The sequence below is a fragment of the Eublepharis macularius genome, chromosome 4 (genome assembly GCF_028583425.1).
Source record: "Eublepharis macularius isolate TG4126 chromosome 4, MPM_Emac_v1.0, whole genome shotgun sequence".
NCBI classification, from domain to species: Eukaryota; Metazoa; Chordata; class Lepidosauria; order Squamata; family Eublepharidae; genus Eublepharis; species Eublepharis macularius.
Window position 1 is genome coordinate 99133710 of NC_072793.1, and position 144179 is coordinate 99277888.

The 144179-nt window shown below is 42.1% G+C and overlaps 3 protein-coding genes and 1 long non-coding RNA gene across 4 annotated transcripts in view; 2 read left to right on the forward strand and 2 right to left on the reverse strand.

Moving 5' to 3' along the window:
- LOC129326891 (high mobility group protein HMG-I/HMG-Y-like) overlaps positions 1-3994 on the forward strand; it is a 17778-nt gene extending 13784 nt beyond the window's left edge. Inside the window, exons 5-6 of the mRNA XM_054975217.1 lie at positions 332-416; positions 3876-3994. Of these exons, the coding sequence (XP_054831192.1) occupies positions 332-413 (82 nt within the window). The 3' untranslated portion in view covers positions 414-416; positions 3876-3994. The remainder of the gene's footprint in view (positions 1-331; positions 417-3875) is intronic.
- Positions 3995-14052: 10058 nt separating this feature from the next.
- On the reverse strand, positions 14053-20529 carry C4H3orf18 (chromosome 4 C3orf18 homolog). Its single transcript, XM_054978773.1, has 4 exons — positions 20296-20529; positions 18121-18146; positions 16080-16209; positions 14053-14131 (listed from the first exon to the last, which is right to left on the reverse strand). The coding sequence occupies exons 1-4, from the start codon at positions 20527-20529 to the stop codon at positions 14060-14062; spliced, it is 462 nt and encodes a 153-aa protein (XP_054834748.1). The 3' UTR covers positions 14053-14059.
- A 13666-nt stretch (positions 20530-34195) lies between these two features.
- HEMK1 (HemK methyltransferase family member 1) lies at positions 34196-102051 on the forward strand. Its single transcript, XM_054978643.1, has 11 exons — positions 34196-34259; positions 37124-37573; positions 38910-39001; positions 46603-46696; positions 63751-63912; positions 66099-66163; positions 75493-75542; positions 76566-76671; positions 77630-77725; positions 100597-100710; positions 101355-102051. Exons 2-11 carry the CDS (start codon positions 37331-37333, stop codon positions 101407-101409), a joined length of 1077 nt encoding a protein of 358 aa, XP_054834618.1. The 5' UTR covers positions 34196-34259; positions 37124-37330; the 3' UTR covers positions 101410-102051.
- LOC129329189 (uncharacterized) lies at positions 66318-78570 on the reverse strand. Its single transcript, XR_008596925.1, has 3 exons — positions 77702-78570; positions 68999-69080; positions 66318-68004 (listed from the first exon to the last, which is right to left on the reverse strand). It is a non-coding gene; the product is annotated as an uncharacterized LOC129329189 (long non-coding RNA).
- Positions 102052-144179: the final 42128 nt, after the last annotated feature.

A 144179-nucleotide genomic window follows, 5' to 3' on the forward strand; every position in this document is an offset into this window, starting at 1 on the left:
CTGGTTTGTGCCCATCTCTAGTTAATAACCAAGATAAAAAGATAATATGCACAACAATCTTTAGTTGGTAGATGTACACTACTTTTGCGAAATACTTGGAAGAGAATTTTTAAAGAAACATTTACTAGACTAAAATGTATTTATGTATTGTCGAAGGCTTTCACGGCCGGAGAACGATGGTTGTTGTGGGTTTTCCGGGCTGTTTTGCCGTGGTCTTGGCATTGTAGTTCCTGACGTGTAGTTCCTAAAGTGTATTTATTTTTAAGCGAAGTGCGTGGATTTTATGCATGTTGTATATTGCCATATGCTTACCTCTTTATTTTTCTTCCAGGTTCTCATACAGGAGGAAGTATGTCAGAAAGCCAGTGCTCAAGCGAGCTGTGAGCCAAGTTCTAGCACACAGCCTGCCATAGCAGGTGAGTGGAATTAGTGTGCAGCTTCTAAAAATAGCATGAAAAGAAGCCCAGAAAAGACTTGTAGGAAATCATGGAGGAAACTCTTTAACACATGGCTAATCAAACATTTTATTTTGAAAGAAATGAAATTTATAAAAGGAATTGGCATTCTGAAAGATGGAAAAGGCATCACTAGTTGTTTGCTTCTGTCTAAGTGTATCTTCACCTTCCTTGCTGTTAGGTTGTTTAGTCATGTGAGATATGGAGTAAACGGTGGTGACACAAGCAGCCATCACTGCCTTGATTTCTAAGAAAGTCAGTTTAGATGGCACCTGATAAATTCCGGTGTTTTTAACCTCATTTCAAGCCCATTTCCTCTCTGTCTTCTGCAGTCATATCACTTCCTGTCTCTGAGGTGCACGGTAAGATCAGCACAGCCACAGACTCCCTTGTGATGGCCTCAGTTCCTGCCTAGTGCTCTACCAGATTTATGTCTTATTCTTCACACCACTTAAAACAACTACATGTTGTACTGTCCTTTTCTGTTTCTGCTTATATATATCAACCTGTTTCACACAATGGCCAGCCAGTTATCCTGGACAGCCAACCAACAGGGAATAAAAGTCTTCTAGAACACGTAGTATTCAGGTTTACTGCCTTTGAATAGGAAGGTTCCCTTTACTCACCATAGCTAGCAGCCATTGATGAAACTATCTTTCATGATTTTGTATAATCCCCTTTGAAATCCATCTATACTCTTGGCCATCACTACATCCACTGACAGTGAATACCATGATTTAATTACTCATTGAGTAATGAAGTATATCCTTTTGTCTGTCTGTTGCCATCCACTTCATTGGATGCCCCTGAATGTTAGTATTATGGGAGAAGGGAAAAAGTTCTCTCTACTTTCTCGAGCCCATGGATAATTTTATAAACATCTTTCATTTTCAGTTCCTTTCCTAATAATTCCCAGTATGGAATTTGCCTGTTTCACCAATGCCACACACTGAGCTGACATTTTCATAGAGGCATCCACTAAAATCCCAGGACCTCATTCCTTCTCATCTCAGTCAGTTCAAATTCCATCAGCATATACCACTTAGTTTATCTGTTAGGATCATCTTACACTTGTCTACATTGAACTAAATTTGCCATATTGTTGTCCATTTCCCCAGTTTAGAAAGACCCTCCTGTAGTGCTTCCCAATTCACCTTGGTTCTCACCATCCTGAATAATTCAGATTATTTATGCAGAAATTAAATAGCATAGGTCCCAATACCAATGCTTAGGGCACCCCACTGCTCACTCCCCTCCATTCCTACTCATCGCTTTCTGTCATTTAACCTGTGGGCAGATCCATAAGAGGACCTGTGCTCTTAACTGATGAAGGCTATTTTTATTCAGAAGTCTTTGGTAAGGTACCTTATTAAAAAAAAATTGGAAGTCCATATCACACTTATCCACATGCTTGTTAACTTAAGTTCTTTGAGAAAGGACTTTAAAAAGTTGGGGGAGCAGGAGTTCCCTTTGCAGATGACATGCTGATTTCCCCTCAGTAGGTTTTGTTTTTTCTGTGTGCTTAATATTCCTACGTTTAATAACAGGCTCTACTAATTTATTTGGGACAGAAGTACTTCAGTACACAAATACCTGTCATATGTTCTATACCAACCAATAGGATAAACATCAAGGTGAACAGATAAAGGGATGTGAAAACTGGGGTGTATATGTGTAACATATTGGGGTGGATCATATCCCTATCCTACCATTTCACTCAGCAAAATTTAATCATTTATTTATTAAAATATTTATGTCCCACCATTCCTTTTCACTCAAGTTTGAAGTCTTTCTCCAATCTAAGAACCCTTCCTCCAGCAAGTGTTTTGTTCTGTTGGAGGAAGAGCCATGCAAGTCAGAGGTACAGCCACTTAAATTGGCAGATGGCTACTTAGAGCAGTGTTTCCCAACCAGACTTCAGCAGAAAGCTGGGGTTTGACAGGATGTCATCAGGGGTTCCATGAAAAATCATGGAATACATAAATAAAAATTTTGAATGCCATGAAAAATTCCCAATATTCCTCAAAATATCATGGTTATTAAGGTTATATTTAGTTTTTTATCTTTTTTAAAAATTTGTATTTTAGTGCAAAACAAAAAAAAAGAAACAGAAAAAAAGAAAAACAATGCTGACAACAACAAAAAAGCAGTGTTGGCAAATCGATATATGCTTCTATAAAAGGTTTCCAAATATCTAAAAATAAGTCCAATATGTGATATGTTCAAATGTTGGTAAGTTGATAAGGTCCTCAATCCAATGAGTTACAGGAAGTTGGCTTTTGTCTTTCTGGTGTTGTCGTATAAATCTTTTAGCGACTAAGGGCACAGAGTGTCCATTTCTGTTGACCATTAGTTAGATTCCAAGAGACAAAATTAATATGAGTTATGACTTCCTCCCAAAGGAACTGAATAACCGGACATGTCCAAAGCTTATGCTTAAGAGACACACTGCCAACAATTGGACTCTGTACTTAATCCTTCACTGAAAAGGCACTGTGGTGTCCAATATACCCAAACCATAATTTGAGTTGTATTGTGTCTGTCTTCACTTCATATTGTTATGGAGCACTGACATTACAAATGATAATACTTTAGCAGTAATTGAATTACATTCTCCACCATCAACTTTTTCTGGCCTGTAAACATTTTCATAGGTAAGGTTTACTCGGGATTTGAAAAATAATTTAGGGATTTGTCCATGGAAAAAAGGTTGGGAAACACTGACTTAAATGGTTGGATCCACTCCCTTGAACCTTAATACAAACTTCAGAGACTTTATTATAAGATGCCCTACAACTGAAGCTGCTCTTCTATTAAAAAGAAACAAAAACCAAAACAAAACAGCATTCAAGCTCGTTACATGCTCTCCTCATAATGTATAGTTAGCGTTTAATTCATTTTAGATTCAAGTATAAAGCCTTACCCATGTTCAAATTTTTGTCACAGAGGTAACTTATGGGAGAAACTGTAGAAAATAAAAATTGTCATAGTGAAACTAATCCAGTGTGTGTGGGGGGGGGGGGGGCGGGGGGTTTCTGTCCTTGTTCTCTGAATCTTCCCATCTAGTACAGCCCTTTTCAGTTGGAGGACAGCTGACTGGGAAACATCTCATGGTTTTCTCACTAAGATCAGAAATGGCAGACCATTATCCCTGAAGGATAGTTTGTCTTCTCCTACTAATCTTTTTCTGCAATGTACTGCAATGGGGAAGCATGGAGAATGTCCTAGATTGTGCTTTGGGTCTGTATGGGGATGCAGGTGATATTCAAGAATCTTTGCTAGTGTTCCATATTAACTGACTGTGCTTCTTAGAACAGGCACCACAGTCCTCAGTCTTACACAGGAGTTCTTCAACAGATAGGTCAATATAAACGTGAATAGCGGAGCTCTTATAAACTCTTCATCTCATCCTCTCTTTAGGCACTTCTGTGAAGGGGTGTCACAGAACAAAAGAACTCAGATGATCATCAAACACCTCCCCAGCTGTGGTTCAGCATCAGTTCACTTGTTGATGTGTCATGAAAGTAAAAACAAAACAAAAAAATTACTTTGTTAAGGGAATGTCTTTAGTTAGGTTTTTTTTTTGGGGGGGGGGAGGGTGTTTAGTAGTTTTTATCTTTTTTACCCGGCTCAACAGCTACGTCTTACAAAATCCAAAATGGTGGGATATAGATCAGAAGGATTCTTAGATCTCATTAGCAGTAGCATGAAATTAAAGCATTTATAGCTTTGGGACTTTAATTGTCAGAGATGCTCCCAGAGGGGAGGGAGACTAATTGTCAGAGATGCTCCCAGAGGTGAGGGGATAAATGAGGGGGGAGACTAAACAATGAACACCCCAATTCTAAACATTTTTGCTAGTAAGAGTGTACACAGGAAAAAAATGCATTGATTCGAGTTCAGTAATACAAACGGGGCAGGGAGGGGGGGAATCAGCAATCCCTGAATATTGAAATCGTTCTCCATTTTGGCTCAGCAATAAAGAGCAAATTCAGTAAAATTCAGCCATTGTTTCCTATGGGAAACTCAATTTGAAAATTTCCTGTGGCCTGAGGGGGTCAATTTTGGGACTGAATTTCACCAAATTTTCAGAGGATATACTCCTAACTGTCCTCTAACTACCCCCCAAGTTTCATGAAGTTTGGACCCCAGGGGGCATTTTATGGTCCTCCAAAGAACGTGCCCCAGCCACCTCCAATCTCCATTATTACCTACAGAGAAAACAATCTATGCAGGGGTCAGGGGGCATTTTGCAAGCAAAATCCACCAGGTTTGCAGGGGACCTACTCCTGACATTCCTCTAAAGCCCCCCCCTCCAAATTACACTTTACAACCCTCTCAAGATACCAGAAAAGTACACCCAAATGCTACTAGGTAATTTAACAAACAAGCACCCCAACAAACACCCCCCAGAAGAAGAGCAATCAATAACAACTGAACACCTGACCAACCCAACTTCTATGCCAACGGAAAACAGAACCCAGCAAAAAAAAAGCCAACCCAACTTCTGTAAAGAAAGCTGAACAACAGGGGAAAACAGCCCCTCAACAAAGAACAACCAGCAAAAATGTACAGCAATGAAGAAAGCACCCACAGCAGAGGAAAACAGCCCTCCCCCCGACCCCGAATAAGTAGTGAATTTAATAAAATGAACTGGAACTAGAAAACAACAAATTACCAACACAACAGGATAAAACACCCCCACCCCGAAGAACAAGCAGCAAATATGAAGCCATAAATATAAATCCAGAAATCAAAGCCCCCCTTACACAAAGGCCCAACCAAAGCACTCCCCCCCCCACACACACACAAAGCAAAAAAGAAAGCTCAGAGGTCCTCCAACCAAGTACAGATCTCAGCAGCAGGAATCACTTACTCCAGGATACAGGCAGTTGCAGGCCAAAGCAGGCCAGCCAGAGTCCCAGCCCAGCCCTCAGAGAGAAAAAGCAACAACAGCCAGGAGCAGCAGCAGTGTCTCTCTCTGTCTCCAGGCCAGAGCAAAATGGAGGCTGACTGAGGCACCCTTCCTAATTTAATTATTTGTTGCAGTTTTTAAAAGGCACTCTCCCCTTCTTGAGAATCCCATTGGCCAGAGAAGGAAAGCTGCTGCAAGGATTGGCCCCTCCCCGCCCCTCCCTTCCTTCCTTCTGCCTCTGCCTCCTTCCCCCTCCCATCTGGTTAAAAAAGGCGGGAAATAGTGTTGCACTTCTACAGCAGAGAGAGAATGTACATTTTGCTGTGGTTGTCACAGGCACCTGTTAGATAGTGGTCAAAACACACCTGTTGGATATCACGTATGAAGGGTACAGATAGGCCTTTTCAAGAGCGAGTTTTGACTCACTTCCCTCTGCAGTTTTACATGACAGGTTCTGTCATCTACCATTACAGCAGTGTTGTTGTCCCTGCTCTGAAAATGTGGTTGAGTCAGTTGTATATATCCTGCTGCATTGTGAGTTTTACCAAGAAGAAAAAACTCAATTGGTTATTCCACTTCTCACTAGGTTTAAGCCTTTATAATATTTTGTGAATTTTAAGAACGAAACTCTGTGGGAATATCTCTTAGAAGACACTCAGAAATCTATGTCATATAAGGTAGCTAAATTCTGTTCATTAACAATTCAGAAACAAAAATCCTTGATTGATAGAATTTTGAATTAGTGCTCCCTTTTAAAGTTCTCAGATGTATAGTTTGATTTTATAACTTGTAACTGTTCTGTTTTAAAATGTATTTTAAACTTCAACCTTCAGTGGTAAATTTGTAATTGCTAGTCCTATGACCGTAATAAATTGAATTTGATAGTGGTCAAAACAAATTATACACTCTTGCCTCTACACCCATAATTGAAGAATTTTTGGTACTTTTTTGAAAAAAAAAAGTTATTTGTTTCTAGATGAATGAATGTGTACATGTAGATTATCCTCCCTTTCAAAAGAAGGGTGAAACTGCAACATTTTCCCTTGGGACTGAAATTGACTACGCTAGAAGCTACTTGTGACATGATCCGGTCTAAGCAATTTGAAATCTCCTTTGAATTCTATGTACATGGTTGTATACATCATGTTGTGATGTATACAAGCAGTCTCTAGGGCACAGCTTTCTGCTTTGTGTGTTCTTCAGTCTTGGCTCTTCAGGGCTCTTGTAGCAAACTAGTGGCTGCTGAGGTTGACTGAAATGCAGGCTGAGCTAGAGTGAGAGTTGAATAAAAACCTGTTTTATTGTATATAAAGCTGGCATTTCATGGTGTTCAAGATACAACTGGTGAATGGCTGTCATCTGGAAAAGAAATAGGTACTTTTCTTGCCATGAGGTTCCTCCCTATTTCCCTTCTTTCAGTTATATTTCAGCTGTTATCAAGCTACTGATACTGGATCCATACCACAAAAGCAGCAAAGGAAGACATGTTCCCCTTACTCCAGCGAAATTATTATCCATATATAGCTATACTTCCACTATTGATATCTGCATATAGAGGAAAGCACAACAAAATCTCTTTCAAGGGATCTCTCTTCAGGCCTTTAGTTTAATGAATGACAGTTTCTTCATCAATGGATAAGAACACAATATCACCATGCCACTATGGATTTCTTGTTACACTATGCAAATGCATAGTGGAAAGTCTAATAATCTTACTGTGGACAAACATATATGGTATATTGCATTATGAGAAAATATTTTCTTCAATAGATGATCAACATATATCCTGAAATATGAGATCTGGCATCTTATATACTAATAAGCAAGTGGCCCAGATCTGATGATACTTAGGTCTGGAGGTTGGAACCATGAACAGACAAAACAGATCTTCACACACACCTGAAAAATGCCCCAAATTTGCAGAAAAATCTGAAATCTAAAAAAAAAGGGGGGGGGGACACAAATGATAAAAGGAGCTCCTGAAGCTTTAACCAGGTGCCTTTGGTGGCTTTTGCTAGGCAATATAACAGGTTAGCCACTATTCCAGGCTTAGCTTTTGTCAATAAAGGACAGGGAGAGGGGGCAGGGCCCTTTCCAGAACTGTTTTTGCCTTTGAGAAAGGACTTTTTGTGGCCATGTGATGTGATACCACATGACTTGTATGACTCACCCAGGCCCAGCTGCTTGCTACCATTCAGTAGTCCCCCCTGTCCTTAAAGCTAGCGTAGTGTGATGGTTAGAGGTTCTGAGTAAGATTTGGGAAACCCAGGTTTGAATCACCACTCTGCTGTGGAAGCTCACTGGGTGACTTTGATCCAGTCACACACTCTCAGCCTAACCTATATTTCAAGGTTGTTGTGAAGATAATATGGAGGCAAGCATTGTGGAGAAAGGCAGTATAAAATGAAGTAAATTAGTAAATATAGCTGAAGATAGGGGGGGCAGATAAAAGTTAAGTATTAGTCTAGATAATAGTCTCATAATGTCCCTATTCATTCCCACTCTTCCTCCTTCAGTAAGAATTTCCCCCCTTGTCTATAGTAAGCCGGTTTAGCCCAGAGACACTTTATTCAGCATATTTTACTAACTTGTTGGAGAGGGGAGAATTTTTAAAGCCTTTTTGCCCATTGTTACCTGCAGTTCTGCCTCAAAGCTTCTTTTCAAGTGGTATGAATCAAATCTATATAGGTGTTTAGGTACATCATCACAAATGTAGCAAAAATGTGCTTCTTTCAACCACAATAGCCTCTGTAATAAGTCTATAGACTGTACCATCATCCAACAAAAACAGACCCCAAATTCATATATTCCTTTATTTCTTCAAGCAAATTACACTTCCATTTCTTTGAATGCCAAGGCTGCAGTGTTAAAATGTTATTTTTTAAAGTTCTGAATGTTTTATCATAATCCATGTGTATAGCATTAAGATGGGCCTGGGCTAAAGTCCTGTACCTAAATCCTCTGGACTTTCTTTGGAAGTTGAAATCTTTGAAATGCAGGACACAAAAAACAGCAGAGATAAATGGGTTTATAATGTTCAAAAGATCACTGTTTGAGATGATGCAGAAGAAAACTCAGAGCCTATTTTATCTATAGGCTGAAAGTTTGGGAGGTCCTGATAACTGATCCTGGTCCATTAAAAGGCTGCTTTGGGTGAGGGGGGAAGGTGTTGCCCTTTGATTTCACTGTTAATAAGCCTGTATCTCCAGTAGCACCTTCTGGTTCACAGTTGTCTTGGGCTTTGTGCTTTCATGCTAGACGTGATAAGCACAGTAGGAATGTGGGATATTTGCACATCATAAAGTAGTTGCACTTTGATTGCTGACAAAAATATGAGATTATACAACGATGATGAAGACAGCATGGAGGAGGCATGGATGAAAATGACTACTCTGAATAAATGGGCATCATCAAACATACAGAGCTGGCAAACTGCTCTTCAAATACTACCTTTTAAGTGTACATCTGAGATGTTTTCAGTGGAGACCTAAAAATGTAAATGTGACACACATAACATTCATCAGAGTGCCTGAAACTTGCCTGGTTTTTTGCCAGTGGGGCAAATAATAGCTCCACAAGGCTGTTTCATGTCAGGAAACTAGCATGCATTTGCAGGTGGGGGGGTAGTCTCCCCTGTGCGGCAGTCCTGATGTAAACTGGAGTCTTACATGCCAGCTATTTCAAAAGTGAAAAGTCAGAAGCCCTTACATGGTACATCCAGCATCTCATCTGATTTGACCAAGATCCCTAAATAATTCCAGTCTCACCTCCTCAGGCAGAAAGAGGACCCACAAATCCTGCCTTTTTCTTGTCTCTGGTTCTTCCAGTGCTGTCTGAACAGAGTTTTCCCACACTCTCCATGCCGAGGGAATAAATAGCTGACAAGAATGGGAAAAGAATCAGTAGTGCTCCAAAACATTTCCTCAGTTGGTCCCCCCACCATCTGCTAGAGTTGTTGCTCCATTAGACAAGAGAGATTCTGCTGTGCACACTGCTTATTCTGGATGGGCTTACTACAGACGACTATGTACCACGGGAAAACTTTTGGGGAGCTGCAAGGAGGAACGGAAACGAGAACAACCATTGTTTGATTTCACATAAATACTTTAATAACATGTCAGACACAGGAACACATTGTAAACGTTCTCCTACATTATGCAGATACTTCCATGTAAGAAAGGGCTATTGCATTAGAAGAATACTGCAATACAAGCCTAGCAAATAACTTGCCTCTTTCTGTAAAGTCATTCTGTAAAGATTATCAGAGGACCCCTTCCCCAAATGTAGGGAGGAGCTTTCTAAAGGAAAATATCCTATTTCCTTCTTGGCTTCATTCATATTATAGTATACATTTCACAACCAACACATAATTAAAGTGCATGTTTATACCATATATGCAGTAAGTTAATCAGTCAGCCTCCATGCTTTCAAGTGCTGGAAAATTGCAAGGATTTCCATTAACGGCACTTCATGGTGCTTATTGTTGCCTCTGGGAAAAATACTGCATTTTCTTGTCACTTTTTTTTGCTTCAGTGATGAGGATGCTTAAGAACCAGTGTTGTCATTGAGAAAAGGAAAGAAACCTGGTAACAAAGGCTGCACTGGAAAGGATAGGGCTTCTGGGGAATAGGCATTGCTGCTGCCTGCTAAACAGCATTCTTGACAACTCCGTGGTAGAGATCATATGTGACAAACTGTTTGATCTGATGGTTGCCTGGTGTGAATGGAGCCGCTGTCAATGTATTACATGCTCCAAAGTCAATAAAGTCAAGCTATTTTACAGCAGCCTAGAATTGGGCCCTGTTTCCATACCTTTCACCTTATTGGCAACCTCTATGGAATGGCACTAATATCAGCCTTAATATCAGATTTCAACAGCAGCTTCTGCTTGATTGTATAAGAAGTCAAATTAACGTCAACTATGAACTGCAGAATCAAAAGAGCCCTTGGAATCATCAGATGGGGTATTATACAGGCCTAACAGAAGTGAATAGCAGCTTATGTGAATGCCCTTAGGAATAAATATTTCTTCTGAGAAAAGGCAGTGGGATGATAGCTATGTGACCAATATACACCTCAAGCAGGAAACAGTTAAACTGGCTGATAAATTCTAATGCATGGAGTCAGGCACTGGGTGATTCCCCACTAGTGGTTTTCTGTGGTTCAGCTTCCAAATGACCTCGATTTTTTTTTTTTTGCGTTTCCACACATGGGAAGGCGATCCTAGCAGCAGCTTTGAAGTCACTGCAGGTTTTGTCCGGGTTTTTTCCATCCTGCTTTTCCCCGACTTATTTGTCCATTTGCTGCAGATTAGGGATTTTAATCCTGTGAAATTCTTTATCCGATGTTCTCCCCACCCTTTTCCCTGGCCCCTCAAATCAACTAAATTTGATTGGTTGATCACGTTTTCCAAGCCACACCCACTACCCTTTCCCTTCCCCTCTTGTTTCTCTCTCTTTAAAAAAAATTATAAAAAATGTTGCAACGTTTCTACATGTCTACGCAGAAACATATCCTGTGTCGCGTGATGGCAGCTGCCCAATAACAGGTCATTTAGAAAAATGAAGAAGAAACACATCTGTCGACCCCCCAGAAAAAGCAATGAGGAATCCATGTTTATACTGGCAAATTCCGCACGATGGACTTTGAGCATGATGAAATGAAATGTCAATGCGAAACAAAAGCCTTAATGTGGATTCAGGGAGCGGTGGATTCGTACGACTCCACTGCAGCACGACTGCTCAGAAAGTCCGATCAAAATCGATCATGTGGAATCCCTCACCGTGTCTCTTCCCTGTTCCCCATGACCAGAGTCCCACTTCTGACTGGCAAACCACATCTGTTGGAGGGAAGGTAGGTGACAGTGCATAGATGTGTCAATATACAGATGCATGCACTGTTTTTCACTCCATGAACCAATCAGTGCAACTGCTGAGTGTCTTCCACATGGACTCAGTCTTGTGTGCATTACACACACACCCTCCACAATTCTACTATCTCACACAACATAACTCTATCCAGAGAGAGAAAAGAAAGGATAAATTTAGAACGTGAAGGCTTGAAGAAACATTTTATGTTTTCCCTTCTTCCCAACTGGCATTTCAAGAATATGCTTTGAAAGAGGCAATGGAGATGGTTCTCTTATGATGTAGTTGTCTTGAGTAGAAGAAAACAGAAATATACTTTTATCCCCACACACCTAATACTTCTTGGCATGGTTTAACGTCGCTACAGCATTCTTTGTTCAGATGAACAGTACATAAATGCATAAGAGTGGCACTGCACTGTCGTGCATAAGGGCTCACAAACGTCTGCATAAGGGCTCACAAACGTCTGCCCTGACATTGCATAATTTTGGATCTCCGTATTGCTTTGTTATTTAATTCTAGCTGCTGCCCATTCTTGTTTGCTCTTGGAAGTGACTGAACAGAATTCTTGGCTTCTGTTATCTTCAGCATGGGCTATATGGTTAGGTAATTGATTGCACTCTAGTTTTCTTTTTACCTCTCCAGCACTTTTCATTAAGGATTATAAAAAATGTACTTAGCTATCTTAAACAAGGAGGGGGGAAATACTGCTTTTTCCCAGTGATGTTGGTGAAGGGATTTTTGTTCAAATTTCTATACTTCTCTTTGCTTGTGGATAACATAATAAGACAACTCCAACCACCACCTGCAGGAGAGTCCAAACGTAGCTCTACAACTGTCATCCATAATCATTGTCCATATAATGATTCTGTGGGCTTGCTAGAATTTTACACCGATTTCTTGCAATTGTTTTGCGTGCCTGCTTGAGCATGGAAATAAAAATGCAGATTTTAAAAATCTAATAAATTCATAAATAATAAATAGCTAGAGGGTTCTAAAACAAGGATAGCCACAAACATACCACAGAGCAAGGAACAGATTTGCAAAGCTGAAGCTGGTTGCTTCTGTGTAGACTCTGGAGTTTCTATACCATAATTTTTTTTTTTAAAAGAGCAAGTTTATAACCATCATGATTGTGAAGAAAAATATAAATATTTGTGGACTGTATCTGTCAAAGAAACTTAACTTCTAATACATAAAGGCTGAATTCAAATCGACTGTGGTTTGTTTACACTGTGGTTTGTGCAACAAGCTCTGTCTAGTCAAACAGATTAAATATAACAAATAAATAACAGATTCCAGTTTCTGCTTTTTGCCTTCTCTCCACTTCCCAACAGGGAAGGCATCTTGCCCTCTCACCAATCTTTGTGGCTATATAATCTCAAGAGGCAGTACTACTCCACTAACTGCATTTGTGAATTCAGACATGAAGAAAACTACAAAAAGTACAAACTGTGGTTAACAAACTAGCTACAAGTCAGAATTTGGTGACATCCCTACAAACCTCAGTTTCTTGTACCATCTGTATTAAGATTTCCTAACTAACTGTGATTTGACAAGCCATAGTTTATAAGACACAGCTTACCGTGCAACCGGGGCATGGGACCTTCTTTGGGAAGCACATGCCCTTCTGCTCACAGCTATAGTCCCAATGTTCTAGAAACTCTAGTTACTCTGTTTCTCAGTCTCAGGCAAAAATGATGGGAACAAAACAATATCTAAATTCTCAAAATCAAATCCCCAAAACAAACTGGACAGCAACAAAAAGTATGCAAACTAAACATATGGTAGCTGGCCAAGTCTAAGTTGTTTCCCAAATTGTCTTTACTTGTCTCAGCATCTGACATTTCCTTAGCCCTCAAGATATTAGGAAACATAAAATGAAGTGTTATCCTGTACTTTTTACGCTGCTTCTCACCTATTTTAGAAGAGGCCAAAAGGAATATAAAATGCAAATGCTGAAAAGCAGTTAAGTTTAGGCTTTTATCTGAAGATGAACTTATTTCTGATTGTTTTAGTACATGCAACATGCATGTGCACACAATACTCTCTCAAAAGTGATTTCTCTTCAACAAATTTCACTGTCTTTGGAAGAAAAGGGCGGGCATGAACGAATTCCAAATCCATTTGTATTGCTGTTCTTACTTTTAAGGCTCTCCTCTCTCTAGCATTAGCAAGTCCCATTCCTAACTCAGAAGAGGTGGTGCTTCTGATATATGAGAGCATGATTTTGTTCACCCTGGAACCTCAGCCAGCTGTCTCTAAGGGCTGCAGAGCACCTGAGCAGGAGAAGTCTAATGGAAAACAAGAAGGAAAAGGCTGGTCCCTGGGATCTTGTTTACAGGCAGTTCATACTACAAAGCTCATACAATACAGATTCTCATGTATACCCTGGGACAATACCATATGCTTATGGCAACTGCTCAAGCTCCTACCTTCAGGAAGTTACAACCACATATATGAGCATGAGGAGTCACTTCTAAAGTCTCCTACCACACAAAGTGGCTTAGGTTAACCTGCAGGATTCTGATATTAGGATATTCTGAACCATCTATGGGAGGAAGGCCTTGGAAACTGATGCCCTCCTTTAGCCTGTCACAGTAAGTGTTCTGACCAATTTATCTACAAATAACCTTGCATCTTCCGTTGTACAGCTTGGTATATTACCAATCAACTTCTGAGTATAGCAGAATGGAGCACTTTGATGGCACACCAACAGTCTTAATTCTTGCAATAGGCTGGTTCCCTTTCCCAGCTGAAACAAGTGGTTACCATCCACTGCAAACTGCTGAGTAGTTGGCATCATTCTCCTGGAGAACTGTTCATGCATGGATGGCATTTGCAACATCTGTAAACACAAGGCGACTAGGTCTCTGGAGCACTCCTTGGGTCGTCTACAACAAATATAAAGGGAAATTAGAAAAGGCAGATTTGCAAAGAATCTGTGCGTACCTTGCTCTCTATGCCTCTCTGTTACATCAGGAGTAATTAAATTAGGAAGAAACTAAATAAGATTGGATCTCCAGTCTCTTTAAACAGCAACCATGGAAAGGAAAGGGGAAGAATACTTGGTATTAAAGCCACAATATGGGGTGGAGGTGTGTTAACCCTTTCTCCTGATGCCTTTTCCGCAATGTATTATCCCCTTGAGGTGCTCTTTGTTCTTGTGGGGAAATCAGGACCAACTGGCAGCCACTATTTACAGAAGCTTAATGAGACAGGAGATCCAATGATAAATTTCCAATGTCTTAATCTGGGGAAAAACCAGGGAATGATAAAGCTGTGACCAAAACAAAAAACAAATAAACATGGAATACAATTCTTACAGAGCGTATACATAATCATTTAGTTCTAAAAGTCCCATTGTCAACTAATCTCTCTAGAGGCCTCTGTGGTAGGAAATGGTCATCTAAACAAATGTGGGGAGGGGGGGATAAACAGAGTTACATGCAGGGGTAGCACGCCAACCCAAGAGTCTGGTCGTTCCCTTAGACTTGGCTTCTTTATCTGCATTAAACTGTCTTGAAGACTGATGATTTCTACAGAACAGGTTTCATTGGGCTGGCCACAATAGCTTTTAACATCTCCACCAGTGAATATGTAAATGCACAGGTTCTTTGCTGGTGTAAGCTATGTCTGTCTCATCCCACAAGCCATTATGTTTCCTAGAACAACCAAGGTTTCTCTATTACTTGACTAGCTGCTGGATTCTATCACAGGAGAAGCATCTACTGTATAAAGTCACATTCACATTCAGAGCACTTGTGCAGAGACATACCTACTCTTGCCAACTCTGCTGGCTAAGCATTAGTTAATTTTAAAAAAAATAAAATTAAAGGGTTCTTCCCTCTCCTTCTCCTACTATGTTTCACTTCAAAGCATGCAAAACAATAATGAAGAAAAGATCAGTTCGGAGCATGCATAAAACACTTCTCCAACCTTTTTTTAAAAAATAAAAATTTAGGAGTTACATCCAGTATAAATTCTAATCTTAAACTCGGTACATTGTCCCTGCTTCATGTTATACTATTTTTATAACCAAAGGCCTTTGCTTCTGTGCAACTCTAAGTGGAGTTAGACCCTCTTAAATTTACTTGAATCAATGGGCTTATAAGGGAGTTAACTCTGCTTTTACTGTCCGGATAGGAAACCATCATGTTAATACCAAAATAGTATCATTAATTTAAGATTTTTCCTGGAGAAGAAGCTTGGAAGTCTATGTCTGTTACCATTTCTCTTCTGTCTGGGTTCTATTAATATTCAGTTTTAATGAGATGTTTTAAATCTAATTTTAAATTTGTATGTAGCTCGTATTGATTGAGAAAAGGTGGAGTTAGCCACTTCTCCCTGTGCCCTTTCCTCAATGTAAATTGGCTCCCTAAAGATTGGGGTTGCCAATCAGCCTGGAGAAAAATGCCCTGTCCTTTAACAGCAGGTGAAGCTGTTCATGGCATGGAAGTAAATATGTCACTTGGTAAACTTAGCTTCTGTTAATAGGACAGGACTTTTTCTTCAGAATTGCGCAATAGAGTCTGTGGCCTTAAAAGTAAACCCCATTTAACCCTATGAGATTTACTTCCAAGTAAACATACATAGGATGGAGCATTTATTAGGAAGCCTTAAAAAAAAAAAACTATTCTGCCGTTTCAGTCAATCCCTTACTGCTTAAATAAAACCATGATTTTTGTCATACACTTGTAGGTGCTTTGAAAAACAGCATGACAGAGCAACTGTGGCTTCGGCAGGGAAGAAAGCACAGACTCCACTCTACTGACTTCTCTGCTCTGGAGTCCAGTGGGCTTTCATGCTTTGGTGCCTAGGGCAACAAAGGAACAGCATTACCTTGTTCTGGGAGGCCTGCAAAGAAGCAGCATCTCTGCCATGCTCCAGCAGCTCTTGCTCCAACTCATCCTGTTCTTCAGCAGGATCAAAGTTGTACATGGGCATGAGTTGATGTCGTAACTTCTCTAGTCTAGTTAGAAGGAAGGGACAACAGGAATCTCACCACTGTGAAACAACAGACTAGACTAAAACGCCAACTTTCAAATACTGCTCAGCAGCCATTTAGAATCTCCAAAACTTGAGGAGCTGGGGTAGTATAGTGGCTGCAGTGACAAAATTTATAATTTCGGCACATTCACTTATATTTAATAGTGCTAAGAAAATGATAGTTTGAGGTCTTGCTGTAAGATCACATGACCTTAATTACAGAACAAAGTTGAAAAGACTGCTTCACAAGATATTTTAGTTATTCTTCATATTAAAGTTGTTGTATTGAGCTGCCCATTCCTCATCGTGGTAGTCTTTATCTGTGGACTCAGAAATACTATAATAGCAATGGTCTGGGTGGTTGCTGGTTCAAATATCACCTCCATCACAAACTCAATAGGTGACCTGAAGAAAGTCACTCAGCCTCAACCCCTCCACCTGTTATACAGAGATAATGACTGGTCTACTTTACAAGTCTGTTCTCAATATTAAAAGATTATGGGGCATTCCACATGGTTTTTTTCTGTCAGTGTAGGCCCCATATTGCTTCGATTTATCCCCTGATTTCTGTATGCTTTTTTAACCTTTAGTTTTTGCTTTGAGTTTTTTAGTTTTTCTCTGGATTTTTTCCAGTTCTTTTAAGATCACTTTTACCCCTATCTTTTTCTGGAATTTTGAGTTGATTTTTTTTCTTGTGCAGTTTCAGTTTTGTTTCTCTCACCCACTCCCCCACCCCTGATCTCCAACCCACTTTTTGATGACTAGACGTTCATCATCATCAAAGCACTCCTTCTGTCTTTCTCCCCCCCCCTTAGTTTTGTTTTCTATTTTTTTAAAACCGTCATTTTCATAGCATTATATCGACCTATCATAGTAACAATACATGCAACAGATTCTCTGAATTCCTAGCTTTCACTTTTTTTAAAGTAAGTTTCCAGCCCTTTTCATTTTGGAGACATGCCTTTTTCTTTATATCTCTGCAAAGCAAGGAGTCAGAGACTTACTTAAAAAAATTAAAGCTAAGAATTCAGATAATCTGCTGCATGTATTGTTGTAACAGTAGGTCAATAAAAAGCTATGAAAATTATGGTTTTTTTTTAAATGCAAAAGCCCTAGGGGCCCAGGGAAGGGAGGGCCCTTCTGGTGCCAGAAAAAGCAAAGCAGTTGAAAAGCACGAAGCTGCTTCTGCTCTGGACTCTGTCCCAACAGAGGTCAGTTTGCCCTGCCAGTGCCTGCCTCGTCCTTCTGGCTCTGGATCAGCCTGGGCAGAGCTTTCCAGTTTGGAGCAGCGGGGAGGGGGGACTTAGGTATGGCTGGAAGAGCAGCTCTTGATGTAGACTTCCCCATGCAAAGACTTCTGCATATGCTCATTTGCAATCTTTTTTTTAAAAAAATTCAGCCCTTATATTGATCAATATAAGCATGCACAAAAAATAAAAGTATGTGTGTGCTGTGACATCACTGATGATAACACCAATGATGACAGCACTCTCACTGGAAAATCCTGATTATTTAAGACACATGCAGAACAAAATTAACCAACTCCACAACTGTAAAAATGCAAAAGGAGGGCATATGTGCAAAAGAACCATACCACAAACCAATTTTAATGGTTGGGGTCGACTGCTAAGAAAATCAGGAATAGTTAAATGTATGGAAAAACCTATGCACGTGAAGTGCTTTCAACACTAAAGGCACTCTATCAATTCTTAATATTGCTAAGCCCTCTGAGTAAATAAGGTATCATTTCTATTGCTATCAGAATTGTTATTTTAAGTGAAATCTTTGGACATGGTACAGTATCTACTGCTTAAATGAGGAGGCTTTTACTGGCAATTTTCAGGGTGGGGGGAAGCATAAACCACTGCTTTATCCAAAGGCAATGTGTACTTACCGTTTTTTCTTCCTTATATATAGAACCTAGAAAAAACAAAGGAACATTGTCAATGAAAACATACTTAGAACAAAATGCCTCTTCTCTGATATTTTATATGCAGATACTTTGGTGGGGGAATAGTAGCAGAAACTTCCTACCAAATCCTGGAAAAGTAGTGGTCTCTGGGAATATGGATTAATTTGTGATGCTCTTACACAATTTTCTTTACTTTATTTTCATATATAGCAGTGCCCTTGACTTTTGGAATCTATAATATAGAGCTATAGTTTGTACTGCTCTGATGAGTGTATACACTCTTCTATGTAATGGGGAGAGGAGGCAGCAGATCAACACATATGAAAGAATACACATGTAGATATGCTTGTCCGGGGTCAGCAGCCCAGCCCCCGGACTTGCTGACAGGCAGCGGCAGGGGGCAGCCGGGAGACAGCAGTTCAACCGCTCTGTCTGGCAAACAGAGCCAGAACCTGCCTACTCCAGGGGGAAGGGGCGAAAGGCCAAAGCCTCAGAAGGCTGGAGGGAGCAGGGAGAAGCCAGCTAGTCCCACCCCCCAGGGGGAAGAGAGGGGGCTAAGCAGGCTAGAGGAAAAGGGCCAAGGCAGGGGGAATAGGGACACAGCAACAGCCCAAACAGAGCCCTTACCTTCCAAGGAGGAGAAGCAGCCACTACAGCCCAGAGCCACACCCTGGCTAGAGGACAGCAGCCTGGCTCAGGAGGTGCTAGGAGCCAAGCCCCTCCAGGTGGAGCTGCCACAGGCATTCTGGGGGAGGAGATGGGTAGCCCCGCCCGGCATCAATGAACAGGCAGCACAGAAGCTGGCCAGGGCAGCTCCTTGCAAGCAAGGCCAGCCAGGCTCAGCAGCACAGAAGCCGGCTGGGGCAGCTCCTCGTGAGCAAGGCCAGGCAGGCTCAGCAGCACAGAAGCTGGCTGGGGCAGCTCCTCATGAGCAAGGCCAGGCAGGCTCAGCAGCACCGAAGCCGGCTGGGGCAGCTCCTCATGAGCAAGGCCAAGGAGACCTCAGCTGGGGATGGCTCGCATTCAATCCCACCCTGCCAGCAAGGCAAGGAAGCCAAGAAGGGATTAGTGGTAGGAGGGAAACACCTGAGGGAAGGCACAGCTGGGCCAAGTCAGGAGATGGCACGAGCCTAGAAGGAGGGCGGGGCGGGGAAAGGAAGCCCTATATAAGGTGGCTAGGAAGAGCTCTGAGGTGGTGGGTGTGAGTGAGGAGTGATGATGTGGAGTGAGAGCAGTAGGATGCAAGGGTGGAGGCTTGGAGGGGAGTTCTGGAAGGAGGAGATGAAGGAGGATGCAGAGGGTAAGAAGGCCAGGTTGAGCAGGCCAGTGAGTGGACTGAGAGGGAGTCTGGGTGAGGTATACCGCCCCTCCATCCACAGAGCAGGGTCCTGCAGAATCCCTGGCCCTCCTGTGATGTCAGGAGCAGACCGCCCAGTGCCATGCCCAGTGGCAGTCGCAGCAAGCCCTGACAATGCTATCTCTGCTGCAACAACCAAGCTGATTTTGGTGGGTGGGAAGCTATATGCTTCCATATCTGAAAAACACTGCATGTGTATTTGGTTCATTGATTCTGAATGCATGACATTATGTACTACTATTTTACCTTGTGAATTAATTTGTCATAATATATGCTGATATATTATGTGTTGAGATATTGACATCTTACCTAGGCTAGATAGAAACTGTTTATTAAAATAAAATGGTATATTTATACCCAGGGCTGTCAACTCTAGCTTGGGAAATTCCTGGAGATTTGGGAGTGGAACCTGGGGAAGGAAAGGGACCTCAGTGATGTGAGGCCAGAGTCTACCCTCTGAAGCTGCCATTTTCTCCAGGGGAACTGATCTCCACAGTCTGGAGGTCAGCAGCATTACCAATCTGCAGTCTAGAGGTTGGCGGCAGACCTCATCTGGTTTAATAACATTCCTTCTTCTTAGGGAATGGTAATGCTGTGAAGATGATGAATAGGCTAGGGATCTCTCACCCAAAATTGTCAGCATCTTTATCAAACTACAACCCCCAGGATTTGTTAAAATGGCCTAAAGCCAATGAGTAAAAATATGCTCAAAGAGGAGCCCAACCATTGCAATTTTAATGTTCAGGAGCTTTGCAGTTTCCTACCCTCTGATAGGAACCATTGATAGATTTAGGTCTTACCATTGCAACAGCCAACCCAATCACAGTGATGATGCCAAAAGACAGCAGCATGGTCCCCATGCCTGGGCCATGGCTAGCCACATCTGGAATTTTGGAGCTGTTAAAGCTGCTGGTTTCAGGGGTCATTGTAGCAGTTTTCGATCCAGCCCCATCTACAGTTGTCCCATGGTGTGGTTCAGAAGTGGTAGCACTGTTGTGGTAGAAACTGTTTAAAGTGGATGTGCTGTAACTCATTTTGGACCACAGCTTTTTATCCTCTTCCACTTAAATGGTGCTTCAGCTCCCAAAGAGCTTAGTTTTCATCTGTGAAGTCATTTATGAAGCTATTCCTCTTCTACTAAGAAGCATGCTAGGAAGGCTCTTTTCTTGCATTTTCTTTAATAGCTTTTCTATACTGAAACCACATTGACCAATCCCTAGCAATAGAGAAAATAGAATCATATATTATTCCAAGTTATTCTTATATGGTAGCACAATGTATTTACTTGATTTGTAATGTTTATTTACTTTGTTTGTAATCCACTTTTCTTGTTGAGATTCAAGGTGAATTACAGGATATGAAACAGTATAATCAGACAGCACAGACAACCAATAAATAATGCAATAGGCCTAGGATTGCAGAATTAGAGAATAATACCAAAATTTAACTGTCTAAGGCAAGGTATAAGCAATATTAAAAGTGGATTGCAACGTATAAGACGATACAGTAAAAGTAGGTAATACCTACAATAACCACTGCAGTAGACTACAACCCTATTCCATTAGAAAGGTGCCCTCCTTCATGACCCTAGAAGGAAACAGAACAATTGACAAGCAGGATAACTAATGAGGCGGAGCTGATTCGGGGATCAGTGCACAACCTCCAGAAATGTTAATTAAAATATAACATATGTCATTCCTTTCTAAGGTGTGTGATTCCCCTATTGCAAAGAACTGATTCTAATGCCAGGAGCTGTCGGTCTACTCTGGGGGTATCATTTCAGTCCCAATGCACTGATTCCAGTTCCAGGAACTGTCATTCCACTCTGGGTGCTGTCTCTTGAAAGCTCATTACCTTGGAAATCTAGTTGGTCTTTAAGGTGCTACTGGACCCAAATCTTGCTATTCCGGGCCTACATCAAGTTTTTCAAAATCCATTGAGCATTCTCTTGGCAACTTTTATGTGCTGTAATCATGTATTTCAACGGAGCTCATGCAAGTCAGTTGTCATTCCTGGCTCACATAATATCCAACAGTCCTTCAGGCATCTCCCATTGTCGTGGGAATTCTTGTCATTCGTTTTAGTACATGTCCCACAGAAATTACTGCTTAAGAGAAGGAAAGGAGGAGGATAGAGATGGCTGCTGCTGTGCTTGGAAAGAATAGATGCATACTGCTTGCCCTCCACACACATACAGCTCCTTCGGCTGGGCACTAGGTAAGGTAAGGAGGAGGATGGCTGCCATAAGCATACAAGAACCTGTGACCCAGTTCATCAGCTTTCATGGATCACTTTTGGATTATGACCCACAGGTTGGGAAACACTGCTCTAGGAATTTGACTCTCTTGAGATTCTTTTTCAACTTTCTTCTAACTAGCCTCATCATTTTTGTAAAGTTCCCCCTTTTGAAATCAAATGTGACTATTTCAGACTTTAGGGGTAGCTTTCCTTTGACAGGACTGCTGAACTTAATAGCACTGTGGCCATAACTGGTGCAACAACATCTACATCTAGCACCAGGTTTTGAGTCCCAGTCAAAACCAAATCCAAGATCCAAATCCAAACCCATGTAGTTGGCTCGGTTACTGTTTCAGTGCCCAGTCATTTATGATGTCTGGAAACCTCATTTCTACATCATGATTAGAGCACATGTTTACAGTGTTAATATGAGGGTATGTGAAGTCACCCAGCAGCACAACATTATCTGCTTTAGTCACCTCCCTTATTTCCTTCTCCATCTTGAGATCAGCCTGAATGGTGGGCAATAATGCATCCCCACTTTTAAGTAACCATTAGGACCAACTATCTCTACCCATAACTATTCTGTTGGGGAGGTCATTCCCCTAATGTTTTCTTGCTTATTTGACTCTATGCTTTCTTTGATACACAATGCAACGCTTCCCCCAGTATGTCCTTCCCTGTCCTGTTTATAGAACTTATACGCAAGAATGATTTTCCCCATTTTATCATGTTTCTGAGACACCTTCCATATCAAAATTGCCATTTAGCACCAAACACTGCAGCTCCATCTTGACTCAGAGCCTTTTAAGCAATGGCATATAGATACAGCTATATGTTTCCCTCTCCAACAACCCTCACCTCACTTGGCCCTTTTGTCTTTACACATATGGCCCTCCTTTGAGATCCTACTCTCACTCCCAGGCTCCATTGTGCTTCTACCATAATACCTGGGCATTTATACAATCAACTATTTGGACTAACAGAGCTATCCTTGAGGGCCAGCACGGCACTGTGATTAAAATGTTTGGCAGAGATTGGATTCAAACCCCTTACTTTTCCATGGATGTTCACCAGGTGACCTTTGGCTGTCACACTCTTTTCCTGCTTTACAGAGATGTTGTTGTGAGAATAAGGTGGAGGATGTAATAAACTACTTTAGGTCCCCATTGGGGAGAAAAACATTATATAAATAAAATAAATACATAAAAATGCATGCAACTTCAACACACTCATCAAATCATTTTAAAGGTTTTTACGCTCACTGTCACCACAGCATTTTTTCTAGTGAGTTCCAGAGACCCAGACATCCAAGAAAACCAGTAAATTAAGATGCAGCACAATGAATCTACAGCAAGACAAATAATGTATCCAATTTAATTTGATACTATTCATGCATTGTGTGGGGGGCACTTTTTTTTGCTGCCTGAGAACTTCAATGGATGATCATGAGGGAGGGTTTGGGGTTTTTTGGAGGGAGTGGGTTTTTTTTTTTTGAGATTGCATATTTTTCCTCTGCTCATTCTCCCCATATACCATGCATGGCATTAAGGTATTCTCCCCTTTAATAAAATCCAGTTGTCAACACAGGTGTTATTTTCAGAGGATTTTCTACCCTGTCCACAAGATGGCTTTCCTGAACAGGCTCAGCAGTTTTAAAAACCCACCAGTCATTCATGGTTTGGATTCTTTTCCCATCACTTTACTCTTGAACCTAACAGTGAGCCTTATTGCCAGTCACTCAGTTTGGAGAGACCCTCAGAAAAATCTTTAGCTCAGCAGAGAAAAGTCTTCATGAAAATGAAGAAAGCTAGGGGGAAGGAAAGACAATCTGGGCACTTTTGTAGACAAAAAAAAAGTCTAGTTTCTTTCTAGACTTAGGCAATCCCTTTCCCCTACCATGTATTCATTTTTGCAACCACTATGTATTGGAATCCTTTCAGAAATAACAACTTTCGATTTATATACAGCCCTTCAGGATAACTTAACACTCACTCTGAGCTGTTTATGAAGTATGTTATTATTATCCCAACAAACACCCTGTGAGGTGGCTGGGGCTGAAAGAGCTTCTTAATCTTCTAATAGTTAAGCAAATTATATTTTGGTTTAAGCTTTGTGGAGTACCATCCACCATGAACTTCCAGCTGTGAACTCCAAAGCCCTAACTAAACAGCAAGACCTTGCTCCTGCTTGACCTGGCCTTGCATTAAAGTGCCCAAGTGCTTCCAGTAGTAGAGGAACGTCGTCTGGAAAGCACTCTCCTTATAGGCGTGTTTTGCAAGGATGTTTCATTCATGGGGATGTCAGCAAGGAGTCAATGCTGAACAAATCCAATTCCTAGCCCATTTACTAAATGGCAGGCAGGGAAGAGAGAAAGAAGCCCACCAGGCCCACCATTTGCAGCTGGGTGGGGTGCCAGGTTTTCTCCATCAAGCCCCGTGGCCTGTTCCACAGTTTAGTCCAGTCTTCCACCCAACCCCCCTTGCGGCATGTGCCCATTAACAGCGTAAACCGACCCATAACATCAGCATGTAGAGATTCCTCCCAGACGAGGAGGAGTCGAATCCCAGGCTAGACCCAGAAATCCAACGCAGATTGAGAAAGCAGCCCGGACCAAGATCGCTGGCGCCGGACGAGGGCAAGCCTCCTTCCCCGTCCTATGGGATGTCGCCTCTCGTGTCCTTTTTGTCCGCAGAGGGACGCCTTGCCTGCCCCTCCTGTCTACAACTCGGGAGAGTGACTCTGGCGCAAAAGGGGTGGCTCGCCGTGCCTGCGTGTGCTGGAGATGGACACATTCTGCCCCCTCTCCTCTACAAGGAGCCGGCGTCGAAGGCCGCTCGGACGGACTTCAGCAACCGCGCCGGTTTATTACAGCCAGAGCTGCCCCCAGTCTTGGAGGCTCTGCTGCTATTGAGATTACCTGCACCGGAGAGGCAGGAGCTGCTGGCGCTGCTTCTCTCACGGCCTTACTTGCCATTGTGCTTTCCAGGATGCTCGAAGCGACCCGCCCCACTATTGTCGGCGCTTGATGTTCCCCTTTGATCTCCTCTTTGCCTGGGATTGGCTCTTGGCGGATGGCGCTGTGGTTCACGATTGGCCCGCGAGAACGTCACTCTTGAGGCATGGCTTAGCTGCCGCACGCACGGCGGCTGAGCAGTGTGAAACTGCCGGGATTTGGTTTCGTTCGGGGTCTTGCTGTCAATCGTGTGGCCGGCGGGGAGGAGACATTTTAGCCCAAGCCCTTGGATAACCTCTGGGATCGAATCGTTCTTTTTCATACCATGCCTCTCTTACTTACCCCAGGAAACGCTTTTTCTTACAAAATGGCTGTGGTTCAAGGAGGACGAAGAGGGGATAATGAGGACCGCACCACTGTGGACTCTGGCTTCCAGATCTGGATAGCTCTTCCCAGAAAAACACTCCTTGGAAATTTAGCCCAGCCACAGGAAGCAGGAACCTTTCTAACCCTCTTTGCCCCTGAATTGATTTTCTCCCAGTTTAACTTCCTCACATGTTGTGAGCATAAAATGGGCAGGGGACGAGAACTCCATGGAGGAATAGTGGGATTAAAGAAATTTAACAGAACTGATGCCAATATGGATTAGTGTTTGTAAACATGAAGATCCAGAGTGCAGGAGTCACTGCAGAATAACACAGAACCCAACATGGTCTTACCCTGAAGATGCCCCTAGAAATTTAAGAAAGATCCTTTTCAGATACTGAAATATTCCTGTGTCAAATAAACATTTCAACCACTCTTATAAGAAAATTCTGATGATAGGCCAGTAACAAATCTTTGTTCCTAATGAGCATTGTAATGACATGTATTGGCCGTAGTTGCCATGATGATCAGTAGACTCAGGATATGGGAGCACAATGAAACCATTGCACATCCTTCACCATATAAAATCACAGCTAAATAGCAGCAGGTGAGAGGCTCACACTAGCCTTAACATCACATATTTTGGAAAGAAAAAAATGCTTTCACAGCTGAAACTTAAACCCAGGATTCCTACCACAAGGTCAAGCACTAGCATATTCCAAGACCTACACTATCCTTCACCGTTTGGGATCTTGTGTCCTTTCAGGGCTATACCTAACCTTCCTTGTTAGGAGGAACTGACTAGGAGAAAAGTGAGGCTTCATCTCATAATAAAAGGAAACATCTGGAACCCTTTTGCTAATGTCAAAGGCCTATATCTATCTATTATTTATAAATTATCAGAACAGTTATTTTTAAGTTTGGAAATTTATGCACTGAAAATGAACACATTTCTTACAGAAATAACAGAGAAGACAAGATCATAGATCAGGTAAGCCCCACGGCTGGAGTAATGCAAAGAGGAAGGCTGTTGACAGCCTGGAGAAAAAAAAGTTCTTTCCCTTTAATAGAGGTTTTAATGGGATGTTATTTAACTCTAAGCCTTAAAAAGTTTCACCTGTCCATTTCCACATATTAAGCCTCTATTAAAGGACCAGAACATTTCCTCTCCAGGTTATTGTCAACCCTAGCAAAGATACACCAACATAACTCAAAGATATATCAGTGGAGCACCTTGCCAGCACCACAGCAGTGTAAACCTGGTACTGGCATGGCTGCACAGATATGGGGACCAGACCTGGGCACCTACCAAAGTGTGCCAAAGCATGAGTAGGCTGACAACAACCTGGAGACAAAGCACCCACCCTGCCCAGCCTTCTGTCATACCTACAAAGCCATAGCACAGCCTTGAATACCAACCAAGAATTATAGAAGCCTTAGTCAGGATGCATATATCGAAGATGACAGGACATGTTGTATGAGGCCATGCTGCTCTGGCTTTATTAACAGGCATACCTGGAAAACACACAAAGGGCCTTTGAGGACGGGGCTCTGGAGAGAAAGCACTTTACACCAACAGCCAAAGAGACAACAAACATTGATACAACCAGGGCTTTTTTTCTGGGAAAAGAGGTGGTGGAACTCAGTGGGTTGCCCTCGGAGAAAATGGTCACATGGCTGGTGGCCTCACCCCCTGACCTCCAGACAGAGGGGAGTTTAAATTGCCTCTGCGCTGCTCGGTGGAACCATTTTCAAGAGGTTCCAGAACTCCGTTCCACTGCTGAAAAAAAGCCCTGGATACAACATAGCGCTACTGCTGCTCTGCTGAAGACCCTTACAAGGATTTCTCCTCAGGATACAAACACCAACATTTATTCCTCCACTCTTCTAATTAAAAATGCAAGGCCAATGTACTCTACACAGGAGAGCAAGGAAGGGCGGAATTCCCTTCCTGCATGTTTCAGCCACTGCCCACCTCAGGGCAATGTTAATTTACTTTGCATTGGCTCAAAAACTCAGGTTGTCTGACCAGGAGAAAAGTGTCCTTTTGACAGAGGCATAATGGGAGGTTATTTACCAGGTGGTTTTATTTACCCCCATGTCAAGAAAAAATTCAGCTGCATATTTCTGCACATTAAATCTCTATTCAAGGATCTGGAGGACTCCCCCTCTCCAGGCCAACCCTAACAACATCCCTCCCTCCCTCAACAGTTGCTGGCAGCATCCCCTGCACAGGGTAAATATTCACAGTACAGAAAAGACACACACACACACACCCAGTATTCTAACAGAACATCACTGTGATGTTGGCAGGATGTCATGCCAGTGTAACTCCTTAAGCAAGTAGCATTAACAGGGCAAACAACCATGATTCTGGGAAACAACTAAACACTCCATTCTGATCATTGTTACTGCTGGGCAGATGCTCATATCTTTTGCCTTGTAGGACAGGGTTACCAAAAACCTGAAGAAAAAAATGTCCTGTACTTTTAACAGAGGCAGAAAGGTGTGGAAATAGGCAGGTGAAACTTTTTTATGGAATGTTCACATCCCATGAAGCCTGTATTAAGGATTCCGGACTTTTTTTTTCTAGACTGTTGGTATTCCTATTGTAGGATAAAACCCCCACAGAGCAGCCCAAACAGGAACTTTAATCAGAATCCCACTGCAATTCCTTAGTAAGGATGGGTCAGTCTTGGCCCAGTTATCCTTTGCCAACTCTAAGAGGCAAATCCCACTGTGTGGCAACCTCCATGAAGAAGGGGGAGATATAGGGACAGAAAAACACCTAGGTGACTGTGGAGAAACACCATTCTGTTGGTGGAGTTAACTTTCTATGGGCTGCAGAGGGGAGGGGCCAGTTCTGGAATGGAATTGGAGGGAGAGCGAGTAAGTTGGTAGAGGGGAGTTGGAAGTTGACAGTTGGTGGCTGAGTTGAGGGAGAGATGGCTCTGAGGGGAAATGTATAGCTAATGTAACCCCAGGTACCCAAGTATCATGCCTGCCCATACAACATCTAATTAGAGCATGTGTATAGAGAAGCAGAGGGAGATATAGGGGTTTGTTTTTATGTTGTATTACTCCTTCCGTTCACTGTATTTTTGTCTGTGTATAGTTAGAAGTTAAATAAATGATTTATGAAGGAAGAAAAACCTTCTGTTCCACATAGTCCCCCAGCCGCTTTGGCCCACTAGCAGAGGAGGGAGGTTAGGAGGCTGTCCCGCCTAACCAGGACCCCATACAGGGATGGTGGTGGCAGCAACTACCCAGAGACAGGAAAGTGAGACAGCCCCTCCAGGTGCTAGGCTAGGCAAGGGAGGGGTAGGCAGAGTGGGGTCTACCAGTTAAGACAAAAAAAAGATGGGAGAGGCCCCATTTTGCCATATCTTGGTGAGCAGCGGTGGGATAAGGACAGAGCGAGTCAGAAATCTGACTGTACAGGCATATAAAATTGTTGTACCCTCCAGACAGTGACAGAAGCTTTTTTTTTTTTTTTGGTTGGCCAAGCCAGGGAAAGTTTAAGTTAGTTAGGATGGATCCTGCCAAGATATGGGACATTCTAAAAATGACAAAACCCCAGTTCCAGGAAGAATGTGCAAAGCGGAGTTTGGAGTGTCACAATATGACTATGGCAGATTTGCAAGCCCTTCTGATAGATCAGCAGCAGCAGGCAGGGGCATCTCTGGATGTGCGCATACACCAGCCAGAGGCGAACTTCCAGCTGCAATTGGAACTGGAAAGGATGTGTATTCAGGCTGAGAGGGAGCGGAGAGAACATGAACTGGAACTCCAGCAGAGGCAAACAGAGATCCGCAAGCATGAGTAGGAAGAGCAATGGAAACACAAGCTCAAGATTCTGCAACTGAAAGTGGCCCAGAGCAAGAGAACACAAGTCACCCTCAAGGACTTTGTGGCATACAAGGAGGGAGAAGACCCCTCCATAGACCTTTCCAACATCGAGAAGGCAGCCAAGCAGTGGGGAGTTGCAGAGGAAGACTATATGTCTTACCTCTGTAGTTCCTGACTGGGGAGCTTGCAACTATTTATCACAGCATGTCTATGGGAACAGCAGGATAACTTTTGCAGCATATAAAGCCACCATCTTTAAGATATTTAAACTAGGGGTGGACCACTTTCGGAAGCAGTTTCGGGGCTTGGCCCCACAACAATGTAAATCGTATTATGAATTTGAGGTAAAGCTAAATGAGTTGGGGAGGAGATGGGCAGAGGAGGCAAAAGCCCAGGATTATGAGGCTTTGTTTCAGTTGTTGGTTTTAGTCCAATTTTACTTTAAACTTCCCAAGGAGTTAAAATGCCTGGTAAAAGATAAGACGCCCACTAGCAGACGAGCTGGTGCCGAACAGAGAGGGGTTGAATTGGAGGACTTCCCATTTGGGAAGGGAAGAGAGGGGTCTCCAGAGGGGTGAGAGAATACCACCTTCCCCAAAGAGGGAAGGGGCACCTGCCAAGGCAGAGGGCAGGAAGTCCCTTGATTTGACAAATTGGAAACGGCCCCAGGTTCACAGGTGTTACAATTGTGGGGAGGCTGGGCACCTGAAGTCAGCCTGCCCACAGTTGCAAGCCGAGACCTCCAAATCCCATTCAAATGTACCAGTTATGCAAAAGAAGAAAGAGGAGAAGGTTGCAGTGGTAAGCCACGAGTGCCTCTTTACCTGAATGAAGCCCGCAGAAAACTGGAGTGATTTTGTGGAACTGGAAAGATTGAAAGACCGGTTGGTTTTGGGACATGCTGACACTGGCTCCTCAGTAACCTTGGCGAGGGCAGATCTGGTGTCGGAAACTGATACTGTCCCTGACATGGCATACCGAATCCAGGGGGTTCTGTGACCATCTGCCATGATTCCTGTGGCCCAGATACCGGTGTAATGGTGAGGGTCAGTAGGTCTTACAGAGGTAGGAGTAATGTAGAAACAGGTGGTTCCAGTGTTATTGGGCCGGGATTTGTTGGCTGGCCAGTACACCATTAATGCAGTAACCCACAGCCAAACCCTCAGAGGGAGGTGGGAGGAGGAAGGTAACTTCGAGGAAGCCAAATCGCCACCAACCCGGAAGGAGGGTATGACTCAGGTTACTGAGGTTGAGGAGAGGGTAGTCTCCAAGGAGGGGGAGAACCACCCAGTTTCCAGCCCTGAGGGAGAGTGTTTCAAAGGGGAAGAAGGGTGCCATTCCACCCAAGAGCAGCTGGAAACTGTGGAGCCTTCCAAACTGGAAGGGGGTCAGTTGAGTAATGCTAAAAACCCAACTGAGGGAACTGAAGACACCAACCAAATCTTTGCCAAGGGTCCTGGAAACAGTGGGACTAGGGGTGGTCTAGAGGAACAGATGGTAGAAAGTCTGGGGGATCCAGAAATGTTTCTGTCAGAGGTTCAAGGAGACCCTAGTCTGGAACCACTGCACAATGGGGCAAGGAACCAGGAAGTGGAGTTCTCAGACGCTCTTTCTGAACAAGTAGTATGGAAGCAGGGTCGATTATGTAGGCTCTGGTTACCACCTAATAGAAAAGGGTCTTGGGAAGCAGTTTGACAGCTTGTGGTTCCAGAGAAATACAGGCCCAAGCTCTTAGAGTTGGCTCATGACATACCCTGTGCAGGGCACTTAGGAGTTAACAAGACCAGGCGAAGACTCTTGCTAAACTTTTACTGTCCAAAGCTGGCTCAGGATGTGAGGGACTACTGCAAGTCATGTCCAACATGTCAAAAGGTGGGCAAGAGTGGGTGTAAAGTCTGGGCCCCTTTGCAGTCCCTCCCTATCATGGGAGAGGCATTCCATGATAGACATAGTGGACCCATTCCCAAAGCTTACTCAGAGTGGTAAATGGTTTATTTTTACTTTAGGTGACCATGCAACTAGGTACCCAGAAGCAGTGCCTCTAGCCTCCATTGAGGCTTCAGTGGTAGCTGAAGCCCTGATCAAGGTATTTTGTCAACTGGAATTTCCCACAGAAATTCTGACAGATAGGGGGCACAACATCTTGTCTGAACTGATGGGGTGTTTGTGGAAGTGCTGTGGGGTGAAGCACCTGAAAACTACCACTTACCATCCTCAATCCAATGGATTGATTAAGAGGTTCAATGGGACATTGAAGGGAATGCTAAGAGCTTATGTGGACACTCACCCCCAAGACTGGGATGAAAAACTACCACAATTGTTATTTGCATATAGGGAGGTACCCCAGGAACCTACAGGATTTTCTCCTTTTGAACTTATGTTTGGCAGAAAGGTCAGTGGACCTCTAGAGCTGGTCAAGGAAAGATGGGAGGAAAAAATCTCAAAAGCAAAGCAATCAGTGGTGGACTATGTACTATCTTTCAGAGAACATTTTAAGGGGATGATGCATGTTGTTAAAGAGAACTTGGCCAAAGCTCAAAGCAAGCAGAGCAGTTGGTATGACAAAACAGCGAGATCTCGAACTTTTGAGATAGCAGACAGGGTGATGGTTTTTCTGCCCCTTTGCACAAATAAGTTGAAAGCTGCATGGGAGGAACCCCATGTAATTGTGGATAAACTGGAAAATATTACATATGCTGTGGCTATGGAGAGGTCTGGACACCAAACTAAAGTGGTGCATGTGAGTATGCTGAAACCATTCCTCGAGAGACCCATGGTGTTGCATGTAACTAAAAAGGAAGGAGAAAATGAGATGCTGGACGATGAACCTTTAGACGTTCTGGCGCACTTCTCAGAACCTGCACAATGGGAAGAACTAGTGTTGTCTACGGGAACGTCCAGCATGACAAGGCAAATATCCTTTCAGTGTTACATAAATTTGAGGACATTTTCAAGAAAGAACCAGGGGGAACAGACCTGGCAAAGCATGGAATTGACACTGGCTCTCATGGACCTATCAGGTGCCCCCCTTATAGAGTCAATGGTAAGGTGTTGGCAGATATTCGGAGGGAGATACAAGAAATGCTGAGGATGGGAGTTATAAAACCCTCAATAAGTACATGGGCAGTTCCTGTTGTGCTTGTGGCAAACCAGATGGCTCAATTAGGTTTTGTGTGGACTATCAAAAGTTAAACAGTATCACAAAACCGGACGCTTATCCTATGCCCAGGATAGATGCTCTGCTAGATACACTAGGTTCCACCTGGGTGATATCTACGGTGGACTTGTGCTGTCAGGTCTATGGATGACAGGCTATGGTGAATAGATCCCTGTACCCTCACAGCAAGCACTCCATGGTCTTGGTTGAAACCGCTTTATTCAAGGAATCAAATCATGTTCATAGATATGCTTTGAAAAGCTTTGATTCGGGATTTCCGAATCGGAGCCAGCAGATTTGGTAATCCCGAATCTTTATGGATCGGGTCCGTTGCAGGAATTTTTCCTGAATTGGATTTCCGAACCACACATCCCTAGCAGCCACCACGTTACAAAAATCTTCACTATGTGAATGAAGGTACACTGGGGCCATTCTTTCCTGGGTGGCTCACCTGCTGCAGCAGTCATTTGGGGTCTGAACTAACCATGGTGTGTCAGAATTATAAAGGGACCTGAAGACTCAAAAGAATGAGGACCTTTGAAATATTTATTTGTTTATTTTGTTGGATTTATACTCCACTCTCCCTGCAGGCAAGTTCAGAATGGGTAATAACAAACCAAATACATAAAGGGATAAACCATAATAGCATAAAACAAGATAAATCCCTCAAAAATTGTTAACTGTTTGTCAAGTAGAGTATGAGATTGGATTTTTAAAAGAGAGACTATGGAGGGGTGCTCTGGGTCAGTGGTCATCAGAGTGTGCAAAAGTGAGCAAGGAACTCAGGTAGGGTATGACACGTTAGGGGAACATGGAAGCCTGGATGCTGAATGGGAGAGGGGAACAAGAAGGGGGACAAAGGGAGGATTTATGCTTGAAAATAGACGAGATGGCTGATATTAACCGCATGAAAGTAAAAGTAAACTGAGGAGCTGACAGGAAGGATAAATACATAGATGGAACTGGTGATACCTACACATCGTCCAGAAATATCAACTAAAATGTATTTTTCCTTGTCTATCATTTGAGACTCTGGTTGCAAACGGACATTTCTACTCCTAGGGGTTGTTGTTCCACTCAGGGGGCTGTCATTCAGGTAACAGAACCCTTCTTCTACACCCAGGGGGTTTCATTCCCATCCCATAAGGCTTCTGCCACACCCAGAGGCTGTCATTCCACTCAGGGGCATGCCATTTCAGTCACAGAATGCTTCTGCTAGATCCAGGGGTGTCATTCCAATCTGACATCTGTCATTTCAGTCCAAGAGCCCATCTGATACACCCAGGGGAAATCATTCCAACTAGGGGCCTGTCATCCCAGTCCCAGAACCCTTCTGATACACCCAGGGGCCATCATTCTACTGAGGGTCCTGCTATTTCAGTCCCAGAGCCTTTCTGATACACCCAGGGGATGTCATTCCACTCAGGGGCCTGTCATTCCTGTCCCAGAGCCCTTCTGTCACACCCTTGGTCTGTCATTCCACTCAGGGGCCTGTCATCCCAGTTCCAGAGCCCTTCTGTCACACCCAGGGGCCGTCATTCCAGTTAGCAGCATGTCATTCCAATCCCAGAGCCCTTCTGTCTCACTCAGGGGCCGTCATTCCAATTAGAGGCCAGTCCCAGTGTTCTTCTTATACAGCCAGGGGTCATTATTCCAGTTAGGGGCCTGTCATTCCAGTTCCAGAGCTCTTCTGTCTCACCCAGGGGCCGTCATTCCAGTAAGGGGCCTGCCATTCCAGTCCCAGACCCTTTCTGATACACCCAGGGGACGTCATTCCACTGAGGGGCCTGTTAGTCCAGTCCCTGAATAGTCTATCTGGGCCCCTGAGACCTTTTTTCACAATCCATTCCACATTTTCTTTGCACTTTTTTTTTTTGCTGTAATGTGTTTCAAGGGAACCCATACAAGTAAATGGGTATTCTCCCATTATTTTCAATGGGCAATCCTACCATTCCTTTTAGTACATCCCTGTTTCCAGGCGGGGTTTCCCTTGACCTGGTCATCTTTTTGCATAGCTCAAGAGGACTTCAGGGGGTGGGACCTTCGGCATTCGAGGAACTTTATGGTGACGGGGTTTCCTATGCAGCCGGAGGGCCTGTGCTTCGAACCGGAAGTGTATCTCATGCACGAGATTTGCGTCGTCTGTTGCCCGGCAAAGAAACGCAGTCGGTAGAAGGCGCCTTGGTAAAAACTTACAGGTAAAACCTCTTCGGCCGCCGCCGCCTTTCGCGGAGTATGCCAGCCTCGGCTCCCACGTTTCTTACACGTAAAACGAAATAAATCGTAGCCCCCCGTTTCGGTTTAGTGCTTTACGTTGCGTTTCTTGCCATGGTTCTTTTCTCTTTCTTCGCTTCCGACAAGCAGTACTGCGTTGCAAGCTGGGGCGTGGGGGGGGGGGGGTTGGTCTAGGAAAGGGTGGCCGGCATTTTTTCTTGTTAGCGCCAACCGCAGTTTTTAGCAAAGTGCTGCTTTCAGAAAGCGTCTAGGTGTGTGTATCGGCTATTGATTTGTCTCTATTTGTCTCGCCTCGTTGGTGACGGATGATACAGTTTTTTAGAAGAAGATAAAAGCATGTCCTGTGATGCTAGTGCTTGCCCTGCTATCGTCTCTGTGCACAGGTTTTGTAGCGCACTCAAAACTATCTCATGGGGATATAGATGCAGAGAAGTTAGCCGTGTTAGTCTGTGGTAGCAAAATCAAAAAGAGTCCAGTAGCACCTTTAAGACTAACCAATTTTATTTTAGCATAAGCTTTCGAGAATCAAGTTCTCTTCTGTGTTTGACCAGTCTCTGTATCAGGCATCTGACGAAGAGAACTTGATTCTCGAAAGTTTATGCTAAAATAAAATTGGTTAGTCTTAAAGGTGCTACTGGACTCTTTTTGATCATGGGGATCTATGTACTTTCCAGCCGCCCCTGCCTTTTTCTGCCTCTTAAGTATCTATTCTCCTTTTATTGTGTCTGTTTTCCTAATCATTTAGGTGGCATCTGGATAGTCTGATCTACGTGGATCCTGAAAGGGATTTAAAAGCCCTCACTAACATGAGGAAAGATCGAACTTTTATCCTTTTCTGTTTTAATATCCTGATAATCTGTTTCTCTTATCCTCCCCACCCCGCCCTGCCCTCCTGTGCCAGTCGCTTCCATTATATCTCCTGTGTGTTAGCTTTAGTATCTGAAGAGGGAGCTCTGACCCTCGAAAGCTTGTACACTGAAAATCTTGTTGAGTTCTAAGGTGCCACTGGACCCAAATCCTGCTGTTCTACTGCAGACCAACACGGCTTCCTACCCGAAATTATGCTAGCAAGTGAACTTCAGTTTTCACTGACTTAGACGACTGTGCACACTTACATGGGAATAAGTCTAGTTCCACACAGTGGGATTTAATTATGAGTAACCCAGCATAGGGTTGTGCTCTAAATGTATGAAAACATGAACATTTTAGACTAAAACATCAACGCTTTATAACCAACTGAAGCTAAAACTGAAAACATAGAATTTGTATCTTTGCAGCATGCTGGGAATTCATATTAGTAATACTTGGTAAATTATTTGCTTCTCCACACAAACAGTCTAGTTAACTAATATGCTGCCTTTCTGCTTCATAGGAACCTCTCAAGATTAACTTAAAGCAAAAATATGCAGTTGGATAAAAGCTAAAAATACTGATGTCATTAAAACCTTAGGTAAAACATATAAGATCTGTGGCCCAGGCCATTATTACAAAATTCCCACATATAAAGCACTTCTAATGTGCAATTCTATGTAGCTCATTGTTACCTGTGGGTTAGGGGCACAGTTCACAGTGATTTCCCATTTTTATTTTTGTCATTTATTCTCGCCAGTGGGGATGCAGAGCAGCTTACACCATTCTCCTCTCCTCCATTTTATTCTCACAACAGCCCTGTGGAGTAGATTAGGGTAAGAGTGTGCGACTGGCCCAAGGTCATCCAATGAGCTTTCATGAGAGAGTGGGGATTCAGACCTGGGTCTCCCAGATCCTAGTCCAACACACTAACTGCAACATCATACTGGCTCTCATATTTCAAGTATACTGTTTGCAACTGCCATAGCGCTATATAGAGGACTGGTATCAAAGTCTGGCAACTGTTAAAGGCCACAACCTAGCAAAGGGCCTACCACAGATCAGAGAAACTTGGCCCACCCACTTCTATCGGGGAATATCATGGGGGTTCTTCAGGTCAACATTCAGTTTCCTGAGAGAGTTGGGGTGGGGGGACAGTGGCCGTGTGTAGCTCTGTCATACAAGAGAGTCTATTCTGCCTTCCCCAAGAGCACCCCATCAGAAAATGAGAAATCCTGTCAGAGACCCTGTAATCTGCAGCTCTATGGTTTCAGAATTACACTCTTATTTTGTCCAGGTGTCTTTCCAGTCAGGAATCAGAGAATGAATTTGAGGACCCTGACATTTCCTGACTCACTTAAGCTCTTCCAGCATTGATGCCAGAGAGAGATTGGTAAATAGGATGTGGGGGAGGAAAGGGCCATGGCATGGAAAAGGACAAAACAACTTGTAGCATGCTTAGTGGCTTCTTACCCAGGGCCTCTGAAACCTGAAGCTGTCCTTCGTGTACATGTTGGTTGCATGTAGAAGTTCCTTTTATGTAACAGATCTTAACTCTGAAGTGGCCTATAGTCTGGGGCACGTCCCAGTACATTTCAATAGTATTTTAACTTTCACAGAAATGTAGTTAGAATCATTGTACTGAGAAGAAAAATCTAGCGTACTTTCTGCATTTTCTAATTACATAACCACAGTTATTCATATATGTAAAGTTTATGATGACTCACTGGGAGCCAGTGTAATGATTGGCTCAGTACTGGACTAAGTCCAGCGTTCCGTGTGTTTGTATTTCCCTACCCCCAGCGTGAAGCTCAGTGGATGACTTCGAGTCAGCCTAGCATACTTGACAAGGTTGTTGTGAGGACAAAATGGAGAGGCACTGCACTTCGCCTGTTGAAGGAATGGTAGAATAAAGGTTAATTATTTCTAGCTTGTGTGAAAGTGAGCTAATTATTGTGGCTTTCTCTCTTTTTTGTAGATACTGCAGGATGAATTAATTATTTGAATGCTGAGCAAGACCAAAAGGACATCTTTTGACATTTTGCTACGTATATCATGTTGAGATTGCAATGTGTTCTGCAGTGATTATGTGTGCTGTTAGGCCAGACTGCTAATGAAGGCTTGCAATACATGGTAGTAGCTCAAAAAAAGAAGGCCTTGGAAACTGGAACAAGTTTCTGAAACTATGACAGTTCCTTTCAGCACTTTGTGCAGGAAGCTGTTGTATTTGCTTCCTCATTATGGACGTTTTGGTTCTCTCTTAAATCCTTACCATCACCTGCTAAGACAGTACTCCTTTTTAAAGACTGATCTGGTTACAGCTGCTGATCTGGTCAGCTACTGGCAAGATGTGTTTGAAGGAAATGAGATCCCTGAAGCACAGGCATCTTCTGAGTATATTGTTTCCCATGTCCTGGGAGCAAAAACAGTTAAGTGCTATAGATGAAATAGTGACTGTCTATGCAGAGTACTATAATGAATGTGTACAGATCCACCTCATGCTTGGTTCTTCAGTTCAGTGGTTTCCAGCCTTTTCAGAATGGTGACCCATAAATCCAAATTTACTTTATAAGCTGATTATAAGTTTGGCCAAAGAGATTGAGGGGGGGGGGGGTGGCACCTGGTTGAGGAGGTGTGGGAAGATGACAGATGTTGGAAAAGAGGTTGGTGGCAAGTAGATCAGTGCAATACATCTCCCACAGCAGAGAGAGGGCAGTGAAACACTGCAGGGGGCTGGACAAGAGGCGAGATGCTGTAGGAGAGGCACCAAGACACTCTCTTTCCTATGTACTGGACAGCTCCCACCTACTCTCCAGCCTTCCCCCACTTCTTCCAGCCACTATTGTGAAGTTACTGTCAGACATCTTCCCCCCCACCCGCCGCATTGTTGCAAAGGAGGAGGGCAAAGTGAGAATCAGAGAAGCTAGCAAGGAAGAAGAGAGAAAGAGAAGTGTGCAAAGGGTGAGATGCTGTTAACATTATCGCTTATGGCAGGTGAGCTGCCATTAGCAATGACTGACCTGCAACCCATTTTCAGAGGCTTCACAACCCGCTTTTGGGCCCCAGTCATCAGGTTGGGAAGCACAGCTCCAGTTAACAGTCCTGTAAAATCTGTTTTAGTTCCCTTCAATAAGCAAGAGTTATTTGAGAAGCTTTCTTCATGTGTATTTTAAGATGCTTTGCTCTCCTCTGATCAGACTTCATCAGGGATATCAGCTTTAGGTATACTGTTTGCAGTAGCATTGGGGGTACAGATTTTCCTGATAGGGTAGAAACTTAATTTTGATACCAGACAAAAAAGAATAACTGTTTATCCAAGACTGTAATTATTAAGCTATTGTGTATACCATACTGTTAGGGGAAGTTAGTTTTGCTGCTATGCATTCAGTGTTCTTAGAACTGTGTAACATCCACATTTGCTCAAGTTTTCCTAAACTTGGGAGTTTTGGCCTAGCTGTACTATAATAGGAAAGTCTGGTTTGTAAACATGCATTTTTCAGAGCTGTGTTGGCCAGGGAGGTTTAGCACTAGGATAGTAATAGCCACTCGCGTAGTTGGGAATTATTTCCAAGTACAGAATCAGGAGAGTCTCATAAACAGGAACAAGTTAAGGTTTTATTTTTTGTTTCTTTCAAATGTTCACGGTGCCTCAGATAGATGACAAAACATATGTATAGGTGGGTGGGCTAATAACAAGATTGTTTGTTTGCAGGTTTTCATTGCTTGAGAACTTAGTTTACTTTTGCACATAATTCTCTCTTCAGTTTCAGAATTTGAGTACCAGCAGCCTCTCAACTCCCCTCTCAGCAAAACAACGGGAACAGGTCCAACAGCTGTGTGCAAAACGGCTACAGAGGTGGGCCTTTTTGCTAACATGTTTCACTTTCTTAAGGAATTTGGAGGAAAACAAAAGTATGGCAATAAATGAATGGAATTGTAAGTTGGGTTTTTGAATCAATTGCTTGTACCGAATTGCCTGCAGAATGACAAGTGGCTAAAGCAGGTTACAGTTACTGGTGAGGGCTATATGATGAAAGAACCTGAGGAGCAAGATGTTGTATGGAGCCCAAGAGTGTCTTCAAGGAGATTTACAATGCCACCCTAAAATCGTTTTCCTGGGAGTAAGCCTCATTGATGATATCTGAGTAAGATTTTGAGTAGACCAGTTTAGGATTGCTCTCTTAGTCACTATTTAACTTTATCCCTCACATGTTTAGTAGTAAAAAACACTGCATCATATGATCTAGTAAGTGTACTACATAGGAAGTAGCTGCTGAGCTACACTTATCTCTCTGTGGTACAGCAGCCTTTAACTGTCCATTTACCACTTCAATAAACCATGAGCTAATTTCTTTGAAACGAAGAGGGCCTTAGCAAGAACTGAGCCAGTAGAGATGCACAAGTGATATGCAGAGCAACAAGGCTGTCAGTCAAAAATTAAGTGACCTTAAATAATTTAAATAAGGCATTTCTAGCAAAGCACACTTCTGGACAAGTGGAAGAATGTTTAACCATATGAATATTTTAATTATTTATACACGCTATTTATAGTCCACCTTTCTTACTGTGACTCAAGGCAGATTACACAGTGTAAGTCAATACAATCAATGGCTGATACATCCAACAAACAATACAATAGGGTATGGATTTCAGAAATTTGAAAACAAACGTAGAACCAAATATAGATATGAAACATTGCAGAAACAAAACAAGTAATTTCACATGAACATACTTAATGACACAAACCCTCAGTAGGAGCATATTTACACCAACAGGTATACCCACTTTCAACTTAATGTGCTGAAAAGGATGACACTATTTAATCTGTTTTGATCTATTATTGTGTGTTTCACTTAGCTGTAAATATCATGAGACTATTTTTGTGAGTTGTATACATGGTCCAAACAATACCGAATCTTAATCTGGATTCACAGTTATGCAAACATCACCAAGTTTTCAAAAAACATAATTTATTGTAAAGAAAGTTATGAGACACACAGCAGGTAGAGTTCTGAACCTGTGGGTGACTTACAATGCAATCTTAAACCAAGTCACTCCACTCTAAACGCACTGATTTCAATGGGCTTAGACTGGAGTAATTGTATTTAGGATTGCACCATTAGTTTCCTTTTAGGTTTTCCTTTCCACACTAGATCTCTTTAGTCATCCATCCAGTGATTAATATTTATTTACAATAGGATTGAAAAAATTAACAACAGTTTGAAGGTGCTATTAAATCCACCACTTACTTTTGATGCTCAGAATGTGTCAGTGGCCAAAACACCTTTTACCTGCTTGGATTATTATGCTAGATGTAGCTCTTGGATAGAGGTATGTATGCACTGATAACATCTAGATTATATTTCTGCCATGTGTTGTGTGTGAAACAGCCTTTGAAGACTACATAGGATATTCAGCCTTTTCAGATTATGGCAGCAGGACTATTGTCTAACAGTGAAACTCTAACCAGTTATACCAGTCGAAGCCAGTGGGCTAGAAGGTGTAATTCTTTTTAGGATTGCAATGTAGGTGTCTGGAATACATTATACCAATGATAAAATCTCTCTCCTGCCTTCCAAGTTTGTTTCTGGATACAATGTCAATATATGCGTTTGATTTAAAACCCTAAATGCCTTCAGATGAAGGAACCTAAAAGTGTTGCTTCTCATGTATGAATCTGTATGATCTTTAAGGTATGCTTCAGGACTCTTTAATCAGGTCTCTGGAGAGGTAGCCTAAATGATGGATGCTACCTTAGAAATTTTATTTTGGAAAGACAGAGTATAAATGAGTATTACTCATTTAATACACATGTTACTAGGGAACCTGTAATCAGTCAAAGATGCTTTGCATTGCTGTCTCAGTATTTAGCTAGGGGGCTGTCAATAATAGGATGTTCATTCATAGGGTTGCTATAAGATGGAAACTACTTGATGGTAGAGAAATACATACACACACATTCCAGAAAAACATCTTGCTGTTTGATGAGAGGCTTCCTGGCAAAACCTCTGCAGCGGCTTGTAGCAGATAGTGAAGATGGCAGAGATGGAAGCTATCCCCAAGCTAGGCAGAGGTGAAGACACCTGTAATTTTACTAGTTTTACCAGTTTTGCCCAGAAACAGGCAAGTAGTCTTCAAGAATGAAATCAAGCTGATTAGGCAGTCTTTATCAAGGTCTGTTTGATGTTACTTCTAATGATAGAGGGTGGATTACTAAAAGGCAAAGCACATGAATATTAGCCATGGCATAAGTAAGACACTTTTAATGTTCATAGGGATACCAGTACCCTTCTGCTCACACAAATCATTCAATTTCAGATGGCAACATCTAAATGTAAAGTCCAGAATATTTCACTGTCTTGTTTACAGAGCAGTCTATACCTGTTTCTCATATGTCAAGCAAGCATAGTTCACAGCATCAGCTGTCTGCCTTAATAGATAAAGCATTCCAAGATCTTCTTGTCATAGTCACAATTAGTATGATTGTTTGGTATGTCCAAATGCATCTGAGGACACTTGCACCATCCAGTTCTGCTATCAAGTGAGACAATCTGTTCTATATCTATGAATTTAACTCAGGAATTATATGGGTAGGATTTTCCCTTGATCTCTCTGCCAGTATTAATTAGCCTAAGTCATTATTGGGATAACTGTTAATTACGGTCTGCAGATTTCTTCACAGGAGACTGAAATTCAATAAGAAACCCAGGCCAGTAATTCATATGTCATTATCTAGAATCATAGAATCATAGAGTTGGAAGGGGCCATACAGACCATCTAGTCCAACCCCATGCCCAGTGCAGGATCAGCCTAAAGCATCTCTGACAAGTATTCATCCAGCGTCTTCTTGAAAACTGCCAGTGAGGGGGAGCTCACCACCTCCCTAGGCGGCTGATTCCACTTTTGAACTACTCTGACCGTGAAAAAGTTTTTCCTAATATCCAGCCGGTACCTTTGTGCATGTAATTTAAGCCCATTGCTTTGCGTCCTACCCGCTGCTGCCAACTGGAACAGCTCCTTGCCCTCCTCCAAATGACAGCCTTTCAAATATTTAAAGAGAGCAATCATGTCCCCCCTCAACCTCCTCTTCTCCAAACTAAACATTCCCAAGGCCCTCAGCCTTTCCTGGTAGGGCTCAGTCTCCAGACCCCTGATCATCCTCATCGCTCTCCTCTGCACCCTCTCAATTTTGTCCACATCCTTTTTGATGTGAGGCCTCCAGAACTGCACACAATACTCCAGGTGCAGCCTGACCAAGGCAGTATAGAGAGGGGCTATGACCTCCTGCGATTTTGACACTATGGCCCCTTTGATACAACCCAAGATTGAATTAGCCTTTTTGCCACCGCATCACACTGACTGCTCATATTTAGTTTACAGTCCACTCTTACCCCAAGATCCCTTTCGCATATACTACTGCCCAGAAGTGTATCCCCCATCCAGTATTTGTGCTTCCCATTTTTGTGGCCCAGATGTAATACTGTGCACTTGTCTTTGTTGAATTGCATCCTATTCACAGCTGCCCACTTCTCCAGAGTATTCAGGTCTTGTTGAATTTTAATTCTCTCTTCTTGGGTGTTTGCTACTCCTCCCAATTTGGTATCATCAGCAGATTTAATGAGCAGCCCTTCCAGTTCTTCATCCAGATCATTGATAAAAATATTGAAAAGTACCGGGCCCAAAACCGAGCCGTGCGGCACCTCACTGGACACGTCCCTCCAATCTGATGAAATGCCATTGACCACCACTCTTTGAGTGCGGTCCTCTAACCAGTTCCCTATCCACCAAACTGTCCTATAGTCCAGTCCACAGTCTTCCAGTTTCCCCATCAGAATGTCATGGGGGACCTTATCAAAAGCTTTACTGAAATCCAGATAAATCACGTCAACAGAGTTCCCCCGATCCAGTAAGCTGGTCACTTGATCAAAGAAGGAAACCAGGTTGGTCTGGCAAGATCTGTTAGGAACAAAACCATGCTGACTTCCCCGGATCATTGAGCGGTCCTTCAGATGCTTAGAGATTGATCCCTTTAAAATCTGTTCTAATATCTTCCCAGCAACAGAAGTCAGACTGACCGGCCTGTAGTTTCCCAGGTCATCCTTCTTCCCTTTCTTAAAGATTGGGATAACATTCGCTCTTCTCCAATCTTGTGGCGCATCCCCAGTCTTCCAGGAGGCCTTGAAGATGATGGACAGGGGTTCTGCAAGTTCTCAGGAAAGTTCTTTCAGCACTCTTGGGTGCACCCCATCCAGCCCAGGGGATTTGTATTCGTCCAGTGCAGCCAGATGCCTCTCCACAACCTCTCTGTCAATGTCAATTAGCCACTCAGGTGTCCTGCCACATTTTCTACTATCTCTAGATGTGCCTGAGTTCTTCAGGGAGAAAACAGAGGCAAAAAAGTCATTAAGCCTGTCTGCTTTTTCTCTGTCCTGCATCAGAGTTTCTCCATCTACTCCCAACAGCGGTCCAATTGCCTCTTTTACCTTGCGTTTGCTTCTCACATATCTGTAGAAGTTTTTCTTATTGTAGCGAGCCCTCCTGGCCAGACCCAGCTCGTGAGCTTTGGCCTCTCTGATGGCTGATCTGCAGTGCCTGGTAACCCTCATATACGCCTCTTTAGAGGTCTGTCCTTCTCTCCATTTCCTGAACATTTCCTTTTTCTCTTTTAGCTTATTCTGGAGCTCTCTGTACATCCACATCGGTTTCTTGGAGCCCTTACCATGTTTCTGTCTTGCTGGGATAGTGAGGGCTTGAGCTTGCAAAAGCTCATGTTTGAGAAGGGCCCACCCTTCACTCGCTCCTTTCCCTTCCAGCACACTCCCCCACGGAATGACTCTCATCAAGCCTCTGAGTTCATCGAAGTTGGCCCTACAAAAATCTAACCTACGAGTCTGGCTACAAACTTCCTTGGCTCCCCACAGCAACTGGAATTCAAGGAGGACATGGTCACTTCCCCCTAAGGTCCCCACCACCTTCATCTCATCTACCAATTCTTCCCTGTTGGTTAATATCAAGTCTAGTATGGCCAAGCCCCTTGTAGCTTCCTCCACCTCTAAAAGTCACATGGGCAGGGTTTACAGGCAGATGGAGGAAAGGATAGTACTTAAGTGGAGTAATAAAAGGGTCTATAGTTTGAGAAAAAAAGTTGGCAGGGAATGCTAAGAAATGAGACACAGCTATTCTGCGAAAATATGCAAAGTAAGTGACTGAGTTTAATAGAACGTAAGTTATTCCTTTGGAAGTGTTTCAGGAATTACAGCCTAAAATGGTTTGATGGGAACTGCCCCAACTTGTAATACAAGGCTGTTTCAGCTGAACTTTTTTGCTTCAAAAAATGGTAATCTGATTTTAATATGAAAGTGTGAAAGGCCCACAATCTGTTTTTGTGCTTGCTCAGTCTGTATTCCTCAATATGCTCAAATAAGGCAGCTACTAGTTGGCTTTTGTGAGGCGTGCCTTAATCACCCAGTGTTGCTAGGATGAATGTTCCTTATACCCAAGGGCAGAGCATGTGTCAGACCAATGTAATCTTAAGAACAAAAGACTAAAAACTGTCTGGCCTATGGTATGTTGATGGAGTCTATATGACCAGAAAACCCCTCTTTTTTCTATTCTTCAGTGGTGTCTGACTTGTGAAACTTGATGTAGGGGAGTTATCTCTCAGTCTCTCACAATTTGTTTATGACAACAAGGGACTCTTTTGTTAGACTTTGATTGTGATGTCAGAATTCTGAGGCTGTGTCTGGCGTTCAGCTCTGAGGTTGTAATTAGTGCTACCACCTTAGTCTAGGCACAGCTATTTTATGTCATAATCCAGCTTGGTACTGGACCCATCAGAGAAGAAAAGAGAACAGAATAAAAAGATGCAAGAGTCTGAGTTTAGACAGACCTATTAAGCAAGGCATATACTTTAATCATTTCATGTCTTATTCACAGTACCTTATGACACTGAAAGTTTGCTGAAATCAGTGATCTCTAATCTGCCTTTCTTAGATCTGAGTGTACCTAAGAACTGAAATTATATAACCATTCAAAACCAATAAATGGATCCTAAACTAAACATGTTGGATCCTTGCCTTAACTCAGTAAGTGTGTGCATGAGCCAGGTGGATAGAGAACAACTGCCTTCATTATCAAGTATATTTATATTATAATGTATTCTACATAGAGCTGCCTTTGAAGGGTGTTTAGAAATTTCTGTTGATTCCAAATACAGTTGTTTATAATACTGAGCTTGCTGCACACAATTCTTTTTTTGTCTTATCTCTATTGGTTACCATTGTGTTTCTGGGTTTAAAGTGCTGTTTTGAACCTTTAAAGTCTTTAAACAAAGTAAGAATAATATGAGTTACCTCTTCCTGTACCTGAATACTTAAGATCAACATTGGATTCTCTGCAACTGAGCATATGAGACAGAGCCTCAACAGTTATGACATGGTCTCCCAAGGATGGGGTTGCCAAAATCCTGGTGAAAAGTGTCCTGTTCCTTTAATAGAGGCATAATAGGATGTTAATTACCAAGTGGTGGTGTTTATCTCCATGCCATGAAAAGCTTCACTTACCTGTTTCCACACATTAAGCCTCTATTAGCATAGAAGACATTTCTTTCTCCAGGTTGCTGGCAACCCTACTCAAGGGAGGCCTGCCTGGCTTCATCCTTGCATACCTCTGGCCAGTCTGTAATGATTCAGTTGTTCTGGAAAGTGTTAGGAAAAGTACAACGGTTGACAGTTTGCTGTTGTGTCTTTCTGTGCTGACTTATTGTTTCTCGTTGTTTTTATGGTTATTGTGGGCCCTTAAGGAAATCTTCAGACTGAAAACAAGATTTTAATAAATTAAATACAAATATGCTAGATACCGTTGGAAGCATGTGTTGGGCCTTGACAATTCAGGGAGAGGAGGAAAAATAGTAATACTGCATTTTTAGAGGGCAGGGTATACAGTACTCAGATTTTTAATTTAGCTTTCTTTGATGAGTTTATAACAACAACAGCTGCATTTATATACCACTCTTCTAGACAGATTAGTGCCTCATCCAGAGCAGTGAACAAGTTAGCGTTATTATTATCCCCACAATACAGCTGGGGAGCTGAGGCTGAAAGGAGTGGCTTACCCAAGGCCACCAACTGAGCTTATGGCAGTAGTGGGATTCAGATGTAGGAAAACTGCAAATTACCTTCTTGGGAATGCAGAAAATAATGAAACCTGAGCTATGGTTGCTCCAGTATACTCCTTGATATGCTATCTGCCGCATCAGTAGTTAATATCTCATCAAATAACATTTTCAAACTCTAAGTTAGCACTGACTGTTCATCTTTCTGTCCCCCTTCACCCATTCAATATATTGCCAGTAGAGTTTTCCTTGCTTTTGTGGAAGAGGAGGGCAGTAAGATCAGCATGATCATAAGAGCCTTTGAGTTACACAATGTAATTCTCTTCCTCCTCCCCCTATTCCAGAATGCCCATCCAGTATGTCCTTGGTGAATGGGATTTCCAGGATCTGACACTCAAGATGAAACCTCCAGTTTTTATTCCTCGACCAGAGACTGAGGTAAGGCATCAGAGGCAAAATAAATTGCTTCTCCAGTGTGGCACACGTTTAAGTATGCATGCTCATTCTTCCCCGCTGTGATTTAAAGGAAGCACAGAGTGGGGCAGCAATTAAGAACTTTTTTACTTATTCATCTTGCAATCTTACAGGTGATCCTTATTGCTTGGCCCAAAAGAAAAATGATGGCTTCTCTTGTCCCAGCAAAAAGCCCAGAGTAGCATGCTTCATCATAGTCAGTCACAGCAGGCGATGGGTAGAAAATCTTTGGGATTCAGTTGCTTTTCCTCTTCCTTGAACAGTATTGAAATATATTTTCTATGGGGCAGCGGTTCTGGTGTGTGAAGTTCTTATACGTAGATGTAACATATAAAGCCAGCAGCGAAAAGCCAAACTAGCTGTGATGGTATCCTCAGGGCTGCCAAGAGAACACCACCACAATCATAAAGTAATTTAAAAATGTTGCGAGGGCCCAGTCCTGATAGCACAGCTCTCTTGTCCCCTTTCCCCAGCATGCCTTTTCAGCCATGAGGGTGGGTGAGTGGCATTTCAGCACTTGATAAGATGGGGGGGGGGACAAGAGCACTTCATCCTACTGTAATGCGAGTCAGCACAGGATTGGGCCCTTGTGGCATTTGAAGGACTTTTAAATAATGGTGGCATCCTTGTGGCAGCCATGAGGATGCCATCACCTCTATTTGGCCCTAATCTGTGCAAACATTTAAATGTGAGCCTGAAAATGAAAATTTTATAGCATTGGTAATCAAAGTTGTGGAGTCTGTATGTCCTTGTGCTGGTATGAACTTGAAAAGAAATGTCAGTTTGGTCTGTAAATGTCAACACAGTTGTGGGAAGTGGCTTTGCTTGCTAAGATAGACTCTTGATTGGATGGATGACAGCTAAACTTGAACAAATCAGGTTAGATATGCTGGCTTCTTCCTAGCTGCTGCAGAGTCTGTGCCCGCTGCAGAGTGTGCTTCCTGTCTAAGCTTGCTCAAGATCAGTGTTTTTCAAGGGGCAACAATGTGCCTAGCACCAGAGGAAGCACCCTGCAGCCAAAGAGAAGTGCATGCAGAACAAAGGCAGGGGATATGATACTACATTTGAATTTCTTGCCAGGCATCTAGAAACTTGCTGCTTAACCAACAGAAAGTAAATTGTAGTTTTCAAGTTTGTGTTGGCCTTCAAATTGGATCCTGCCTTATTGTATGGCATGGGAATACACTGAGATTCTTGCAGATTTACAGTTCTGCCCCATCTTCAAAGCATCTACTAATCATGGGTATGCAATTGCCAGACAAAGAGAGCTTTGCACTGGGACCTCACTTTGCTATGTGTGGCTATTGCTGCTTTCAGAGCACTGCTCTTATTGCCCTGATGCAACCAATTGCCTCCAGTCATTAAACAAATGCCAACTGTGTGCTGCAGATAATAGTTGTAAGAACAGCATAGCACAGCACAGCTAAAATTCTTTGCTGAATTTTATACTCTATATCAAGCAAGGTTTGTGGGCTATTGAATACACGTCACGAGTTTTTTTTTAAGTTTGAACATGTGTGGTAATTTTGTGACGTTGTGACGGAATTTCTTTGTTAGACTAAGAAACCCCGCCCTCTCTGTGCTGCCATTTCAAACCCAAACTTTTGAAAGTAGCGCCAAGTGTTGTTGAGAAATGATTACAGCTTGACCTTTTTACTTGCAAGAAAGATAACACAAGACTGCCTACAGTGAAATTAACACCTACCCATGCTTTCAACCCTCCCCCCCCCCCATTTGATTTATGGAATGATCTCTGACTTCCTCTCCTCTCCCACTTTTTTTTGCTGTTCTCTGCAATCAGAGTAGAGAAAAAAAAGAAAGTGAGTTCCACGCAGCAAAGGCTACAGGACGGAAACAGGTGTGTGGGGAGGGGAAGGGTGAACCACTCCATTTAGCCAGGTCCCAATTGAACAACTGCAAGAAAATAATCTTGGTTTGTGGTAGGGAAAGCTCCCTTCTCCACGAAGCCGCTGTTCTGCTTGCTTTGTGTACTTGCACATCCACTCATCACAAGGGACTGCTAAATGCCCACGATTCTGTTTTAAAGTGCTTAATGAATTTTGTACATAGTTTCAAAATGCTGCAGCATTACTGCCCTTCAGAAATACTTTTTAAAAAAATCAGCTGAGGAGGGAGGGGGCCAGAGCCCACCCCAGCTCCACTCACCTGGGAGGGAAGCAGAGGGGGCAAGTGACAGGCACAGCTGATCTGCTGCTCGCTGCTGCCTGCCCTGGCTTCGCTTGCTGGGCGCCATGTGCAGCGCATAACCCCCCCCCCCCGCCCGCTTATCCAAGCCCCAGTTCCTCAGGAGTAGAGGACGAATGCCCTGGATCCCCGACACTTCCCGCCTCCCTCCCTTGTGCTCTGCACCCTTCTTTCTCCACTCGGACCAAGCCGGGCCAGACGGAGGATGCTGCACCACACTGCCAACGAACATACTTTAGAAAAAACTTAGCAAAAGAAGCATTAGGGGAGCTGACAAGGGTGGGTGTGGTTAAATCTGCATACAAAAGGACCGAAAGGGGGAGGCTTAAGAGAGGCAAAACCGTTCACATAGGCATACCCTGCACCCAGCGCAAGTTGGCGGCTGAGGCCAAAAAAAATTCACCATATGTCCACAGCCAGATACCCCGGGGGGGGGGGGGGACTGAAAAAAAGTCTGGAGTGGTGTCACATGATCACCTTGGGAATGTAAAAGGCAGTCAAACATGCGATGCGAGATGCGAAACAGGAAGTTACCATGCTGTAAGACTGAGTGCAAAAAGGGATTTGGTCCATATGCTTGTAGAATTAGTAACTACTTATGCTGACGTAGCTTCAAATCTGTCTTGTGCTGTGTTTGAGTTTGCTAAAGAAAAAAATGGACTCCCAGCATTCATACTTTGTCTAAACAAACAAAATATAGTGATGTACCTTTTCATCTCAAATGCAGTTGAAGTTCTGCCCCCGTCTTCACTTAGATACCCACACCCACAAACCCAAAGTCTCTAGGATTGGCTGCATTCCCGCCCTGTGTTAATTTTGAATACAATATAAATACCCTTCAGAAGTTCTTCCAGTAGCTGAAAGTGCTTGAATGAAGTGGTTGATTGGGTGGGGGGGATTGGATATAATATTATATTTTAAGTGATTTATTTTTTACAGTCCATGGGTCCCCAACTTTTTGACCTGCGTGCAGCTTTGACAGTCTAGAATGGGCTGGTGGCCCAACTAGGAAATGGTTTCCGCGAGGGGTGGGGCCCACCAGAAAATATCAGGGAGTTAGGTTAGGTGTTACTCTTCAACAGTTCAGGCAGAAGATTTGTTTAACAGGTGCCTTTTAAAAAGTATATACTGTTTTAGAATATTTTCTTCAATATACACAGCTTGCCTTCAGTCACAGTGAAGATCCTTGTGGTGTTGTTATGGCAGGCAGCTGCTGCCAAAGCGATATTTTTAAAAATCTGCACAGCCAATCAGATCTCCAATGGCAAGTCAGAAGCCCAGCCGGGCAAAACCCCAATCTGGTCCTTCCCACTTTCTAAAATCACTTAGCGAGTGCAAAGAAAGGTGTTGGCAGATGCCATAGCACCCACAGGCACCATGTGGGGGATCCCTGTTATAGTCAAACAATTAAAATTAAACTAAAACTTTCTAGAGGTTTTCAAGCAGAGTCTTAGTAGCCATCTCATAGGAATGCTGTAATTTCCTCACTCGAGCCTTTGAGGGGTGGGGGTGAAGGGGCTAATAAGGGCTCTTTAGACTGTAACTGCATAAACTTCAAAGCTTTACTTGGAAATTGTTTTTATTGGGATATTTGTAAATATTTTAAGACATGACAGTTCAGTGACGTAATTATTTAAATTTAAAGGGGAAAATTAATATACTAAAACCAACATCACAATTGTATTTGTTATGGTGTGCCTGATAGAGAGTCATAGGATGCTAAGTAAGTCCCCATCAGCATATCTTTAAAATGCACCAGCTGCGGGGAACTAACATTGGTATAATATCATCATGGTGCCATCACAGTGGTGATATCAGCTGTTTACTTCAGAGGCTGGTTCAACCAGGTTCTGCTTTCAGATTTGAAGGGTATCCAAGAAGATGCCAGTCACTTGTGATAAGAATGGTGCTTTAATATATCAAGGTGTTTCCAAGCAAGGTGATAGATAGAAACAAAGCAAACTTACATCTCTTCAGGGTCTGGGGCCTCTGTAACAACAGTAGATGAATTCTTGACCCACATTTCTGGCAGCACCTGCAGTTCTAAGCCCAACTAAAGAAGGTTAAAGAGCTAGAGATAAGTGCAAATTTATAAGCTAGACTTTACTCTCAAAACAACTGCAAGCAGTCAAGGAGCTAACTAAGCACCTGTCAGAAGACTTGACACAGATTTAGCCTTTATAGCACTTCTTATGTAAACTATGCACTCAGAGCATGATTCATTTCTCTAACTAAGCATTTCTTTTGCTTTACACACACTAGGCCGCAGTCTGTGTGTGCATGAGTTCATGAAAAGGACTAGAAATATGCAGTCAGGGAACCTGTGAATGATTCACTATCAGTGGTTTTCTTTATCTGTTCTGATGTGAAAAGAACATGTCTACTGCTGTACGGGCAAGAAATGGGCTACACTGCAGGCAGGTTATCTATTAGTTTAGGGTACTACAAAGAATTTAGGAAATAACCATAGGCGGTATTTAGCAATCATGAACAAACCACAATTTGGTCATAATGCGAACAACGTTACAGTGATGTCCACCTCAGCCACTAACATGAAGTTTGTTTCTTGCCCACAACTGACATTTTAAAACCTTGTGTGATACCTTGTTTTGTTGGCAAGAAATAAACCCTGATTTGTAGAAATGCCCAAATTTGGAATCTCAGCAGATCAATGGTAGAGTGAACATCTCCTAAACCAGTAAGTCTTCAGTGTCTACCATGTGCCTGAGGGAACAGCCAAGCCCCAGGATTTCAGGCTCCTTGTCCCTCAAACTATGAGATTTTTTTTTTGTAATGTCTGATTTTGCTGTCATAGCCACCTCTGTGTTTGTTAAACTTTTCATGGGGCATCTTAAAAGATGTCTGCAACATACTCTCTTTTGTTCACGGCATAAGAATTCACTGAAAGTGCGCTCTAAAGAGAAATGAAGCCTCTCAGGTTTGGGCAAGTGGATTTGATTGTGGAAAGATGATTTTAATAGATTGCTAAATTGCTAAATTCAGCCTAAAATTCTTGTTTGCCCAGTGTTTTCTGCATATATCATGGCAAAACACTTTAAAAATAGCTGTCAGGTTTACAAGTTCACAAAGAGTTGCTGAATTGGTTGTATGGCTTTGGTTTTGTCATGTAGTAGCTAATTTATTTCCTTGAGACTTGTCTTTTTACAGGTCTTTGACAAGTGGCCAGGGTAGTTGTATCAAATTCAGCAGATATTTTAAAGAACAGGAAACAAAACTGAGTGAGGCATTAAAACAGAGTATATCCATGAGCTGTATTAAACTCTGAGATTATTATTATTTTAATTCTAGGAATTCTCTCAGTACTGGATTGCCTACCTTCTGCTGCTTACCTCTGTTTGAATAACACAGTGCAGCCATGAGAGGGCAGTCATGCTTTAAGTTGAGAGAATGCTTGTTTGCTTTGACTTCCAGGAATTATTCTTCTGGCATTAATATGCTTCCTGGTGCCTCCCCCTTTTTTTCTTGACATCTCCTTATTTGACAATTTGCTTTTTAAAGAAGTTAATGTCAGTTTGGCAAAAGGTTTTATTAAAGAAATAAATCACCCCTCCTTTTCTTCTAGGAATGTCACGTGCCTGATCTCTGTTCCATTTGTTTGGAGAATTCCAGGACTCCCTGAATTTATCAGCCTCTTTTGGTATGCTTGTACTTTTACAATAAAGCTATAGCTGGTTCATTAGAAACTAATCTGAATATATGGTCTCTGTAAGATTGTCTGAATACAAACATTCTTGTGTCCACTGAGACTCATCTCAATTCTATATGTGGACTGTTGTCACACAAATCTGTACTGAATGCTGTTGATGGGTAAGAGTTAGGTGGAGGCTAAACTGCATTTCAGGTATCCAGCATTACCATAAAGCATATTACCCCTCCAGTACTGCATTCAAGTAAAATAGGTAAAAGTCCTTCGAGGTTAATTCAGTCTCTGGTGGTTTGTTGCTTCCTCTGACTTACCTTTTCTACCAGGAATGATAGTGCTTTAGTAGATTCATCAGGTGTGTACCATCTGCACAGACCTTGTATAGCTCAGTGTTTCTCAGGAGAGCCAGAAGTCCTTGGCTAAGAGCAGAAGACAATCCTTTCTCCTGTCACTCAAGCTAATGTGACTGCATTGTTTTGAGCAGGGCTTTTTTTTCAAGGGGAATGCAGTGGAACGGAGTTCCAGCACCTCTTGAAAATACTCGGAAATAGTGCTTGAAAATAATATTATTTCAAAGAATCCCGTATGTTTCTTCCTCATTTCCCTCTTGAGAGTTCCGCCACCTCTTTTCCCAGAAAAAAAACCCTGGTTTTGAGGCTGCAACAGGATGGAAGCCTCTGTGGGGCATGGATGGCGTGCTGCACACACTTGGAAAAGGTGCTCCCCAGCATGTGGTGTGTGCTGTTGAGGGGGCACATGGAAAATCAAAATGGGAGCTTTTGCATTGGTGAAGTTTGAGAACTGCTATTACTGACTTTGGGCAACTGTATTGTTTCTATGCCAGTTTGGTTCTGCACTGTACAATGCAGAGAGTTATTTTACTCATTGAAATTATCCGCCCTGAGCCTGCTGGAAATGTGGGGAGGGCGGAATATAAATTGAAAATTAATTAAATAAATAAATATAAGACTTTACTTTTTCTAACCAAATGACAGTGCCTGCAAGTAGGCATATGCATATCTTTAGTGATAACTGGTTAATGTTTGTGCTCACACTATCCCCTCAGATAGTTTTCAAAGGTTCAGTATGGTTTGTTGGATTGTTTCAAACTGATCTTTGGCCCAGGCACTTTTGCAAGCCAGCCATTGACCATGATTTTCGGTAAAACATTGGTTGTATATACAGGTGACATGACACCCTCCTAACAAGCTCCTAGAATTAAAATTTTGTGGAAAAGGTTCTCCATACTGGAAACTTTTTGCTTCCTGGAATATATCTTCTGTTGAAGAACCCTGCTATGTTTGTGGAACAAAGGGGCATGGCTCTGGCTATGTTGCCTTCAACATTCTTTCTCTAACAAATATTAACAGACATGGAATTTCATTTGACATTCTGATTGAGGAGACCCTCCTGTACTTTGTACTGAAAACCTGATGGTTTCCCAATCAAGTTAGTTTGGGTGCCCTATATAGAAAAAAGATTATCCCAGAGGTGGGGACTATAGAGTCAGTGCAATCATGTTCCTTTCCATTTCATTTTTCTGTGCTTTTATGCTTAGTATTCTGTTTTCTTTCTACCAACCAGAACAGTTCTGCTATTGGTAACTAACTTGTCTTTAGCAAGTGATCCTGTCCCACTCACCTTCTGTCATACCTGTGGAACATTGCTTAAAGAAATGAAAACCAAACAATCCTCCATGTATTGTTCTGTCTCTGTCCCAGTAGTCGCAGAGGAGTTAGCCGTGTTAGTCTGTGGTAGCAAAATCAAAAAGAGTCCAGTAGCACCTTTAAGACTAACCAATTTTATTGTAGCATAAGCTTTCGAGAATCAAGTTCTCTTCGTCAGATGCCTGATACAGAGACTGGTCAAATACAGAAGGGGAGGAGAGAGAAGAGGCAATTAGGGGGGGGAAGGGGGAGGGTGAAATCAAAACATTCCTTTGCTAGTATATGTAAACATCTCCTTTTAGTGTGTGTATCAGTTGGCTTCAAAGGAGTTTGCCCTGTTAGTTTGTAGCAGCCAAACAGCTAGACCATCCAATTCCAATGCAGTATGGGCCTTCGATAACCACAGCTCTCCCTGCCAGATGCATCTGACAAAGAGATCTGTGGTTCCCGTAAAGCCTTTGGAAATGCTAACACTGCTCTTTCAAGACAGAAAAAGAGACTTAATTTTAAAATGCTTTTACCCAACCACCAGTTCTAGGAAGGAGACTCTGAAATCCCCGTATTGCTTCAGTATCCTATGCTTATGACTCAGATTGTCTCGTATGTGGGTTGTGTTCCTAGTGACTAGAAACATGCTTTATTAAGTAGTTATTTGCATTGTAATATTCCTGTAGGTTGAACAGTTCTCAACTAAGCTGGTGATTAATTTATCTAGTGCCATGGAGTATAGGTGGAACTAGGTCAGAGTTCTAAGATGTATCTTCCAAGATTTTACTATGACACATAAAAGAAACTGAGCAACATTATACTGATTTCGCCATCTTCTAATTGTATTGCAGTTAAGACTATTCCTCACTAACTATATAGAGAGCTCTTGTTGCCGCATTTAATTTCATTTCATATTTGTCCTCCATTAACCTCTTAATTTCCTAAGCATGCGCTCTCTGTCCTCCTGATGCGTAATAAATGCTGATTAGATGACATTGAAATTTTGCATCTAGGAGACAGTTAAGAACAGTCTAGTTAGATGCGTTAGGGTGTGTTAGTTTGTTGATTCACCAACCATTAGTATTCTCTTTAATTTGACAAAGTTTTGAACATCAGTTATTAATAAACCTTTTAAATAAAGTTTTTTATTATTCTGCCTGGGTCCTCTTGCCTCATTTGGTCACATAATAAATCAAACCTCCTGAGAAAGAGTAAGCAGAAGGGATCGGTTGGGTGCTCTGAGCCTTTCCAAGGAAACCTGTAACCGGAGTGGTGGCAGCCTACCGATAGCTTCCCTGGGCCTCAGCTAGCTATGACAGGGACTGTAAGCTGACTTCTGTAAACAGGCTTAGCTTCTCCTGCAAGAACTTAATTAACAGTGCAATCCTAAATAGAGTCCCACTCTTCTAAGGTTATTGAGTTTTGAAGGGTATAACTGTTTAGGATTTCACTAAGTGTATGTGCATGGATGTATTGCTTCCAGTTCAGGATTTTTTTTTAAGCCAAGAGAGGTTCAAGTGATTGTATGAGAAGAGCTAGACTATCTTAAATACAAGGAACAGTGAAAGGATTTTGATTTACTTATTTATAATCCTTTCTCACTGGGACTCAAGACAGATTACACAGATTAAATCAATACAATCAACAGGATGGGACATCCAGTGAACAATGCAATAGAATGTGTATTGTAGAAATTTGGAATCCACCAGAAATCTGAAAGGAGAAACTGAAGTGAAAACATAAGTATTAACATGACATGTTAAATAATGCAAAAATTATATAGTATGGTGCTACTTACAAAAACAGGAAGCATGCGTTATACACAGCAGTATAAATCACAGCCCTAAACCTTTACTCAAGTAGCTTTCTAAACCACAACCCTATTAGCTTTGTCAAAAAGCCATCTTGAATAATTCAGCTTTGCATAGTTTCTGGACAGCCAGGAGAGTGGGAGCCTTCTTCGCCTCATCAGGCAGGCCATTACCTAAAGCAGGGAGGCTACAATGGAAAATGCATATGTATGGGCAGTTGTTGATTTTGTTCATTTGCAGGTTGGCACCTGCAGAAGACCCTGCTCAGATGCGTGAAGCTGTCATTGTGGAGCATAGAGAGAGAGGCAGTCCCACAGATACAAGGGACCAAAGCCATGAAAGACTTTTTATGTGATAGGACAGATCTCTTTAATGAGCTTTTGTCCAAGATCTCTCCAGGAAATAGACCTTACAGTCTAGTTCAGTAATGCACAGTGAAAGCAAATGTACATATGGATGATATAGCATCCATTGATGACTGGGTGCTGTCGCAGCCCATAACCTGATACCATGAGCTAACCCAAGAAAAAAAAAATGGGGGGTTTAGCATAATGAGAGCTACACTGCCGTCTCTCTTCCTTTTGCCCACTATTGTTCCCTGATCTTTTGTGACTACCAAGATCAGAGCCTGGCTTATGAGACTAGTGAAGAAGTTTTTTTTTTTAATTTAGTTTTAAATTACACTCTATAACAACAACATTCAATTTATATACCGCCCTTCAGGATGACTTAACACTCACTCAGAGCGGGTTACAAAGTATGCTATTTTTATCCCCACAACAGAACACCCTGTGAGGTGGGTGGGGCTGAGAGAGCTCCTAGAAGCTGTGACTGACTCAAGGTCACCCAGCTGGCTTCAAGTGGAGGGGTGGGAAATCAAACTCGGTTCTCCAGATTAGAGTCCTGTGCTCTTACCCACTACACCAAAATGGCTATAAAATGATTATTGTGGAAGGTACTGGTATTCATTTTTACTGTCTCTTAACTACTATCTCTTAACTTTACTATCTCTTAAGAAAGTGGACTGAAACGAGCAAAATTCTCGCTAGTAGCTTGTTGGAATGGAAGGGCGTTCAGACTGAGTTCAGCGCCCCAGGACTTCAGATCTCTAGTTACCTTTAAAGGAAGACAGATGAAATACACATTTAATAAGATACAGGCTATACTTACCTTTTGAAGTTAGAATGGGACCTTCAATCGCCATCGTGTGTGTTTACCTAATGGTGACCCAGATAGGAAGGATCTGGCATGGATGTCTTTCACACATATTAGCGGCCTCTTATTGTATCAATCATACTTGCAGTTTGTAACATTGTAACGCTAACACCATAACGCTACAGTGTTGGCGAAATGGAAGCATTCTTCCCATGTGTACAGCCTGTTTACCTGTGAATTTTACCAACCTTGTATTTATTGTATTTATTCACAGATTGTATTTATTGTATCTTCATATTTATTGCAGTCTCATATTTATTATACTATACAAGAACGTCTTTGTTCATTTAATTGGATGATTGGGTGTTCTGAAAGAGTTAGTTAGTATCCTGATAGAGGAATAGATTGATATCTATGATTGTATATGGTTATTGTTTTGTAAAATTGCACTAGAGCACTTTATAGTTAAGCACTTGGTGTACACTTCATATTATATTGTCATATATACTATATGAGATTACGTTGACTGTTGATATATATCCCCTCAGTGAAGAGGTCTATCTTTTGTTTTTTATATAGAATTTAGGCAAACTTTGACTTGCACTATCTTGTCCAGTGTGGCTCTCAGGTTGCAGTTGGCCACATGGATTAGGAAGGTGAGGTAATGGGCTGCTTCTCTGCAGTGACTGCTGTAAAAATATTTCGATTGCATCCAATACGTTTTTATGTTAGTGATTTAACTGCTCTGTTTTGGTTCTTGAAATTTTCTGTGGAACTGAAATAAATAATTTATTGTCATAAATAGGGATGTCTATTCAGATATTTCCAATCTGAACATATTTCCAAAAATACTTTATTGGTGTTTATATAGTATTTATTTAGATACACCATTATCTGGATAATAATAACAACAACAACAAAAACATTCAGGACAACTTAATGCCCACTCAGAGCGGTTTACAAAGTATGCCATTATTATCCCCACAACAAAACACCCTGTAAGTTGGGGTGGGGGGCTGAGAGAGCTCCAGGAAGCTGTGACTGACCCAAGGTCACCCAGCTGGCTTCAAGTGGAGGAGTGGGGAATCAAACCCGGCTCTCCAGATTAGAATCCCACGCTCTTAACCACTACACCAAACTGTATTGACTACAGAGTCATGCTTCCAGAGTTTGTAGCAAATACAGAAATACTACCTGGCCAAGAGTGTACCTACTGTTGCCTATTTTACTTCAAGTATATTAAAATGAGATCAGAGAAATCCTGCTAATTAGAGTGGCCAGCCCTAGAAATTCAAGATTTTGGGAAACTTTTATTAAAACAATATGCCTATCAATTCTTGTCCTCATTCCATTCCCCTCTGTAATGCTGTTCTTTGATCACTGTTTCTTATACTGTTAAAATGTCAAAAAAATATGGCTTCTGTCACTTTAAGAATCTTGAGGAAGTATCCCAAGAGCAACTTCTCCATTTAGACTTGCAGAAACTGGACCTTCCTGAATGGTGCTACACTTCACAGCTCTCAGGGAGAGACACATGCTAGGTCAGCAATGAACCACTACTCTGCACCTGAACTCTGAATCATTTTTCTGTTTGCCGGCCATTGGCTTCCTCTGCTATGCAGCAGCATCAGTTAAAGTAGCAGTAAAGGATGGAGGCAGCTCCTGACCAAGCTTGTCAATATTTCCTTGCACTCCACATTTCAGAGAAGTAGATACGTTTCCAAATCTACCACTATCTTTCAGTCATGCTGTGCCCACATTGGGGCTCCATTGGCCCTTTACAGATTTCAGGGAAGTTGCTAGTAGGGGTGTGCACAGGGAAAAAAATGGGTTGATTTGAGCTATCCTGGAGGCTGGTGGTATTATTTTGCAATTAAAATCCACCAAATTTGCAGGAGATCTATTTCTGACAGTTCTCTAAAGTCCGCCCCCCCCCCCCGAGTTTCACTTCACAACACTCTTAGGATACCCAAAAAGTACACCCAAACACCATTAGTCAATTTAAGTTAACAGACAAGCACCCCAACAAGCATCCCCCCCAGAAGAAGAAGAACCAATAATAATTGAACACCTGACCAACCAAACATCTATGACAACAGAAAACAGAGTCCAGCAAAAGAACACCAACCAAACTTCTGTAAAGAAAGCCTAACAGTCCCTCAAAAAACATCCAGCAAAAGTTTACCGCAAAAGCCCCCCCCCCCCAAACGAATTTAATAAAATGAACAGGAACTATAAAACTCCAAACAACAAATTACCCACAACAGGATAAAACATGCTCCCCCCCCCACCGAAGAACAAGCAGCAAATATGAAGCAGTAAATCTAAAACCAGAAATCAAAGCCCCCCTACACAAAGGCCCCACCAAACCACCCCCCACACACACACACACAGAGCAAAAAAGCAGGTTTTAAAGTGCAAACTAAAAAAACTTTTCCCTCCCCCTCAATTCTTTCCTTCCCAAACACCAGGCCAACCCCCTCCCCGCAAAGAGAGAAAACCCAGTGAGTCTATCAACTCTCAAATCAGATTCAGAAGTCCTCCGACCAAGTGCAGGTCTCAAGAGCAGGAATCACTCACTCCAGGATCCAGGCAGTCGCAGTCCAAAGCATGGCAGCCAGAGTCCCAGCCCAGACCACAGAGACAGAGAGGCAGCAGCAGTGTCTCTGTCCCTAGGCCAGAGCAAAATGGAGGCTGACTGAGGCAAGCTTCCTAGTTTAATACTTTGCAGCAGTTTTAAAATTCTCCTTGAGAATCCCATTGGATTCTCTGATTCCTTGAGAATTCCATTGGCCAGAGAAGGACAGATGCTGCAAAAATGTGGGAAGCAATGTTTCTTTACTGTTCCTTAGGAAAGGAACAACCCAGCCGCACTTCCCAATTTTTACCGAATAAATGTACTAAACTTAAAATTGGTAAACAGATTTAAATTCAGTAATACCAAATTTTACCAAATCAGGTAAAATTCAGTGATTTTTACTGAGTACTGAATTGTACAGCCTAGTTGCTAGTTCATAAAGCCTTCCTTCCATCTGTTACAGCAGTTTGTTGAGGAGCAGAATTGGTAAGGCAGAATGAGGGAGTCATGTTCAAAATGTATTTCTACGGTGGTATACAGTCTTTGTACAGTTTGACTCTATGAATTGATTTTCATGTAGCAGTTTTCTTTTAAAAATTGGTTCCTCATCAAAATCACTAACTGCACATCAGAGAGAACCTTTCAAAATGAATGTTTCTTTAGCTTGGTAAATTAGAATATTTTCCTCTCGGGGTGATTTTACTAAAACTCTGAATAAAAATGTGGTGATAGTTGTCCCATGAGGACCTCACCTCAGGAAGAAAATAGAAATTGGCCCCAACTGTGAGTTACATGGTAAGTAAGGCATGCTGGAATGCATTTGAGAGGACAAAGAAAGTAGGGTTGTGCTAAAATTCTGCACTGCATCTATACTTTTCAAATGATAAAACTTGGGACACTGCCAAGACCTTGTTACCTTCCTTGTACTAAGGACTCAATTCCATTACAGATTCAGTTTGGGAAGGTTTGTTGGTGGGTAGCTGCTCCATTTAGACAAACCCTGTGTAAGTCCTTTGCTTTTATCATGGTCTGGGGAACTGATTACCTCCTAGATTATTCATGGGAATAAGTATTTTATGGGCACAAGATCCTAAACTGTGCCAACACTCATCATCTCTAGGTTTTTACATTTTGTTAATCCAATTAACTCTTAGATAAATATTTTGAAATGAGCCCTTAGGAATCTCTCTGCCCAATCTGCTACCATTTCTTTATCTGTTTGCAAAATCATGATTGTTTCCACAGCAACTGGGTGTAATGCCACATGCACATTTATGGCAGGGAATAACTGGGAGAGAGAGATAAGTTTCTTTTCAGACTTATGCAGGAATGAATTTCTGCACCAAGCCCCCAAGTCTATATTGAAGTCTAAGTACAGCCTAGTTCCCACCCCCCTTAGCTTCCAGCTTAGTCTAGGTTCTCACTTCCCATCCCCCAATAGCTACGGTGTATATGTAAGCAAAAGCACAGCAACTAAGGATGAGAGCGAAGAGGATGTTTTAGAAAGTTCAGGAGTTCCAAGGTTATGTATCCATTACAATGGTTCTTCTCAGGAGACAGGTAGATAAGCTCAAGAAGGGCCCCCTCCTCTGTACGCTTTCACAGGACAGAGACAGAGGAGACAGCCATAGCTGTCTCTTAATGTAAGAGCACAATGTCCGTGTGCTCTTATGATGATATCCAGTTGTATCTGATGATGGATGGCCAGCCTGATTCTCCCCCTGAAGCCCTAATTAAACCTCTAGAGGCCGTGTCTGGATGGGTGAAGCAGAGTAGACTGAAGCTGAATCCCATGAAGACAGAGGTCCTGTACTTGGGTCATGGGGTGTCGGGGGGGGGGGGAAATCCAGCTCCTGGCCTTTGATGGGGCACCACTTGTGCCTGTCCCATCAGTCAGGAGCCTTGGTGTGACGCTGGACTCCTCTTTATCAATGGAGGCCCAGATCACGGCAGTTGCCTGGTCTGCCAAGATCTTCCATCCTTTCGGTGAGTCTGCAAAACAGAGGTGTTCCACCAGGCATTTGGTTGAGGCTAACATTAAATCCATCAAATGAGTCTCCCTGCTGGCCTCCCACCTGTGGGGAACCCATATGGTCACCTGCCCCCCATTTATGAGCAGCCGCAGGATACCAATCTACACCTTCACCCTTTTTATACATGATGGGCAGGTGAATTGCTGAAGTACTGTATTGTAAGATTGTGATTTTATTGCTATGCCTGTATTTCTTATTTTTGTTGTAACCCACCCTGAGCCTGCTCGCAGGGTGGGCGGGCGGGCTATAAATCAATCAATCATCATCATCATCATCAGTAACAACAAGAATAATAATAATGTCCAGTCCTTGCCCCAGGCTCTTACCAAGCAGGTCCGAGAGTTGTCAAGTCCCTGAAGTATGGCAGGGGATGCCAAGACCCTGACAATGACCAACTTTCCTTCTGCTCAATTTTGCAAGGAGCAGGTGTGCAGGAAAACAGGTGTCTCTGCTGTTGTAGCCTCTGATATGAAGAAAACTTTCCTTCCCACAAGTCTACATGCAATGCTGCCACCAAGATCATTAATGATTGTTGAAGTGACACGTCATTTTATGCTCCAATGCTTACAAACACTCATTTAATCATGGGTTTTTTAGTCTCTTCACAATAAAACATTTGGCACAGTCTTTAAATATAAATAAAACTGCTACATAACACTTGTTAAATATTTTTAGACACCCCTTTATTTAGAAATGGAGGATCCTTATTACAGTATTTCAGATTCATAAAATTAATATTTTGGAAATTCTAATCTGGTAAATATTGCTTTCGTTTATAAACAAGGGAAGTCCATGGGCTGCTGTTTCTGGCATAGTAGTCTTGTGTTTTTCCAGAATTGGTACCTTCATTGACTCTACATGTGACCTGTTTTAACTTACCTTTCTCCCTATGTACAACTTTCTACTGCTCCCTTCCTTTCAAACCTGGAGCCCAAAGATCAGTTGTTCCATTCTTTCTTGACTGGCTGATTCCAGAAGGTGGTGCTGGGGGACTGCTGCTCAGTCTCGTGGCATTTATGTTATGGGGTCCCACAGGGTTCTATCTTGTCTCTACATGAAACCAGTGGGAGGGGTCATCTGAGGATTTGGAGTCTGGTGCCACCAATATGCAGGAGACACCCAGCTCTACTTTTCCTTAACAACTTAAGTCAGGTGGCTCTGTGGAAGTTCTGAAGAGGTGCCTGGAGGAGGTTATGGAATAGTTGAGGGCCAAAAAATAGAACCTCAGTCCAGACAAGACTGAGGTGCTGCTGGTCAGTGACAGAGCTGCTTGAGGACTGAAGAGTCAGCCTGTCCTGGAAGGGGTTGCACTTCTACTGAAGGAGCAGGTTTGTAGCTTGCGGATACTGCTAGATCCTGGCCTACAGCCCCAATCTCCTCTGTAGCAGATGGTTTCTTTTATCAGTTTCATCTGTATGCCAGTGACAACCATTCCTTAATAAGTGTGATCTGGCCACAGTGAACTGCTGCAATGCCCCTGCATAAGATGACCTCACTTTGCTAATCAGTTAGCTGTTAGGGAATAACTCAAAGCTAGCTGTTTTTAGTCTGTTTTATCCAAGATCTTTTGATAAGCTTTCTAGAGCTTGATCAGACAAGTTCAAGGGTTGCATAAGGTTTTTCTTTCCCATTGCAATCCGTAGCATCCTTGGGCTTGCTTCCTTATTGTACCATGGAATCTTAAAATCTTCCTTTAGGAACATTTGCTTAGCTTTTCAATACTATTGTTAGGGTCCTTGATTAAGGTTGACTTATTAATATTGGTGTTTTGTATGTGCAGTGTCTTGTTTTGGATTGTAAGCCATTAAAAGCAAACTTTTTTTCTTGCATGTTTTAGTATGGCGTTCACGATTGGCAACTCAGTTATTACTTGAGATGGAGCATTTTACCCATCACAGAACTTGCCTTGTCTCCTAGGAACTAGTTTCCCTTGTTGTAGATGAAGAATACAAGAAGAAATTGTCTTCAGCATGTTGCAAGAGCATCTGGCAGCCCCCAGATACTTTTGGCCCTGTGCTTCTGGAGATTGGCTGTGGATCAGGAGCCATTGTGCTGAGTCTCCTAAGAAAGCTGCCCCAAGTAAGTGAAGTTATCATTATGTATCTGAAAACAATGATGGAATAACTGCCCTAGAAAGAATACAAAGAACTACTGCCTCTAAGAGTTTGTGATGTGAGGCCTGACAGAAAACACCAAATAGTGTATTTGATTTTTACACTTGAATTTGTAAATTAATTTCTTCAAAGGGACAAGTTGTTCAACTTATGCTGGCAGAACTGCAATAAGCAGATCTTATTGGGTGGAGGAATGTTCTGTGTGATGGGACTGTTGCTTTCTGGGAAGATGGCAAAGAGTCTATGGCAGGCATTCTCTAATTTTTTGAAGTGTGACCCCTTACTGTACTTTTTGGAATCCAGTTATAATGCAATTCCACCTTACATTCCCGCTCCCCAATCTAAAATACAGGTCTCTCACAACACTGAACAAATTTCTTTTCCTCTCTGCTTGTGTTTGTTCATGTCTTTATATGTTTTCTTTAATTGTTTTAAATATCTTCTATTTATTTAACTGTATTTTAAATACCAAGTACAGGACCTCCATTTTCGTGCCTTGGGTATCCTGAGTTGGGTGGAAAGACAGCATAGAAATGTTCTAAACAAAGAAATAAAATGTTCTATTTTTCATATTTACTATTTATAAATATATAGCATTACTATATGCAACAGACTGCATTTCATGGCTGTTTTGTACAGTATGAACAGGCCAAATCACCGTTGCTATAGAGCAGGAGTCCTCTGCAAATACCTTTGGAATTTTGACACAGAGTGGTGGGCACAACCACAAAATGGTTGCCACAGGAGCGTGAGGTCAGAGAGTGAGGTCATGCATAACACCAATAGTCACTTTTAAACATTTGAGGCCTTTTAAAATGAACATACTGTTTTAAATATTTTTGCATACACACAGCTTATCTTCAGTCACACAGTGATGATCCTTTTGCTGCAATGGCAGCTGCTGCTGAAGCAATTTTTAAAAAAATGTGTGCAGCTAATAAAATCTCCAATAGCAGTCCTCTGCTAAGGTGGGGCCCTGCTAAGCAAAAACCCCACCTGACGCTGCCCGCTTTCTAAAAACACTTGGGGGCAACTGTAAAGCTGTTGGCAGGCACTGTGGTGCCCATGAGTACCATGTTGAGGGACCTCTGCCAAACAGACTCCCAGAGCCTCCTCTCCCAGCTCACCCTCTATCTTCTACTTCCATCTGCAAGAAAGTTGCCATCAATTTTGGGGATTTTGACCCACAGTTTGAACCACTGCAGGAGATGGTGATTGAAAGTTGCGCAGATGCTGCTTTTTCCACCTGCATAGATTGCGCCACCACTTCATGCTCTAATGCTATCATTTGCCTCATACATTGGGGTTTAGTGATGCGATTGGTTGACTTTTAGAAAATACTGACAATTCTGTGAAAACAGGTAACCATCACAGACCAAATGAGGTCATGTGAACAGAGGTGTTACAAAGGAATATATCTGTTGGCCCAAGGTATGAAATCATTGTGCTGGAGAAAAATACCTGTGATATCACTTTTCAACCAATAATGTGCCCATCTCCTTGATGCTTGACAATTCCAGATGGGTTGATAGGTTAGTCTGTAGGAGCCAAATAAAATAAGTCTTATCTGAAAGACTAACAGGTTATGTCAGCATAAACTTTCGTGAGCTCTAATTTATAAAAATTTATGCTGGAATAAATTTTGTTAGTCTCTGAAGTGTCAGTGGACTCCTGTTTTTTGTTCTGCTGCTTATCTATTTCATGAATGAGCCCCCACTCATCATCACCTGCATACAAATAACATCTTTACAACCCACCTTGTGGTAGTTCTCTACCAAATGCTCATAATTCTAGATGCAGTTTGTTATTTATGATGTCATTGGTAGTGGGACATGAACTTAGACATCAAGGTCACATCAGAAAATATACACAATGTGATGGGATGTGTCAGAAAGTGCAAGGAAAAATACTGCAAGATAAGAATCCTTCCTGCTAAACTTGATTCTCGAAAGCTTATGCTACAATAAAATTGGTTAGTCTTAAAGGTGCTACTGGACTCTTTTTGATTTTGCAGTACTACAGTTATTGAAAAGTTAGATTTCTTTTCCAGTGCACTACTGTTGCTTACTTCAATTGCTCTTCTCACCATTTTCCAGTTGCCCTCAACTCAAATAATGTGTGTGCTTGTATTGTGTTACTTTTCTTTTTCAGAGCCAGGCAATAGCCATAGATAAATTAGAAGCTGCTGTAAATCTCACAAAAGAGAATGCTGAAAGGTAAGATCACCTATGATATGTCAACAATAGCAGCAAGGAAATGTTACTTCTACCATTGCACCAGTTTGTTCACAACCAGCCATTCCTTTAAGGTGTCTTTCTTATTTATTTATTTATTTCATACTCCACCTTTCTCACTGAGACTTGAGGTGGATTACATAGTGTAAGTAAATACAATCAACGGCTGGGACATTCAGTAAACAATGCAATAGGGTTTGGATTACAGACATTTGAAAACAAGCAGAAATCTGATACAGAGCTGAAACAAAGCATAAGCATTTAAATATGACATATTTAACAATGCAGAAATTATCTAGTAAGACCATACTTACAGCATCAGACCATACACGGTAGTATAGTCTACAGTCCTTATCTCTTTACCAAAGCATCTTTCTGAACCATTTCCTTATAGTACAGCCCTTTTACCTTTGTAAAAAGCCCTCCTGAATAATTTAGTTTTGCACAGTTTGTAGAAAGCTGGGAGAGTGGGAGCTTTCCTGACCTCATCAGGCAGGCCATTCCATAAGGTAAGGGCAACAATCAAGAATGTACATATACAGTCCATAGTTGATTTTGCCCATTTCCAGGGTGGCACCTGCAGAAGGCCCTGATCAGATGAATGACGCTGCTGTGAAGGAGCATAGAGAGAGAAGTGTTCCTGCAGATATGAGGGACCAAGACCATGAAGGGATTTGTTTTTGAGCCTTGAATTGAGCCTGGTAACTGATGGGCTGCCAATGGAGTGGCTGCGGAATGGGAGTAATATGCATGCTCTGCCTAGCTCCTAATAATAGGCTGCAGCATTCTGCACCAATCCGATCCAAGCCACACAGTCGCGTCCGACCCTCGGCTACTCCGTAGATCGTCCCCCTCCAGGCCTTTCTGTCCTATAGCGCATCGAGAATGATCCACAGAGTCTCGCAGTGAAGTTTTCACAGGGTAGTTCACCATTGCTTTCCCCAACCCAACACACTTAGCCGTACAACAGCCACGAATGGTAAGTCATACGTTGCCACCCCCCTTGGCACTTTGAGCCAGTGTGGGATAAGGGGGTTCTGCACCAATAGGAGTCTCCAAATTGACTTTGAGGTGAAACCTATGTCATGTGCATTACAGTAGTCTTGTCTTGATGTTACCTTGGCATGGATTCAGGTGGCCAGATCAGCCATGTCAAATAGAATTGATACAGTAGGGGTATATATTTTGAAAATTACTGTTCTGCTTTCAAATTGATGGCTATTAAGTGAAATGTCTACTGTGACCCGGTGGTTTTCTGGTGGGGTGCCACTGGTTGGACTCAAAATTCATTAGTTTTCTGTTGTGCTCATGGTTTTCATGATAGTTCTTTTCAATAGGGAAGGGGAGGGAGGACCAGTTGGAGGCTCAGAGGCAGCTGTTTTGCATTCAACAGCACCAAAATCACATAGAATACAGCCCTTCCTCTGAACCATCAATTCACCCAGTTTACAGCATACACAAACATGGGGGTTGGTCTAAATGGACCCCAAAGTAGGCAAGTGGGGATGACACAGTCATTGCTTCATTGACTCCTATGTCAGAAAACTGCAAACACACCATTAGTGGTGGGCTGGTGCCCAAGCAGGAGAACCTCACAACTGGCTTGTGCATAATTTATTTTCATACTACGATTATTAGCATCTGACTATCATCAATCGTGTATACCAACCAGAGTTAAAATATTTTGTGCCTGCGTTGGCCAGAGATGTGCAAAATTGGCCCCCAATTTGCAGGAACAGAAAAATGTTTGTGCGAGTCTTGGGTGAAGCTAATGGATTGCTCTCCACTTTTTTTTCCTATTCTTGACCAATAACGTTGGGAGGCTGTCAAGAAAAAGAGAAGGAGTTGAATTAAGCTTGGAGACAATCTCACCAATCTTTCACTGCAACCTGGGCCGTTTCCAGGCGGCTTACCTGCCTCCGGAACGTCGCACCATGTTGCAGGGAAAACGCAAAATACCGCGTTTTCTTGCGTGAGTTTTGTGTGACGTCGCGCAAAACTCGCGCGAGAAAACGCAATATTTTGCGTTTTCCCCGCAACATGGCGTGACGTTCCGGAGGCAGGTAAGCCGTCTGGAAACGGCCCTGATCAACCATCCATGTGAAAAACTGATCTGGGAAGACACCTACCTATCCAGCACACAAGGAGACATTACTTTCCAGCATTCAGTTCAGGGTTAACATCAGTCAAAGAGTGCACCAAAGGACCGCAGTCTTTTGAGTGGATATAGAGCATTTCTCAATGCTCCTTCACTTCTGCAGGACTTCTACAGTCATAGTTTGACAATTGGAAAGATCCCAAGTGAGCCCAGCAGCAGAAGGCCACTGAATGACACACACAGACCAATTACTCAGGCCATCATTGTGGTTCTCACCATTTAAAAAACAAGTATTTGTTTCCAAATTTACACTCATCTGCATAACGTGATTCTTTGCTGTTTTGCAGAGGTCAGAAGCCCCTCCCACACCACACAGAGATGCTACCAGCACCTCTCCTTTTTGTGTGAAAAAGAGCACAGAAGGGGTCTGACTCCTTTCTGTGCAAAAATGTTTCTGTTCATAAAGGCGCACAGAAAAGATCCAACTCCTTTCTGTGCATAAAAATGCAAAGAAAGAGTCCACTGGCCACAATGGTCGATGGGTGGATCTAGTGGCCTGGAGCAAAGGGAGCTTTTGCCTTCCCAAACTTCACCAAACTCAGCTTCTTATGAGGGGGAGGGGGCTGGCCCTTCTGCCATCATATCGAGGGTGTGTTTAGCAAATGGGTGAGAGTTGGAAATGGGAAGACAGAATGAACAGAATATTTCCATGCACTTACTTTCTTTGTGCCCTTTTGGGTCAGATTCATACAGATCTTTTCTCGGTTTTCCTCCCTGCAATGCAGTACAGTCAGTTTGCATCTACAATTGGGAGAGAAAAATTGGCAATGTTTCCTTGTTGGGAAAGTTGGCAGGCACTGTGTGTGGTTTATTTTAAAATGGAGGGAGGCTCTGAGGAGGAGGAGGAGAAGGAAGTTGGAATATTTAAAAGCTACTTTTTACCAAGAGTTATTGGGTGGCTGGCAAAAGCCTCTCTGATTGACTCATTAACTCTGTGTTGAACTTCTGAAGAATGTGAAGTGTCACGGTCTTCCTTCATATCAGTTTCCCATGTGGAACACCAGTCTGCTTTAGTGTCATATTTGTCCAGTGGAGAACAAACAGCAACTAAGGAGTTGCTTCACAGCAGCAGTCATCTCAGGATAATAATAATAATATCAACAACAACATTTGATTTATATACCACCCTTCAGGATAACTTAATACACATTCAGAGCAGTTTATTATCTCTACAACAATCACCCTGTGAAGTGGATGAGGCTGAGAGAGCTCAGAGAGAGCTGTGACTGACCCATGGTCACTCAGCTGGCTTCAAGCAGAGGAGTGGGGAATCAAATTCGGTTCTCCAGATTAGAGTCTTGCTGCTGTTAACGACTACACCAAACTGGCTCCCAAGCAGTTACGGTGGGTTTTTTAAGTGTACCTGAAGGGCACGTTATATTGACGGGCTCACAGTGGCGCAAACCCTAGCTTTCCTGTCAGCCCTAGATGTTTTCATTCTTTGATAAAATGTTCTATTTTCATTGCCCCCACCAGCCTCCCCCTGAATCTGCATGCATCCATGAGCCTTTGCAGCAGCAGCTGCATCCCACCGCCAAGCTGAGACACAGCTCAGGCACATATGACCTCTGATCACACTCTCCTTCCCTGTGTCTCACAGAAGGAATAAAATAAGGAAGGTTGCCTTGGGGGAAAAAAGTTTGGAAAAAAACCTGCAAAAACTCAGAATTGCCTGTGTGCTGTGTCTGCACAGTCGAAAGCACTCAAAATAAAAAAATATCACAGAATGTTTGGGGAGGAGTTTCTGTGACTACCAAACAGTACAAACCAGCATCTGCGTTCTGGAGAGATGGAAGTAAGGCTTAAAAACAGTTTTTTTTCCTGTGATTTTTACATCTCGGAATTTCATTTACCTGCGCCCCTAGGATACAGGATATTTATGACAGACTATCTTTGGATGTCACTGATGTTACCCTTCTGATTATAGCCTTTTCCTCTTCTATTTGCAGTTGGGTTTTCTTCCTCGCCCTTTGTATAGCACCATGACCCATTTGGGATGTTACAACTGTCTTGAAGACTGTGTTGTAACATCAGTAGATTACAACAGAGTTAATGTAATTATAATGCAATTGTAGGGTCACACCTCTCATCAGAAGAATACTATTTGTGATTTAAAGATGTAAATAATTTCTTAGCTGCAGATAGGATTAGGCCATTCAAAGTGGAAAAGAAAAAATAAGGGGGACATTGGGCAGAGGGCTTACGTTGTACCCTCCTTTATTTTTAAGAACAGTCATCAGTGCTACCTAAAGAAAAGTTATCCTTTCTGGCATATTCTGAGCTTGGAATGTCACTGGAGCAGTGAACAGTATGAAGCTCTTAAATCATCTTTTTGTGTTTCACAAGTTTATTGTGGTACAAAATTTGAGTCAAGTGAGACCAGTAAAATTTTCCAGAATATAAGCTTTCATGAGTCAAAGCTCAGTTCTGCAGGTACTTTACAAAGTTAATGGTGGACACCCAGGGGTCATTTCATAGAAAAAGCTGGAGGAACTCATTAGCATATGCCACACCCCTTGACATCGCTGGAAGTGTGTCATTGGCATAACTGATTTGCATATGACACACCCCCTGACATCACCTATCCTGGCTGTTTTGAACCCAATCCTGGCCATTCAGGGCCAAAACTGGGCCCAAAATGGCAAAAGGGGGCTGAAAATGGCCGAAAAGGGGCCCAAAATCATCAGGATTGGGCCACTGCTGAGTGGGAGAGTGATCCACCACCCATCAGAGCCCCGATCCAGGCCGTTTCGGCCCCAATCCAGGCTGAAACAGGTCCAAAATGGCCGAGAGTCAGGTGGGCAGGGCCACCTGACGTGACCTCTTTGGGGAACTACCGGAACTGTGTTCCTGTGCATTCCCCCTCGAAATGAGCCCTGTGGACACCTGAGAAACCCATTTTTTCCATTTTTATAACAAAAATTTAACATGTAGTCCTCATGGACATGTTGCTATTCCACAGTATTTTGGCATGCTTTTCTGTGTAAGGAAGGAAGGCTTCTTAGTTTCCTCATCACATCGGCTCTTGGCTGCTTGGGGGGGGGGGGATTTTTTTTTAATAATTGAGGGTGTGTATGGGTTTCCCGCCTCAGCTTTACTCGAAGTGGGGAAACAGTTCAGGTATTTAAACCGCTTCGGTGTGCTCCCTAAAGATTCGGAGCACACCGAGGTGAAAAAAACAGAGAAAGCTTCGTTCCGCCCCAGCCCCCCACCCCTCCACTTACCTGCTTTGTTAGTCAACTGAAACAAGAGCATGGCGTTTAAACATCTGAAGCTTTCCAAAATGACCTGAATCACTTTGGAAAGCTTTGATTCGGGATTCCCAAATTGGGCCTGCGATGCTGTGCCTGATTTGGAAATCCCAAATCTTAACAAATTAGGTCCGATTTGGGTATTTATCCCGAATCGGAAACCCGAATAGTTCACCCCTAGTACAAAGTCTTGAATGCCAGAATATGCTTCTGATCATATTATCAAATTATGCTCTCATACCAGTGTAAATAACTTGTCATTTTCTGTATAAAGTGGACGAAAGGACATACCTGTGATCAAGACTCAGAATTACATGTATAAAACAAAGGCCATTGCTTAAATTTCACATGTTCCATGAAACCTTCGAACACATATTCTTCGTTTGTTTTTCCTCACCTTTCCTTCCCTTTATTGCATTCTTACAATTTTAGATTGTAGGATGTTCAGGGCAGGGACCTCATAGTCTCCAAAGCACCATACATATGGATGTTTGCTGTTTACTTCATTTATACGTCTTTTCTCACCATTGGGGACCCAAAGAGGTTATAATATTATTCCTTTCTCCATTTTATTCTCAGAACAAACTATGAAGTAGGTTAGGCTGAGCCCATATGACTAATCCAAGGTCATCCAAGGAGCTTAATACCAGAGTAGGGATTTAACCCTGGTCTTCAGGTCCTAGTCCAACTCTAACTCCAAACACATTGATGAGTTTATAAAAATTAATTGGTTGGATTTAGGAGGCCTAAAGGACTATGGTTCTTTTTTTGCACTTGTGAGATAACCTTTGCATTTGCTTCAGCCTCCACTTTTTTAAAAAAAGTATTTAATTGGTAAATTAGACTCTGAAGTGAGTTCCCAGATTGCTACCAGACTGTGTTCTTGAAGTACAATGGTGATCTATCAGCTCACCAAGGATGTGCAGTAAGGGGCATAGCCAAAATACTCTTCCTTTTGCCCTGTTTATTTCAGGATAACAATCCTGTGAAAATGCAAACAGTCTCTGAATCTTGTCAGTGTAAATGATACCCCCAGTGAATGTGCTGTCGGTGATTCTGGCAAAGTAGAGTTCCACCTGTTTCTCAAGTGCAGTCCTTTCCATATGGGCTGCTCTTGCATGGAGCAGAAATTACTTGCATTTTAACATTTCTTAATATGTTCTAATCAGTCACTGTCTATCTAGCTGCTGACACAGCAGAATTTGATAAGGAATTTCTGGTGGGAAGCAAACTTGAAGCTTAGCAAATCACCATTTCTGGTTACAGCCTTGAGAAGCTGCCAAGGCTGATGCCCCAGGGCTGTTTTCCACAAAGCCAGCGTGTTAAGTCATGTTATCTTCCTATCTAAGCCAGTTGTGAATTCACCCACCCTTTAAAGGTTTATGTTACAATGTTAATATTGCCCTGTAGTCAAGGCTTGGATACAAACTATTCTCTGCAAATGAGTACCACACCTGTATCTCCCAGAGGCATGTGGTTGCAGTTTGATTGGACTGGGCGGGGAAGCCTCCGTTGCTACCCAGGATCTGCCTTTTGCTTAAGATTTCCTGATAGTGAGAACTTGGACCCATGAGACTTAATGTCTCTTTCTCTTAATTCCTGGATACTACCACTGACTTTTTGTTGTTGGTCATGTACGTACTTGCCAAACGGCTCTTCTCTGCTTCCACTCATACAATGCTCTTCAGCTACCACAATATTACACAGCTGCAAGGATTTATTTATTTTATTTACCAGCCCATCTTCCAAAAACCTCATGGTAACTCACAAAAGGCTGCTCCATTTTAGCCTCACAACAACCCTCTGAGTAGGATTAGGCAGCAGAAAAGCAACTGTCATGTCTGAGCCCCATCCGTGCCAATTTTAGCGATCCTTTTGTTCTGAACCAATGTATCCCTCTATAACTTGATGTCATTTTACCAATGTCATAACTATTTCTTTCACAGGCTTTCACGGGTGTTTATCTAATGAATTGCAGCCGCTTCCAGTGTTTCTGACCTTGTATGCTACTCCCTCTCAGACTTTGCTGTGTCTTGCTTTCTAGTGACTCAGCTTGATATTGCAGATATGTGAAACGTTCTCACACAAGAAAAACGCCAAAACCTTGTTTATGATTGGGAGGGGGGGGGGAAAGAGCAGACTTGAATGTTAAAAGAGAAGTCTCTCACACATGATGTCATTCCTATCAACTTTTACTCTTGCTGCTTAGAAGCTTACCTTGCTTCTGAGTAGTCCTATGGACATATATATGGAAATGATCTGATTTCTGAATAAAAACCATTTAACCAAGAACCTGTGTCTTGCTGCAATGGTCCAGGGACCTGTCTACCATATCCTGTCATCCATAGCCTGACAGCAACTGGCCCAAAATCTCACAGTAGCCTATATGCTAACACTGTTATGAAAATGTGTTAGGTTTCCTAATTTTTCTCACAACAGGACAGCAAGTTCTACCAACTCCTCCATCTTGCTGCAGTTCAGTAAGCCCCCTGAAATTTTGTTTCTGGGGATCAGCTGGCCCTCAGGAGCAGCATAGTAGGGAACTGCAGTAAGAGGGGTGGAATTGATCAGCTTTACGGCCCTCTCATGAAAAAGATAGGTGCCTGCATTTCCTTAATGTAGTTGGATACAGGTGAGTAAGTGCTCGTGGTTGAGCAGTGTCTTGTACTTAGGATTTCAAGATCAATCTAAGTCCCTCTGTCCATTGAACAGCAGTGATCTCCACAAACATCCTTGCTGCCATCATGTGGTTTGCACAGATCCTAGTCCCACAGGCACCTCTGCCTGCCGTGGGTTGGGGAGCAGCATGGTCTGAAGATGAGAGCAGTATATTTGGAGAGGACAAGAGCCCATTAGATTCAAGCCCAACCCTTCCAAAAAGGGTGATGCTGACAATCCATTAAACTTTGTTTCCTACTGCTGTTTGCGTCAATTCTAAAGTGCTCTAAAGTCATGTTTTCAATCGGTTTTAAGCACTTAATTAAACTTTGTATCTCCGGTTTCATTTCCTTTTATTATCTTCCTTGATGGTTCGGTTCAGTTAAGTTTAAGCTAATCTACCCCAATTCTCCTCTTCTTTCACGGCTTTTGCCATTATGCTCCCTGTGCTTAGAATAACTCTTCCCCAACACAAACACACATCTCACAACGCCTCTCCTTTATCCTTTAAATCATTTCTCAAAACTGATCCTGCCTGCCCTAAAACAAATCCTACAATGGTTCTGTCTTGGATGCTACCAAGACCTCAAGTAGTAAGATTTTCGCTGGTGGAACATGACTTTGTTCTCCCCTCCCTCTGCAGCCCAAAATGCTGCTCTCGGGGGAAGGTGAACCCCCAGAAATAGCATGAGTGGGAAGCTGGAGAGCTGCAGCACGAGTGAAGTACAGGCAAAATCCATACACACGCACACATTTGAATACAAAAAATGACAGTAAGTCTAGAATGGCTATTGAAAGGTATAATACAACTTCACATGCAGCTTCAGATGTAATGCAACTTTTTTTTTTTACTGAAGCCAGTTTGGACCAATGGGGCTGCCAGACCTGGACTGGCATCCAAGTTTAGTTATGGACTGATTGGGCTCTCAGCAGATGCATATTTCTAAGCATTGTATCTGCAAATGAATAATAATGATTTACTTTGCAGGGTAATTGGGGAAGCGCTGCAATAATTGCAAAGTTCATTTTTTAAAAAAAACTTCTACCTAAGTGGCGGGTTGTGCCACCACCAGTGGGCTGCTGCAAGTTGATTGCACAGATTGCTTTCTTTCACATTTGTGCAAAAGAAAAGATGATTACTCTGTTTTTTAAGGATTAGATCACTATGCTGCTGATTATTGTACAAAATGTACATATGATATGAGTTATGATAAGTTTTAAAATGTTAAAATTCATTTCCATAGGTTACATCTGCAAAAGAGAGTAAAAATTCTTCACCATGATGTCTCCTCAAGTAAGTCCCTTTTGGATTTCATTTGTTCATTTGAAATAAGACAAGGGGAAAGAGGTGGGATCAGTTATACATACAATGGAAGTAGAATAGCCTCATTCACTTGTGTCAGGGCACCATGCCGTGATTTGTGGAATACCATTGTTCGTAATGGTTTCTGAATCTCTGTTATCATATCAATGTTCGGTGGCCCCAAGCACATGATGTAACATTCTGAGCATATGAAAATGGCACCCCAAGGATTCCATGCTAGCAAAGCTTGGGGGTACAGAATGAAACCTGTATGGCTGCACTGATTTATTTTTAACTTACTTGATTTTAATGTATAACCCACCTTTCAGTTTTGTAATATCTATCAGAGAGGCTCATACCAATCAGTTAAAATATGTACAAAAAGAACAGCAGCAGCCTACAAGCTAATAAACTCAGAAGTTTTATCAGCTAAACAGTCTTAGCAGAAACTGCCATTTTTCTAGATTCTTAAGCTTGCCAGATTCTTAAACTTAAGTAGATTTAGATGGGGCCACTGTTTGATTCTCGGGAAAAATCCTAAGCAGATCAACGCAGAAGTGAGTCTCATTTTATTCACTGGAACGTACTCCAAAGGAAATGTTGTTAGAATCGCAACCGTAATGTTTGTGGATTCATGACCTTTGGTGTTTGTTCTTTATTATGTCCAGCATTTTATTAAAGACTAGCATCCAACTGTTAGCCTCTCCCACCTTTAGGAAGTAATATCTGTTATCATAAACTATTGTTTATTCTCGAAGATGTTATTCTCATCTTATAGATTATGTTAATTTTTAAATCTTGTGTGACACAATACTAGTATTTCCATTAAACAGATGGTTGTTGGGATTTTTTAAAAATGTGTTTCATTATTGAGGGGAGTGGACATATATCATGGCAATTGCTCTGGTTAGATGGGAAATATGATAACTTGAGGATCAACAAATTAAATATGAGGAATAATATTTTGGTATATTAGTATTCATAAAAAAATTTGTTGCTGTTTCTTCAATGCAGGTTCCTGGGAATGTTTGCTGCCCTGGGGTTTGGTAGACATTATAATCAGTAATCCACCTTACATCTTCCATGAAGACATGAGTCACTTGGCAGCAGAGATCCTTCGGTAGTCAGACCCTTCTTCCCTCTTATTTTGCTTCTTCTTTTTCACTTGCCCTTTGAAGATTTCTGGGATTCTTAAATCACCATCAGCCACTAAGACCTAGCAGTGATAAAACTGAGAGCCACTGTGTGTTAGAGATTAGATGGATAGGATAGAACTGGATCTGGTCTGACTTTAGATCACAGCTCTGTTATGAAGATCATTGGGGGATCATAGGCCAGTCATTCTCTTTCAGCCTGGAATGACTTCTAGGGTGGTTGTTGATAGTAGGTGTGCTATATGCTGCCCTGAGGATGAAAATATGTTAGATGGATCAGTTTCACTCTCTAACAGTGCAATACTAAGAAGAGTTACACCCTTCTAAGCCCACTGAAAGGTATAACTCTGCTTAGAATTGCAGTGTAAGAATGGGAATATTTGAATCTCATCAGGGCATTTCCAGGCATTCATTTCCAAGAACTACATTCATCAGCCAGCACTAAACAAAATCAGTGTACTGAGTTTCATTCTGTCCAATGATCAAAAATAAAATAAATATGTATTGAGTGAGGGTTTCAAGGGCTTTCTAAACATTGTTCAGAGAATAAAATGGACGGGTCTTTGGCAGAATACCCATCTAACAGACTTGATGCAAAAGAGCAGAGAGGAGGAAGGAAAACAGATAAATTCAGCTATTTTAATTATTTACAATTACCAGGTGGAGTGGCCACAGGATGTACTAGGAAGGATGGAGACAAGGTTGATGAAGAAAGCCTTGACATCTCACCCCTTCAGATGTCTAATAGGTGGCATAGTCGCTGAGGGAATGATAGTGACAATTCTGTTATCACTACGCTCCATTTTCCATGTTGAGTACCTGCAGAGTTACTAGCAGCATCCATCTTTAGCGCTTGTTTTTAGGTGACATATATGTTTTGTTTCCATTTGTGATGTTGGTAACGCTTTAGTTTTTGGTTTCTAGCCATGAGGACCTTGGCGCCCTGGATGGAGGAAATGATGGGATGAATGTTATCAAAGAAATTCTGAATCTCACCTCTTACATCCTGAAAGATTTTGGGTGAGTTTTCATATTAGCTTCTTTTCAGACTACAAATGGCATCTACTTCCTCTGTTGTCAGGTTCAGGAACTGAGAGTGATGCCACCTGGTGGTTGCCATCTAGTCTTCCAGCCAGAAAAGAGTTTGGAGAGAATGCAGATGAGAGCAGCTTCTGTGTTTCCTGATTCCTTTCCCTTTCTGTCCCTCTTCCCCATCTTTCTTTGTCAGATGGAAGATATTATACAATTGAAAGGAGATGTCCTAACTCTTTCTAGGCAGTTTGTTTCTTCTGACTTTCCCCCCTCACACAGGAGGGAGGAAAAACCAAGGATAGGAATACACTATGACAAGGAAAACCTTTATTTTCCTGGGGATGAAAGCTGTATTTTCCTGCGAAGTTCTGCCTCTTCCCCTTCTTCACCCCTTCAGGTACTGCAGGGCGGGGCGGGGAGAGTGAATTGTGCTTTCTGACAGTCTGGCTCCAAAATGGTCTGATAGTAACATAACCTACTATCATTTTATTTTCAAAATTATTACTATCTGCCAGTATCCATACAGTTCTTGGCTGTAAACTCAAGCACACACACCCTTCTGATAGATTACATATTGTGGCATGTATCCTACCACTCAACTGAGCAAAGTATGAAGTAGTGGTCTGCCCAAGAAAAAAATTCTGTTGATTCAGTTCGGTAATTCTGAACTGGGGAAAAAAATCAGAACTCGGGGAATACTGAATTCATTCTCCAGTTTGGTTTGGTAATACAGAGAAATTTAGTAAAATTCAGCTATTTCTTATGGGAAACTAAATCTGGAAATCTCTGATGGCCTGGAAGTGGACCAAATTTCACCAAATTTGCAGGGGACCTACTCCAAACTGTTCTCTAAAGACACCCCCCCCCCCCACACACACACACACACACAAGTTTCAGTGAGATTGGATCCTGGAGTCAAATTCTGTGGGGCCCTGAACAAGTGCCCCCAGCCACTCCATTTCTTCCTATTATGGGAGGAAAACTCCAAGCTGATTCCCACTGCAGAAACACATCGACCAAGCACTCCAACAAACACCCCTCCTCCCCCCGAAGAAGAACAACCAACAACAATTGAATACCACACCAACTTCTATGCCAACAGAAAACAGAACCCAGCAAAAACACCAACCAAACTTCTGTAAAGCAAGTCCCAACAAGAGGGGAAAATAGCCTCTCCCCCCCCACACACACACACCAAAGGACAACCAGCAAAATTTTACAGCAACAAAGAAAGCACCCACAACAGGGGAAAACACACACACCCCAGAAGAACAAGAAGCAAAATGAACAGTAAATATAACTTCAAAAGCCAGAAATCAAAGCCCCCTTACACAAAAGCCCAAGCAGAGTACCTCCATACACAGCAAAAAAGCAGTTTTGAAAATGCAAAGTAAAAAAAACACCTTTTACCTTCCCTCTCAGAAACTAGGTCAACCCCCTCCCCTCAAAGAGAGAAAAAAACCAGAGTAAAACTCTCAAATCAGGCACAATCAGAGGTCCTCCAGGTGCAGCAAGCCTCAGCACATGCAGCAGCAGCCAGAAATCCACTCACTGAGCAGCAGGATCCAGTCGCAATCCAAACAGTCTGAGGTTATAGTCCAAGGCAATCTGAGGTTGCAGGAGCTAGGCAAAGTCAGTTCATCTTCGTTCTTCTGTGCAGACACACATTGAGACTGCGCACACGCAGGCCTGCCAATGGAGAAACTTATTAGCTTCTTCAGAGCTCTGTTAGGGGCCACTTCTCCCCAGTCATGTAGAGATTAACCATTTTTCCCACCTAAAATGGGTCACGTGACCTAGGAGGAGCAACCCACCCCCCTCAGTTCTTTCTTAGCCACTGCAAAGAGAGGAACTTTGCTTTGAGCTCACTCGTACTTCTTTTTTCTTCATCAATACTCTACAGATTTTTTTTGATAAATTGATCTTTGGACTGGATTTGGACTTGTTTACAGATTCTGATTCTGTTTTGGAAAATTTGAACCACATGTTTTTTCCTCAAGCTGAATGAGTCGAGGGCGGTTGTAGTAGTGAGTTCTCCGTGATGTCGGAGAAATCGCTGTTTAAGCAATGTACCCAGTGCGGTACTAAGATGACCAGGTCAGATCAACATGACCTGTGTCTCCTGTGCTTGGGAGAAGGGCATAAAGTGAGTACGTGCTCCTTTTGCCAACAATTTACCACCAAGGCCAGAAATGAGAGGTCTCAGTGCCTTAAAGCTGCGTTGTGGAATAAGGTCTTTGCCAGAGCCAACCCTGTAATGGGTCAAAAATCAGGCTTCAAGAGGCACTCAGCTGATTCTTCTAAGAGAGCTGACAAGCCTGTGGCCACTCCAGATCAGCGTTCTAGAGCAGGATCTGTGGCTTCTATGCAGTCGACTGTAACAATAGTTACAGGTATGTAGAACCCTGTTTTTCACTGGTGGCAGGGTCAAGCATGATTCAACTTATTGCTTCCACAACCCGTTGCTCCTGTCATGTCTGCACCCCTCCATGCCATTAATTTCAGCTGATGTGTTGCTATGAACCATTGTTCTGTGCTGTGTCTTGATGTCATATTGCTGATGCCATAACTTGCCTTGTATTCTCAGGCCTGCTGTATCCAGAGTGTCTTATCTCTTATGCTTTGAAGCTCTGTGTCTCTGACCTTGTAACCCTGCTGGTTCTCAGGAGGAAGAAGAATAACCGTGTTTCATTCTTAATCTATTGCCTCTCTTATGTCTAGACAAAGCATATAAACTTATTTAGGGAGTTCTCAGGACCACTTCATGCCAATAGTTATATTTTCCTATTGGGAGGGGGGAGAGTGCTTGGAGCCTGTATGAACAATGCTTTTTACATATTTTACCATTCCTATAAATTTCTGTTCAACCTGTGGACATATCTATGAACATGATTTGATTCCTGAATAAAGCCTTTTCAACCAAGACCATGGAGTGCTTGCTATGAGGGTACAGTGATCTATCTGCCATAGCCTGTCATCCATAGAACTGACAGCTCCCCCCCCCCTCAGTCTTTTATCGTTTGTTTCGCTACCAAATTGCATATGCCCGTTGCTTGCACTCCCCACACCCTTGATCAGCTCCTGGTACCTTTGAATTGCTAATTGCACACTTTGCCATCTCTCTAGTAGTTTGCACCAGAGCTTCTTCTATCTGTGCTCCTATGGCTCCAGTGACGGGGAGGCAAGGTGGGTTGTGGGGAGCTAGTTGGTGTGTCATGGGCTGAGACAGTCAGGCTATTGCTGATGGGCAATGGGTTGCTCATAGCCAAAGGTGGATAGAACCGTGCTGTAGTTGTTTCGTCCTCTTCCCTCGAGCTGCCTGCTTTGTTGAGTCTGGCTGTGCCTAAGTGACCCACGACACAGGCAATGTCAGCAGAATGGAGGCTGACTTATGCATGGCAGTTTAAAAAAGGCTCTCTCCTTTTTAAGAATCCCATTGGCAATCGAAGGAGAGCTCCTGCATGTATTGACCACTCACTCCCCCTCCCTTCCCCATTTCCCCTCCTTTCTGCCTCTGCTTCACTCTCCCTTTCCCATCCGGTTAAAAAAATGGGAAGCACTGTTTCTTTGCAGTACTTTGCAGTACTTTGGCAAAGTTACAGCCCGGCCTCAATTTCCAAAGTTTATCAAATTCAGCAAACTTAAATTCAGTAAATTTAATTTGTTAAACCCTTTTAAGTTTGGTAATACTGAATTTTACCGACTCAGGTAAAATTTGGTATTTTTTACCAAATACTGAACCCGAATTGCACACCCCTACTGTTGCGCTCAGGGCTAGGGCATCCTTCCTGGGCACTGGAGGGGCAAGGTGGCGCACTAGTTGGTCAGGCAGGCCGAGGTCATACATATGCAAGGCAGTCTGAGAGGAATCGATAGGCACGGTCAAAGCACAGGCAATCAGTCCAACAGAGAGGCAAGCAGGTGAGGATCCAAAGGCTAAGCCAAGGTCAGTATCTGAGAGCCAAGCTACAAGTGACGCCTGACACAGGTTGGACACTTGTCAGCTTCCCTCAATTTTTTATGGGAAATGTAGGCATCCTGGTCTTGCAACTGTAATGGAGAGCCAAGCTGTAAAACCAGGATGCCTACATTTCCCATCAAAACTTGAGGGAAGCTGACAAGTGTCCAACCTGTGTAAGGCGTCACTTGTAGCTTGGCTCTGAGTGTACAGTCCAAGGGGGAACAAAGTACAAGGCAGGGTCATGAACTTACAGGCACAGAGATGCGTGTCGCAGGGAGTGGCAAACAAAGTTGCTTCCACACCAAGCCCTGCTTAGTGTCCTCCTTTTAACCTTGCCCTCAGGTAATAGGCTACTGCACATGTGTTCCCTCTTCTTCTGAGAGCGCCTTGTCCTTGGCCCTGACCAAAGTCTGACACTGTGCATGCAGGCATATGCTCCTCTGTCGCTCCCAAACTACCGCCCTTTCCCAACCTCCGTCGCGTTGCTGGCTTGGGGGATGCTGTCAGTGCAGGCTTCTCTGTAGGCAATTTCTCCTCAGCCCCACCTGAGTCCATGGTCTTGCAGGTTTCTCCTGTGGATTCCTGCTGTTCTGGTCATGGCCCATCTGACAGCGGCTCCATAGCCAGCTCTTCGACTTCCTCGTCCTCCAAGGAGGACTCGACAACTGGTGGTGAGGTGGGGGGCGTGGGCTGGCTCACAACACCTAGTATGAAGCCTTCAACTTAAGTGGCTTTTCCTCCAATGGAAGAGATACAAGTTGGAGGAAGGCTCTTTTAGGCTTGAGGAGCTTCCTCCAGCCTAAGGTAATATATGCCCAGGTCCTGAAACATCTGTGACTGCTGTTGCTTGGTATGTCTGAAGGTCATTAGGTAACTCTGCTTAGGATGACACTGTCTCTCTGAAATTTAAGAATGAGAGAATTTTTAAAAACTGGTAGAGAGAAAGAAAGAATTGTGAAAAGAGCACTTAAAAGTTTAATTAAAATAAGTTCTTGGAGGTTGAAGAGGTGTTATCTTTTGAAAAAGACCCAACACTTATGTGTTGTAGTAATAAAGAGACCCTAAAATTATTTTTTTTATATTTTTAGTTTAACAGAAGGGGGTACAGAAGAAAAGGGTAAAAAGGGAAAGAAAAATAAGACAAATATATAACTATGTGCTACAAAGATTACAAAAATACAGAGTTCAAAAACCAAAAGCTTTACCAATATTAAAATATAAATTAATATAATTATTAATTAATTATTAAGGTTAACTGGTATGTATTTTCCAGCTATACTACACAAGCATAATTTGAGCCTATTCCTGCTTATCATTTAATATTAATAATTATAATTTTTAAAAGACCTTGTTATTTCATTGTTATTCCATACTATCTTTTCCTTTTTAACAATAACAAATGTTGGCAGAATCACTACTTATTTCTTAATGCAACTAATTACCATAACCTTTAATATAAATATGGGTTACTATAAGAAATATTATCCTATTTCTATTCCTTATCTTGTACAAAAGGGAATTCTCATATCCCTTCTGCATCTCTTTACCTTGTGATGATACTTTACTTTTCAATAAACATGTTACCTTTATACCAATATTTTGAAATTGTACAATCTGTTTTACTAATTATTTACCTAAATGACTAATTATCTTTATATAATTGACCACCTTAAAATCAATTTATAAAATACATCAGAGAATCCAGTTAAGACATCATAAAAATTTTATTCTCTGTAAACAAAATATCTTCCCCATTTCTCTTCAAATTTGTCGATAGATCTTCTATTAATATAGTTCATCCATTTTGCCATCGCTGCATATTCTGACATTTTATCCTTCCAAATTTCTCTAGTGGGCATTCTTTTTCTTTCCATTTGCTTGCCATTACTACTCTTGCTGCTGTCAACAAATACTGAAATACTTCATGTAATGTTCTATCAATATTATCTGGTGTCATTCCCAACAGCATGATCTGGGGTTTCATAGCAAAATTTACTCTTAAGATCTTCTGAATCTTAGCATGTATAACTTTCCAGAATTTTTTACTTTTTTTACATGTCCAACAAATATAAAAAAGGAACCATCTGCTTCTTTACATTTCCAGCACGATCCTACATATTTCTTGTCCATTTTTTCAATGTCTTTTGGTGTAATATACCATCTGAAAAACATACCAATTTTCCCTAAGTGATTGGCATGCAGTAAATTTTATACCTTTAGTCCATAGATTTTCCCATTGTTGAAATGTTATACTTTCTCCAAAATTCTGCATCCATTTTATCATACAATTTTAACTTGTTGAGTTTCTGTATCATATTGAAGTAAGAGTTTGTAAATTTGACATAGCATATGATTCTTTTCCTGCATAATTGTCTTCTCAAAATGGGTGAGATCCCTCAGTTGGCTTCTGCAGAGACCCTAAAATTATGTGTTGCAAAGCTCTGATGCAATTCCTTTGGGAACAAAAAAGATCAGGAAGGAGGCATGACCATACGACTAGAGTCCTGAACATCTTGCGACAGAAAAACTCCTCTAAAAATTATACTGTGTCCCTCTGTAGCTCTGTGTGGTTTGCTGGTGTTAGGGATTCCCCATCAGCTAGAAAAACTAGCTCTGATAGTGGTGATCGCCCCAAAGAAAAGGTTGGGTGGAGGGAAACCATAGTAGGTGTGATAAACAAGTTTTAGAAATCTCTTTAAATGTATGCTTCATTAACTAGATAATTACAAGTAGAGATGTGGCTGAATCCCCATTCAAACAAAAGACAGTTGCTTGTTAAATACAAGGCCAATATCATGAACAAATAACAACCCACTTTTTCATTGCAAAACTACAACATTCTTAAAAATTTTATCAGACTTGAGACAAATACTACAAAATAAGTCACAAAACATCAAGATTATTAATTATTCTTATATGTACTGCAACCAAGTAATCAGAAAAGATGCTTAAAGATACTCTGGGGACCAAGATCAAGATAATCCAACCTATAGTATTCCATATTACTATGTATGGATGTGAAAGTTGGACAGTGTGGAAAGCGAACAGTAAGAAAATTGATTCATCTGAAATGTGTTGCTGGTGGAGAATTCTGCAGATACCATGGAGACCAATAAGTGGGTTCTAGATCAAATCAAGTCTGAATTCCCCCTAGAAGCTAAAATGACAAACTGTGGCTATTGTACTTTGATCATATTATGAGAAGACAAGATTCTCTGGAAAAGTCAATAATGCTAAGAAAAGTGGAAGGTGGTAGGAAAAGAGGAAGACCTAAAACGAGATGGCGTGACTCAGTAAAAGAAACCACATCCTCCAGTTTGCAAGATCTGTTATTGAGCTAGTCTGTTAATGATAGAATGTTTTGGAGGTCTTTAATTCATAGGGTTGCCATAGGTCGGAGGTGACTTGAAAACAGATAACGCACACATATTAGTTGTGAATTAAACTCCTTATATTTTGGAGGCGGAGAGAGTCTTGATTCATATTAACAGTGCCATCTTAAGCAGAGCTACATTCTTCTAAGTCCATTGACTTTAATAGATTTGGAAAGGTAACCCTCTGCTTAGAACAAGAACCACAGTTCTCTTCGTCAGATGGCTGTGAATGCTGATTTCAGTGGTGGGTTTCTTTACCCCAGACTACAAGCCCCTGGTTTAGGGATGACAATGAATCCCTTGTGCACCCCCATGACTGCATTGTGGACAGGACTATCCTACTATGGCATCTCTTTACCAGGCTTCAGTTTAAATTGCCTTGGTTAGTCTTAAAGGTGCTACTGGACTCTTTACTATTTTGCTACTACAGACTAACATGGCTAACTCCTCTGGATCTGCTTAGAATGGCACTGACTGTGTGTAAGATTAGAAAGGAACTGAAACGTGGTAGTTAGCAGAGTGTTCTCTTAGTAGCTGTGCAACAGCTTCCATTGGAGACCTGATAGGTAAACCATCATGTACCAACAGCAGTGCTAAAAAAAGGTAGAGAAAAGTTAGTTTACTCAACACTGCCCCCCAAAAGAGGGAAGAGTAAGGTGCAATAATGATAAAGAAACTGGAGGCATAAGAATTCCACTCCTAAAATAATAGGGAACATTAATAACAAGGAACAAAGACAATATTGATAATGGGAATAGCAAAAATGTTAATGTTGCATTGATACAATATTACAATGATAATCTATAATATAATTGGTTACTAGAGAGAGAAACATTAAAAATATGTGCCAAATACACATGCAACATGTAAGTAGAAATACCAAAATAAACAATTCACTATGGGTGTAAAGTTAATTAAAAGTTCTTTAGTGTAGAGACAGATATTCTGAAAAGTCCCTTCTGTACAAACCCTGCTGGAAGTCTGGTCCATTAATATGTTTTGGATTATCCTGGTTCATAGGAACATACTGACTGGAAAATGGACATTTGCTGCATTTGTAAATATACTGGACCTTTGAAAAGGAATGGCAAATTCCTTGTTATTGAAGAAATGAGCAAAGAATTGTTATTTTTTCCCAAAACAGTAATAATGCCAAGTGGAGAGTAGTTCTGGCATCCAAAGCACTTCCTTCTGCTTTTGTTATGGATAGTTTCAGATAGATCTTACAATGGATATTGACAGGATCCTTGGTGGTGTGAGAACCGCCACATGAGCTCTTGACCAGGGCTGGTGTGTCCATGGAGGCCGTGCCAGCAGCCGCCTCAAGTGCTGAAGTCGGAAGGAGGCCTCAAGCCGGTCCCCAGTGACCCCCCTGACCTGGAATTGGACCACTTCCCCGCTCACCTCTCCACCCCTTTGCTGCAGCTGCCCACCTCGGCTCGGGCCCTGGTGAGCCAGGTGCCCTGGTGGCTTTGCTTTGGATTTTTTGCTTAGAAGTAGAGGAGGCATTGAGAGGAAAAACATTTTTTCCAAAGTTACATATAGGATCCAAACCCACGTGACTGAGTATCTGGTTGATTTAAAGGGAAAATTGGGGGGGGGGTGAAATTCTTAGAATCATTATTGCTGGGATTTGGCTCTTTCATTGTCAGTTTATTTTGTAGCTTGAAAAACTGCCATAACATTGGTCAAATTGAGAGAGGGGGGCAGGGCATCGGAGCCACTGTAGATGGACACCAGCTGAGAGAGTTCCGTCCACCCCAACCCAAAATCGCCTCAGCAACCAGTTTAAAAATCACACTTTAACCTCTTATTATGGGGAAGAATGATCTAGACAAAAAGAAAACTCCGGTAAAAGCATTTAAAAACATTCTGGATTTATTTCCTCCCCAAACTAAAAGTGGATCGCGAGAGTGCTCGGCCGCCTCAGGTTTTAAAATAGTGAGCGCACAGCACAGTTCTGAAGTGATTCAACTGGTAACGGCAGAAATTCTTGATACGAAGTTACTAATCTTAGAACATAACATTCAGCTACAATTTGCCTCAACAATTAAACTGCTTATTGATCAACTCACTGAAACGCGGGTCTAACTTCAAAAGGTAAGCCTGAAGTCGGAAACAGCAGTTGAAATGAGCATAGCAGCCAGTAATGAGGTAAAAATACTTCAATCGCTCAAAAAGAGTCCAGTAGCACCTTTAAGACTAACCAATTTTATTTTAGCATAAGCTTTCGAGAATCAAGTTCTCTTCGTCAGATGCCTGATACAGAGACTGGTCAAACACAGAAGAGCAGAGGGAAGAGGCAATTGGGGGGGAGGGGGAGGGAGCAGTCAAAACATTCCTTTGCTAGTATATGTAAACATCTCCTTTTGGTGTGTGTATCAGTTGGCTTCAAAGGAGTTTGCCCTGTTAGTTTGTAGAAGCCAAACAGCTAGACCATCCAATTCCAATGCAGTATGGGCCTTCGATAACCACAGCTCTCCCTGCCAGATGCATCTGACAAAGAGATCTGTGGTTCCCGAAAGCCCACGCCAGGTACCACTGAGCTCCCCCAGACCCCACCTCTGTAAAGGAAATCTGTTACCTGTGGTAATGTGATAACCATTCATAGTCCCTATTCAGTCCCAGCTTGACAGAGTCAAATTTGCATATGAATTCCAGTTCAGCAGCCTCCCGTTGGATTTTGTTTTTGAAAGGTTTCTGTTGAACTACAGTGACCTTTAAGTCTTTGATGGAATGTCCTGGTAGGTTGAAGTGTTCTCCCACTGGTTTCTGGACGTTTCCATTTCTAATGTCAGATTTGTGTCCATTTATTCTTTTGCGTAGAGGTTGGCTGGTTTGTCCAATGTACAGAGCAGAAGGACATTGTTGGCACATGAGGGCATATATCAGATTGGAGGATGAGGGCGGCGGAGAGGAATGGACGCATGTTAGGAGTGCTCCGACCCTCCCGACTCTAAAACCTCACTAAATAACACTACGAGGGGAAATAAATCAAGAAAAATAATGCTCACAAACTCTAACAAGAAAAAGAAGAACAATCCGACGGCGGTGAAAAACCTACAAACTTTCTTTGCGGCCTCAGGAGAAACGACGGGGAAGGAACGTGGCAGAACGGAGGGAAAAAAAATGGCGGAACTCGTCACAAAAGAAAGCGCTATTGAGGTAATCCACCCAGAAAACTATTTGGATCCCCAACTAGCGCAATTAAAACATGATATTATAGACCAAATGGCCAAACTTATTAGCCCGATCACAGCTCAACTTACAGAGATAAAACGAGATTTACAATCAGTTAATTGTACAGCTGAAAAAGCTATGGAAGTGAGTGTGCAGGCTCAACAGGACGTCACCGACATGCAGAAAGTAATTACAGAACAACAGGACAGACTAATGAAACTTGAACTTAATACCAGACAAAATCAGATTAAGATACAGGGGATGGAAGAAATGCATACGTATAACACAGATCTCACAAGATTCATTGCCAACTGGATAGCTAAACAACTACAGCTTGAGGAAGGAGTCTACCCCTACATCACAAAAGCCTACCGAGTGGGACCCTATCACCAAAGTAAAAATAAAGATCGTCCGAGAGATATAATCATCGAAATACCAGATCAAAGGACAAGAAGGAAGATAATGGAAGAAGCCAGAGTAAGGGGATCATTCAAATATGAAAGCAAAATGATATATATTTTCGCTGATCTGCCAAAGGAAGTGCTTGCCAAAAGAAGAGAACTCAAACCAATTTCTGAGACTCTGCAAAGAGCGAACAGAAGATATAAATGGCTGGATCAATGCAAACTTATGGTCTTGCACCAAGGCAAAAGGTATATGGCAACGAATGTTGACACGGGACTAGATCCACTGAATGCAGTTGGACTGGAAACCCCAATGGAGACGACCAAGCAGAACCAGAAGAGAAAATCCTCTGATCTACTATCTCCTCAGAAAGGGAGCAAGATCCCAATCAGAGACGCTTAAGGTTTTTTTTTTCTATTTCTATCGCTGTCTCTCAACGTGCTGGTAAATGATCGTTAGTATAACAGCCTGATTGAAGGAAAAGTAGTGTATTTGTAAATAGAGGTAGAAATTTAGAGGTTTGTGGGGGAGGGAGGGGGGCTCTTAACTTAGCTCACATAACTTTACTTAGCTCTCATAAGTGGACAAGGAGGGAGGTTGACTTCCACAACCGGTGAGTGTAGCTAACTCACCAGTTTGAGAGAGTTAAAATTGAATAAATCTTAAGGGGAAAACAAAATAGAATATTGACCTTATAATCCACTAAGTGGTATTACTCAATTCATTATAGTACAAGTGGTCTTAGGAAGGGTGGGAGGGAGGAAAAGGGGAAGGGGGAGGATTTGGGGAAAGTTAATCAACGGCATATAGTAGCCAAATAGATTTATATAGTTAGTAATCTCAACAATAAGAATAAGGAATAATAATAATAATAAAAAACTTTAAAAAAATTAATAAAAGGAAAAGAATAAAGAAAAATCATATAAGCATATAGATATATACATCTATACAAAAAAAAGTCTTTAAAGTTTACATTTTATAGGTTGTTGTTAAAACTCACTATCATAAAAGGGGAGGGAGGAGAGTAAAATAAAAAGGGGGGAAGGGGGGTTAGGGTGGCTGTAGGGAGGGGGAGGGGAAAAGGTTAAACTCAAAGCAGATTGTAGATAGCAACAAAGAAAGAAAGTCGAAAGAAGGAGGGAAGGAAAAAAGAAAAAAAGAGATAATAATAGGAAAGACCATAAAGGGGGAAAGAATAATTGCTCAAGGTGTATATACAGCAAGGAACCGATTCGGGATTAGGAGTGGGAGGGGTATAATTGGTGCAACTGGACTAGACTCTAAAGATCAGAACGGTTCATAGTACAAGAAGAAAGGAAAGTTTGTAATGTATAATAGCTATAAATTAATTTGAAGTGGGTGGTTTAGACATAATATTTATGAAATAGCATATTAAGGAAAACATTGTGACATCAGTAACACCTTGTTAATAACTATAATACAACGATTTATTAAGAAACTATAAGTTGTGATACAACTTTAAACTATTGATTGTTCCTTTAAGGTCATTATTGTTAGTCTTTATACTGCTTAAAAAAAAAAAACAGTACAAAAGACCTAGATATTGCATCTATTATTGAAGAAGGATTGTTCAAAAAAAACGGTATTATAAAGAACAACTGCATATAATTGGGAAAACTCAAATTACAATAGGGATTATAAAATTAAAAAGCCAAGTCGAAACCTTTAGAGTGATACATCAATACTAGTAAAAAAAGTAATAATAAAATAACGATAATAATAATAATAATAAAAATAAACAAAGAATAAGACACAAGTATTTTTTTAATACCCCAATTCAAAAATGTGTTCTAAAATCAAGGCTTTAACTTTTAATGTTAGAGGTTTGGGGAACCCAATAAAAAGAAGGAAAGTAATCTCGAATTTAGCCCATACTAAGGCACAAATTATTTTTTTACAGGAGACCCATTTGCGGCACAACAATATCGACTCATTAAAAGCTAGATGGATACAAACACAATATCACGCGGCTGGCAACTCCAAATCCAGGGGTGTAGCCATTCTAATTACAAAGCATATACAATTTCATCATACTAAAACTCTTAAAGACAAAAAAGGCAGATACATCTTTATTAAAGGGACAATAGGGGAACATAAAATCACGCTAGCCTCGTTGTACGCTCCAAACATAAATCAATTAGACTTTATAGAGGAAACATTACAAAAACTAACTACATTCCAGGAAGGAGACTTGATAATAGGAGGTGACTTGAACTACATAATAAAACACCACCTAGACAAGTCGAACTTCAACAAACCACACACAAAACTCATTCATAAAACAACAAAACTAGCAGCTATTCTACAGAAATATCACCTAATAGACACATGGAGGCATTACCATGAAGGAGAAAAAGATTTCACATATTTTTCACAAAGACATAACACATATACAAGAATCGACTACATATTGTGCTCCAATACCATGATAGATAAAGTAGAGGAATTTGAAATAGGAAGCAATACGATCTCAGACCACGCATGGGTAACAATGATAATTAACCTAGACGACAAATCTCAGTACAATAAACAATGGTGCCTACCAAAACACTTATTATTCAACCAATACGCAACCAAAGAAGTTGGGAAAATAATAGAAACAGCTATCACAGAAAACTTATCTGAAGAAATTGGAACGCACATACTTTGGGACACAATTAAAACAGTAGCTAGAGGTCACATAATAGCCCTTACAGCTAAAATAAATAGAGAAAAACTGAAACAAAAGCAAGAGTTAATAAGCAAGATTAAGACTTTAGAAATCAAACATAAACTAACAGGTAACAAAAAAACATATAAAGAACTTTTAACACAAAGGAAAATCTTAGAAACCTTGGAAAGTCACGCAATATATAACAGTTGCTAGCGGTTAAGCAGACACACTGGTCCAATTCACCAAAAACTCTTCGCTTATTAGCATACAAAGTAAAACAAAGAAGATCACAAAACCATATCAAGAGAATCTATAACAGTAAAAATGTACTACAGAATAAATCAGAATCAATTCTTAAGGTCTTCAAAGACTACTACACGCAATTATACTCTTCAAAAAACCCTGATCAAACTAAAATAACTCACTTTCTAAATTCCCTAAAAAGTCTAAAGAAATTAGAGGACATACACCGAAAACTTCTAGACAAACCTATTACCGTTCAGGAAACAACAAATGCAATAAAAAATGCTAAAAATAACAAAGCTACAGGACCGGATGGCTATCCGGCAGAATTTTATAAAAAATACACAAATTTATTGGCAACGCACCTAACTAATTTAGCCAACTCAATTCTAGACAAGGGCAAAATGCCACCTACTTGGGAAAGAGCTGACATCATTGTTATACATAAGCAAGGGAAGGACCCTCTGAAAGCTGCATCCTATCGACCCATATCATTGCTCAACCACGATTATAAAATCTTCACCTCCATCATAGTGAATCGTTTAAATACATTTATATCCAACTACATACACACAGACCAATCTGGATTTATACCCAAAAGAGACATTACAGATAATATTTATAAATCATTAAACCTTATAGATCACTGTAATCATAATAACAGGGAAGCTATTTTGCTATCACTAGACGTCGAAAAAGCTTTCGACTCGGTAGAACTACCATATCTCTTACAAACACTGTCACACATGGAATTTGGAGAAAAATTTCTAAATATAATTAATGCGATTTATCATCAACCAATAGCAAACATCAAGATGAACGCTAGGTACTCAGAAAACATATACATTAAAAGAGGCACAAGACAAGGTTGCCCCTTATCACCCTTACTATTTGCGCTTGCCCTAGAACCCTTCGCAGCTGCTTTGAGAGAAAATAATCATATAAAGGGAATAAAGGTTGGCCCCACAGAATACAAAATCAGTTTGTTTGCAGATGACATGTTGCTCTACTTGACTGAACCATTAATCTCGTTGTCCCACCTCTCATCTCTACTTGTAAATTTTGGAGCAATATCAGGATTAATAATCAATCAAACAAAATCCTACTATCTCACTATTAACATCCACAACAAAATGACCCAACAAATAAATAAATTGTATAGTTTCCAGTGGTCCCCGTCACACCTAACCTATTTGGGTGTTAATATCTCTCCGAATTTGAATGAATTGGTAAAATTAAATCACCTCAAATTAACGAACCAAATTAAATCAGACATTGCAAATTGGAATAAATTAAAACTCACGTGGTACGAAAGATTTCATTTAATAAAGGCTTTTATTTTACCAAAATTTCTCTATATGTTCAGAGCGATTCCTCTCACTATAAACAGATCATTAATAGCACAATGGCAAATACTGCTTAATAAATTCTTATGGCAAAACAAGCACCCGAGAATTGCCTTTAAAACCATGAGAAGGAAAGCAACAAATGGAGGTTTCAATTACCCGGATTTATTTTTATATCAATCAGCAGCAAGACTGGTCAATCTCCTACAAATAACATCCAACTCCGTTTCGCCGGATTGGATTAAGATATCACAATCCCATCTACAACACTGGGACCTCACAGACATAATTTGGAATAAAACAAATAATAGACCACAAGGTACCAAAAATAGTTTTATGATATCGTCTATATTGAAGACGTGGGACCAATTTAAAATCAAAATTATTCCAAAACTGTCTAGATTTTCGACATTTATAAATCAAGAATGGTTCTCGCCGGGGTGGAATCAGTCACTCATCCTAAGTCTGCGACAAGCAAAAGTTACTAGGCTAATTGATATCGCCACACAGTCAGGGCTAATAGAGAAGATAGAAATAGAGAAAAAACTAGGACAAAAATTACAATGGTTTAGTTACCTACAACTTTCACACATGACAGAGATAATAAAACTAAGAAACATCATGAAAACCTCTGACAGACTTTGAACATATATTAAACTCACCTTCATATCAAAAAAAAGGGATGATAGCTAAATTGTACAAAATATTGTTAAACACAGTGGAGAATAAACATCTTAGCTGCCAAAACAGCTGGAGCAAGGACTGTTCCATTGAAAAGTCCGCAGAGGTTTGGTCATATATGGTCATCCGGCATATTTAATTCAAAAATCATTGTAACTAAACTCCAAACATTTAAAGTGATACACAGATGGTACCTAACCCCCAAAAAGTTAGCACTGATATCAACTAGATCGTCCCCTAAATGTTGGAAAAACTGCGGCGAGGAGGGAACATTTGCTCACTGCTGGTGGGAATGTAAAATAGTAAGGCAATTTTGGGAGGAGGTGTTAATGAAAATTAAAGATATCGCTACTTATGAAATTCCTTTTGATCCGAAACTGATTTTTTTAGACCTATGGGGAAATCTGTACATTCCCAAGATTAGAAAGGAACTCGCTGCTTCACTCTTTATTGCTGCCAAAAGTGCTATCGCGACAGTTTGGAAATCAAAGAGACCACCAACAATTGAGACTTGGTTTTCCAAAATTTGGAACCATTTTATTTTAGAAAAAATAAGTAACGATATACAAAATGCAGAACAATTTACAGAAAATACCGGTTTTATTGACAAATGGCTTCCTTTTTTGGAATATATAGAAAAACACGATTTACAACCCAACTCAAAAATATTACAAGTTGTGACAAATAATGGTTACCTTTCGTTCTATTAACCTGTCTGCATAACTGAGTTGTCATAAGGATGCATCAATGATATTCTTTAAAAAATAAGGTTTATAATGTATTGTATACTGGATTTTTGACTTGACTTGAAAGATGTTTTTGATTGTAAATGATATGTTGCAACAAATGTTCAATAAAAAATTAAAAAAAAAAAAAAGATTGGAGGATGAGCAGCTGTAAGAGCCAGAGACAGTGTAGTTGATGCCATTGGGTCCTGTAATTGTATTCCCTGGGTAGATATGGGGGCAGAGCTGGCATCTGGGTTTGTTGCAGGGCCTGGTACCTGTGCTGGTGACTCTGCTGGCTGATTCATGGTTGTGAGTGAGAAGTCGTTTAAGGTTGGGAACACCTTACAAGACCGAGTTTTAAAATTAGAGCTGAACGTGAGACAGAGAAATATTAAGCTTAGGGGAGTGGAAGAAGAATATACACACAATGTAGATTTATCTGCTTATCTTACTTCCTGGATAGCGTCCCAAATAGACTCTGAAACTGACATTGAGCCGAACATTACAAAAGGATATAGACTTGGGGCGAAAAAACAAACGGCAAAGGATTTTCCAAGAGACATTTTAGTTGAACTCTCAGACCAACGAACAAGAAAAATGATCCTTGAAGTAGCAAGGAAAAAACGGACTTTTGTGCATGAAGGCAAGCCTGTTTTAGTCCTCACAGATCTTCCGAGCGAGATACTGGAGAAAAGGAAAACTTTGAAAGCTATCACAGAAGCCCTCCGGAAAGAAAACATCAAATACAGACGGATGAATCTCACAAAGCTATCTGTCTTACAACATGGTAAATTGTTCACTGCAACTGACGAAGAGTCAGGTTTGAAACTGCTTCAGGATCTGAACGTAGAGTCAACAGTGGACATTGAGACACCGTCTCAAAAATGGAAATGATCACAATCAGCTTCTCCATCTTCAGTGAAAGAGAGCAAGATTCCTGGACGCTCTACATAAGTTTAGTTACTTAGTTTTGCTCTTTCAATGTTAAAGTTTAAAGATCCTTTTTAAGTTGCGATTTTGGGAAGGGGTGGTCATGTCTCTTTTAGTGTAGCTCCTAGTTTCGTAGTTTAGAGGTACTAGGAAATTGACAGGTCAATTCTGCGGTGTGTTTTAGCACAGCACTACTTAGGTGTCAGGTTCAGAATGCTTCCCTATGTATTGTAACCAAAGAGACTCCATTTTAATTCTTTTAGTGTTCTGAGTGCTTTCTTCACAGGTGCCAAGATGTTCCCTAGCAGCTATCTCTCTCAAGAGGAATGTTTTGACTACAGCTTTTCCAGTCCTGGGAAACTTTCACTTTCTCAGCTTCAAAGGGATTGTTTTGAGAACTATGGGGGGAGGCTGGGCCTACTGAGTCTTAATACTTTGTACTGTATTCTTTGCCTTTCATTCATAACAATACACGTGTACCAGTCCAGATATTGTATCTGGGCCAGTGGACTGTAATGGTTGCTTCTTTCAGTAAATCTTTTGAAAACAACGGACTCTTGTCTGATTGCAGAAGGTAGTCTGGATACAACTATTATTTAGCCACAGTTCTGACACTTAGGTACTTCTACTTATATTAACTGTTTACTTCCCTCTTGCCACTATCTCCTTTGCTATCGTTCCTATTCAAGTCACTAACTGGCATATTATAGCATTTGATTATAAATTCATTTAAATATATTTTCAATCAATTAATTAAAACTAGTGGACTGTTTAGCGTCAAGAGGCAAGAGATAAGTTGGAGTTTAAATTGGTATTTAAGGGGTAAGTTAATAATTTAATCTAACATATAATAACATCGTTACTAAAATTCAGGGATTTATTTCTAAAAAAATACTGATTACATTTGAGGGGGTAGGGGATAGAAAGTGTTATAGTTGTATTAGTTAAGTTTATTACTGTTAAGAACAAGTGATAAGGGGGAATCGGAGGGGGGGTCTGGAAGGGGTGGGAAGTAGATTTGGGGATAGCTGCTTAAATTAGTTTACTCAACAGATATAAGCTGTTTGATTATCTTGTTCATCTTATAATAAACTACTTGCTATTAATTCATATTTTAATTAATTCACATTTAATTGTTCAATTCATCATAATCTCTTTACGGATCTTAAGTGACTATATCATTTTACTAATCTGTAAATACTATTTTATTTAGTTTAAGTGATGCTCTAAAGTTAATTTTTCAAATAGCAATAGTATTAGATTCACATCTTAATAGTAGAGTACTGTAATATTACTGTTCTAGCAGTACTTTGTTAACCAGTCTGGTATCTTCATTTGCTCTTGCTAGCCTGGATTATAAAACCCTGTTATTGGGAAGTATTGTTGATTCCGCTATTGTAGCAACTGCTTATAATTTTTTTTATCACTGTTTGTTATTCACATATATCAATTCGTTTCAATATTGTCTAAAATATAATAATCTGTGTTTGATATCTCACAAAACATACTTGATTCAAGTAACGGAAGCTTGTTTTGGTCTCAGTTACTCAAATCAGATCATAACACATCATTTCCCATTTAGCTGTAATTCAATTGTTTAAGAGTTTATCATTTTTGATTTTAAGCTCTTTAAAATATTCTGTTGGTTGTACAGTTGGTAAGATTTTCAATCCTCACAGCTGTGCAGTAAAGTCAACCTCAAGTTAGTTGGTAGTAGTCCCTTAGATAAACGTGCTCTACCATTAAAGTCACCTCCTACAATGTACACGGATTAGTTAATCCAATCAAGTGTAAACGTATTTTGGCTCAACTAGCCAAATCATACTCACGCATTATTACTTTACAAGAAACCCACTTCCGTCCACAACATGACAATGATCTCAAAGCTGTTTGGATTCAAGTTCAATACCATGCCACTGTTTCATCAAAATCCAGAGGGGGGTCTCAATATTAATTTCCAAAAGTATTCCCTTTCAGCATAAGAAAACTTTGGTGGATCCCAAAGGCAGATTTATCTTCTTAACTGGTTCAATAGAGGGTCGCAAATTTACTATAGTTTCCATCTACACCCCAAATTCCAACCAAATCTGTTTCATTAAAGAAGTCTGAAAAAAAATCTCTATTTAAGGAGGGAGATTTAATTATAGGGGGAGATATTAATTATTTAATGAACTACAAGCTTGACAAATCAAACTTCAATTCAAGAAATAGAAAAGATAAAAACCTGACAACAAAGTTGGCCTCTATTATCAAAACTAACCAATTAACAGATATTTGGAGGCATTGTCACCACAATGAAAAAAATTACACTTACTACTCAACACGCTTTAAAGTCTACACAAGAATAGGCTATATCTTTGTATCAGATTCACTAGTGGACAAAGTTACTAACTCTGATATAGAAATGCTTTTGACTTCAGATCACTTGCCAGTTAATGTCGTACTAAGATTAGATGGAACAGAACAAAAAACAAAGCAATGGTGTCTGCCCAAGTATTTGCTTACTTCAACTTCTGCCTCTAAAGAAATTGAAAAAGCTCTAGAACTTGCTATCACTGATAACTCAACTAGTAATGTCACTCCAGATATCTTATGGGATACCATTAAAGTTGGAACCAATAAATTCCTACAATCAACTCGATATACTCTCAACCCTCTGCTAACATTAAAATAAACAGTACTTTATCAGTTGCCATACCTATAAAAAGAGGGACCAGACAAGGCTGCCCTTTATCCCCAGCTCTATTTGCAATCGCTATTGAACCCCTGGCCATTGCAATTAGGTACCACCAATTAATAAAAGGCATCCAAGTGGGAACTCAGACATTTAAAGTCAGTTTGTTTGCCAATGACATGTTAATTTATCTAACTGACCCACTTATGTCACTGAACCATCTACAATTACTATTAACGGAATTCGGTACAATTGCAGGCCTAAGGGTCAGTTTGTCAAAATCTCATATCCTCCCAATTAATTTGACCAAAAACATATGCAAACAAATTAGCAAGAACTACAAATTCCAGATTGCTTACAAAAAAATCAGTTACTTGGGGATAACTATTCCAACCAACAGTAACTCCCTCATAAATGTAAATCATATGAAAATAATGAAACAGATCAAAATGCTTACCAAAGATTGGAATGATCAACAACTCTCTTGGTATGATAGAATACACTTAATAAAATCCTTTATCTTCCCTAAGCTGCTCTATCTTTTTAGAGCTATCCCAATTGTTATCCCACGGAAACAAATAAAAATCTGGCAAGGAACATTGAATAAATTCCTCTGGCACAATAAAAAGCTAGAACTGCATTTGAGACATTATGTCAGAAAAGATACAATGGTGGGTTTAATTACCCAGACCTATACTTATACCAAATTGCAGTAAGATTGGTTAATATAATACAACTCTTGCACCATTCAGATCCTCCAAGTTGGGTTCTCATATTCCAACCTCTGCTTAGACTCTACTCTATAAGGGATATCACCTGGAAACACCCCATAGATTGCCCCAAAGCTATCCATAGCAATATATTTTTAGACTCACTACTAAAGGCTTGGGATTATAACAGGAAAAATTTAGTTCCAACTATTTCTTGCTATATTCCTTTTATACACCAACGCTGGTTTCCACCAGGTCAAAGCAAGTCCTCTGAATTTTAGACCCAGTTAAATTTGACAAGAATTATAGATGTGACTTCCAAGAAAGGGCTGTTTGAGAAATCTAAACTTGAAGATATCTCAAAGAATAAAATACCTTGGAGTATGTACCTGCAACTGTCTGGTCTCGTTGATCTGAAGAAACTATTACTCACTCCTACTACAGAATTTGAACGCATATTAGAGCCCTCTTCTTTCAATAATAAAGGCCTGATTTCAAAATTGTATAATGTAGTTTTAACTACTCTTAAATCTAAAGAATTGAACATTCAAGCCCAATGGGCCCAAGACTGCCAAATAGATCTTAATACTGATATCTGGAAGCGAATTTGGTCCTCCAATATATATAATTCCAAAACAATTGTCACTAAGATACAAACTTACAAGATAATAAATAGATGGTATCTAACCCTGAAAAAACTTTCTCAGTTCTCGTCTGCACAGTCCCCAAACTGCTGGAAAAATTGTGGCGAAATAGGTAGTTTTGATCACTGTTGGTGGAAATGTAAATACATAGAAAAATTCTGGAAAGAGGTTCTTAATGAAATACACCAAATCACAAACTTTCATATTCCATTGTTGCCAGAACTCATTTTTTTAGATCTTTGGGACAATTGTCAAGTTAGTATACCCGCAATAAGGAAAGATCTCATTGAAACTCTGCTAGTGGCCGCTAATAGTACAATTGTCGGAGTCTGGAAGTCAAACACCAACCCTTCAATCAACAGTTGGTATATGAAAATCTGGGATCACTTCATTTCAGAGAAATTACATGATAAAATCCTTCAAATGGAGTCCTTCCCAAGCACCACAAATTTTTTAGAAAAGTGGCTTCCCTTCCTTGAATATCTTGAAATTAATAGACCCTATCCAGGCTTAAAACAGTTTTATTTACATACATACGTGTAAATTACTTTTATGTTTCTTACTAATGTTAAATGTTTTTATGCATGTTGTTGTGTAGCATAGTACTCAACTGCCTTTTGACACTCAACAGCGTTATAATTTATTACACTTTATTGTACAGTTTTTTAATCTAGAATTTTCTGTAAATGACAAGCTACAATCTTTATCTTCTGTATTTGATTTCAATAAAACTGTTTATTTAAAAAAATTGAGAGTGGGGGGTGGGGTTGAGGTCATTAAGATGGCTATTAGCATGCACTGGGAATTTATGTTTTGAGATTCCTTGTCTGACAGTAAAGAATAATTAGTTCTGGTAAAAAGTGATGTATTCTTATGCTTTGGACTAAAAGCTGAAGAGGGGATTGGATAAACATGGAGCAGAGGTCCATCAGTGGCTATTAGCCACAAGGTATAGGTGGAACTCTCTGTCTAGGGAAGTGATGCTCTGTATTCTTGGTGCTTGGGAGGGCAATCAGTGGGAGAGATTCTAGTGTCCCTTCCCCACTGGCAGACCTCCTGAAGACGCCTAGGTTTTGGCCACTGTGTGACACAGAGTGTTAAACTGGATGGGCCATTGGCCTGCTCCAACATGGCTTCTCTTATGTTCTTATGTTCTTAACTTGAAAAGCAAGATATAATGAGACTAGTGGTAAATATTTCTGTGTGAATTACTAAGCCTCCATTTTTATTATGTCACTTTAATCACATGTAGTGGTCCACTTTAAAAAATTTCAGATCAAGCTGTTTCTCATTTTGTCTCTGCTTTCAGGAGTGTGTATCTGGAAGTTGACCCCAGGCACCCAGAGATGATAAAGAACTGGCTGCACAGTCGTCCTGACTTATCCCTCTTTGTGTCTTCCACTCACAAGGACATTTGTGGAAAGTAAGAATTGTGGACAAGGGGCTGTTAGGTTTTTTACATTCTTTGTTCTACTATCAAGTAATGTAGTTTTGAAGAACCAGATGAATTTGCAAATTATCTGGGTTGGAAAATGTGAAGTTTCAAAGGTTTTGCCCAAACTGGTGCCATTTTTTTTATCAGCCCCTTATAGTTGCCGTTTGCCGTGTTACACAACTGAAAGGTTCTTTGAGGGCTATACACCTTTCCCCTTTACATCTCTTTAACAGAAAGAGATTTTCTAAACCAGTAGAACCAGTAGCTTTCTTAATGGAAGCTGCAGGTTCAGAGTAATCAGTAGATTTTAGCAACAGATCATTAAACATTATTGCTTTATAGACAATAGCAATTACCAATTTAAATAATGGGCCTCTGGGGATGCATTGGAAGGGGTGTGTGCTTGGGAAATGGCAGCTGATGGAGGAAAGTGTATGCAGTCTCCCATGTGTTGCAAATATCTCTGCAGCCATGTTGGTGGTGATAGGGAAACAAAGATGCAGTCTGTGCTGAAGTTAAAGACAAATATTTTTGGTCTGTTACCATGACTTGGTAAAGTTACCTTAAGAACTGCAGCTCTTGTACTTTCTTCAGTGGGGTTTATTGCAGTGTTTTGTCTTCTTCCTATACAGGCCAAGGTTCCTGCATATCCGAAAATATGGGAGAAGAAGCTACAAAAGGTCATAAATAGCTCTAACCTTCTGCTACTCCTATCTTGCGGGATGAGTCCCTCATGTTCTAGAATTCAGTACTGGAACAGGCCTTTGGCGCTTTGTTTCGCTATCTGGGGCTTTTTATCAGGGTATATTTTCAGACAGCCATGATAAAGAAGTTGTGTCTTACCTCATCTGCAAATGATTGGCATTTCATTCTTGAGATGACAGTTCCTTACCAGTAATGGATAACATGATCATTGAAAAATGTTTCTTGTGCATTTGACCTAGCTGCATCCATTTGGGGGGGATGACTTTTACCTACAAGTAGTTTGCATCAGGAAGAAGTTCAGGACATAAGTCTTCTATATTCAGCCGGACAGAACATCCTACATGAATCCCACCCTGCCTGATCCACAAAACTACGTGCCAGTACAAGCCTTACAAAAATGAATGTTAACATGGGATGGTAGGGAGAACTAAACTTTGCACTGACGATTCTGGCTTTAATAAGGGGAGGTGTGCATAAGTGCAAACCCAAGAACAGGCTATATTATATTATACTACATGCTGTTATGGATTTAAAGTTCTTGATGGAGTTTTGTCAATTTCGGTTTAAATTTTATGATGTAGTAATTTATATTAATAATATTGTACTTTTTTGCTATTTGCTATGGCTGTGCTGAAGCAATAAAGTATTGATTGATTGAAAGAACAGGCTACAGTTACTGTTCCTCACCTAATTTCTGTTTAATTTAGAAAAGGCTGGAAGCAAGCTTATTTATGTTCATCTTTTAGCACACCCAACATTGCAAATGCTACCAGAAACGTGTTCAGGACAAGGTGAACCATTCATCTTGTTTAATTATTGTGTGATCACTTTGTGCAGGTGAAAGGCAGTGCAGGGGGCTGGGAGGCTGCCCACGTGCTCCCAGCAGCTGGCAGCTGCGCCCGGCGCCCCCTCCTTGGCGGCGCTGGAAGCAGACTACCCCATCTGCCCCCCCTCGAACTGGCCCTGGTCACTGATGATGCCACCGATGACAACAGCACTCTCACTTGAAAATCCTGATTATTTAAGACACATGAGGAAGAAAATAAACCATCTCCACAACTGCAAAAATGCAAAAGGAGGGCCGACATGTGGAAGAACCATACCCAAACTGATTTTAGTGCTTATGGATCATCTTGCTAAGAAAATCAGGAATAAGTCAAGCTTGTAGAAAAGCCCCAAGGCTATACTTTGGTAAGGGAGAGGATCAGAGTTGTTTGTTTCTGTGCATGTTTCTAGGACAATTGCACATGTTCTTACATTAATATGCAAGTTCATATTGCATAACCTGAAGTATTTTCAAAACACAAATAGGAAGTACCTCCTTAAAATGCTTTAGAAGAGTAGAAAACATGCACCATGCTACTGTTTTTTAAAAACCACAATCACTGGAATGTGCTATGAGGCAGCTGTCCTTAAAAAATGCCCTCATGTGCTCTGACCTCCCACATTATGACTGATGAAGACAGGTGGTATTTCATTTTTTTAAAGAAAGCTTCTTTTCTGGTTTTCTGTCCAGAACAGCCTGTGGTTTCTTAAAAAGAATATTCAAGGTTCACAGCTGGAGATTACTCACCAAATATTACTGCTTTAAGATTGCCCAAATGTATACTTTTCTGTCCATCTGGCCTTTCTATAATTTCCCAGTAAAGTTGTCATTAAAGTTGTCATTATTACATTTTGCTGTATGCATTAAGACACGCTGTGGAAAAGCTCTTCAGTTCCTCGGGTGCTTTATGAGTTTAGCAATCTGATTCAGCAAGTTTATTTTAGTGTTGGTAACCTCTATAGCATTTTAAGGTTGTGAAATGCTTTGCAATTCTTATTCTTCCTGGGAGGTCAACTATCATCATTCCCATTTTACAAATTAAAAACTGAGACTTAAGAATGATGTGCCTCAGGCCACTTAGATGACAACTAAGGTGGGATTTAAACTCATACCCAAATCCAACACACTCACTATTGACTCACTCTGGTTATCCTTCCCATTTTCTTTCTTTTATACATGTTCACTGCCCAGTACTTGTGCCAACAATGGCAGGGGGTTTTGCCTGAGAGCCTGCTGGGAAATTTTCCCACCATAGGAAACACTGGAAGGTGGCTGGGATCATCTTATTTGGGGGCCCATAGAAAATTGGGCCATGGGGTCCAATCTTCCTGAAACTTGAGGGAGTGGGGTCTTTAGTGGACAGACAGGAGTAGGTTCCCTCGAATGGAGTTTGCTTGAAAAATGCACACACACCCCAGTCACCCAGATAGTTTTCCTCATAGGGAATATTGGCCAGATAGATCGAGGTTTCTCTAATCTCTGAAACCCAGATCCAGATAATCTGCAATTTATTTTTGATACACACCCCTATATCCTACCTCAAAAAGTTGTGAGGATAATATGAAGGAGAGAAGATTCTTGTAAGCTGCTTTGTATCCCCACTGGGGAGAAAGGTTTTATATAAATGAAGTAAAAATAAATAAACATGGCAAAGCTAACCTTCTCTTAAGGTAACAGGGACATATGGAAAACAACTGACATTCTCTCTTCGGTGAGGCTGGGTTTCTTGACCAAAGTCCCCTAACCAGGAGAGATTTTTTTCCCCCAGAACAGTGTACACCAGTGACTAATACTCATTAGGCAAAATAGTTCAGCACAGAAGCATTTCAGAACATATTAATGTGGCAGCCTCCAAAGGAAGAGTGACGCTCCCAGAACTGTTGTCTTCCCTGAGAGGGAAGATTATGGCACTGAAAGTTTATAACTTGAGTGTTTGCAATCTTAATAGCTTGTAATTGCTTAATAAAGCTTCAGGCAGGTAACACTGCTATCTACTCATTTTACATAATCGTATAAATTAATACAGCTCATTCATAGTCAATTGGCACATGTTTTAATTTTCTGGAACCTGAGCAGCAGGGGAGGGTTTTTTTTTCCTGAAATAGCATTTGCAAAGGCAGGCTTTAGTTTTCCTCCTGAAGTTGCTGGAGGTTGGGTTTCTTTGGCGATAACGGGGCATCTGTTTGACCAGTTCAGCTTTCCTGGAAAAAGATCTGAAAGGAATGTGGTCTTTGCCACAGTGCCAAGAGGTGGCAAAATCATTCCAATAATAGACAATTTAATTATCATTTAGAAAATCACTAGGAGGGCCCTGATGCAAGGAGTGTTCTGGTATCACTATTTTGTTTTAAGAAAGCTCTCCCTTCTGAATCCAACTAGGAATGATATTCCAGCCTAATTTGAAACTTTGCTGTGTAATTCTGATGAGAAACTGATAAAAAAGATGTATGTGTTTTTAATGAAATTGGGAAAAAATGAGGGAGTGGAAGAATATAAAACAAAATGGTCACAAAACTTAGGATATAATTTGGATTTGATGCAATGGAATAAGATACGGAAAGTTAATATTAAAATAACTAAATCAGTTGCTTTCAAAGAAAATCTGTATAAGATGTTTTATAGATGGTACTTGACACCAGATAGGCTAGCTAAAATGTATAAAAATATGTCAAACAAGTGTTGGAAATGTGTGAAACACACAGAAACATTTTATCATATGTGGTGGACATGTAAAGAAGTCCACAAATTCTGGATAATGGTGCATGACCTGTTACAACAAATGTTACAATGTACAATCCCTTTTAAACCTGAGATATTTTTGTTAAATTGTGTACCAGAAGAAATTGGAAAAGATCAGAAATATTTTATAATCCATGGAGTAACAGCAGCAAGAACTCTATTGGCATTCTTCTGGAAAAGAGCAATAATACCCTGAGAAGAAGAATTGATAGCGAAGATAATGGAAAATGCAGAAATGGACAAACTAACTTCATTAATGAAAGGACAAATAGAAGAAGATTTTGCAGCCCCATGGACACCATTTTATGAATGGATAAAAAATAAGTATACTGACTTGAATGTAGTAACTATATGAAGACACTACTGTAATGTATTATCAATAATAACAGTTAAATGTTTGATGAAATGTTATGTTGAAAGGACATAGATAAGTAGAATTCTAACTCGAGCAGACTGTATGATATATATTTGATATTCCCTCCCTACTTTTCCCTTGTCCTCCCCTATTCCTATATGAGAAAACTAATAAAAAGCTATTAAAAAAATATTCCAGCCTAATTCAATTTAGTGCTGGGTTTGAGATTGAGTTCATTCAAACCAGGATTGTTCCCCATTGGCTTGGATTTTTGAGAATGGTGGAGAATACACAGCAGTGTTGAGCAGAGCCTGGTCTGCTCATTTTGGGGTAGGCTGCAGTAAACCATTTAATTCTTACTTCAGAGGTGTATGAAGTTGCTCTTAGATCACTGCTTACCGAGATGGTTTTGCACAAAACAAGGCAATATGGTACTGGAGATAGAGAATTGGACTTAGAGAACTGAGTCAAATCCCTGTTCAGCCATAAAACTCACTGGATTATCGTGTCTCATCCCTAACCCACCTCACAGAACTATTAATATTAAATTATAATTATAAATTATTATTGTTGTATTAAATATTAAAAGTAATTTCACAGTACTTTCAGCTGCACAAAACATCTTGTTCAAAATATCTTAGTGTGATATATACAACATTGAAGTTTTATTATCCTAGGGTGGATAAGGCAGAGACAACAAACTCATTCATAGTGGAGTTAAGGTTTAAACCAGACTTCTTAACTCAGTCTGTTGCAATGCAATCTTAAGCAGGACATCCCCAATTTTGAGAGTGTATACCTAGTGCTAGGACTGTGAGACAGTCCACCCCATTTCCCACCAATCTCCCCTCCTGAGCTGGTAGAGGTGGCCTCAGGGGTGGTGTTAAGGACTCCTAGGCTAGTTGCTTTGGTAGACTTCAACATCTATGCTGATGATGCCTTGTCGAAAGCTGCTGAAAATTTCATGGTCTCAATAAGAAGCATGGGCCTTTGTCAGATAATAACTGGCACTGCACACTGTGTGGGTCACACACCCTTGACCTTGTTGTTGTTGTTGTTCAGGGGAGGAAGAAGGTGATCTGAAGGTAGGAGGACTTCAGACAGTCCCCGTGTCATGGACAGATTACTACAGATTACTACTTTATGGAATTTTGACTTACAGGGATACTAAGATCAATAGACTACAACTACACTAATTACTCAAATAAGATTTTTTTAATCAAGTGACAGCCCAAATAATAAGGGCTTGTGCTGACTGCATGTGTAAAGTAACGATCTCAGTGCATGGTGAGAAAACCTCCTTGTGTTGATTTCAAGACCAAGGAAAGCCACTTGCCTGTATCTTCCACCATGTAGTTACTCATTACAAAGGCTGTCAAATTACAAAGGCTACAATCCTAAAAACGCATTCCTGGAAGTAAGACCCATTAAATAAAATAACTTCTGTGTAGACTGCTTAGTCTTGCTCTCACACTCACCACATACTTTCCAGCATTTCACACTTGAATTCAGGAACATAATAGACACATGCTTATTCCCATACCTTAGATCATTGCCCAAGACCTCTTCTCAATTACTCCATATTTCTGAAGACTCAACTCCATCTGTGGTACTACAATATTCATTTTAGCTGCAATAGCTCATCCTGTACCAGATTAACTTTTCAAAAGTGTTTTTATAAGTGTTAAAAACATACTAGAAAAAACATAGTTGTCCTTCAGGAACTGATTTATAGCCATCCTGTAGGGTTCATATGCATGCATTAAAAACTGGAACACTGCTCTGAAAAAGCATACACAATTTTTGTTCTGGGCCATGGCCAATCTTCAAATGCATCTTGGGGTAAAAAATACGACAGAAGTTGTTGTGTTTCATAGTACCCCAATACCCAGAAGCCTGAAAGCACACTTTCCTATGAGGCAGAATATTTCTTTTGAGTAAATTTGCCCTTCCCTTTTTGTATATTGAATTATTCACACTAGTTCTATTCCTTTATAAAGCTATAATTTTTATTTTCAGTTTGAAACAACAAAACTGTGTTTTGAACCTAAGATATTAGGAAACAAATATGGACTTTAATACATTTTAAAGGAAAGCACTAAAACTAATAATCGCTAGCATAGTTTGCATCTGAGGTATTTTTCTACTTCAAGAACGCATCTCTCTCTGGTGCAATAAATGTTATCCTAGTTATCAGGCAGGGCTGCATCTCTTCAGAGCACTTAAAATGCCTCCCTGGATCAGTGTTTGCTGGGAAAAAAACCTGATGGAGTATTTCTGCATCACAAGACGTTGTATGAGCTGGGATAAACAGCACCCGATTGGCACCATCAAAAGATTTCCCGCATATAACCATGGACTGGGATTGAGATGAGCTGGCTTTGCCCTGTAACCACCATACACCGAAGTGATCATGAGAATGAGCAGCCTCTGTGGTTTGTTCTAAGGAACTTCAATTAACATGCAAAATCAAAAAGAGTCCAGTAGCACCTTTAAGACTAACCAATTTTATTGTAGCATAAGCTTTCGAGAACCACGTTCTCTTTGTCAGATGCATGGAGGGCAGAAGGAAACTGGCCAAATATAGAGGATGGGGGAGGGGGGGAGGAGGAGAGGGGGGGTGTAAACAACTCCTTTGATATGGAGATGCAGACAGCTCCTTTTGGTGTGGGGATCCGTTTGCTTGTGTAAAGTTTCAAAGGAGTTTGCCGTGTTAGTCTGTAGTAGCAAAATCAAAAAGAGTTCAGCAGCACTGCAGCACAAGCCCTCGATAACCACAGTCCTCCCCGCCAGATACTTCTGACAAAGAGAACCATGGTCCTCGAAAGCCCACGCCAGGTGCCACTGGACTCCCCCTGACCCCGCCTCTGTAAAGGAAATCAGTTACCTGTGATAATGAGATAACCATTCATAGTCCCTATTCAGTCCCAGCTTGACAGCGTCAAATTTGCATATGAATTCCAATTCAGCAGCTTCCTGTTGGATTTTGTTTTTGAAAGGTTTCTGTTGAACTACAGTGACCTTTAAGTCTTTGATGGAATGCCCTGGTAGATTGAAGTGTTCTCCCACTGGTTTCTGGACGTTGCCATTTCTAATGTCAGATTTGTGTCCATTTATTCTTTTGCGTAGAGGTTGGCTGGTTTGTCCAATGTACAGAGCAGAAGGACATTGTTGGCACATGAGGGCATATATCAGATTGGAGGATGAGCAGCTGTAAGAGCCAGAGACAGTGTAGTTGATGCCATTGGGTCCTGTAATTGTATTCCCTGGGTAGATATAGGGGCACAGCTGGCATCTGGGTCTGTTGCAGGGCCTGGTACCTGTGCTGGTGACTCTGCTAGCCGATTCATGATTGTAAGTGAGAAGTTGTTTAAGGTTGGGGGGCTGTCTGTGGGCTGTCTGTATACAATTAACATGTATAGCTTTCCCCACTTCTCTCTACCACTCAGGCAATCATGCTTTGAGTTGTGCACTGCATAATGTAGTTGTCTTTCCTGAGGTCGGGAGAAAAAAAGTGTTATTTCTAAGAAACATTTTTATGGTCCTTTGTATGCCAAGAATTTGTTTTCACACGACAGAACAGGAAGTACAGAAACTTTCTCCTCTTCAAAGAATTGAATGCACATGCTTGACTTCAAATTGATCTTTCCAAAATTCCAGGAATTGAGCTAGATTACCTTCATGCTTCTAAAGACCTATAACTCTGTTGTCTTGGTACTTGCACTGCCTTTGCATCCCATTTAGCCATTTTAAGCATCTACCATCACATTCTCCCTGTAACACCAGCCATCAGCATATTTCAAGCCCTACGGTTTGTTACTAAGAAGATACTCATGGAGAGACTGCTGTTAAGAAACAAATCAGATTCCCTGTTCCGGCATAAAGTGATCTGGAGCTATCAACATATGAAGTAAGGAAAACCAGAGTTGTCTTGCCATATTGCACTTAACAGACTGCATGTCCAAGAGTGGCAAGGATCTGATCATTCCTGAGACTTTGGATTTGTAAGTGCACATCTATTGATGAAAAATTAAGATTGCTGCTATTGGAAAGCCAGATGCAGCTGGCAATTAATACTAGTGGCAAGCAAATATCCCCATGTTTGACAACTGTTTGCATTTGGGATATTCAGAATGCTTATGGACTTCTGCAAGGATAAGAAGTGCCTGCTAAACTGATGTGTGCGCATACCTAGAGCTATGCTCCCTAGGCCACAAATATTGGTTTTCCAAAGGTGTGTGCTGTGGCCGGGGGATGGGGGGTGAATCTGCTTTCTGGGACGGCTCTTACTCAGAGAGCAAGTTTATATCTTTTTTTCCATCTTCCTCAACATGCTTTCCTTTCAGGCTTGAATGGAATTGTAGGTTTCAGAGACTTCTGAAATTTATTTATATTTATAATCCACTCTCCCCCCAAATGAATTGTAAGACTGAGAAAGCCATCATTCTCATCAGACCCAGTAATCCAGTTTATTCTAAACATGCACCAACAGTGGCTACTGGCCAAGTGATGACACATGCTGCAGCTATCATGATGGGTTTGCCTTTTAAATTACTGTGAAAGTTTCCTGTGGCCTGTACCATGAAGGGCTACTAGCAGCCCTTTCACAAGCCTCACGCAGCTACAGCAGTGCAGAGGGCCCACTTAATCCAGCCAGCAATGATGACAACGAGTTCATCTTTGTGTGCTGCCACCGGCTCTTCTGGGTCTGAGCCTCCTCAAGTGCTACTTGCCTTAACTTCCTCCTGGACTATTTTAATATCCCAGTTCACCCTTGCTAGCTACGCAGATGCAAATATACTCTAAAATACTGACTCTTCTGAATTTTGAACGGACCAGTAATTGCAGGATGTGGGATACCCGAGTAAGACAAAAAAGCACTCTGCAGGGGGGATTCAAGTTCCGGGTACATTGTTTGCAAGGATCAGGGCAGCACTGTGACTGGAAGCTATTGTGCAGTTTTCATAGGCTGTTAGGTAGTTAGAAGCACTTGCTTCAAAAAATGTAATGACGTCTGGCTATGCACAAGAGCATGCTTGGTTGATGATGTTGACCAGAACACCCAGCTCATAACCACTCAGGGACTGCACAGTTTGTGACCCACCAAAATGAAGGCTAACCATCACCAGGAATAGCACCCACCAGAAGCTTCAAACGCCATCTGTTTTAGTTACTTGCCTGCAATTGCAAAACTGAGGAGATTAGCAAACACCTGGCATAGTTTAGTATGTTGAAGGGAGCAAAAATTTAAAGATATATTGCAAACAGTACTAAATCCAATATGGCTTTAGTACTGCCCCGAAATGGTTTCCAGAGCAAGATTGCATGTAAATTGTTTTAGTCTAGGCATGCAATAGGTATACTGTGTTCTACTGATAGATCTTGGTTTGTCATAGCAGGGCCCCAAAATCTCCTGTTCCAGAATCTATAAGGAACACTTGTTGTCCAGGGCTTCCATGATTTAAACATGGCACTTGGGAGGACAAGCCTAGTCTTCTCCTTCACCTTCCATTTTTCAGGGAGTTCCCACAGTTGCTAAGGCAAGCAATCTAGGCCACTCTTTTTATTTCTCCCTGGTTAAGCTGTAGCTGCATGCTGCTCTCCAATAAAGTTATAAATAAGAACGTTAAGTGTTTAACATTTCTTGTCTCTCAGCCTCTTCTGTCAGATTATAGTAGTCATTGGCTGCATGGGAGGATTTGATATTGGAATCCCCTAATGCATAATAACTCACATGTGAATATAATATGTATATGCAAAAATCCCATTTTATGACTCATGTACAGCAGGTAAGCATGGTCTGCCCACTGCTGTTCTAGTCATAGCATCACTACTGAATGTATATGAATTAGCATGAAACCAACAGTTTACTGAAGGAAGGCATTTTGACAAGAGGTTCATGAGAGTGTAATCCTTAGTATATTCTGTAACGTAAAGCAAGCTTCAAATTGTCCAGAGCTGAAGGGAGGCAAGATTGGTATCTCCTTTCAATTGAATATTTGCTTTACGTGCTTTAGAAAGCCTCACATTCAGTCTTTGGCATCTCCAATTACAGGATCAGATAGAAAGTGTTGAGAAAGACTTTTTTCTGCCTGACACACAGGAAAGCTGCAGCTAGTCGCAGCTGAAGATACTGATCTAGACAAACCATTACTACCACACACCCTAAATAAAAGATATTGCTTTTTCATTGATAGGTAGAATAAATGTGAGAAGTATGATGGATTTTGAAAGAATGACAACAGCTAGTTCATTTTACAAAAGAATCTTTGGTATATGTTCTATGTTGTTCAATCTCGGTGAATTTGTCATCAGTGTTGTGGAAAGATAGGGCAAGGATATGGGGCAAGAGATGTGACAGGCTGAGTGGAACAAGATACAGGAAAGGGTGTGGCCAAAACAGATTTCAATGAACTTGACAGCTTTATAAAAATATAGTTCTGGTGGCATCTCATATGTCACTGTCTGCCAAGGTTCTATTCCATTCACTAAGGCAAAAGTTGGAGGTGTGGGCCCCAGGAGCTCCTGAGGCAGCATCAACATGTTCTGTTGCTTTGGCTGTGGCCCTAGTGGGATAGGCTCAGCAACAGCAAAGTTTGGACCCCTGGGGAGTTTTGGATTGTGGATAATATATCTTAATAAAAAGATATATTATTAAACTAAAAAAATTAAAAAGAAAGAAAAAAGGGGGAGTGCCAGTTGGTGACTGACTCCTTCCTTAATAGGCAAAGGGGCTTCCCAATGGGAACATGTAGCCAAAGAAGTCAGCTGAGGTTAGCAGTTGATGAGACTGCTAGTGGAACAAGATCGAGGAGGGCTCTGTCCCCTTCCAGCAGCGAGTCAAGAAGCCCCGAGCAGACAAAGAGACCTGCTAAAAAGAGGAGCCACAGAACTTGAAAGTCTTGAGGATCCTTTTGTCACAAGGAAGACTCAAACAGTGTGAGATCCTCTGGTGAGTCCTCTACAGAGGGGAAGGAAGGGGATCTAGCAGAGGATTACTGGAGAGAAGCAGCCCACATTCCTGGCCTACAGGCTTGGGTCACACAGAAGAGGAACAGCAGGGGGCAGATGGTGCAGACCCAGGGGCCTGTTTGGGTGGCTGGGGGGATTCCACCCTCACCACATATTGTGATGACAAGGACTCTCTGGGCATTCACCTTGCCCACAAAGTCCAGACCAGAATCTTAGATGGGTATTATTCTAACATTTTCACCTTGTTACATTCAAAGGTAGAGGACAGAAGGAATGCCTCACACAAAGAAAATGGGAAATGCAGTCGTGAGGTCTTGGAACAAAAATTTAGGCTGTTAGGCAGGAGACTCAAGGCCAGGACCTCCAAGGTAGCCTTCTCAGAAGTGCTACCTGTTCCACGCGCAGGGCCAGAGAGACAAACGCAGATCAGGAGTCTCAATGCGTGGATGAGACGATGGTGTAGGGAGGAAGGGTTCAAGTTTGTTAGGCACTGGGATTCTTTTTGGGACAAGCGGGAGCTGTACAAGAGAGACGGTCTCCACTTGTCCCGAGAAGGAACCCGGCTGCTGGCACTTAAAATCAAAAAGGTGGCAGAGCAGTTTTTAAACTAAATGCTAGGGGAAAGCCGACAAGAGATAAAGTGTCACTGGTTCAGGATGGTTCATCTCAGAGAGATGAAGGGCTAGGTATAACACTTCTACAGGGAGATAGATTAGAGTTGTCAACTGAGATGGAGACAAACAGTGCAGATGACCTAACTACGTCTCGAGGCAAAGTGTGCCGGGGAAGTTACAGGTGTTTATATACAAATGCTAGAAGTGTCCGAGGTAAAATTGGGGAGCTGGAATGTTTAGTGTTGGGCGAATCCATAGACATTGTGGGCATATCAGAAACTTGGTGGGATGAGGAAAATCAGTGGGACACGGTGATTCCTGGATATAAATTATATCGGAAGGATAGGGAGGGAAGGGTTGGTGGTGGGGTGGCTCTATATGTCAGAGAAGGTATACATTCCAGTAAGATTGAGAAGGTAACTGAATTAGATTCGCTTCTGGAAATGCTATGGGTTGAAATTACGGGCCCAAATGGAAACTTAACTGTGGGAGTTTGTTATCGCCCTCCAGATCAGAAAATAGAGGAGGATTATAAAATGATGACAGGATTAAAGATGGCTGCTAAACAAAAAAACTGTGTTGTAATGGGTGATTTTAACTACCCACACATTGACTGGGCCAATGGGTGTTCGAATCGGGGGAGAGAAAGTGAGTTTCTAGACTGTCTCAATGACTGTGCTATGGAACAGATGGTTACAGAACCTACTAGGGGAGAGGTGATCCTGGATTTGGTCCTCAGTAATGCTGAAGACCTGGTGAGAGATGTAAATGTGATTGCACCACTTGGGAACAGTGACCATAATGTTATTGAGTACAACATATGTATAAACAGGAAATTGCCAAATAAGACCAACACAGCCATGTTTAACTTCAAAAGGGGTAACTTTTCTGAGATGAGGGGGTACGTGAAGAAGAAACTAAAAGGGAAAGTAAAAAAGGTCAAAACACTTGGGGAATCTTGGAGACTATTTAAAACTACAATCCTGGAAGCTCAAATTAAATATATACCGCTGGTTAGGAAAGGCACAAATAGGTTTAGGAAAAGGCCAGCATGGTTAACAAACAATGTAATAGAAGCTGTAAAAGGTAAAAAGGATTCTTTTAGGCAGTGGAAAACTAGTCGGAGTGAGGTTGATAAAAAGGAGCATAAGCTGTGGCAAAAAAAGTGCAAGTCTGTGATCAGACAGGCAAAAAGGGAATATGAGGAGCATATTGCAAAGAACATAAAGAAAAACAATAAACAATTCTTTAAATATATTAGAAGTAGGAAACCAGCTAGGGAGGCCGTGGGGCCCTTGGATGACCAAGGCGTAAAAGGATTACTAAAGGGTGATAGGGAAATGGCCGAGAAGCTGAATGCGTTCTTTGCTTCTGTCTTCACTGTGGAAGATAAGAAGTGCATGCCCACTCCGGAAGCACTGACTTTGGGAGGGGTTTTGAAAGACCTGAGTCACATTGAGGTGACGAGAGAGGAGGTTATGCGACTGCTAGATAATTTAAAAACTGATAAATCACCGGGCCCAGATGGCATACATCCAAGAGTTCTGAAAGAACTCAAGTGTGAACTTGTAGATCTCCTCACAAAAATATGTAATCTGTCATTAAACTCTGCATCTGTTCCTGAGGACTGGAAGGTAGCTAATGTTGTCCCCATCTTTAAAAAAGGTTCCAGGGGAGATCCGGGAAATTACAGGCCAGTCAGCCTGACGTCAATACCGGGTAAGTTGGTGGAAACTATTATCAAAAATAAAATTAGTGGGCACATTGATGACCAAAAGCTGATGAGGAAAACTCAGCATGGGTTCTGTAAGGGAAGATCTTGTCTCACCAATCTGTTAGAGTTCTTTGAGGGAGTGAACAAACAAGTGGACAAGGGAGACCCGATAGATATTGTTTATCTTGACTTCCAGAAAGCTTTTGACAAAGTTCCTCATCAAAGGCTCCTAAGTAAGCTCAGTAGCTATGGGATAAAGGGCCAAGTCCTCTTGTGGATCGAAAACTGGCTAATTAATAGGAAACAGAGAGTGAGCATAAACGGGCACTTCTCACAGTGGAGGGTGGTGAGCAGTGGGGTGCCACAGGGGTCGGTATTGGGTCCAATGCTTTTTAACTTGTTTATTAATGATTTGGAATTGGGATTAAGCAGTGAAGTGGCTAAATTTGCAGATGACACGAAATTGTTCAGGGTGGTGAAAGCCAGAGAGGATTGTGAGGCACTCCAAAGGGATCTGTCGAGGCTAGAAGAGTGGGCATCCATGTGGCAAATGAGGTTCAATGTAGCCAAGTGCAAAGTAATGCACATTGGAACCAAAAATCCAAAATATAAATACAAGTTGATGGGGTCTGAACTGGCGGAGACTGACCAAGAGAGAGATCTTGGAGTCATGATAGATAACTCACTAAAAACGTCAGCACAGTGTGCGACTGCCATAAAAAAAGCTAATGCTATGCTAGGGGTTATTAGGAAAGGGATTGAAAACAAATCAGCCGGTATCATAATGCCTCTGTATAAATCGATGGTGAGGCCTCATTTGGAGTACTGTGTACAGTTCTGGTCGCCACACCTTAAAAAAGATATCATAGCACTGGAAAAAGTACAGAGAAGGGCAACTAAAATGATTAAAGGGTTGGAACACTTTCCCTATGAGGAAAGATTGAGGCGCTTGGGGCTCTTTAGCCTGGAGAAAAGACGACTGAGGGGAGACATGATAGAGGTTTACAAGATAATGCACGGGTTAGAGAAGGTAGAGAAAGATGTGTTTTTCTCCCTTTCTCACAATACAAGAACTCGTGGGCACTCTATGAAATTATTGAGCAGTCGGGTTAGAACAGATAGAAGAAAATACTACTTTACACAAAGGGTGATAAACACATGGAATTCGTTGCCACAGGAGGTGGTGGCAGCTACAAGCGTTGCCAGCTTCAAGAGGGGACTGGACAAATATATGGAGCAGAGGTCCATCAGTGGCTATTAGCCACAGGAGATAGATGGTATTCTCTTTGTGGGGAGGTGGTGCTCTGTTGTCTTGGTGCTGGAAGGAAGGCAGTGGGAGGGCATCTGGTGTCCTGGCCTCACTGACAGTCCTTTAGATGGCACTGGATTTCTAGCCACTGTGTGTGACAGAATGTTGGACTGGATGGGCCACTGGCCTGATCCAACATGGCTTTGCTTATGTTCTTATGTTCTTAAGAAAGACAAAAAAGAGACCATGGGGAAGGAGGCAGACCACACTTTTAGTAATTGGTTAGAGGGCTTCTTGGGAGTGGTTCAGGCAGCCTACGCCCAAGAGGGGCTGATATGGAAGCCCTCCACCCTCTCTTAGACCTTTTGTCAAACAAGACTGCAGCCAAGTTCCTATGGGTGGGGTTTTGCTATGGATTTCAGATTCTCTTCATAGGCCCATGGGTGCCTACCATCTCTGGGGACCTTAAATCCACCAGGGACTTGCCAGAGGTTGTGGCAATGAAGCTTGCCAAGGAGCTGGCCACATCATGGGCCCCCTTCCCAGTCCTCCACTCCTGAATATGAGGGATAGGTCTACAGAAGGTTCTAGGTGAGTACTGGCTAATCTTTCATACCCTGGGGCTCTTCCATGAATGAGGCAATTCTCTCAGAATATGGCTTCCTTTGATCGGACTGTCCAGCTCATCAGGTCCTGTGGCACGGCAGGCAGCACTGTTCGTACCAACCACCTAGCCATCTTTCAGGCCTTTGTAGGCAAGTTGGACATCTTGCTCACCCATGAAAAGAGAGAAGGCCTGTCCACTTGCCTGACTTATTTGGGCATTGAGCTTGACAGTGCATCAGATGGTGCGCCTGCCTACCATCTGACAAGCTCACAGGCCTGCAGGAGCTCATCTGCAGCACCCTGTCCTGCCCCAAATGCACACTTAAGGGATTGTAGTCCTTGATTGGACACCTCAACTTTTCATGCAGGGTGGTTTTCCTGGGGCAGGCCTTCTGTATCTGCTTTGCCAGGGTAACGACTGGACAAAAAACAAAAGGGCACCACGGGGTTCAGCCTAGCTACTATCCAAAAGGAACAAACCACCCGAGGGTAAAGAGGAAAATTACCCCCAAATTACTGTCCAATCAATAAGACTTTTATATAAAGTGCAAGTGTGCTCAATTCATATGCTTTGGTAAATACCATAAGGACAGTTCTAATATCCTCTAGATAATACAATCCTCAATCCATAAGGAGTTATCAATAATTACATCTCAATAAATTACATACTATAAATAACAATCAATAAATATCATTCAATAAATATCAAAAGCAGTTCTAAAAGGTCCCATCTAATATATCCAACTGGTGGGAAGTCGTTCAGTATATGTAGAGAATCTTTTTTAGGATAAATAGGCCTGGATAGTCTGGTTACATTTTAGCTAAGGGGTTGGCAGGATTATTAGATGTTAGATGCTTCTACCTAATTAGATTGGCAAGCATACTGAGGCTTCTGGGGATGGGGTGGGGAGTGACCATAACAGACCTTCTGAACTGACCATTTCAAGTGACAGGGGGAACTACCTTAGTGTTGAACATCACTACTGAATCCACACGCTGACCAGCATATTGCAATGATATTCATGAACAACTTCTCTCATCACAATTTGTTATGTAGGCAAGGAAAAGGAAAGTCTGGTTATATTATTGCTCCAAACTTTGTGCCATGATGTTTCCGACCATATACTAGTGACACAGGCAGTTTCTAAGAAAACCTACACAAATAAATTAAAATGTAAAATGTAAATTAAAATGTAATAAATTGCAGTACTTTTAATGAACCTTAACCCATATATTGATATCTGGCATCTTTTTAAGTCATAGTTATGTGAACACACACTACATAGTTACTATACAATTTAACAACTATTAGTGATTCAGTCAAATATGTCAATAATACAATACTGATAACTTGATTCTGTTAAATCTTAACATTTATCTCATCTGTCACCCAAATTTGCATATAGTGCAATCATATCCTGGAGTTTGTCATTTCTGTATTGGGCTTGTCCCTGCCAAGTATCGCCCCCAACATCCATTAAGGGGACCTCCAGCTATGGGGAGATAGTGCTTGCAGGCCACCCCCCACCCAAAAGGATCAGTGCCCAATGCCGAAACCTCTACAAGAGCCACAAGATGGCTCCTGTCAAAGCTCCTAAAGCTGCAACCAATCCCGTAGCCCATCTTGCACATCTTGAAGCCAAATGTCCTGTCCCCAGCTGGAGACGTCCATGCCATTGGGACAGAACAGCACCTACATCCTAAAAGAAATGTTTGGGTGGTGGATTACAATCCCCTGCTGCCTTCCTTCCGGCCATGTTGATCGTGCTTGGGCAAACAGCCCCATGCCAGGAGTGCCTCTGTAGCAAGTCAGACCAAAGGAGGTGTATGCCTGGAAAGTGCCCCAACAAGGTCCTTAAGTCTGTCAGGATTGCCTGTGAGAAATCCAAGTCTGGCAGAGTGCTCAAGTGGTTCTTTCCTATTGGACGATCAATGTGCCAGGATGCTTCGACTGGGCCACGTGCCAAAGTACAATTGGGATGAAGGAATTCCAAAGCATTCCCTTCATGCCAATTCACTTCACAAAGAAGGCTGTCTGAAGACCAAGGTGCCACCTACAAGTAGATTCTGCTGTGTAGAGACCTGCCCAGCGCCCAGTGCTGTGGTCACAGATCCAAACTGCTTTGTGCCATCCTGCAAGAACTACAGACAGGAAGGATTAATAGAAAACACAGGATTTATGTAAGACTTATATGCATTCAACCTCCATCTGCCCACTCTTCGGGTTCAGGAACAGGGAGGGCCTATGCCTGTGTCCACCATGTCCAACCCAATCCTGAAGGATTGGGCCCCACTTGCCAGCAGGTCTGTAGCATTAAGAGGGGACCTGAGAAGGCTGACTAACTGAAAGCTTGTGAGGGGGGAGCTGTCTGCATGTACCAGGAAGGGGCCCTGGCTGAGCAGGTGGGCAGAAAGGCAGACCGTGAGAACTGGACATTGAGGATCCCAGGCCATCCCCAAGAAAATGCATGTCCCCCAACCTCTCTGGTTAGTCTTGGACCTTCTGAGGATGAGGTGAACTCTGTGACCATGCAGAGACACATCATGAAACTCAAGGGCACCTCCGGATGTGTCATGGTGAGATCTAGCCACCAGCTTCCCAACTCTGAAAGCCCTGAAGAATGTGAGTATAAAGGTGATTTGAACAACAGCGCCTCAAAAGCTGACAAGCCAATATATGGGAACTGCTCAATGAACCTGGTGAGGATGGGCCTACAGGAGTCCTGGAGGGAGATCCTCCTCCAGCCCTTGATAGCCCGCTAAACAATGAAGGAATTGCAGGGGTCTGAAAAATCATGAGCCTTGCAGAAGAAGGAGATAGCGGCTAGATGTTGGCTTACAGTCTTGGGGGCAAAGCTCTCTGAGGCCAAATAGTGCAAGACCATGGTTCCCAAGGTAGGCAGGGAAGCCAGTTTCTCCAGTGCTGGAGGAGAAATTCATGAAACTTGATAGAGTAGCCTCATAAGCCTGCAGGGTGGAGGGGGCAACCAACACAAGTACTCCTTGCATTATCATATGTTCCCAAGCTCCCACAGGTCCTCTGGGAATGGTCCAGGGTCTGGCATGCCTTTGGGATGAGGGAAAAGAACCTCTCCACTTGGAAGTGAGACAAGGTGCCTGTGATGCTATCAGTGCCTACTACATACTGGACTGAAAAGGAGATGTTAGCAGGCAGGCAAGCCCAAATAAAGCTGTGAATGAGGTGCATGACCCGCTCAGAGTGTGAGGACTGTCTGTTGAGGATCCAAGCCAATGCCTGGTTGTCACATCAGAAGTGGACACACTTGTCCCTGAGTTGCTCCTGCCAAATAACCACGGACACCAGGACAAGAAAGAGCTCAAGGAAACTGAGGTCTTGCCAGAGATCAGAGTGGGACTAGTGGTACAGCCACCTCTGGATGCACCATTGGCCCCTCAGGTACATACTAAAGCCTGCTGCATTGGAATGTACCTAATTCAAAGCTCAACCCCTACATGTCCTGCCATTGGAAGACTCCATTATACCCAGCCAAGAAAGATAGCCAGACCCTGAGATCCTCCCTCATACCTTTGGTGACCTGAATGTGGTGGTGGGGTGGTGGTGGTTGCCCCAGTCGTCTCAGTATTGTGTGTGGTAAATGTAACATCTAATTATGACATTCAGCAAAAGCTGAATGGAATCACAGTGATTTTTAGACTCAATAGCCTTACTCCTCGTGGACTTAATAATGAGATTGATTATTCTTGTTTTCTGTAATTGTGTACATGTATCTTTAAAATGTTCAGAACAGTGAGGCTACAGTTGCTTTAAAAACAATGGAAGGTAATGCCCCTCCACGACATCTGACTATCATTCTTGAAACAACTTGGTAGTGTGATTGAAATTGCTTTTTGTAGTGTGAGTATAAACCTGTTAGAAATGTTGGTTATAAGATATATAAAGAGAGGAGGATGAGCTTGAGACATATGTTTTTATTACAGTGAGCATTTAATAACAAATGTCCTTTTGAAGAAGTTGGATGTGAAACAAGATATAAAGTATGCTGGCTAAACCTGTTGGCTCATGGTGTTGATGAATCTCGGTTCAGCTTCACAGTGCATGGTTGAGTTCTCTCCGGGGAAATTCCTCTCGTCTGGAAGCAGTGACCTAGAGATAAAAACACAAGAATTACAACTCAGCTGGACATTTATTCCTAACAACCTCCCTTGGCAAAAAAGGAACTTCTTAAGCCAATTAAAGAACCCCAAAAATCCTACTCAGTTGAAGCAATCAGCTAAACTCGTACAATTTTATGAAGGGAGGGAAAGCAGGTCATTGTTTGACAGCAAAAACTAACTTTGACAAGCAGTGAGGCTATATATAGCCTTCCACTGCCCTGCTTTGATTGGCCGAACAAGAACCCAGAAACAAGGCTGACAAGTTACTGGTATCTACATCTAAAAACACTTTGACAGTAATCACTGATTCCTCCTGAAGGAACTGGCTCAATATAAGGCATATGTTCATATTCAGGAGCCAGTTTCAGTTCTAAATTGTATTGCCCATAAGAAACCTTACCAATTGTCATTTATGAGGTTTACAAAATACAGTTATTGTACTAGAGTGCTATACCTGAGTTTTGTCATCTTATTATCTGAATGGGCTAGCCCTGATTTTCATTTTCTGCTACTTAAAAAAAAAAATCTTTATTCACATTTTAAAATAGTGACACTTGAAAGGATGATTCAAGAATAGTACCATAGTTGTCCTAAACTTTCAAGCAGCATGAAGGTCTCACAACACCATTTCTGAGTGGAAGTTAAATAACAAAGCTACACAAATAACAAGGGCAACATTAAAAAGCCTGCTTTTTTTGCAGTTCGAACTGAACAGCATTTTATAGTGAAAGTGCTGTTCTGTAGGTAACGAAAAACTTGTAAAGGACAAGGAAGGAAAGAAGGAAGGAAGGAATATTTCCTTGTAAACAAAAAACATTTGTTCAGATTCACTTATGGTACTCGTATCTTCCAGTACCGTGTACTCCCCTTTGGGTTATCCACTGCTCCCAGGGTGTTTACTAAATGCATAGCAGTGGTTATTGCCTTTCTTAGAATGCAAGGTTGTTGTATATCTCCTTACCTGACTGGCTGATAGTTGGGCAATCGGCAATTGATGTAGATAGGCAAATTTCCACTATTCTGTCCACTTGTCTAAAATTGGGCCTGTCAATCAAAAGAAATCGAAACTGTCCCCCTCTAGAGTTACCCAGTTCATAGGGGCCGTCATTGATGGAGTTTGGTATGCTGGTTTCCTGCTCATAGACAGGGCACAAAAGATTAAAGTGCTGATTACGAAATTCAAGAGATGCAGATTTCAATCAGCTAAGCTTATTCAGGTGTTACTAGGGTACATGGCTTCCACTACAGCTGTGATCCCGCTGGCAAGGCTTCAGATGTGTCCACTTCAACTCTGGTTTTCCACAGCCTTTTCTCCAGAAAGGGACTCCCAAAATAAGAAACTTAAGTGTCCCTCGGAAAGTCCTTCTATCTCTAGATTGGTGGGTGGAGGACTTGAACCTTTATGAAGGCGTCAGATTTGGATATAGGCAACCTGAGGTTTCAGTTACGACAGATGCGTCCACGCTAGGTTGGGGCGCTCATTATGAAGGGTCTTATGCCCATGGCATGTGGGATGAAACGGAATGTGAAGAGCACATTAACCTTCTGGAGTTGAGAGCTGTATTCTATGCCCTAGTCTCCTTATCAGATACTCTTCAAAATTTTGAAGGATAAACAAGGGGGTACAATATCCATGGTGTTATGTAAGGAGGTTATGAAAATTTGGAACTGGGCAATAGACCACTCTGTGTGGCTTTTAGCAGTCCATATCCCGGGTGTAGATTACACTGTGGCAGATCATCTTAGTAGGTTTCAGGGGGACCACCATGAGTGGTCCCTTCAAGACATGTATCTATGTCCTGTCTTTACAGAGTGGGGGGTTTCCAGACTTAGACCATTTTGCATCGTAGGAAAACCGCAAGATTCCCCATTATTGTTCCAGAGAAGGAGTTGGCCTCGAGTCTCTTGGGGATGCATTTCAACTAGAGTGGTCCAACCATCTCCACTATCTGTTCCTTCTGTTTCCTCTGTTAGCCAGGGTTCTCTGCAAGATTCAGACAGACAAAACATCGGCCATGCTGATAGCCCCATATTGGCCACGACAGCCATGGTTTCACACACTTCTGAGACTCCACAAGCAGATGCATCACTTCCCAATACGTCCGGATCTGTTGTCGTGGAAAGGGGTGTTCCACCACAGAGTACACACACTCAAACTGACAGCCTGGCTGATCCTTCAGGACGGGTTTTCTCCAAGGGAGTAATACATGTGCTAGAAAATGCCCGGCGCCTGTCTACTCAACAATCTGATTCCCTAAAGTGGAACAGGTTTACTGTTTGGTGTCAGGGAAGGGAATTGGACCCATTGACCTCTTCCCTTTCTGAAATCCTTGACTTTCTATAGGGACTCAAGTAAACGGGTTTATCTAACTCGTCTATTAAAGTCTATTTGGCAGCGATCTCTGCCTTTCACCCCCCCAGTGGATTGCAGAACAGTGTTCTCTCATTACACTTCAAAGTTATTTCTGAAAGGATTGAATAACTTATTCCCCCATCAGGGTTTTAATTCCTCAGTGGTCTTTACCCTTGGTTTTGACTAGACTCATTTCGAAGCCCTTTGAGCCTTTGGCCACTTGTCCTTTGAACTTCCTTACCTTTAAGTTAGCATTCTTCGTAGCTGTACTTAAGCTAGGAGGGTGGGGGAATTGGCAGCATTGTCCTGTGAACCCCCTTATCTAAAAATCCATCCAGAAAAGGTAGTCCTTAGAACCAAGGTGGAATTTTTACCTAAGGTAGTATAAATTCCACGTCTCAAGAGATCTCCCTAAAGGTGTTTTTCAAAGACCACACCTCCGAGACAGAGAGGGCCCTCCACACTTTAGATGTCCATAGGGCTCTTCTCTTTTATTTGGACCGTGTACAACTCTTTAGGGGGGATTCCCACCTTTTTTTATGCTTCGCAGGGCCAAATAAGGGGGGGAAAGCTAGCTCTCAGACATTGGCTCGCTGGGTAGTACAGGCTATTACGTAATGTTATAAAACTGCAAATTTACCTTGTCCGTTGGAAGTGCACACTCATTCCACTAGGTCTCAAGCAGTTCTTCTGACAGGCGTCCCACTGCAGGACATCTGTAAATCAGCGACGTGGGCCTCAGTGGACACGTTTGTCAGGCACTATACCTTGAAAGTCCTAGACAGGAAGGAGATGATGGTGGGTACAGCAGTCCTACAATCAATCTTCCTGTGATGATCCTTCATTTCCTCCACCCAGGTATTTAAGCTTTGTAATCTCCCATGTGGGACTGCACAGGAAGACTATAGATGAAAAACAGTGTTGCTTACCTGTAACTGTTGTTCATCTAGGTCTTCCATGCCGGCACACATACCCTCCCTCCATCCCCGCTAATTCTCTTGGTACTTACCTTGTAGTACGGCGGCAAAAGAGGACTGAGGGTACGTCGGGGGCGCCCCACCTCTTAGAGGCCATTTTTGGTGGGAAAGATGGCTGCGCAGGCGGACTAAGAGGCAAGGACGCCCCCTAGTGGTTTTGAGCTTTAAAAATCTCCGAAGTCGGCAGGCCTGTGCGTGGGCAGCCCCATGTGTGCCTGCACAGAAGACCTAGATGAACTACAGTTACAGGTAAGCAACACTGTTTTTCCTGAAACAGCAGATTCCAAACCCTTGGAGCCAGTGCTAAGAAAGCTCTGGCCTGCATAGTCGTTATTGTAAAGGAGAAATGTATTACTGGAATGCAAGAGCAGTAGCTGCAAAGCACAGTTGAATAGTAGTAGCACCAAGCTACCATACAGCCCACTCTAACAAATCAGAATGTTTTCTTCCTTTGTGAAGATACTTTTTAAAAGCTGTTGATTCTGAGCAAATCAAATCAAAAGGCAAATCAAAAGCCTAAACACTATATAGGCTTCTATACAGAAGCCCAGAAACCTACACACTGGTATCCTCAAAGAGATTTTTCTGACCATTTAGCTGCATGCTAGTTGTGCTTGATTAATTCTAAAAATCAACATATAGTTTTCTCGTTTTCCAGAATTAGAACCATGAGGCACCTGGTTTCTGTGCTGAAAACAAACAAAACTTCTTTTTTAAACAGGACATAGTAGAAAAACTGTTCTCAGTCTTATGAGATGGGATGATGTGCACCTGCATGTTGTGATCCCTTAAGACATAACAAATGTTTTTAAAAGTTGTCATAAGAAGGCTCCTTCCACTTCTCAAATCCACTGATTTTATCTTAAAGTAGAAAACCACACTGGGAGCCAACAGGTGCTGGCACTATTTTGTGGCATATTAGAATTTGCAGTGCAAAGAATGATTAATGTACTACATGTGGTGACAGAGGATTTCAGAACCGCCCATCTCCCAATCACTCCTAGAGAGTGGAGAGGTGTTGGCTTCAAGCCACCTTTGAAGTCAGTCTGTGCTTGTATGCCAAAAATCAAGCTGATGGCATTTAACCTTGGTTAGGCACCAATTATTATATAAAACTCCACCCAAGAAATGCTAGAGGGTTGTAAGCCAGTGGCATCATCATATCCCATGTGGAAGTTCCTGTGACAAGGATCAAACACTGAGGACAAAAGTGTTGGCAGAAATTAACAGGTCCAATACGAACATGCCCATATGCATTTCAAGCACTAAAAGCATACATATATTTCATATATTTCTTCAATAACAACAAGACTTGCAAGACAGACTCTTCATATTACAGATGAGGTCAGAGAGAGAAAGAGACTGGTTTAATGGAAAATTAAATGGTGTTGATTGCTGATTTTATCTGTTTTGGGGGGGGGGGGGGTTGGTAGCTGCCTTGATGCTATGTATAGGTTATTTAATCTGATTGCTCTTTTCATTGCTATTTTACTATCTTGAATATTTTATTAGTGCTTCAGTTTTATGGTTCAATGTTGTCTATCTGGGTTTTTTCCTAATAATGTTTAATCATATAAACTCCCCTGAGTGCCTGTTTGGACAGGGTCTAAGTTTGCAAATGCATATAATAATAATATAATAATAATAATAATAATAACATAATAATAACATTTGATTTATATACCGCCCTTCAGGACAACTTAATGCCCACTCAGAGCGGTTTACAAAGTGTTATTATTACCCCACAACAATCACCCTGTGAGGTGGGTGGGGCTAAGAGAGCTCAAGAGAACTGTGACTCGCCCAAGGTCACCCAGCTGGCTTTGTGGAGGAGTGGGGAATCAAACCCGGCTCTCCAGATTAGAGTCCCGTGCTCTTAACCACTACACCAAACTGGCTCTCCATAACATTCGATTTATATACTGCCCCACAATAATAATCACCCTGTGATGTGGGAGGGGCTGAGAGAGCTCCTAGAAACTGACTGACCCAAGGTCACCCAGTCAAGCCGAGGAGTAGAGTTCTCCAGATTAGAGTCCCACGCTCTTAACCACTACACCAAACTGGCTGTCACACCAAACTGGGTCTATGAGTCTAGTGCAATGATAACATACCTCAGAACCCCCTGTCAACTGAAAATGTGTGCACATCTACTTTTTAACCACTGTTGAAACCTGGATCTATAGCTACACTCTAGGGCAATATTCTCAGCCTTCCCCAAGACCTAGATTTGTGTTTGTTGAATAACTGCCCCACCTTCTGTTAACTTTCATCTTGTTGCCAATCCAGCAGGTGGGAAATAAAATATCATTAGCCACAATACACATGAACATCTCTTCACTGGCATGGAAAAATGAACCTGTGATCTCTCTGTAAAACGTAGTTTATGCCATGTTTCAGGCCTGCCTAGAGGATAAATAGGCAGCATCCAAACAAGCAAGACATAAGTTTTAACAAATGAAAAACACTTGTAGGAGAATGTGAGCTATCCTTCAAGTGAAATATTCCACAGAAGATCATACTTTATGGGGAACATGAAACAAACCATCACTTAATATTAAGGAAATTTTATTTATGATGTTTCTCTCCTACTTTTCCTTCAAGAATCTGAGGGCAGTGGGGGTGGGGGGTATCCCATTTCCTTCTCAAAAGGTCAGTTATGTTGAGAGATGGGATGGGCCACCCAGTGGCTTTCATGGCTGAGTGGATATTTGAGTCCAAATCTCCCCAGCTCAATGTTGACACCATACTGAGAGTATGCAGAAAATCCCTGCTACATAAGATCCTTGAACTGGAAATGCCAGGGATAGAAGCGGCGACTTTCTACATGCCAAACATGTCGTGTAATGTTGAAAAATGGCTGCTGAATTGAATTGTCCTTTGTCAGTGAAGACAAATCTGCTAAGGCCAGCCTTAGCTGTGATGATGGCCAAATGCCTGACCCCACCTGCTTATACAATATTAATATTATGAAATTGGCCAGGGAGCCATTTGACATATATACTGTTTAAGGCTAACATTGACCTTGTGAAAAATAATTTAGCAGTATACGATATTCTCTTTTTCATCTGCTCTTACACAATACATCTCCACCAGGCATCAATAATTTAAACCTAATTTAATAATCAATAACTAAACATAAAGCATCTTAGCGGAACATTGCAGGGTGTTCTCCTTCTATTTCTAGCTTAGGGTGTGCAAAAAAGACAATTCAAAACTGGGGGTTAGGCCAGAAATTAAGTGACAAACCTGTAAATTTAGAATTAAAACCTGAAGATTGCTGTGTATGCTCATTTGATAGCCATGATACTCATTGTGGCCATTTCCACACTAAACACTTACCTTGTATTTTATTTGTCGCCAGGGCCGGATCGGGGGGGGAGGGGGGGTAGTTTGTCCCCCCCCCACTGAAGTGATGTCATCACGCAGAGGTTGTCAGCCTAGGGTTGCCCCGGGCGCAGGCAACCCTAGATCTGGCGCTGTTTGTTGCAGCCACATTTCCACCTAAAGCACTTTCAAAAGTTGCTTCCAGACTGGAAACTTTCCTCTTTTTCTTCCTTTGTTTTTAAGTTGCTGAGCTCGGATCCAGTGAAGGATAGCATTTCTGCTTCACCAAAAGTGGCTCTGTGCCAGTCATCTCTGGCTACCAATGGGAGGGAGGAACAGGTCTAGGGGGAATGAGCCTCACCATTAGTTATTCTAGTGTGATGCCAGTCTGATGCTCTGGTATTCTCCCAAACTCTATGATTTGGCTGAATTGTACAGCATCACATCAGCATCATGCTGACATGACATTGGTTCTGGTTATTCACTGGAAGTGACATCACACTGTTGAGGTGATGCCACTTTCCTGGCTGTTTCTCCCCCAGTGCCCAAAGTAGTAACAGGCAGAGAAGAGGGAGGTCTGGAAGTCTCCCTAGTGCCTCACCCCCTTCTCTGCACATGCTATATCTACATAGCAGGATAATCAGGATGGTGTTCCCTGGGCAACAGACATTCAACTTTTTCATACTGGAGGTTGCAAATTTAAACAGTCCAGCCCCACCTCCCTTAAAAAAAAATAAATCTGTGCAGGCTTACTGTGAAAATTGCTGGCTGTGGAAATGTCTCAAAATGTAGGCCTTTTTTGCACAGGCAATTTTTGCCGCATTTGGCTCCAAACCAGGTTTTTTCCTGAATTCCAATCGATTTACTCCCCTTTCAGATTTCAATGTGGCATTTCAAGGGTTTTCTTCTGAGTTTCCTGCCTGCTTTTTTTTTTTTTTTTGCATGGAAATAAAACTCAGAAGAGGACGCTTGAAACACTGCACTGAAATCTGAAGGTGGAGTTAATCATCCAGAATTTGGAAGAAAACAAAGAGGTATGGGGCTAAACATGGAAAAAATCGCATGCACAAAAAAGGCCATACAGACACCCAAAATGCTCCCAGAGAGAAGCATCCAAAAACAATGGCAAAAAGGTGGTCTGACAAAAACAACAACAACACAGCACAGCAACAACTGGCAAATGATACTGTCTGTAGGGTCTAGAATAAACTGATGCAGTAAAAAAATCAAATGGCAGCAAAAACTCATTGCAGAAATGCCCTCTGAGTCCAAAAAAAAAAAATCTAGCTTTGGAGAAAGCCGTCATACTGGAAAATGCTGCTGTCTGAAACCTCTGTCTCAAGTGCTGGTCTGGCAACTGGTTTGAGAGCTGCAGTGTTCCTGTGATGCACTACTTCATAATAATGAAAACTAAGCCAATGTTTAAACCTGCAAGAACTTGTTGAATACTTTGTCTCTGCTTGACCAGAAACTGGAAGAAGAAGCAGTTTTGTGTTGGATGCCAAGTTTGAAGATGAAGTATTCCTGACAAATTAACAGTATGCACTTGTAAGTTAGGGCACAGCCATGTGGAGACTGGAATCTGCATGCACACTGCATTCATCAGATGCTTCCATCTTTGCATACAACTGTCCACTCATGTTACTGTATGATTTGGATTTACAGCAGTGTCTTAGTGAGCAAAAATATTTTCTCCTGTGAAGCAGGACTTTCTCCATTCCCCTCCTCTTCCCAAATGATGTTCCTGGGGGTTCCTCAAGAACAGTTTTTCAGGGAGCAATTCAAGCTGCAGTTGGAGTAGGGGAGGTGTGAAAATTGCACTCTGGGGGCAAATTGCACAATTGCATTTCTGGGGGCAAATCCTTTTGCTCAGACAAATGCTGCACTGGAGCCATGCTTATGTCTGCCTGTGCCAGCATATGTGCATCTGCAGCTAATCAAGAAGTGGCAATGCCTGCATTAGATAGGTTTGCACAGCAGGGATATTTCACAGTTTAGAAGTCAGAGAAGTTCTGGACTGATGACTATCAAACAGATATAGGTAAGCCATAGAGAAAACTGGAGCTCTGACCTATAAGTGTATTTTTTCCCAACTCCATGATTGCTAACTGAACATGTGCTATGCATGTTTCAGCAACATATGTTGATACTGTAGAAATTCTAGTACACTTGTGTATTCATCATCAAAGTTGTTATGCCACAGAGATATCACGCTGGCCTTTAACTCACCACTTGACTCAAGCCCTGAGAAAGCTGTTCTCAAGAAGAATGGGGCAACAAAAATGCCCCATTTGCTCATAACTGTCATCCTGTGACAGAAAAATGGATGCTCTTTCTAAAAGCCAGGGCTATGGGGACAAAGTGACTGTTTTGGGGGGTGCTATGGCATCTGGAGGGGGGCTTGCCCTTACTCAGCATTGGGTTGGGGGAGGATTCATACCTCCCAGGAGAAGGGATCTGCAGCATGTGTGTGATTGGTGTTCATAATAATAAATAATAATAATATTTGATTTATATACCGCCCTTCAGGACAACTTAATATCCATTCAGAGAGGTTTACAAAGTATGTCATTATTATCCCCACAACAATAATCACTCTGTGAGGTGGGTGGGGCTGAGAGAGCTCCTAGAAGCTGTGACTGACCCCAGGTCACCCAGCTGGCTTCAGGTGGAGGAGTGGGGAATCAGACCTGGCTCTCCAGATTAGAGTCCCACGCTCTTAACCACTACACTAAACTGGCTCTCATCTGGGAACTTGGGTCAGGGGAGGTAGGGGAGCAGCTTGTCTCTTCCTCTTGGCAGTCCTAAGATGTGCATTTATCCTGAGGAACCCTTATAGACTGCTTAGGTGACCCTAATGACTCTCAAGTAATGTAGTTAGATTTTAGTAATGTGGCTTTTTTCTTTTTGTATTTAGTTTTGTAACCTTCCTTGTCATGATATAACTTTCTTGCATAGTCTGTGCTCTGCAAATATATATTCTAATTGTAGTACAATAAAGATCTTTCTTTGACAGCCAGTTGTTTCAGCAACACTCACACACACCTCACTGCTCATCCATTGCTAGTACTTGTCACACAGAGGGGCTGGAGTCTGCCATTTCCACCCAAGGCAGGGAGAGGGAACACGCACAGAGCCCAGCGTCTCTGGTATACAGAACTTTACAAAACTGCCAGTGAGCAACTGCTCTCGCATTAGCCTCAAGAGCTGCCACCAGTACTTTTAGTCTATCCCAAGACACAGTAGCAAAAGGACAAATCTCCAGGCCTGTCAGGGAACTAAACAGAAAGTCTACCTTGCAAGGGTGACTTGCAAGCAGAGTTCTTTGAACAAAGATTTACCTTGCAGGTGGTTCAAGGATCAAGACACCGGTTGAGCCTTTGAGGTTTCAGAGTCAAGAACCACACAGGATAAAAAATATATAATTATTTATTTAAGGTGTAAAGATATTCAAAATAGCAAGACAAGACAGACTGTGGGGAATAAAACAACAAAACCATAGCATGTAAGGTCTAACTACACATACCACGGTGTTTCCAGAAGGCAAAACACAAGTTAGGCAAAATAACAGAATAACAATGTTAGTGCAAAATCACCAAGTCTCTTGCACAGAGGCAAATAGGACTTCAGTTGTACAAGTCCATTACTGCAGACAAAAAGATGGTTACAGAGGAACATCCATCTTACAGAATCAGAGCCAGCGCTGAAGCCATAGCCAAAGCGGAAACTCGAACTGAAGCTAGAACTAAAGCTAAGCTTGCAGCTCCATGTTGGTAACCTATGTCACCAATATGCAGATGACACTCAACTCAATATCTCGCTATCTAGGTCCCCACAGGATGCAGTGGAAATCTTAGATCGCTGCCTGACAGCCGTGGTGAAATGGTTGAAAAACAACAAATTGGAATTGAAACCAGACAAGACTGAAGTGATGCTTGTTGGAAGGCAGAGATCTTGAAGGATATTGTACTCCCCACTTTCAATGGAGTCTGTTTGACCCTCGCTGACTTGGTTAAGAGCCGAGGGGTTATCCTGGATCCAGCATTACTACTAGAAAAACAAGTTAAGGCAGAGGCAAAAAATGCTTTTTACAACCTCACTCTTGCCTGGAAGATGGCTTTTTATCTCGGGCCGCCTGGATCCATGCTATGGTAACATCAAGGTTTGACTATGGTGATGCATTATACATAGGTCTCCCATCTAAGCTAACTAGGAGGCTCCAATTAGTGCAAAGTGCTGCAGCTCGACTGTTATCAGGAGTGAGCAGGAGCATGAGCATCACCCCCATTCTGCAGTCACTCCATTGGCTACCTATCAGTTGCCGTGCTCAGTTCAAGGTATTGGTTATCACATACAAAGCTCTTCACGGCCTTGGTCCAGCATACCTGCAGGACCACCTCCCTCCCTATGTTCCTCTACGGCAGCTTCGCTCGTCTGAACAGGGTCTCCTGCAGGTGCCAGGCTGCACATGGGCGAAATCAACAGCAGCCCATATATGGGCTTTCTCTGTGGTGGCTCCTACCCTGTGGAACAGCCTGCCTGAGGAGGTCAGGAGTGCCCCCCACTCTCTTGGCTTTCTGCAAATGATGCACAACTGAATTATTCAAAAAGGCTTTTTACTCAAATGGGAGGGCTGTATTGTAGGGAGGGGGTCTCAGATGCTTCACTAATGAGTTAGGGACCATATTCACCATTTTTTTAAAACTTGTATCTATTTACCCTATCGTATTGTTTATGGAAATGTCCTTGATACTGTATGGAAATGTACTTGCTATGGATTGTACTAATCTCATACTGTGTAATCCACCTTGAGTCTCAGTGAGAAAGGCGGACTATAAATGACATAAATAAAAAAATAAAAATATTTTTATGGGTTTTGGGAACCTAAGTAGCCCAAGGCCTGTTAGCCAATCAGGAGGACCCCAAAAGCTGATGTCACCATTGCTAGAGTGAGTATGTGAGTGGACAGGAGTGAAAACAACCTGCAGCTTTGGTTCCAGACCCTTTCTCACAGGTGCAAAATGTGCTGAGTGTTTAGGAATGTTAATTAGCTCAAAGCTGTACCATGGAGGTTCTAACGAACTAATGAGGTAGCTCATTATCTTATCTCCAAAGTCACTGTGTACTGAGAGCGTCTAACAAGCTGTATTCCCAGGCCTCTTCTGCCTGAACCAAAGATTTGAAACATGGCTACAGTTTGAGTTTAAATTGGAAAAGCCATTTTCTTCATAGTACTCTGTGCAGTTCAAGGCTGAACAGTTTTTAAACTGCTGGTAAAGAGCAAGCCTATTCAGTTTGATGGTGTAAACCGAAGAAGAGATATAGCCAAGGGCAGAGGGAAAAGTAGGCGCTCACCCAGATGCAGCCAGTGCTTCACATTCTCCTCTGGGCCATAAGAAAGCATATATGGAGCATGGTAGTTGGAAGCATGTAGATTGTGGTGCTCATGTGCCTATTGCATAGTTCCATTGTGGTGTCCAGAATATGCACTTGTTGAGCAGGCTGATCTATGTTCAGGTTGATAATGGGGTAAAAGTAGTTGAAGACCTGGTGGAAAATCCTGAGAGCTTCTTTCCGCTATTCCTTTGTGAGGAATGAAGATATTGGTTTATAAAATATGGCATTGGAGAGTTGTCTTTCAGCTTCCTATATATAGTTCATATTGTTCAAAAAAAAGGGAGACTTTTTTTGTTTCCTCGATTATGATTTTGGTTCCTTGATTATGATCATGATTCCTTGATTATGATGTCAGTAATGTTTTTGAGGCTGTTTATTGCATCCCTTTCTGCATTGGTGGAGACAGTGTTGTAAGTGATGCTGTTTTCTGATTATTTCAATATGGGTGCTATGGAAAAAATATTCTACTCAAAAACATGCCACTATATATTAAGGGAGATGTAGTGCAAAAGTGCTCAATTAGGATTCATCAAGAAGTTTAATATCTCCCCCCCCACACACACACACACATTTGAACAAGGATTTGGAATTGCTCATTCACTATAGGTGCTAATATTTCAGCATAAGCCTCCTTCACAGTTTATTTAGTTCAGTTATATCTTTGTATAGTCTCTGTATATTTATACTTGGATCTTCCTTTCATGTTTCACCCTGTAGTTTCCTTGATTATATCTGATTTCATGTTAATCCTGCTTATCTGGAAGTGGTCTTCCTCACCCACACTGATTGGATTGATAAGTCTTTTAATCTAATCTTGCCTTAAACAGACCTTTTTTGGTACACCTCTCAACTAAACCTTTCTATTGTTCTGTATGAATGTATACCTTATATTATTTTATTTATTTTTATTTTATTTGTTGGATTTATATCCTACCCTCCCCGCAAGCAGGCTTCATGCATCTGACAAAGTGAGCACTGAATCACAAAAGTTTAATCTTCTTTAATTTTTCTCCTAATAGTGAACAAGATGCTCATAACCTTGTGATGCCTACTAACTAACAAAATAGGCTTCCATAACTAGTCATAAAACTGGATGACATTCTATGTGATGAATAACAGAATATATATTGGAAATAAAAACAGTTCTTTAAGAACAACCATGTGTACTTTTTCATATTAAAAGTAGTTATAGGGTCCAATGAAAGGAACATTTGACCCATACATTTATATAGAAAGTTGAAAACTGCAAAGTTTATTCATTTGATAACCATAATAACTATATGGAAAGTCTCTTAACAATCCTTGGTTTTAAAGTCTTGTCTGAAATTGCTCTCCAGAATCACACATTTTGTGTGAAAAAAACATTAAATTTGATTCATTAGTTTCAGAAGGGTCTTGTTAGTTTCAGAGATATGGATTCTTTTAGCTAATTAGAAATCCACCATTTGCCAATTTGACAACTTCCCCCAAGTAGATGTTTTGAAATTTTTGTATGTTTACCACAGCTATCAAATGGAAATATGCTACAGGGTTCAGTCTTTTATTCTAAGTATCTAGTTCAGGCCTAAAATTTTACTAATAGCACTAGACCTGAGCCGGATTCTTGTGATGAAGGGAGCTTTGACTATCAAAAGCTCATACCCTGGAAATCTAGTTGGTCTTTAAGGTGTTACTGGACCTGAATCTTGCTCTTCTAATGCAAACCAACACAGCTAACTACCCAAACTATTTGTGGACACAACTCCCCTCCACAAAAAGCAATTCTCCATGATTTTACCTTTCATCTAAGGATATCTCCCTCTCACATTTCAGGCAGATAGTAAGAAGTGCCCTCATTCTTGAGGCAATTAAAATTCTCACTTGCAGAATGAGCACAAGCAAGCATGAAACAGCCTGTGGGTGAGATTTTCCCTTCTTTCCTAGCATCCTCAAGTGGGGTGGGAGTGTCTGATGGCCTTTTACCAAAACAAAAAAGCATGCATGTCTAAATGTTCTCTCTTACCTCACCACAATTTTATCTCAGTCCAAATGACTTCTGGTATCAGAATATGGCCAGAAAAATATGCATTAAATATTGACTAAGATCTGGGGTGGGGCAGAATTGCACTCCCCAGACACCTGTTCCAATTTGTTCAAAAGTAGAATGCCCTCATTCCCCGCCTTACTATTTTAACACGTGCTGGGAGGGGGCAGGGTACAGCCACTGCAATTCCCCCTCTGCAGCCACAAAGCCTTTGTTGATGCTGTACTAAGTACCCTGAAGTAAAGGAACTAGATGGTGATTAGGGAAAGGCAACAACTTTCTCTACAGAGAGAAAGACAGAAAAGATCACCAGCGTGGTGGAGCTGAGGAACTCAGAATGTGCCAGCAGAGTGTGTGACAGGAAGAAGTGGGTGGGTGGTGAGATCTATTTAAACCATGCTGTCCTTAGAAAATATGCATGCACAAACTGAGATGCTGGATCTTCTCACATCCACTGTATATCCTAATAACTGATCTAATACAGCTTTATAATTGACAGGCAATTAAAGTAGTGATGGGTTGTTTTTGTTTTGAAAATGTGTGTATTGCCTCTCCAGATACCCACCCAAGGCAGCTTAAGTGGTGGAAAGTACCATCAAGTCATAAATGACTTATGGTGGGGTTTTCAAGGAAAGAGACTTACATAACTAAAATAATAAAACAAAAATATGTTATGTAAGAGCATAAGCAGAGCCTGCTAAATCAGACCAGTGGTCAATCTAGTCCATTTTCTGTTTCTCACAGTGGCCAGCTTGTTGACCTGGAAGGCCAAAAAAGCCATATAGGCTGAGGCCTTCTCCTAATGCTGCCTCCAGTATTGGTATTCAGAGATTTGCTGCCTCTGTCACTGTGGTAACTAGACATGGGCATGAATAAAAAAAAATTAATGAACCAGCGGATCGTGGTTTGTTGCAGACGACGATCCCGAATTCGCGAACCACAACGACTATCTCCTGTTGCCGAACCGGTTCGTGGTTTGTGGAGGCCAAAGTGGAGAGCATCGGTATTCCCAGCGATACAGGAACGGTGGGTGATGCCAGCGGCCTCCAGGTCTGGCGGACACGGGGAGGAGGCGGGGGGTCTGGCCACTTGCTGGCGGCACCCCCCATGTGCCCACCCACCAAGCCAAACTGGAGCGCGCAGGTATTCCCTGTGCAGGCAGGAACGGTGGGTGCTGGCGGCGGCCACTGGGCCTGGTGGGCACGGGGAGACGGCGACGAGCCACCTCCCCTTTAGGGGGCGGGGGGTCTGGCCACTCACTGGTGGCACCCTCCATGTGCCCGCCCGCCAGGCCAAAAAGGAGCATGCTGGTATTCCCAGCTATGTAGGAAGGTGTGTAGTGGGGGCAGCCGCCGGGCCTGGCGGGCATGCGGAGACAGCGACGAGCCGCCTCCCCTTTAGGGGGTTGGGGGTCTGGCCGCTCGCTGGCAGCACCCTCCATGTGCCAGCCCACCAGGCCAAAGAAGAGCACGCTGGTATTCCCGGAGTGGGTGGGAGATGACCTGTCATCATGAGGAGGGGGAGGGCAAAAATCCTCCAGCATCTGTGGGTCCTCACCCGAGGGTCCCACTGAGGAACAGTGTGGCGGAGGCAGCCAACACTACAAACCTTCCTGCCTTGTCAGAAAAGATGGGAGGGAGAGGACATGTCATCATGAGGAGGGGGAGGGAGAATATCCCCCAGCATCTGCGGATCCTCTACCGAGGGTCCCACCGGGGAACAGTGTGGTGGAGGCAGCCAACAGTACACACCTTCCTGCCTTGACGGAAAGGACGGGAGTTGCGGGACACATTCCCACCCAGCTGAAAGAGATCCTGTCAGTCCCGTAGACAGGGGTGCTGCCACATTGTCAACCGACTGTATCTATACACAATACAATCGGCTGCGCGAGCACAACCGAGCTGTGTAACCAAGGAGGGAGCAGTAACAGGATAGTCTCTTGTGAAGCAGGAGCTGACCTGATCTGCTGTCCTGCCTTTGCGGAAAGTAGGGGATGGGCAGGACAGGCATTGTTTGGATGGGTCAGAGTGGTTCCTGAGAGGGGGAGATGGAAACGTGTCAGCAGCAGCAGCAGCAGCAGCTGACATCGGCCACCTTCCTGCTTTTGCGGGAAGGACATCAGTCGAGTGACCCATTCTCCCCTGCTCAGAGGGCTCTGCGTTTGCGATGGATGGGGGCACCTTGTGGCTTAACTATATGTGAAACAGTTCCTGAGCTGCTGCGCAAGTGCCCAAAGGAGGCTGCCATCAGCAGCATCACCCACCTTCCTGCCTTGCCAGAATGGATGGGAGGGAGAGGACCTATCATGTAGGGGGTAAGTGGGAAGATCCTCCCGCAACTGCCAGGCCAGAGAGAAGCATGCTGGTATTCCCGGCATGGGAGGGAGAGGATGTGTCATTCGGACCGGGGGCCTGATCACCCAGCCACTGCGAGTCCTCACCCGAGGGTCCCATTGAGGAACAGTGTGGCGGCAGCCGCCTCCTGAGACATCAGCCTCGAGGTTGTAAGTGGGGCTGTCCCAGATCCCGAGGGGACAACCTCCACCAGCACGGCCTGCCGGAGCGCTCTGCTCTCACCAGCATCACCCTCAGGGCAAAGTGATCCTCCCACTGACCCCCGCTCAGAAGAGCTGGTGCCCCCCTTTCTCCCCCCAATGGATGTTTCACTGCGTGAGGAGGGAGACAGGCTCGGGTGGTGCCTCTTCAGGTGGCGAGTCAGGGCCGTCGAAGACAGGTGCTTTGGGGTTTTGCCCCTGCGCACCAGGACATCACAGGCACAGCACTGCACCACACAGGGGTCATCAGGAAGGACCCGAAAGTGCCTCCATACGGAGGTGTTGTAACGTCGACCACTAACTGTCCCAGGGGAAGGAGGACGAACGGTTACAGGCTGTGCTGCGGGGCTGGACACGGACGACGGGGTGAGGGGTGGACTGTGGGAGGGGACACCACTGAGAGTTTGGGATGGGGATGGGAGGGATCTTTCATAACACACATACCATTCCTCCAGGGATCCATCGCCCACCCACCTCTCCTCAAAATGTTGAGAGAGATTCTCTTCCCTCTGCGCAAAGACCTCTTGGGCCTCCACAGCCCACATAGGTGAATTGGGGGGAGCGGGAGGACTCCCTGTGCCCCCCAAGCCACACCCAAAACTGCTTTCCACCACTGAACCAGGAGGACTGCCATCGCACTTCACCCCACATCCACCCTTGGCAGCCAACACAAGAGGAAGACTCATTGTGCCACCAAACTAGAATTAAGGAGGACAGGAAAGGAGATGACTCTGTGTGCCCTCCACCATGGTGCCCACTGAGCTTGGCCCCAGGGCCTGGCAGCAGCCCTGGCACCAGAGGGAGGGAGGGACTAGAGCCTAGCCCACCACGCATACAGACCTGACCCGATCAGGCACTGATTTATAATAATCAATGTGTGCCCTCCACCACGGTGCCCACTGAGCTTGGCCCCAGGGCCCGGCAGCAGCACTGGCACCAGAGGGAGGGAGGGACTAGAGCCCTAGCCCACCACGCCCACAGATCTGAACAGAACAGGCACTAATAACACTGTGTGAGCCCTCAGTTGAGGTGCCCACTGAGCTTGGCCCCAGGGCCTGGCAGCAGTACTGGCACCAGAGGGAGGGAGGGAGGGACTAGAGCCCTAGCCCACCACGTCCACAGATCTGAACAGAACAGGCACTAATAACACTGTATGAGCCCTCAGTTGAGATGCCCACTGAGCTTGGCTCCAGGGCCTGGCAGCAGCACTGTAACCAGAGGCTGGGGCTACAGCCATAGCCCAGCACACCAAGATGCCTGGGCAGAACAGGTACAGTGACTAAGAACAATAATAGTAATAATAAGAATCATAATTTAAATGATTAAGATTGTGATAATAATACAAATCATTTGGTGAGCCCTCAGCCCAGGTGCCCACCTAGCTAGGCCCCAGAGCCTGGCAGCCCTGGCACCAGAGGGAGGGAGGGACTAGAGCCCTAGCCCACCACTCCCACAGACCTGACCAGATCAGGCACTGATTAATAATAATGTGAGCCCTCAGCCGAGGTACCCACTGAGCTTGGCCCCAGGGCCTGGCAGCAGCCCTGGCACCAGAGGGAGGGAGGGATTAGAGCCCTAGCCCACCACTCCCACAGACCTGACCAGATCAGGCACTGATTTATAATAATGTGAGCCCTCAGCCGAGGTGCCCACCGAGCTTGGCCCCAGGGCCTGGCAACAGCCCTGGCACCAGAGGGAAGGAGGGACTAGAGCCCTAGCCCACCACTCCCACAGACCTGACCCGATCGGGCTCTGATCAATAATCAATGTGAGCCCTCAGCCGAGGTGCCCACTGAGCTTGGCCCCAGAGCCAGGCAGCAGCCCTGGAACCAGAGGAGATAGATTCCTATCCCCCAAAGCCAAGCTCAATTGTACTCTCAGTCTCTCTCCCCAAAGCCTAGCAAGTGGCAAGCAAGAGCTCTGTCCCACTCCACTGCTCGCAGAAAGTGAAACCCAGCCTGGGAGACCACGGCTATTTATAAGCATGGGTCCCATTCAGCAACACAGGAGGTCTGTGTTTGGCCATCAGAACTGCCTATCAGGGTTTGCAGGGATGAGATTGGAGTGCCCATGGCTACAGAACACCCCCTTCCCCCTCCCTCCCCTGGGTGTCTTCTCCCAACTTGTAACTGCTTTGCAGCTCCGTGGTTGGAAGGAAGCCCTGCTGATCAAGGAAAGCTGGGCTTCCATTCGGGTTTCCAGGGTGACAGAAGGAGGGCAGACAGAGCTCAGGCATTCCCCTGGCTCCGTTGCCAGAGGAATAGATTGCTGGCGCCTGAGTGTCTGGCTTCCCGAACCGCGCCCGAATGCAATGAACCAAGCCTCTCCCAACTGCTGATTCATTGGCTGTGGACAATCACGAACCGCCGGGTCACGATCGCGTGATCGCCATTTTCGTGGGTTTTTGAGGTTCGTAATGCGGTTCATGCCCATCTCTAGTGGTAACTCCCTCAATCACCATGGCTAGAAGTCATTGGTGGACCTCTCTTCCATGAATCTAACTCCATTTTAAAGCAATAAACTCATGGCCATCACTACCTCCACTGGCAGTGAATTCCACAGTTTAATTACTCATTGAGTAAATAACTATTCCTTTTCATCTGTCCTGAATCTATTACTCAGCAACTTTATTGGGTGCCACTGAGTTCTAGTATTGTGGGAGAGGGAGAAAAAGCTCCCTCTATCTGCTTTTTCCACCCCATGCTTAATTCTATAAACCTTTATCATATCTCTCCTTAGCCCTTCTTTGTACTTTTCCAGCTCTGATATATCCTTTTTGAGGTATGGCAACCATAACTGCACTCATTATTTCAAATGTGGCTGCATTGTGGCTCCATATAAGGGCATTACAATATTGGCCATTTTATTTTCAATCTGTTTCCTAGCATGTTGTTTGTCTTTTTCACTTTTGCCATCCATTGGATCAAAATTTTCATCAAACTTTCCACTACCACACCAAGATCTCTTTCAAACTTGATCGCAATTGGTTTAGAATTTATCAGCATAAAATTAAAATTAAGATTTTTGTTCCAATATGCATCATCATACACTTACACTGAACTTCATTTACCACATTGTTGCCCTGTCTCTCTTACCATCTGCCTTGGTTTTCACTGATAAATAAATCATTATGTAGGCCCCAGAAACCTAATTAAAGGATTCCATGTTTGGGCTGTTAGCAGAGTCTATTGAGTGGCATGGGAAGCATGATTATAGGTGGTTGTGAGCTCATTCTGCTGGCTGGTGTGTGTGCAGGAGAGAAAAATAATAAAAGCATACACTTGGTTTATATTTAGAAAAGAAATGAATTCTTTATTGCAGGAACTCCATACTCTGATAGGAAAGGAGGAGAAACAGATCCTAACTACCTATCTAGTCTGATAGACATGGATGGCAGAGCAAGGCGTACATCCATGCTGCCAAGATGGAGGGAGGAGAAGGAGAGAGGTCTTGCCTGGAACAATGCCAGGAAGAGAAGAAGTGAGAGGGAGGAAGTCAGGAGGAGGAAATCCTGAGAATAGCAATCTGTATATTAAAGGGTAGTCAGAGCAGTAAACAATAGTAAACAGTCAAAAGAGTGCCCTGACCTCTCTATCTTTCTAACTTTTTGGTTTGCCCTCCTCTGAAACCTGAGGAGAGGGACAGCATTGGAACCTCCTCTTCCAACATTCACCATCCTGAATAATTTGGTATCATGAGCAAACTTAGCTACTCTCACCCCCAATTCCAAAACATTTATCAACAAATTAAATAGCACTGGTCCAAATAGTGAACCCACTGCTCACTTCCCTTAATTGCAACTGTCTATTTATTCCTATAAGAGTACCCATCCTCTTTTTTGGTGAGGTAGCCTTTTGGAAGTCCACATATATGGTGTCTACCAGATCACCCTTATGCACAAGGTTGTTAACTTGCTTAAAGAACTCCAAAAGTTTGGTGAGACATAACTTCCCTTTGCAGAAGCCATGCTGGTTTTCTCTCTGTAGACTTTGTTCCTTTATATGCTTAATAATTCTCTCTTTAATAGTTTCTACAGATTTACCTGGAAGAAAAGTTGAGCTAACTGGCTTGTAACTCTCTGGATCCCTTTTGGACTCAGTGTTTTTTCAATGTATTAACTGCATGGTGTATCCTGCAGATACCTGAATGCCTTGCTGTGTGTCATGCAGATATGACCAGGGATGTGTATATTCAAATGCTGCTAATATGCAGTACATCTCACTATGCTTGTTCTCTTACAAATATGACAGAAGTTTATGTTATACGGGTGTTTCCATTCCAGGCTTTTTGGGGAGAATATCCTTGCAGATCATTCAGAAGCTTCAAACAACTTGCCCCAGTCCCTTTTCCATCTGTGCTGCAGTCAGGTGTAGTCTTGAGATTAGCACCATCTATTTTATCTGTAAGTAGACAGCCCAAGGTTTTCCTATACCACCTGAATCTGGACTTTTGGGTGCCCTTTCTCTCATGCTTCCAGTTCAATGCAGGAAAAGAAGGATGTTCTTTACAGATACCCCTTAAGAGGTCTTAAGAAGCAGAAAACATCTTTATCCAAAGTGGTGCATTCTAGCCTTAACCAACCCCTGTATATGGAACAACCAATGTTTCTGAGAATAGAAACAAGTCCACTAGGAAACAGAATTCAACTCAGAAACAAAGAGGGAGACTTTGCATCAGTTAGTATCTTTGGAAAGAACATAGTGCCCCAGGAAAGGACAGGATATTCTCATGAGGAGACTGTAGGATCACTTTCCTTTTTTTTTAAAAAAAAAATATATTTTCTAATTACATCAAAACTACAAACAGAAAAAGGAAAAAGGAAACAAGGGGAGAGGGAAAAAACAACATAAGAACACAAACTACAACTACAAGTATTGAATTCCCTTCATAATACAATTATTTAAAGTTAAACTTTCTAATATGCTATTAGATTGGTAGATCTTATAAGATACAAACTACAGTCAGGATCAGGTCTTCTCCCCCCCCCCCTGTGTCTCGGTCTCAGTTCTCTTTGAACAGCTACAATAGCTGTGCTCACTCCCTCCTCCCCACTCCCCCCTTCAGATTCTGGATCTTCTTCTTGCTCGAACTCTTGATGATTAAGCACAAAATCCTTCAGCTGTACTTCCGATATTATCTTGTAGGCTTGGTCTTTATATCTAAACCAGATGCCTTCCAGAAATAACCATTTGTATTTTATATCACGCTTTCTCAGAAGAGCTGCAAACCTTTTGTATTTGAATCTTCTTTTCCGAGCTAAAAATGGAACGTCCTTCAATATCTTAACATTGTTGCCAAGAAAGTCCAAGTCCACGTTGGTCGAATTGTATAAAATGGTGTCCCGAGTCTTCTTAGATGAAAAATCAATAATAATCTCGCGAGACAGCTGACGCTTCATTGCATATTTTGAAGATGTCCGACGGACTTCCAGAATATCGCTTTTTAACTCTTCTTTAGTTGCCTTTGCGAATGACGCCAAAAGTTCCCATACCAAATCCTTTAAATTTTCACTTTCCTCCTCCTTCACATTCTGTAAACGCAATACCGTCTGAGCACGATCCACTTGTAGTCCTATCAATTGATTCTCCAAAAGCTTTACTTCTTTGTTTGTAGCTCTCATGAGTGTTGCATTTTCATGAGCAGATTCCTCTGCCTCGAGCGCTACATCTTTAATGGTTTTCACTTCATTTTCAACTGAGCCAACCCTTTGTCCGATTTCATTTAGCTTATCAACAAAGGGCTTCATGGCTTTAACGACCAACCGTTTAACCACCTCTTCAAGAGTCTCTCCCTTCCCCTGCAACACAGCCAAAACTGATTTGCCCACAGCAGGGCTCTGCTTTTTCGTCGCCATCTTAGGGGGGGGGTCCGCCAACTAAGTTCCAAAACTCAATGAAGGGGAAGATATCCGAGCCTTCTTAAGCTTCAACTCCCACCAATCCTTTGCATACACTTAGAGTAACAGAAGGGATCTGCTTACTTACAGGTTTTCACGTTAAATCCGCTTGTTGCCGTTCTTCATGGCCCGGCAGCACGTGATGTGCTGCGCAAGTCTGCCGGCCTCCATAGGAGCAGACAGGCTATTTACCCTCTGGATCGACTTCAGGGGGCACTTCCCGCAGCGCTCCGGACCCTGACCCCCTACCTGGGAGTCCTGGGGGTTAACCCTCTCAGGTCAACCACCTGGTCAGGCTGCTCGGCCACTTCCTCCCGGACCTGCGGAGAGGAGCGTCCGACATGGCCGGGAAAACGAAAACGAATCGACTGTAGGATCACTTTCCATCAACCTGGATAAACTGGAAAATTCGCTTCTTGCGTAAGTCATATAATGGACCAAGTAGCTTCTGTAGGCTGTGAGTGACCCAAGCTTCCCATGGTGGAATCTGCTGCATATGGCAACTTTCATTACAAGATTATGTTTCTAGGAAGATGGTTTGAACCAACAATTAATCTCAAGACATGTCTGTACTACAATAGGAAATGATTTTCAAACAAGTTATCTTTCAGTCTAGCAACCCTGGGAACTGGAGTTTGCTAGCCAGCTAAGCATTTGAAGTAAGGTGTTCTCATCCCCTCACAAAGCTGCAACCTTCAAGATTCTGCTGGAGAAAATGTTAGCTAACTCACTTTCAAGCCACCTGGAAACAGTAGCATAAAATATGCCCTATGATACCACATGAACTTTCAGGTACCTATGATTTAATTCATTGGAGAAGTTCCTTTATCTAGCCCTTACAGAGCCAGTGTGGTGTAGTAGTTAATGTGTTGGACTACAACTGGGCAGACTTGGGTTCAAACCCCTGTTCTGCCATAAAACTCTCCGGGTCACCTTGGGCAAAGTCACTCTAACCTATCTCATAGGTTTGTTAGAAGAATCAGATGGAAGAGGGGAGAACCATATACTCTTTG

What these genes read in the sequence shown, in the direction of transcription:
- C4H3orf18 (XM_054978773.1), bottom strand. Translation starts at nt 20,529, where the DNA reads ATGAGTTACAGCACATCCACTTTAAACAGTTTCTACCACAACAGTGCT. An exon ending in TTGGGTTGGCTGTTGCAATG is followed by an intron (nt 18,147 to 20,295) that starts GTAAGACCTAAA and finishes TGTTTTTTCTAG; the next exon opens with GTTCTATATATAAGGAAGAA. An exon ending in TATATAAGGAAGAAAAAACG is followed by an intron (nt 16,210 to 18,120) that starts GTAAGTACACAT and finishes CCTTCTAACTAG; the next exon opens with ACTAGAGAAGTTACGACATC.
- HEMK1 (XM_054978643.1), top strand. Translation starts at nt 37,331, where the DNA reads ATGACAGTTCCTTTCAGCACTTTGTGCAGGAAGCTGTTGTATTTGCTT. An exon ending in TTGGCAGCAGAGATCCTTCG is followed by an intron (nt 76,672 to 77,629) that starts GTAGTCAGACCC and finishes TTTGGTTTCTAG; the next exon opens with CCATGAGGACCTTGGCGCCC. An exon ending in TACATCCTGAAAGATTTTGG is followed by an intron (nt 77,726 to 100,596) that starts GTGAGTTTTCAT and finishes CTCTGCTTTCAG; the next exon opens with GAGTGTGTATCTGGAAGTTG.